We start from the raw sequence: 120,688 nt of genomic DNA on the forward strand, positions 1-120,688 counted from the left end.
CATGCAAGCCTACATGCTAATTGGAGGCACATGTTGGGGGGAAAAGAGCTTAGGCCACGTGGGTGGCAGATGGACAGTGACATCCCGTGACATGGCAGAGCGGTGAAAGAGAGGGGATTGATGGCTTGAGTCATTAATAATAATAATAATAATGGCATTTGTTAAATGCCTACTATGTGCCAAGCACTGGGGGGATTCATTCATTCATTCAATTGTATTTATTGAGTGCTTACTCTGTGCAGAGCACTGTACTAAGTGCTTGGGAAGTACAAATCATCAACATATAGAGACGGTCCCTACCCAACAACGGGCTCATAGTCTAGAAGATACAAGGTAATCAAGCTGGACACAGTCCCTGTTCTACAAGGGGTTCACGGTCTCTATCCCTTTTTACAGTTGAGGTAATTGAGGCCCAGACAAGTGAAGCGACTTGTCCAAGGTCACAGAGCAGACAAATGGCAGAGCTGGGATTAGAACCCACACCCTCTGCCTCTCAAGCCCCGTGCTGTTGCCACTAGGCCATGTTGCTTCTTTCATTAGCACGTGAAGGTGTAAATAAACGGCTGGCAGGACAAGGAGAAGGGCGCAGGTGTTCCTTGGGGCCGCTCTTTCTTCCTGCCTGCCCTCCCCGGCGTCTGAAGAGTGTGATGGACCCTCTGCCCCAAGACTTGCCTCCTGGAGCTGCGGGCCCAGGCTCGGAGCAAGGGGCAGGCAGAGAGGCAGGGGGGCTGAGCCAGGGAGACTGGTAGAGCTGTTCCTTCTGGAAACAGACCCTCTTTCCGGACAAGGCAGTCGGGTCAGGAGCGGGCCTGGATTCATTCATTCATTCAGTCGTATTTATTGAGCGCTTACTGTGTGCAGAGCACTGTACTAAGCGCTTGGGAAGTACAATTCGGCGACATATAGAGACAGTTCCTACCCAACAACGGGCTCACAGTCTGGATCAGGCTAGGGGCAGCGTCCAGGAGGGCCACACCAGGGCCCACCTGCTCCAATAAGGCTCAGACAAGACCTGACTTTTCCCAGAGCCCTCCTCAGCCCTTTGCCCCCAGGCCAGCCCCCTCCCTGTAAAACAGCTTCTTTGGCTCCGCCTGGCCCTGGCGAAGAACCCCTCCTGTCCTTATACAACACAAAGACCTCACGCTGCAGATCTCACTAGCATCATCTCCACACCCCCTGGGGCTGACTGGGGTGTTGCTGGGGATGGAGGGAGTGCAATCTCACCTCCAAGGCCAGCCTTGGGTCCCCTGCCTTCGAAGCATGTGGGCCCAGTGGCTGTGGGGCAAGAGGGACTGAGCCTACAGAACTGAAGGGGTCACGGGAGTGTGAGAATCTAATATGGGGGGGGGGGGGGGGGAGGTCACTGGAGTGGTCAGGATCTAGTAAGGAGACACCAGAGTGGTCAGAATGGGAGAGAGGGGGCAGGAGGGGAGGGCAAGGGATGGAGCAACAAGGGCCAGGCTTGATCGTGTCCAGGGCCGGGGGTGGAAACAGGAACAGAGACAAAAAGGAAATGGTTAAGGTAGAGCATCCTGACAGACATTAAGCACTGGAACATGTCATTAAGGGAAGTTGTGTAGTCTCCATTCAAAAAACAGGATACACACCAGTGAATGGTTTACTTGCCTAGAGGCTGGGGGCTGGAACACAGAACTCTCTTCCTCCTCCCTACTATTGATCCCTCGGAGTGCGGGGCAGTGTGGCAGAGGGCCGAGGCCAGCCCCAGGACGATTGACCAGCCCTCCTCCCTCCACCCCTGATCCCCATCCAACTTCCCCACTGGATTTTCACCAAAACTGCAGATGCCAGCAGACTGTCACTGACAGGGAGAGCGAAGCCAGCACTGCCTTCGCTCCTTTCAACTCCTGGTGATCCCTGGTGCTGGACCCAGGAGAGCCAGGGAGAGAAACGGCTCTCAGAAAGGATGTAGGAGATGGGAAGAGCTTTAGCTTGACCCCTAGAGAAAGCAGGAGGCTGCAGCTCCAGTTTTCTGGGCTCAAGGTCTTCTATTCTAGCACTGTGCCCAGACTGGGGGAGGTCTGCAGTGCAGCACACAGGAGCTCGACCAGGGACTGGGGTCACCCAAAAAGTAGCTGACTTCTTTCCAAACCTTTCCACATCTCAGTATCCCCAGCCTTGGCCTTCACATGATGGCCCAGAAGCATCAGCTATCGGATTCCCACCTTGCTTCTTAACAGAGATTGGGTAGTGCTGTGCTACCCACCAGAAGGAAGGATAACAGGGCAAGTTCATGTTACCTCAAGGGTTTTTTCTCCAACGAAACCCAAGCTATGGAGGACTATCAGGGGAAACTCTGCTTTCTGGGCCTGCCACCTCCACATTCCTCTGCAGGTAGAGATGAAGCACAGCAAGGTTGGTTAGTTCACACAGGTTTCACTGCGGGTCTTCCGTGCCTGCAGAAACAGTCTGAGCCCCTGACTGCCTCCCTTTTTGAGAAAGCCAAAAGGCCAGTGGGGGAGACCACCCACTGAAAAGTCCTTGCAGAAAACATGAAAGATGACCTCATCAACTCTGAATAGAGAGACCTTCTGCCCCTGGGCAATTGAGTGGACATGGTAATAGCCCCAGAAATACTGATTCATTTGGGCAGACAGACAGGTTCATAGGCCTAGGACCTGCTCTGAAATTAATCCAGGCGGCAGGGAAGAAATAATTTCAAAGTGGTTCATTTGTCCCTCTTCCTTTAGCTCTGGTTCTGAGTTTCTTTGGGATTCTTTAGGGTGCCAAGAGTAAGGTGGCAGAAGGCTGGTAAACTGACTTTAGGAAGTAATGAGAAGATGTTTTCTCTGGGGGATGACAACAAGAGGCTTAGGTGAGTCTGCATTTGGGGGTGCCTAGAAATGATTATTGGCAGCAGCAACAGTAGAAATAGCATTTATTAAGCACTTACTGTGAGCACAGCATTGTACTACGTTCTGGGAGAGAATAGCCAGGTGGGAATTAGCCACAACCCTTGCCTTCATGGGGCTAGCAGTCTGACTACTGGCAAACCTCCCTGCCCAAAACAACTAGGAAATGAAAACCTTTGTTTCCCACGAGATAAGTTGTTTGATCTTCCCATTCCCCTACAGACTTCTGAAGTTGCCCAGACCCAGCATGGTGGACGGCCAATCTCACGGCCCTCACCTGCTTCAATAACTGGTCTGAGGTGTAGGATATGGCCACTTAGACAATCTACCATGAACAAGCCATTTTCCAGGATCATCTTAGTTTTCTCTTTCTGGCAGTTTTCTAAAAGGTGATCTTTGAAACCCTTCACTGGAACCTTTGCATTCATCCCCAACAGCTCAATGAATATTGGATTCATTAAGAAGTATGTTTCAGGTTGCACTATAATTTCACTAGGTAACATAACCCCACGGAATCTGACATAAGCTGATTGCTCTTGCTGTTTATTTTATTTGCATTTCTGAATGGAAGGGATTTCAATACCCATAAAATATCTACCTGATACTATCCTCCATCATTCCTTACAGAGCAGCTGTTCTACAAAGACACACATACAGGAGTCTCAACTTGTACAACTGGTTCCGTAACTCCCGTCTCCCTCCCGCCCCCCCCCCCCCCCCCCCCCAAAAAAAAACCCATATCATTCCTCAACAAAACTATTTCTTCAAAAATTCTATATAGTGCCTGAGGCCAAACAGAAGGCTATGGTTACTCTACATGCCATTAAAAGGATAAAAGCTCATGAAAAGAGACCAAATATAAGTGGTGCAGCTCGACATCTTTCACCCCCTTGTCCTGCGTGGGGTCCCTAAGAACACAAGGATGCCGAAGAATGCCCAGCACGCTAGTCTGTTGGGTCTACTCATGCCAAGTGCCAATTGATATGGTATACCCTATATTTTCTGCTACAGAACTTCAGGGCTTAAAGAGTAAAAGAAAAGACTAACTAGAAAATATGTACATGTATACACACACACGTTACTTTTCAAAGACGGCACAATGCGAATGTGATTGAAAAGGCAAATGAGCCACCAATACTGGGCAAACATAAAAAACAGTCTTTTATGGCCTTGCTGCAAGGATTGCTGGCAGTGCTCATCACTACGTTTGATTCTGCTTCTTGCTATCCCCATCTTCCTGAAGTCTCTAAGCTCCTCCTCTGGTTGGTAAGCTCCTTGTGGGCAGGGATCTTCTATGCCTACTTCTTTGTATTGTATTCTCCTAAGTACTTACTGAACACAGTTAGCACTCAATAAATTCCACTGATTGACTGGAAAGGCTCCCATTCTTGGCAGCTATATGGCAGGCTGCCACCCCATCTCAGAGTCACCCACTGCCATGAGACATTGACTTTCAGACACTCCTTTGACCCTCCCTACCTGCAGTCGGCTCAATTCATTGACCTGCTTGATCTGGATCACGCTTGGTGTTCTGTTGCAGATGTGATAAAAGCACTGAAAAAAACAGCAGCAGTTTTTTTTTAAACAAAGATCTCGAAAGCATCCTTACCATCAGAGGAGGTAACATTAAGCCTGACAATCTCCCCTCGCCATCCTGGGCAGAAGTGATATTCTTCCAATTTTAGAATTGGGCCAAGAACATCATATATCGGAAGGCAGTGTAGCGATGAGAGCACGAGACTGCTGCTACTCAGGCATCCAGGGTTCTGGTTCCAATTCTGCTACTAGTCTGTATGACCTTGGGCCTTTCTGGGCCTCTGGTTCCTCATCTCTAAAATAGGGACAAGACTACCTGCCTCTCCCTACCTCACAGGTATGCTGGGAGGATGAAATGAGGTAACTGATGTGAAAAGTGCTTTGGAAAATAAAAGCACTTTACAAACACAAGATATTATTATTATTATTATTGTTATTATTATTACCAAGGTATAGACAAGCAGCATGGTGAAGTGGATACAGAACAGGCCTGGGTGTCAGAAGGACATGGGTTCTAACCTACTTGTCTGCTGTGTGACCTTGGGCAAGTCATTTAGCTTCTCTGTGCCTCAGTTACTTCACCTGTAAAATGAGGATTGAGACTGTGAGCCCCATGTGGGACAGGGACTGTGTCCAACCCAATCTGCTTGTATCCACCCCAGGTCTTAGTACTGTGCCTGGCATAGAGTAAACGCCTAACAAATATCACAGTTATAATTACCATACAGCAGCAAAGGGGTCGCTTAACCAATCAGAAGCAAGGGTATTCTTTAGACTACTTTTTATAATTTTTTTTCTTTGTAGAGAGCTATGAATCCTCTGAAAGAAGTATCATGCATCCAGTCAGAATTACGGCACTGAAATCTAGATCACTTTCTTCTTTTTTAATGGTATTTGTTAAGCGCTATGTGCCTGGCACTGTTCTACGTACTGGGGTAGACACAAGATAATCAGGTTGGACACAGTCCATGTCCCACATGGGGCTCACAGATCCTGCAACATGGCCCCAAATAGTTATGGACTTATTCCTGTAACCTAAGTTCCAACTCATTTAGGGAAGACAAAAAACAAGATCAAATTCACCTTCTTGTATGAAAGACTTTTTCCCTTAAAAGAGGCAGTTCTGGCCCCTCCTTGTGAAAAGGAGTCATTACCGCCGACTTCTCAGTGGTGTTCTCAGAAGGGCCTCTGGAACTGCCTTTATGTTCTCTTTGAAGAATTGGGGCAGTGGCTGGTCAGAATAAAATTTTAAAAAATCTTGGCATTCCTTCTGCAAGGGTGTGGTCCAATCAAAGAAGGCAGAAATTTATCTTAAATCTAGCTGGGGGATTGGAGAAGTGGGATGGGCCATAAAGGTAAGCAACTGTCTTCATATGAAAGGATTTTTATGAGGAGGCTAACCATTCTCCATGCTCTCAGAGAAAGGAAAAAGAGGGAGCGGGCTCAAACTGCAGAAATAGTTAACCAGGGAAGAAAGAATTCCAGGGCCTTTCATCCAGGACTTAAAAATGAATTCCCGGCAACTACTATTTCACCTCAGACTCTTCCCCTCCTTTCCTTCCCTCTCCCCCTGAGAATCAATCAATCAATCAGTCGTATTTATTGAGCGCTTACTGTGTGCAGAGCACTGTACTAAGCGCTTGGGAAGTACAAGTTGAAAAAGAGAGCTATGTTGGCTATTGAGAGGAATTACAGCTACGCTGCTTGCCACAATGGAAAGAGGGAAGAGGACAGACGTGCCCAACCTAAGTCACTTGAGCTTGGAGCCAGTCAGACCCTGAGGCTTCAGTTCTTCCCCCCAACTATGCCACGCTCCAACTACACAATACAAGGCACGGTGGAGGCTGGGGCCTGTTAGAGTCTGAATAGAAAGAAGGGAAGCTGCTGGAAGGGGGTCACCCCTCACCTTCCTACTAACAGGGTCTTAAAAAAAATAACTATTGTGTCTTCCTCCTGTGATTTTCATATTTTGTCATGCACTGAATTGACTATTAGGAAGAGCATCTTGACAGTGGGATTATTGATGGAACAGGTTTCCAAAGGAATAGCTCCCTGGAGATCTTTCAACAGAGAATAAATAATCAACTGTCCCAGATGATGGAGGCATCCGTTGCCTTGAGGCAGGAGGCTGGGCCAGGTGAACGAGAGGTTCTCTGCAGCTTTGGGATTCCATGACTCAATGGCAGCGTGCCACTTCCAGAAGCAATTTCGGCACTGTACCTGCCCCTGGGTCAGGGAGCTCAGGATGCAGCTGTAACATTAACTAGCTCTCCAGGAAGTTCCAAGTGGCTCTTTCTCTCATACGCCATGTGCCCCATCTCCATGTCAGCAAGCAAATTAAGAAAGAAAAAGTTTACCCTTAATTCTGGAATTTTGATATATGTCCCAACCTCATTATTTCCAATTCTAGGGTGCCTGCCTTTTCATTTTCCTAAAAGGAAAGAAACGAAACCATATCTTATTTACCCACGGTCACTATTAATCAAGCACTACGAAGCAGAAAGATGTCTATTTTGGGCTGTGAGAAGTTTTTGACCCAGGGAAGGAATGTGTAAATCTGAAGCAAGTTATTTCTGGGGCAGGGGTAAACTCAAACAAACTTACGAACTAATCAGAATTTTGCAGCCAATTAAAAATGAAACTCCCCATATTCACCGAACAGACAAGAAAGGAGTGGTCTGACTCCTCAGAAAAAAAAAACAGTGCAATTATTTGAGGACAACCCCCAACAACTGAATTTTGACTGAAATCCAAGAAGTGTCCTCCAACACGTTTTGTTTACTTGTTGGGCTACTTTGCTTTATTGCATGCTATTTCAAAGGAGACGGCCTATCAATTCATCTAAAAATTACTCACTGGTGAGGAAAATTACCCACTCAGATGAGGTTGAACAATCAATCCAATACTGTTGTGTCATCTGCAGCTTGTCTGGGACACATCTCTGGGAATTTCGCAGCCCAGTGCATCATGACAAAAGGATATGGAGCTGGCCAGCCTGAAGCAAATAACGTGTGTTAAAGTGTTCTGACCTAGGAGCCAAGGTCTTGCTCTTAAAATTGCTAGTTGGAAAACAATTTAAAGTCAGCCTGTATGGAAACAGCGTGGGCCGGGGAGAAAGAGGTTGTGCGTTCCAATCCCGGCTCCTCCACTTGTCTGCTGTGTGACCTTGGGCAAGTCACTTCATTTCTCTGTTCCCCAGTTACTCCATCTGTAAAATGGGGATCAAGATTTTGAGCACCATGAGGGAACTGGACTGTGTCCAATCCGGTTACCTTGTAGCTACCCCAGTGCTTAGAACAGTATTTGGCACATAGTAAGTGCTTAACAAATTCCACAATTATTATTACCCCAGTGCTTGGCACATGGTAAACACTAAATACCACTATTATTATTATTATAGTAATAATGATAATAATAAAGCTCTGACAGAGAATGTATATATTTCTCCTTGGTACTGTTCACTGGAGAACTTTCTCCATGATCACCACCTGCAGCATTTCAAATAGAGGAAACTGAAGAATCTTTTTCAGCTCCTTCAGTAGGGCTCTCTGAACTGCTTATGCCATGAGAGTTTTTTAAAAGAGGATGTAACAATAGCTAAAATACATCAGAGCCAAATTAATGAGACTAGCCTACACAGGCAAGGTTTAGCTGCATGAGAATCCCTGGGTTTCCCCACAAGGGATGAAAATCCAAAGGGATCAGAGTCAAGTGAATCAAAATCCAGCTAAACTACATCTAAGGGCAGTTCTGACTTTGAGGCCCCAGCACCGAGGCCAAATTCAATGTAAGATTAGTGAAACCCCTTCATCCACAACCCAGTGGGAGGACATTTTTCCATCTCATTGTGTGTGGGGGGAAAAAATAGCCATACATTTGCCTGCCAAGAACAACCACGGTTCTAGTCTAGATAGAGCCGAACAATACACGCTGATTAAAACTTAATTGTGTAGCCGCTACTGCCTGGGAACCAACCTTTAAGTCCTGGCTTTAGAAGGGGAAAAGGGACCCAGTGCATTAGAGGGAGGATGGGACTGGTGGGTTCATAATGAGGCCTATCTGATCTATTAGGAGCTCATGGCCACATTATCTTTCGCCAAAGGCTGTCTCTTTCACCGCGTGTCACACTGATGTTACACAGGGGTAGCTCAGTGGGAAGACACCTGTCCCTGCGCTTTGATCTTCATCAAAAGTTTTAAATCCCATTCTATCCTCCTTAATGCAATCCTCTGGCTACTGTTAGAGATCAGAGGGTGACCCATGCAAGCAATGTGGTCTGAACTCTTTGCCCAGAGTCAGCTTTCTCCATTTCTGGCACCACCTGAGGCCCCGGATCATCTTGGTTCCTGAATTTCTTGTGAGGACGCAAATGAGACTGGCTACCTGGGATGGGGCTGCCCTAAGGGGCTCTTAGTGTTAACGCAGACCAACAGGCAGTTTAGCTTTCTGCTTCAGAGGAGGCAGCTCTGACCGAGGTCAGAGGGAACACCATTAAAATCTAACCCTTCCCTGACTGTATTCTTGGCTTTAGGGTCACACCCTGGAGAGTCAAGGTTTTCCTGCTGTCCATCTGCCATCTTCCATCTGCCATCTCCATGGCTCTTAGGAAAAAAACACAACTGAGGACACAAATAAAGTCTGTGCATTTCCCCAAATTTCCTGGTGCTCCTCCATGAGAGAGCACACTTACACAGCATTTCGGTGATAAAGTTAATGTCATAATTACAAAAACAAAAAAAAATTAAAATATGCCACTTAAGGGCCTTTCCAAGCCCTGAAATTCATATGCTGGTCACTTAAAAGTAGCCACATCTAAGGATATTCTCATGCATATCATTTGTAGATCAGTTTCAATCAGAGCTCTTCACCTCAGACATCTTTAATGGAGTAACCACAGCTGCAGGTTTACTTTAGTTAAATGTTCCCCTTCTCTTTTTCACAAGCTTTCTCTCAACTTCCATAGAGGCAAGATTGAGGTTGAAATAGAAGATGTGCGTTTTATTCTTTTTTAAAGGAATTTCAACCACTTGAGAAGGTCAATTAGGGTCACTATGAAACCTTCGTTTAAACCATCAGGAAACCAGTAGGTACACGTTTCTCCATCCTAGCTATTAATTTTAAGCAATTGCGTTTCAAAGGATTAGGATCTCTAAGAGTGTGTGTGTATGTGTGTAGAGACAGAGAAAGAAAGAGAGAGAGGGACAGAGAGAGAGAGAGAGAGAGCAAACTGGAGAGGGGTGAGGAAGGGGTGGGTGTGTGAATGCCTGGACGACAGGAAAGAAAAACAACTCTCCTCTGCAGATGGGGGCAGTTCTCTAGAGCAGGTAAATGCTTAAATGGTGTGAAGAGCCTTCTTAAGCTAAGGCCCTTGGAAACCCAAGAGCCTCAGCAGTCAACCCCTACCTCAAAGCCTCTGTAATCATTTGTACAATCGACAGTCACCCGCCCCTCCTGATACCCACAGGACTTGAGCCTACTCTCCTGAATATTTCAAAATGGGGTGTCAAACTATTATGACTAGGGAATGTGTCTGTTTATTGTGATAGTGTACTCTCCCAAGTGCTTAGTACAATGCTTTGCACACAGTAAGCACTCAATATATGACTGAATGAATAAATGTGATTGAATGAATGAGTGTATCTGATCATCAGCAGTCAGATACCTTAGCCCATCCCCATGCCCCAGCACAAATCAGGCGTCACAAGTGAGCATTTTAATCCAAATGGCAAGTCTCCTCCCTTCTCCTCCCATACAAGCTCTAATTCTTGGTGGCTTTGGGCTACTGATATTCGAAGCAGCAAATGTATCATGACTAGAACCTGGTAAATGTTGCCAGTAAAAATATTCAAGGCTGCTTTAAAATGCACTGGGCTTCTGGAGAGGGGAATTCTTTATGATTAGCTCATGACTTGTAACAATTGATTTTGGGAACGAATGAAGGTAGTATAAGGATTGCGCATGTGGGATATTTTGGATTTAAATTTGAAGATGACACTGTGCACCTGCTACAGTTGGGACTACTAGCACATCAGCACCTTCACCCAAACTCTGCTCCAGTTAAGAACACACAAAATACATCCTTGGACTGAACATCATGTCGGAGCACTCAATCAATCAATGGTATTTACTGAGCAGTTATGTGTGCAGGGCATTATACTAAGCACTGGAAGAGTACAACTGAGCTGGTAGTTAACCAGGGTAATAAAAATATGTATTTTCTATTTTCCAGTTCAAGTGTGAAATGGTTTCAAAATACTAGTTTATATTGAATTAAAGTTGCCAAAATAGAAACGCATATGTATGCCACCATTCCTATTCATTCAATCGTATTTATTGAGCGCTTACTGTTTGCAGAGCACTGGACTAAGCGTTTGGGAAGTACCTAGATGGTAAGCTCGTTGTGGGCAGGGAATGTGTCTGTTTATTGTTATATTGTACTCTTCTAAGAGCTTAGTACACTGCTCTGTACACAGTAAGCACTTAATAAATACGACTGAATGATTAGGCTAATGCCCTACCTTAAACTAGGAATCAAGAGTTCTGGGGCTTAGTCTTGGTTCTGCTAATGCCTCATAGTTTGGCCTGAGGTAAAGTTCTCCCCTTATGGCACCTCAGTATCTCTAGCTATAAAATGGGAGGAATAACACTGACCCAACCTTAGTTTCCTGGAATTTTGTGAGGATAAATGAGATTAACCAAGTCTGCTCAGGCCAAACCTGTTGAAGAAATATTTCTGGAATCTCTGTGCATCCAACTAGCGCTAAAAATTGTTTGGGTGATTTGATGCTAGTTCTTTTAGTCATAATTCAGCACGGGAAAACTAAAATGTGTGTAAGTTACACTACATGGACAGAATCAACTCTTCTGGAGCAACCAAATCATCAGTACTGCTTGCCGGACTGCCAAGCATATCTGCCTGATTAACAAAGATAGTTTTCGGCTTTCCCCCAATTAGCCTTGTCTGTCCATCTTACTCCACTTTAAAGAGCCTGAGGGCAGCCCCCAGAGTACTGGAAAACCGGCAATGGAATTAGGCAAACAGTGCAAAACTGCCAGCAGCTTTCAATCAGGAAAGAGAAGCAGTGTGGTCTAGGGGATAGAGCACAGGCCCAGGAGTCAGAAGGACCTGGGTTCTAATCCTGGCTCCACCACTTGTCTGCTGTGAGCCCACTGTTGGGTAGGGACTGTCTCTATATGTTGCCAACTTGTACTTCCCAAGTGCTTAGTACAGTGCTCTGCACACAGTAAGCGCTCAATAAATACGATTGATTGATTGATGCATGATATTGGACACATCACTTAGACTCTCTGGACCTCAGTTACCTCATCTGCAAAATAGGGATTAAGACTGTGAGCTGCATTTGGGACATGGCCTGATCCAACTTGATTAGCTTGTATCTACCCTAGTGCTTAGTACAGTGCTTAGCACATAGTAAGTGCTTAACAAGTACCATAAAAAAGGGCAATGACTGGGCTTCTTTCCATAACAGGTGAGGCAAAGGCCCGAGGGTCAGAGGACCTGGGTTCTAATCCCAGCTCTGCCACCTGTCTGCTGTGTGACCTTGGGCAAGTGATTTGACTACTCTGGGGCTCAGTTTATTTATTAAGTGGGGATTAATAATGACTGTAATGATAATAATTGTGGTATTTGTTAAGTGCTTAGTATGTACTAAGCACTGGGGTAGACACAAGCAAATCAGGTTGAACACAGTCCCATTCCCGCATGGGGCTCACAATCTTAACCCCCATTTTACAGGTAAGGTAACAGGCACAGCAAAGTTAAGTGACTTGCCCAAGGTCACTTGGCAGACAAGTAGAACCCAGGTCCTTCTCTCAGACCCATGGTCTACCCAGGCATATGAGTGAGAGTGCAGCCTCCCAGAAGATACTCCCCATCTGTACAACCTCTGATTTGCAGTTGCTCCCTGGGAATGCTGGCAGTTCCATACAACATGACTTCCTCCATTGCCAACTTTCTCAATTGCTCTGAAGCCTCTCAGGGTAGCAGCAAGCTAGAAGGGAGGCTGGAGGTGGAAGTGTCCCATGTTGCCTCCGTCAATTAGGCAAATGCCCTAGGGCAGGTTTAATGGTTTTCCCAGTCACATTTTCCCAATTTTCAAGTTTTCCTAGTCTGGCCTTCCCAGACTGAGCCCCTTCCTTCTTCTCCCCCTCGTCCCCCTCTCCATCCCCCCATCTTGCCTCCTTCCCTTCCCCACGGCACCTGTATGTATGTATATATGTTTGTGCATATTTATTACTCTATTTATTTTACTTGTACATATCTACGCTATTTATTTTATTTTGTTAGTATGTTTGGTTTTGTTGTCTGTCTCCCCCTTTTAGACTGTGGGCCCAATGTTGGGTAGGGACTGTCTCTATATGTTGCCAATTAGTACTTCCCAAGCGCTTAGTACAGTGCTCTGCACATACTAAGTGCTCAATAAATACGATTGATGATGATGATGATAACAGTACGTGGCTCTAAACCATTGATCCTGCCTAGATGGTGTAGGTCCCTCTAACGTGAGATTTTCTCCACTCAGATTCAGCCCAATAATGGAATTTTTCTGGGAAAACTCCTTTCCAAAACTCCACTTAGCCTGAGAAGACCCAGCCGATATTTGTGGAAATGCTCTGCACTTGTAGATGCTTTCAAAATCCACTTTAGTATTACTTTTCAAGTCCAGAGGACTGTTTGAATTAACCATTAGAAATTCTGCTTTAAGGACAAAACTCGGTATTAACTAAGGCCTTGAAATTCCTACCGGATATTCTACTTCATCCGAGTAATTACATATATTTATCTTTTGTGCTTGAAAAAGTTGCGGCCAATGATGACATTTACCTATGGGCATGTGCTTGGCTGAAAAGGCCTAGGTGGGACCAACAACTACTCTGCGCACACACAAAGACTGGCCTCTGCTATGCTGCCATGTGTACTGTCTGCAGTGTCTGGTGCTGTTTAGGCTTTTGCTAATTAGTCTCTCTAATTGCCATGCTTTTTCTCTATTCCCACCTACTCCAATACTTTTTCCATTTATGATCTAGGGCTTTTCTGATTTTGTGAATAAAAAGATGCTTTTTTTTCCTAAAACAAAATGCTTCAGGTTACTTAATATGAATTCTACAGTTGGCAGTGTAAAGGGTTTGGAATGAACAATTTTTGATTTATGGCACTCGCTAAGCGCTATGTGCTAGGTCCTGAACTAAGCACTGGGATAGAATCAAGATAATCACATTGAACACAGCCCTTGTCTCACATGAGGCTTCCACTCTAAATCGATATAATTAACACTTTTGAAAGCACAATCTTTCCAGAAAAAACTTGGCAGTCTGTCTGCCACTAGGCCATACCACAGCAGTTAGTATAAGGAAGACTTGAAATTTGACACCAAGGTGCCTATTCTGAGGAGAAAAAGACAACTAAACCTATTAAGAACTAAATGAAGTGTATTGATTTAAGCTGCTACACACACACACACACACACACACACACACACACACACACTTGTTAATACTCAGCTGCAGTAGATGATGAAGATGAAGCTACATACACCGGAGGAAAAAGGATGCCCAAAGTGAACTTCTAAAGTGAGCTGATTTATGGGAGAGAAGTCTCAATCTTGCTCCATGCTAGTTTAAGGAATCCAGGGAGCTGACTTAACAATAGTTTCTTCGAGGTTCCAAGCCATATTCTTCCTGTGGGACTAAATCTCCAAGATATGGTAATATGGGGGAATCAGCAAAGGGTAAAGGGACAGAGGAAGAGGAAATCCAGAGTTGCCTCTTTTACAGTTACCATCCTGCTTTAATACTTCAAGTGTTCAGATACGAAAAAAGTGAAGACGGCATCAACAGAATCAACAGTCAGATTAAGAGAGGACACCTCAGATGTCACCAGGGACCTCAAAAGGCTGAAAACTCACACGGCTGAAACTGTTGGTCTGCCCCCTCAAAGGCTTATTTTATTCTTTGGATACTTCCACAAACACATCTCTGATGCAGCACAGAACAAACACCATAGTTACAGAACAAGGTTTCTTGGGTGCAGTGGTTGACTCAGCTTATTTTTGTAATGATGTACATTGTTCAAACTGCAAGAGTCCTTTAGAGATACAGAGGATGTGCCTAATTTCCTAAACATAAATACCAGACAAAGTTAAGTGCTGCCGCTCTGATTACTAGTTTAAAGACAGAATGTGGTGCTTGCTATTTGCCAAGGAGATGCACATTAGTCACAGCCAGTCAGTTTTGGAGTTAGAAAAAGGAAAACAAAGTGACTCTTCTCTGATCAGTAAGTTGTCAGAGAAGGACCAAATATTGCATTAAAAAACAGACTAGTAAGCACTCTCACATAATGGTGACATCTGCTGCTTCTTTTGCTGATGATCTTCAGGATTCTGTTGGAGAGGTAGAGTTGCTTCCACAAAACTTGCTTGCTTTGTCAGATAACCTGGGATAAAAGGCCCAGTTCTGTGATACCTTACTCTCCCAGGCACTTAGTAGAGTGTTCTGCAAACAGTAAGTGCTCAATAAAGGTGGCTGACTGACTGAAAAGGCCATATCTGCCAGGGAAAATAAGGAGGTGATAGACAGATTTTTAAATTGTTTCCTTCATATTCAGGCAGGCGGTCCCTACATTTGGATCTGCTCATTATTCAAAAGCCCATGTGATTTTGAGGGAAAAGCATTATTTTGGGGGTCGGAGGTGGGTGGGGGTTGAAGGAGCCCAGAAGAGAAATTTTACAGAGAGTTCCTTTGTTAAAGACCCTTTGGCCTATCTCTTTGGAAATCATACAACTTTGCTAATGCTGTCTTTAAAGAATTAATCAAGCAAATAGTTAGGCCCTGGTTACGCTGCAGCCAGCCAATTATGAGTTGCTTGGAAATTCATCACTGGCATGTTCAACTACATTTTCCCATATAAAGATTAACAGAACTATGTGGAAACCCGGCTCATTCCCAGATCAACACAGCTTTAATCCCGGTCAAACAAACATTAGGAGAGTTTATTTGGGGCTAAACAAGTTGCAGCATTTTGGTGGGGCCAGGGGGTTCATTCATTCATTCACTCAATCATATTTATTGAGCACTTACTGTGTGCAGAGCACTGTACTAAGAGTTTGGGAAGTACACGTTGGCAACATATAGAGACAGTCCCTACCCAACAGCGAGATCACAGTCTAGAAGTGGGTTCTTCTAGCTCTCAGGGTCCTACTTGACATGAAGATGTGCCCAAGCTTCCTGGGTTGCACTACAAAGAAGTTGGGTCGATTCAGAAATGGCTCTGGGATTATTATATACCAGATGAACAGGCAAGGAGCCTGGCTCTCTCACATCACCAGTTGTGTCACCATCATGTGACACAGCAGTGTCTTCTCCTCAGAGTGTCGGGGCTGTGGAGATACAGAGCTTGCTCCTTCTGACATACTTTGGGGAAGAAAACCTTTGGTCGAAAAATTAATTTTTAGCTCAAGTCTGCATGAAGCAACCCCAACACTATGTGCCAATCGACTGTAAAAGGGATTGTGCAGAGCAGATGAGATGACCACTTTGGGGCCATGTGCCTCCAAACACCTTCCATAAACAGGGATCTCAGCATGTTTGTCTGACTGGTAGAGAACATTTCTGTTTTTTCTGCTCACTTCCACTCTCCAGAGCCTCAGGTCAGTCTCCAGGGATAGACATGCTGGAGATGGGATGAGGCAGCAGCCTCCAACTGGGTGATACCCCTGGTCATTGAGGGTTCAGCTCCACACCCGAAGCACCCAGTCTGCCTGACCCCGCCTTGCTGCTTTTCAACCAGAGTGTGCTGGATTACCATAACAAAGTACCAGCACTAAATCCTCCCTTTGAAGTGGCTATGAAGACAAGAACTCTAAGTTCTATTTAGGCCTAGGAGAATTACATGAACTATTTTCAATCTACAAGATTTGCTTTGTGTAGAAACAGCTTGTTTTTTTTTTTAAAAAAAAAAAGAGTCCCCTCAAATCCTCCTAAAGGAAACATGCTTCAAATTATGACAACTTGCAAGAACTAAAGGGAAAGGGGGCTAGAAAAAGGAGAAAGGGGTATCATGTCAATGGGACATATTTGTTATATGTCACTGACAAACAAACTGGAAATCTTCCTGGGATGCCATTTATTGCCACAATAAGTCATTTGAACACTTTTTTTCCCCTCTACATACTTCGTCCTCTACCTACTCTCCATATCCATTATCCCTGCCATCCTTTAAACTTGGGTTCCTATTTCTGGAGCTTTTGACATCTCCCTTAATGCCTCTCCATTTCACTGGACCCCTGCCCTGGTACCCCAACCCTATGTGTTTTTATTTTAAACTTGTCCCCTGTTTCTGTTCGTGCCGATTCAATTCCAGCTCTTGTTTGCCCAAGCTCTTTAAACCTCACGGCTCCAAGAATGGGGTGGGGGCATTAGCTGCCCCTGTTCTTTTCATCTGTTTCCCAGCCCCTTCCACTCCCCCATTTCCCCAACTCGGTCCCTTTCCTGTTGCCCCACAGCTCAGTGGAAGCTGGAGGCAAGACCAGAATTAAACCAGCAAGAAAGGGATAGGGAAAGGTACTGGGATGAGGAAGGCAGGACAACTTCTTTATGATGATGATTATGATGATGGTGATAATAATAATAGTAATAATAAGGGCTGGGTGGCTTTAAGGTTCCAGGGTGGGATTCAGCCCAGCAAGAGGTGCTGAGAGGAAGATCAGGGGAGGAGAGAGGACAGGGATGGGAATACAGTCTTAAAAGAGGGTGGGCGGGGGAAGAATAAAACAATTTCAGTAGTTTACATGGGAAATAGGTGGTAGGGCCAGGGAGATTTCCAATGAGCTAGCCAGCAAAAGCAAACAAACCTGTGCCTCTGATAAGTGAGGAGGGCTATTTTTTTAAGGAGCATGTCTTCAGGAGAGGGTCTTCAAAAGAGAGACAATCCCTTTCAGATACCTGGAATCCCACTGAAGTCCAACTGGTCTGCCAGCTTCTGGTTTGAAAACTAAGTTTAGATACAAGAGGCTTGGCGGGGATGAGTAAATCACCTATGGGCTTAATTCAGTCCCCACGTTTCCAGAATTTCTGTCTGCTAGCTGTAACATCAGCATATCATCATTGTGGAGCTTATACTACTATTCCTGTTTTCTTCTAAGTCCTGGGTTTGCCACTTTGCAAAGGGGAACTTGCAACTTTGTGAAAAACTTATCACATTTTACAAAGCATTATAAGAATCCAGCGCTTAGTACAGTCCCTGGAACACGGTAAGCACTTAAATTCCATAATTATTATAATTATAATTAATAATAATGCTGAGAAGCAGCGTGGTTCAGTGGAAAGAGCCCGGGCTTTGGAGTCAGAGGTCATGGGTTCGAATCCCGGCTCCACCAATTGTCAGCTGTGTGACTTTGGGCAAGTGACTTCACTTCTCTGGGCCTCAGTTACCTCATCTGGAAAATGGGGATTAAGACTGTGAGCCCCTCTGTGGGACAACCTGATCACCTTGTAGCCTTCCCAGCGCTTAGAACAGTGCTCTGCACAGAGTAAGTGCTAAACAAATGCCATCATCATCATCATAATTATTAATTTGAAGGTTTTCATCCTCCTTTTAGTTCACAATCCCATTCCTAAATTTCACAAATTCCATTTTTCTCAGGATAATTGAAAGATCAGCAATCTCCAAAACTCTACTTCTTAGAAGGGGAAAAAAAATTATGTAGTAACAAATAACACCTTGAAAAAGGTTCAGTTTGAATGTGCATGCATGGTACCAGCATATAAAACATCAACAATTCACCAAGCGCAACTTCTTAAAATGCTTTTCACAAGAGGGCTGCCTTTCTGTGAGTTCATTTCCAAGATTTGTATCTAGTTTCTGTTGTGACAACTTCAGGCAAATATCTGAATGTACTGGAAATCCAACTACCTCAGCGTTTTGCCAACAGCTTGTAAATAGCACCCCCTGAACTAAGGCAAACAAGGGTCAGTGTGCAGGTATTTCCAGCTATTGCAGATGTTAAACTGTTGACAGCTCTTTGTAATAAAACATAGGACGTAAGAGCCCAGCTAGGCAGGATATAATTTCTAAAAAAAAAAACTACATGCAAAAAAAAATCTGTGAAGGGCTAATCGATTACTGTTCAAATATTAAAAAATCAGAAGTTAGTGGTTTAAAAAGGTCTACGTATTTTCCAGTAACCTGAATTAAAAGTGCCACCTGGCTTGGGTGCTTTCAGAACCTACAAAAGTTTCGTAAAAAGTTACTATTGGCACAGATAGGGACAAGAATTGGGGTTACAGCTGCCCCCTCCCCAGAATGGGGCTGAGGGGTTTTCTAGGTTTATCAATCAACTGTATTTATTGAGCGCTTACTGTGTGCAGAGCACTGTACTAAGCGCTTGGGAAGTACAAGTTGGCAACATAGAGAGACAGTCCCTACCCAACAGTGGGCTCACAGTTTAGGCCTTTTTACAGGTTCTTCTGTAGCCCCCCTGCTCCATCCTCAAAGCCCTATGAACCCTCACTATCTGTTATTCCCACTTCTTGTCCCAGCTGCAATTTTCCTTCCAGTTGCCAATTTAACTAGAATTCTCATCAGATCCCTTATTCACCCTGGGCAGCAGGGGTTATTTCAGAATGCTGCAGGGCACCCTTCCCCCGCACCTCCAGCTACTTGGCCTTGTCTCAGGGAGGAGGGTTATAGCGTGAGCCGTATATTCCCCGGTCACACTGAACTCAGAAAGCTCATTCCCAACCCAAATATCTACTATCCCCCAAGAAGAGCATAAAACTCTTCTCGCAGCCTGCCTCGGGATCAATTGCAAACTCGGGTTCTTCGGCTTGGAGCCAGTGGCAACTTAACACATTCTGCAGGTGGCCCCGAGGGAGAAGGGGAGACCAGTGAGTGCTGTTACCACTGGTGCCAACCTGCGGAGAGCTAACTCATCTTTAAAGCCCCGGATAAGGTGTCAAATAAATGGGTCCAAAGGCACGAGAAGCAAGGAAAATCAGTTACGGAAAGGAGCCAAAAAAAACTCCAAACCCAAACCAAAAAAAACCCCAGTTTTAATAACAGACTCTAGTTTCTATTATCTCTCTCGATGGAATCAATAAGGTCAGAGCTCACTTTGGCTATTTAAAGTTGTGTGTCAGCTTTTTCTACGTGTGTCCCCACCCCATTACATCACCGCTAGTTGCCTACCACCCTTATAGCCTCTCCTATGTGAAAATGGAAAAATGTAGCGTTAAAAGTGCATTAATCGGAAGGCCCAGAGATCGAAAGGACGCTGCTCTAGGTGGCATCTTTTCAAACCAACAAGTCAGCTTACATTCAGCAGATTTTATAACGAATAATTCAGTTTAAATGGAAAACCAGAAGCCTTGTTCATAAAATATGGAACTTTAAAAAAATGCCAAATAAAACATACAATAATGGTAAGCAAGCCAAGAAAAGTTGGAGTGCTCTTAGTAATGAGCCCTGTGTTACTACCAAGAGCGATCTTCAGGGAACAACTTTATAATGTTACACCATTGCATACTTTAACTTTTTTTTTTTAAGTGACAGAACTGGAGTTCAAACCACCAAAGACTTAAGTTTGACAGCTCTGTGGCAGCAGCTTTACAATACATTACACATCATTTACTCTAAATGCACATTTTCCACATCTCAATCTGTTTGCATAGACAGGTCAGAGACAGTTTCCTGAACGCCTCACAAATACTCCAAGCAAGTCCTTGACACCATACTTACAGCTTTAGCCAAAATGCCCATGAGTTCAGGAAACTGGTGTGTTAGAAGGGCAAGCATTGCTGTAAAGGAGCACAGTCCTGCTGTGAAGTGGATGAAAAAAGGAAGCTCCTTCTTTGGATACACAGAAACATGATGGAATGCTGTAGGAAAGAAGAGGGAGAAACAAATGACTTGGATACTTTATTGCAGGGAGTTGGTGTGGTCAGGGTCAAAACTAACAAATTTCTTTAAAATGTTCCAATGACTTTTTTTTTCAAGTGGGAAAGTGAAAGAGGAAAAAAAACACCACAAATGCCCAGGCCAAGGGCTAGCCTCACTTCATTGATAAATGGTTTTATAGTCAAAATCTGAAGCAAGTGCATGTGCTGGGATTTCATTATGCTCAGAGTTAGTCACTATCCCAGGGATTCCTGCTGCAATATCCTGCATAAGTGAAGGATGAGTAATTCAGTGCTGTCGCAGGGTCAGCTATAAAATACTGTCGCTGAAATCAGTTGTTCGATAAACAAAACATAGAGGAAAAGTTGTCATTTTCAGGAGCTGCAAACATTTTCTACATCTCCTCCATGATTTTCAGCATATCCACTCCATCACCTCAAAAGCCAGCTCTTGAGCCCAGTTTTCAGCAGAAGGAAATTAACATCAGATTAACCGGGATGAGAGGCCTGTTAACACTGCAGGATTTTCCAAAAGATCCATTCTAAAATGTGAGATTCTCGGAGCATCTGAGGCCCTAAGTCGTTTCTTGTCACGATTCCTAAGAATCACTTGACAGGGAGCTGATGCCTGAATAATGCTTCGGGATAATGTATGGCTAGCGAAACAATATTCCCTAGGAAGCAAATTTCAGATTTCATCACTGACTTGCTGGGAAAATTTTATCAGAAGGCATTATAGAAGACTCGACTAAGTATCTGGGTAAGCAAGGAAATGGCTCCAGTCTGACCCACACTGTGAGGTTCACAAGCAAATGCCAGAATCGAATAAGTCGAAGTGAAGGCTGAGCAAGGACTTAAGACAAAAAATAAAAACAAACATGCAGCATTCCTGGACATTAGGGCTTTGTATTATTTAAAGACTGTGTCCTCCATAGAATAATAATAATAATATTTGTTAAGCACTGACTATATGTCAGGCACTGTTCTAAGGGCTGGGGTAGGTATACGTTAATCAGGTTGGTCATAGTCCCTGTCCCTCATTGGGCTCACAATCTAAGCAGGAAGGAGAACAGGTAAGAAACCCCCATTTTAAAGAAAAGGACACTGAGGCACAGAGAAGTTAAAAGAGACTTTGCCCAACGTCATGCAGCAGGCAAGCAACGGAGGCAGGATTAGAACCCAGGTCCTCTGACTCTCAGGCCTGGCTCTTTCCCCACTAGGCCACATTGCTTCCACAGAGGCAGGGGTATTGGGATCTGTATGTCCAGGAAGAAGGGATGAATTCTTAGAACCCAAATATCCTCATCATTCCAAAATGAGATATGATAATATTCTTCTACTTCCCTTCCTTTACGGTTGTTCAGTGCTGCCATGAGGACATGACACCAGACTGCAGGAAGTCCGCAAGATGGGCCTGGACATGTGCAAGAGAGCTCTGGGATTCAATTAAGGATCCTTGGTCAAAGGAAGGTCATACTTGTGGAAAATAATATCACTGTTACTTGTAAGTTTGGAAAAAATGAAACATTCACTTACTTGGTAATAGCTCTCTGTCAGCTGTCTCTGTGCAGCTGGGATAGGGGTAGAATAGATGACCCTTTTCTAATGGGTATGGGATCATTCTAAAGGCTGAGAAAAAGGCAAAATAAATGCTCATTCTTAAACCTAAACATAACTCACTATCTTGCACTTCAGCAAAAGGAGCATGTCATTTCCCACACAAACAAAAAATAATCAGTAAACAAGATCTGCAAATTTCACAATAAACACTGCTGTTCCTTGTTTAGAGAGGATTTAATGCTACAGAGTTATACCAGACGGAGAGCTGAAAGCTTAAGTACCCTAGAGTTAATAGATGGCCACCTGAACTCTTCTAAACTGTAGGCTTGTTGTGGGCAAAGTGTCTACCACCCCTCTTATACTGTACTCTCCCAAGCATTTAGTACAGTCCTCTGTACACAATAAGCACTCAATAAATACAACTGATTGATACTGTAAGTAGGAGTAGGACATACTTCAGTAATAACCTCTCTAAACACACTGAACCTTGAAGGGAACAGCTCTACCTTTATTACAGTGTTTTGCATTTGGTGTTTTGTATGCTCAGTCTTGTACAACCATTCCCCATGACAAGATGAAATTTTTCTCATGTTCAGATGAGGAAACTGAGGCAGAGGATGTGGTCATAATGAGAGTAATGCCAGTAACCTAGTCAAATAATTGTTCAGTGCCATGCAATACGCAGTCTTTCAATAGCTCTAGACTGTATATTCACTGTGGGCAGGGAAAGTATCTACCAACTCTGTTGTACTCTCCCAAGCGCTTTGTACAATGCTCTTCACACAGACAGTGCTCAATAAAAACCACTGATGATGAGTATCTGGAATCTGTTATTTCTAAGCAATGCGGGGACATATTTTTAAGGCACATGAGTGAGAATGTTGAAGTATTAGTGATGGTAAAAGCATTTGCTGAGTGTCCACTGGATGCAATGCACTGTACTAAGCACTTGAGAAGTACAAAAAAGGAAATGACACCATTCTTTTTCTCCATCCAGTCCAATTCTGTTCATTAAAAAGGGGACTTTAGCTTCCAAAGTGAGAATGCCCAGATGCAGAATCCATCATTCAACTAATCAACTAAGCATTAGGAAGAGTACAGTAATATATTCCCTGCCCATAAGGAGTTTACAGTCTAGAGGAAGAGATGGACATGAATATAAGTAACTTATGGATAAGTACCTTATATGCTGGGGGGATGAGGGTGGGGTGAATATCAAGTGCTAAAAGGGTATAGATCTAAGTGCATAGATGACACAGAAGGGTCAGAGGGAGTGGGAGAAAAGAGGGCTTAATCGGGGAAGGCTTCCCAGAAGTGTGATATATGCCGTAAATGAAGGGGGAGGGAGTTCCAGGTCAATGGGAGGTCTTGGGAAAGCTGGTCAGCAATGAGATAGGTTAGATCAAGGCATGGTGAGCAAGCTAGTGCTAGAAGGAACTGTGCGGTTTGGGATATAGTAGGAAATCAGCAAGGTCAGGTAGGAGGGGATGAGCAGACAGTGTTTTGAAGTCAATGGTAAGGAGTCTGTTGCAGAGGTGGATGGACAACCACTGAAGGTTCTTGAGGAGTGGGGAGATATAGGCTGAAGGTTTTTTTTAGAAAAATGATCTGGGCAGCAGAGTGAAGTATGAGCTGCGGGGGGGGAGAGACAGGAGGCAAGAAGGAGCCTGATGCAGTAATCAATGTGGACTATAAGGGCTTGAATCAGCATAGTAGCAGTTTAGATGGAGAGGAAAGGACAGATTTTAGCGGTGTTGTGAAGGCAGAATGGAAGGATGTGGTGATAGACTGAATATTTGAGTTGAATGAGAGAGATGAGTCAAAGATGATGACCAGATTACAGGCTTGTGAGATAGGGAAGTGAGAGGTTGTCTACAGTGATACAGTGAGAGGAAAGACACAGCAGGGACAGGGTTTGGGTGGGAAGTTAAGGAGTTTTGTTTGGAACATATTTAGTTTGAAGTGCTGGCAGGACATCCAGATAGAGATGTACTGAAGGCAGGACATACGGAATAAGAAGTAGCATGGCCTCGTGGAAAGAGTTTTCCCAGCTATAGGTATTTAAGGGCTTACTATGTGCCAGATACTATATTAAGCACTGGAGTAGATACAAGCTAATCAGATTGGTCACAGTCCCTGTCCCACATGGGGTTCACAATCTTAATTCCCAGTTTATAGATGAGGTAACTGAGGCACAGAGAAGTTAAGTGACTTGCCCAACATCACACAGCAGACAAGTGGCAGAGCCAGATTTAGAATTCAGGTCCTCTGACTCCCAGGCCCCACGGAACGGGGCAGAGAGGCCTAGCGGATAGAGCGTGGGCCTGGGAGACACAAGGACCCAGGTTCTAATCCTGGATATGCCACTTGTCTGCTGTGTGACCTTGGACAAGTCGCTTCACTTCTCTGGGCCTCAGTTATCTCCTCTGTCAAAAACTGGGGATTAAGAGTGTGAGCCCAATGTGAAACAGGGTCAGTGCCCAAGCTGATTAATTTGGATCTGCTCCAGTGCTTAGAACAGTGCTTGGCACATAGTAAGGACTTAACAAGTACCTTACTTAACAACTTTTTCCAATCCGGCACTTAGAACAGCGCTTCACACATAATAAGTGCATAACAAGTACCAGAATTACTATGCTCTTTCCACCCGGGGATCAGACCTGGGTCTAATCCTGGCATCTCCACTTGCCTACTGTGTGAGCCTGGGCAAGTCATTTAACTTCTCTGTGCCTCAGTTTCCTCATCTGTACAAAGGGGATTCAATACCTCTCCTCCCTCCTACTTAGCTTGTGAATCCCGCACGGAACAGGGACTGTGTCCGACCTGCTTACCCTGTGTCACCCCAGAGCTTAGCACACAGTAAGCGCTTACCAAATACCACAATTATTATTATTATGAGGTAAGTCAATCAACTAATCATATTGATTGAGTGCTTACTGTATGCCAAACACTGTACTAAGTGCTTGGGAGAGTAGACTATAACAATATAACAGAGTTGGTAGATACATTCCCAGCCCTCAACGAGTTTACACTTTAGAGGTAGATGCCCTAGTTTGATGAAGTACTTTTTTTTGCTAAGAAACATCTCGGTTAGAACTGGGAAAATTGGTAGTAGGAGTTGAAACAGTCTAGTTTCACTCCTTAAAGCACAGAAACATTTAAGTAGTTAGTGAACTTCTTCAAAAGCTAAAGACTATGTTTTCTTATTCTTTCCCTACCACATGCTTTATATCAATGCTTTGATGTCTGTGTCCCCCTTCTAGACTGTGAGCCCGTTGTTGGGTTGGGACCATCTCTATATGTTGCCGATGGTACTTCTCAAGTGCTTAGAACAGTGCTCTGCACACAGTAAGCGCTCAATAAATGCAACAATGAATGAATAAATACAACTGAATAAATGAATCAACATATTTTAAATACGTTATTGCGGTTTGCTGATGCATTTGGCTGGATACCGTAAAGACTGCATCCCCCTGGCCTTCAGAATGCAGCATCAAAATAAGTGAATTAAGTATTTCCAGCAATAAACCAAATATAATAGGACTGAGTTCACTTTGAAACTAATCTGAACAACAAAGCCTTAAGGAGGCTCAGACAATCTCATTAAAGGAGAGTTCTTGTGAATGCTGTGAATAAAGTTAGAGAGATTAACTAACAGAGTTGGAAAAGAATACTTACTGCCTTCCCACGTACACTGCAACAGATTAAGGGCACCTTCTATTCGCTTCCAATGCTGGAGATGAAAGAAAGCATACGCCACTGCCTCACTGTCCCCTCTCTTGAGGATGTGCTCAGGAGGTAAAATTAAACTCTTCATTTCTAGTAAGTACTGACAGAGTAAAATACAAAGAGAGGAGAGAGAGAGAGAGAAAGAAAAGAAAGGGGAATATTTTACATACGCCATACCCAAATCACAATAAAAAGTTTGACCCTAAAATGTTTCAAAGCTAGACTCCACAAGAAGCACAAAAGCTTCTTGTATTGGTTGAAATGTGCAAAGCTTGGGGCAGAACAAAGTGTGTAACTGCAAACATTTAGGAACTTGAGATATTGCATATCATCATTATATTTTCAAGACTCTTTGCCCTAGAATAAATGCCTTACCCAACATTTCAGTGTTACTAACTAATCAATAGCCATACTAATCAATCATCCTACATAAATTGAGAGAGACTCTGATCAGCCCAAGGTTGATATGTACACCTATCCTTTATCAGCAAAAATCATTTTCACAGTAACACAATTTATGCTCACTTAGTAGTTAAGTAGAGCCACAGGTGCTTGCCCAGGTTTTGAAGATGCTCTCCAACAAACAATTTGGACATTCATACCTACTCAAGGGGCGCCACTTTAAGGAACACTGACTTCTACTATAAAACACGTGGGGAAAAACTCATTATTCCAGACGTAGCAGAAGAAACATAAGCTCTCATTCTGGAACGTGAGTTCTGCTCCCAAGCTTGAATACACAAACCAACGAGGCAAAGATAACAAATATAAGTGTTTAAAATTGTGATATATAAAGTCAAATTATGGTGAAGAATCACTGCCTTGCTGATTTGAATCCAGCAAGTTTTATAGCTTCCATTTATCAAAAACCTCAAGTCGCAATAGTTTCAGCATAACCTGGACAGATTTTTCATTTTCATTTCCTAGCGTGATCCCAATACCCCCGCCTAGATGTTCACTATCAGTGGTGTGAATACAGCTAAAATGAATTTTTCTCCAATCCTGCCTTCGCCTTTGTTTATGAAACACCTCCCTCCAATCATGACTGACTGCTTAATCCTTACCTTTAATCACTCTTGCTGTCTCTGACTCTCTGCCTAAAGTGTAAGAATGCAGCCCACTCACCAATTTATTTCAGCAGATGCCACAAACTATGAGATTATTTACTAATCCAGTTTGGGGATTTAATGTTTCCCATTCAGTTTCTTAAAGGAATGTAACAAAGGTTGTGCCCTGGTCAAGCAAAGCCCATTTGCTGCCTAGTAGGTTTCTCTGCCTTACTGCCTTGGGCCTACACTCTGGAGGGTAATATTCTTTCTAATCCCCTTTAATCCTCTTCCATTTTTTTTTTAACATAGTAAAAGATCACTCGCACCGAGCTGCTGTGGGAAAACAGGCTCAAATATCTGACCTCTGACATGACTCCCTATGTTCTCTGCACTGACAATACTGCAAGTGCACTAAGTGCCTCAGTAGTAAGCGAAGAAAAATGTTGCAATCACAATGAAGTCTGCCTGAAAGTTATAAATACTTCATTTTCAAAAGTAAGGATACTGGGCTAAGACTGCTGCCGAATACTGGTGCTACAATCTCTAAATGATCACCCAGCTAAATTCTGCAAACAGCAATTCTTTACTTTTAAAAAAATATTTATAATCCAGAAGAGCTCTGCTTCATTATCACTGATTTAGCCTCAGCCTGTGCGTGTGATTCGGTGACTAGCACGTTGCTAGAATTCAATGCAATGGAAAAACAGAATTGCTGCACCACTCCCGTTGCCTATGACAATTTGAAGATTTAGGACAAACCCTAAAACCTCAGATTTTTGGAGAGCAACTATTTAATTCTTTGCTGTTCAAGATAAGTACAAAGGGAGCTCCGTCACACAGCAAATGCTCCCACTAAATGGTTGTGAGAAAACAGGTCCATGGATATTTCTCAGAGTGCACCATTTTAGGGTCTTTGTTTATTACTGACTTTCCAATTACCCCTTATAATAACCAGTTTAGGTATTATGGCTTACTTAATATCACAAAGATACAGGCTAACAGTACCCTTATCATTCAGTAATCTCAACAGTGTATGCTCACTGTGAGCAAGGAATGTTTCTACCAACTCTGCTGCACTGAACTCTCCCAAGCGCTTAGTACAGTGCTTAGCATGCAGTAAGTGCTCAATTGATTGACTCAGTTTCTAATTAGGAGAGGAAGCAAACAGGATCCCTAAGTGCAAGTGAACAGCCTCATATTGTTATGAATAGACGGATAAAACTATTATTTGGTTCTACTTTCTCAACTACACTCCTCAACCTGATCTTTCATTCCTGATCTCCCACTTAACACAAAAGAGAAATATGAAACCAGACAAGTCTCCCTGACATGTTAACTGTTTTCTGTTAAAGTACAAATATTTTTCAAAATTATTTGGGCAAAATACACAAATTTCCGCATTGGACTTCATTTTCCTGTGAAGATGGAAGTGACACAGTGAAGAAATGGAGTTGACAGAAGCAGTCACTAGAATGTAAACTCCTTGTGGGTGGGAAATGTGAGCCCACTATTGGGTAGGGACTGTCTCTATATGTTGCCAATTTGTACTTCCCAAGCACTTAGTACAAGTGCTCTGCACACAGTAAGCGCTCAATAAATACGACTGAATGAATGAATGAAATGTGTCCTTCCCAAGTGCTTCCCAAGTGCTTAATATAGTGCAGTGCAACCTGCAGGCACTCGATAAATACCACTTACTACTATTATTAGTTCTACAATTTAAGCATCGAGTATATGTGTTCTGTGGTAACTCTGGTGCTTATCATCTTAAAAAGTTTTAAATGGACAGAACAAAAAGTTCATTAAAAACTGCAGAGCAAAAGACGGCTATCCAAAAGGCAACCTTTCATCTAATGTTAATTCTTTAAAATATTTCCCTCAGAGGCAGACGTTGAAGAAAAGTCTGACAAGCCCATCTTGAAATGAAGTTGCTTTGCTTTTGATCAGTCATGCAAACAAGCAGCAATTAACATTCCCAGTGCACATTCTATGAGACTAGACAGGCAGACTGAATTCAGAAGACAAATAAATTCAGACCTTCAAGGCTACCATCATTCGGACCTTCTGCTTCTTCGAGAACTCTTTCCACCCTCCAATGTCAGTTAACTTCAGGTTTGTCCGAGGGCTGCAGCAGGGGAATTTGGGTTGTTCTACTCGGGCAAGTGGGCTGAAAGGCCTGACCTCAGCAGAGGATCCAAAATAAATTCTTCCCCACTTTCCAGCCCATAAAAATTCTTCTGTCTACATTCCGAGGCAGATACCTGTACCTTGGGAGTTGCACTCTGCTGACCCAGGCACATGGTTCCACATGGGGAGGAGAGGAAGAATGATAAAGGAGGAGATTCGAGGAATCAAACACTCATTCAATCAATAGTATTCGGTGAGCACCTACTGTGTGTAGACTCTGAGATGTTGTATGCCAGGTAGTTGTCAAAACACTGTGCGCTGCCAAGAGAAGTCACCATGCCTGCTGCATGAAAATAATCTGGAGATGAAAGGCCTACTTATCGCAAAACACTGACTGCGCGAGAAGCAACTTATGGCATCCTAGAACTAAGGCAGACAAAAGTGAGGCTTTCAGAATCTTGCCTTTTGACCTGCAAATCAAATACAGGAACACATGCACCAGGAGGTGGGATTCCAATGCAGAAAGGACCTAAGACTCTGCAGACCTCCACAAAACCAAAAACTTTGACCCATTGCTAAATCAATCAATCAGTGGTATTTATTAAGCACTGACTATGTGCAGAGCACTGTACTAAGTGCTTGGGAGAGTACAACAGAATTAGCAGACAGGTTCCCTACCCATAATGAATTTACAATTTAGAGGATGAGCTTATGTCTAAGAACAATATATGGTCTTTTTCTTGCCATCGTGATACCTCTGAAGAACGCGAGTAGCTCTAGTCTCAACTTGGATAAGAAGGGAATCTTAAAGAGATGATGAGAACATTGCAGTGTTCTCAACGCGCCTTATACTACAGAAAACAAGGGCCTGCAAAATACAAAAAAAACCTTCAAATATGCGTAGATATGGCATTTGTCCCAACTGTTGGGGAAATCATTGCTGCAGTAAGAGCTCTGAAAAATGGCACAGCTGCCAAGATCTACAAGCATGGAAGGTACACCTGACAGACACTTACTGAAGTTCTTCCTCAAAATAAGGACCACTGCCGTCATTATCATCAACTTCTGGAAGAAGGGTGAAAGATCAGATTGCTGATCAATCAATATCAAGGCATCTCATTACTCCTCATGGCCAGCAGGATCCTATTCAGCGTACTCCAAGATAGGCTACTAAAGAAATATTGTCGACGGAACCCTCCCGGAAACGCAGTGTGACTTCAGCCCACCATATGGCACAGGAGATATGATAATTGTTAGGTGTCAGATACAGGAAAAGTGCAAGGAACACCACCAAGATCTCCACAAGTTTACCCTGACGTTACGAAAGCAATTGATACCATCACACCTGGGCTCTAGAAATGATCTAGCAAATTTGGCTGCCCTGAGAAGTTCATCAGGGTTTGAGACTACTTCATTGTGGCATGACTTCCTTCCTCTCCCCCTCATCCCCCTCTCCATCCCCCCCATCTTACCTCCTTCCCTTCCCCACAGCACCTGTATATATGTATATATGTTTGTACATATTTATTACTCTATTTTATTTGTACATATCTACTCTATTTATTTTATTCTGTTAGTATGTTTGGGTTTGTTCTCTGTCTCCCCCTTTTAGACTGTGAGCCCACTGTTGGGTAGGGACTGTCTCTATATGTTTCCAATTTGTACTTCCCAAGCGCTTAGTACAGTGCTCTGCACATAGTAAGCGCTCAATAAATACGATTGATGATGATGACTGGCCAAGTTGGGGCTGAATATATTCATTTTCCACTGTCGGTGTAGTAAGGCAAGGATGCATGGTTCTCCCGCTGCTGTTCAATATAACCCAGGCTGCCATGTTGTATTTTAACAACTGCACCCAAGTCTCTTTGGGGGTCAAAAAGAGACCTGGACACAGTTGTTAAAACACACTTCCATACCTCCTGGACACTCTTCCAACTCCACGTGTTAGAGACAGCCCAATCAAGAAATGCTGCGTGGAGATGTCTGGGCCCTAGCGATGCACACCGAAGAAGACACACGATAACTATAAACCACTTTATTAAATCAGCTAGATGTCACCCGGGCTCGACCACTAGTCTGAGGAAAACCGAAAGGATGGATCAGCCCTCACTATGGAACCCAAACATAAGGTCGAAATTCTATATTGGCAACCCAGAGCTGACTGCTGCCACATAATTTTGTTACCCAGACAGCTCGCTGACCAACAACAGACAGGAAAGTAGAAAAATTAGTCAAGAAGATCAGCATAGCCTTTGGGAGACTGTCAAACAGAGTGTGACTGCAGTGCGAGGCTCCAGACCAAACTAGAGGTCTCCAGGGCTGCAGTGCTGTCAAATCTCCTCAGCGGCTCGGTGACCCTACCCAGATGCCACATGTGGCTCCTGAAGTTTTTCCATCAGCGTTTACAGGCTAAACAACACCAAAGGATGAGAAAAGATCACAAACAAGGAAGTTCCAGAACCAAGTCAGTCTCCTAGCATTGAAATTCTGCTTACCTCAATCAATCAGTGGTGTTTACTGAGCACTTCCTAAGTGCAGATTACTGTACTTAGCACTTGGGAGAGTACAATACAACAGAATTAGCAGACACATTCTGGGTAGAGCATGTGAAGAGGATGAACAGCAGCAGGATGCACAAACACATGCTGTGTGGAGAGCTGAAATTGGGTTACTGAAAGCAAGAAGGACAGAGGGAGCATTTTAAAGACACAGAAAAACAAAAGCTCAAACAAGACCGTATCCCATCTGAAAACTGAGAATCAACTGTCAAAGACAGATAGGTATAATAATAATAATAATAATAATGGCATTTATTAAGCGCTTACTATGTGCAAAGCACTGTTCTAAGCGCTGGGGGGGATACAAGGTGATCATGTTGTCCCACCTGGGGCTCACAGTCTTAATCCCCATTTTCCAGATGAGGTAACTGAGGCCCAGGGAAGTTAAGTGGCTTGCCCAAGGTCACACAGCTGACAAGTGGCAGAGCCGGGATTCGAACCCATGACCTCTGGCTCCCAAGCCCGTGCTCTTTCCACTGAGCCACGCTGCTTCCCAGGTATGGCAACTATTAATAGTTCACATGGACAAAATGGTCCTTTTTGAGCAAAAGCCTTGTAAGAAACTACAAACAAGAAGGCAAGAGACAAATTGTGCCAAGTTTGGCAAATATCAATCAATCGTACTTACTGAATGCTTACAGTGTGCAGAGCACTGTACTAAGCACTTGGGAGAGTACAATATAATAAAATTAGATGACACATTCCCTGCCCCACAATGAGCTTACAATCTAGATGATGAAGTGCCTTAAAGCCAATGGTGAGGTGTTTCTACCAGATGTGCAAAGGAATGGGAAACCACTGCAGGTACTTGAGAGGAGTGGTGACACGTGCAGAAAGAACTTTTAGAGAAACCATCTCCGCAGCAGAGTGAAGTATGGATTGGAGAGGGGATAGACAGAAGACAGGGAGACCAACGAGGAAGCTGATGCAGTAGTCAAGCCAGGATATGACAAGAAGAAGCCATTTTCAGGGCTATCATCCATGGTGTAAATCAAAGGATTCGGTAGCATAAAATCATCTACCGTGCCAGGGACACAAGCCTCTATATCAAAGAGAAAATGTGAAGCTCAGGAAGGTGTCTGCTACAAAAATCCTCCTTTCTTTCTCCACCAAAGCAGGAACTAAAGGCTGAGCCGTGGTGTGTGTCCCAACATTTCCCACTCTGGTGAAAGAGAGGAAGCAGTAGGGGGATTCACCACCTGTACCATATATGGGCCAAAGTCTCTAATCACGGGCCTGGGAGGATTTGGTTTCTACTCCCAGCTCCGCCACTTATCTGCTGTGACCTTGGGTAAGCGACTTAACTTCTCTGAAACTCAGTTACCTCATCCGTAAAATGGGAATTAAGACTGTGAGCCCCATATGGGACATGGACTGTGTCCAACTTGATTTGCTTGTATCCACCCCAGTATTTACTACAGTGCCTGGCCCAGGGTAAGTGCTTAACAAATACCATTTAAAAAATACTTTTTTCTCCTTCTAAATTATTGTATTTTAGCCACGATCGTGCCCTAACCCCTGCCAACCACCTTTCTAGAATCCAAAGAACTGCCGAGACCGATCAACTCCATTCAGATCGCAACCGTCCTGTTGTCTATGCCCGATATTCTCCAACTACCCTGTAATAAGCAATAGCACAAATTCTCGAAAAGCTTTAAACTGCCCCAGACCAACCAGAATAGGTTTCATTAGCTATATACTATATTTCATTTTAAAAGTCCCCCTGCACTTATAAGTCTCCAGGCATGATTAGCTTTCTTGCTAAGACTAAACTAAAAACAGCCTTATAGTGAAACTAGAAATTTAAAAAACCACCTAAAACACCCTACACAAACACTCACATACAAAAGAGACTTCATTAATCATGAATATACACTCGGTTTGGGGAACTGTCAAAATGTGGTGCTTTACCTGCTTTACTTTTCCCAATGCCAGAGCTCTAAATAAGCTGTCCCGAGCTTCCTAGGAATAATTTCCTCTAGCTAGTTTCCATCTCTCTGACACACTTAACTTCTAGCCAAAGAAGTCCCCAAATTATATGCCTTCTTGAGAAGATACACTGTTTTTAAGGGAAAGAAGATTCAAACAAGATGATGAGGAAGTCTCTACTCAGGAAGCAGGCAATACCAGCAAAGGTGAGTGCAGAATATTGCAACAAGGCTTATGCCTGCATGAAGCAAACCAAAGACCAGATCAAAAAATTTTCATGGACTGCAGCTACCTCTCAAATCATTCATTAAATCATATTTACTGAACGCTTACTGTGCAGGGCTCTGTACTAAATGCTTGGGACATCCAAGCAATAAAAAGTGAAATCCCTGCCCACAAGGAGCTTAATGGCACTAATGACAATAATAATAATTGTGGTATTTGTTAAGCACTTACTACGTGCCAGGCACTGTACTAAGCACTAGGGTGGATACAAGCAAATCAGGTTGGGCATAGTACCTGACCTGCCTGGGGCTTACACTCTTAATCCCCATTTTACAGATGAGGGAACTGAGACACAGAGAAGTGAAATGAATTGCCCAAGGCCACACAACAGACAAGTGGCAAAGCCGGGATTAGAACCCATGACCTTTTGATTCCCAGGCTTACGCTTTATCCACTATGGCATGCTGCTTGATAGGTAACATGTTAAGGTAAGGATTGGTAAGGGATCTTTGCTTAAGCTCTATGGTCTGGCATGGGACCGGCAAGTGACAGGCTTCCCCAAAATGGAGTGCTCGGCACATAGTAAGCGCTCAATAAATACGATTGATGATGAAAATGGAGGGAGCCTGTCGAGAGCAGCACAAAGTTGCTATTTCTGGGCAAATGGTAGTGCCAGACAATCTGGGGCACTGATGGAAGAGAGTGAGTCCGGGCAGAACCAAGGGTTGCCTCAGCTTCACCGTGGGAGCTTGTCTCATGCACGCTTCATGGTATTGCATCCTCCCTTCAAGGCCCTGCTGAGAGCTCACCTCCTCCAGGAGGCCTTCCCAGACTGAGCCCCTTCCTTCCTCTCCCCCTCGTCCCCCTCTCCATCCCCCCATCTTACCTCCTTCCCTTCCCCACAGCACCTGTATATATGTATATATGGTTGTACATATTTATTACTCTATTTATTTATTTATTTATTTTACTTGTACATTTCTATCCTATTTATTTTATTTTGTTGGTATGTTTGGTTCTGTTCTCTGTCTCCCCCTTTTAGACTGTGAGCCCACTGCTGGGTAGGGACTGTCTCTATGTGTTGCCAATTTGTACTTCCCAAGCGCTTAGTACAGTGCTCTGCACATAGTAAGCGCTCAATAAATACGACTGATTGATTGATTGATTGATATTGCACCATCATAAATGGCATTTATTAAGTGCTTACTGGTTGCAGAGCACTGTACTAAGTGGTTTGGAGGGTATAATACAACAGAGTTTGGTAGACATGTTCCCTGCTCACAACGAGCAGGATATGTGGAATCATCCCTTGGACTATTAGGATTATGACTCCCAGTAGTCTTTAGGAGCAACCCCCGTGTCCGGCCGCAATAACTGCAGTAGGAATGATTTCTATTGAGTGCCCAGTGGCCACAATGCACTAAACAAAGCACTGTACCCTAATTAGTACTGTGTTCCCCCACCACAAAGAATTTACACTGTGGTGAGGTAGACAGACATAAGAATATTTACAATTAGATTACTCAACATAAATAATCAGAACGCACAACTGAATATACAAACCCAAGCAGCAGCATAACCTAATGGAAAGAACATTGGCCTGAGGTTCAGAAGGCTTGGGTTCTAATCTCGGCTCTGTTATTTGCCTGCTGTTGACCTTGGGCAAGTCACTTAACTTCTCTGTGCCTCAGTTTCCTCATCTGCAAAATGGGGATTAAATATACTTTCGCTCCTGCTTAGACAGTGAGCCCCACGTGGGACAAGGCCTGTGTCCACCTGATTATCCTGATTCTACCCCAGCGCTTAGTATACTGCTTGGCATTTAGTAAGTTCTTAACAAATGCCACTATTGATATTATTACTGCTAATAATAATAACAAAAAGTAATGCTGAAGATGCATTTAAGTTAATACAAGTGCTAGAAATACCTGGTAGGTTTTATACTTCAGGGTGATGGGGATTAAGTGGCAAGTGGAGTGGCTTAATGGAAAGCCAGCTTGTACTTCCCAAGCGCTTAGTACAGTGCTCTGCATACAGTAAGCGCTCAATAAATACGATTGATTGATAAAGACGATAGGCCTGGGAGTCAGAAGGACCTGTGTGACCTTGGGCAAGTCACTTACTTCTTTGGGACTTAGTTACCTTATCTGTAAAACAGGGATTAAGATTGTGAGCCCCACATGGGACATGGTGTCCAACCCAATTAGCTTGCATCTAACTCAGTGCTTAGTATAGTGCCCAGCACATAGTAAGGGATTAACAAATACCATTAAAAAAAAAGGAGAATGGGGAAGGCTTGTTGGAAGAGGTGAGATTTTAGGGGAGCTCTGACTCTGGAGAGTGATTTTGTCTGGCGGATTTGGCGAGGGAGAGAGTTCCCGGTTGAGGGGGCAGAGTGAGCCAAGGGACGGTAGTGGGAGAGTCGAGAGTGAAGTGGACTGTAAGCTCATTGTGGGCAGGGAACATGTCTACCAACTCTGTTATACTGTACTCTCCCAAGTGCTTAGTACAGTGGTTTGCACACAGTAAGTGCTCAATAAATGTGACAAACTGACTGAAGTACACTAAAAACATTAGCTTGGGAGGAATGGACTGTATAAAATGGGGTTGTCAGCTGGTGAAATGGTGAACGTGTTTACCAACTCTGTTGTACACTCACAAGAGCTTAGTATAGTGCTCTGCACACAGTAAGTGTTCAGTAAATGCCACTGATGATGATGATAGTGAAGACAGCTAATGCAGAAGAAGTGGACAGTTGGTAGAGGTCTTGAAATCAGTCATGGAGAGTTTCCGCTTGACATGTAAGGAAATGGGAAGCCAGTATGGATTCTGAGTTGTGGTGAGATATGTGCCAAGTAACACTTAAAAAAGATGATCTGTGCAGCAGTATGTAATCTATCAATTAGTGGCATTTATTTGGCGTTTACTGTGTGCACATAATTATGCTAAGTGCTTGGGAGAATACAGTAGAGTTGGTAGACCTGATCCCTGCCCTCGAAGAGCTTACAGTCTAGTGGGAAAGACACTGGATGGTAGAGAGACTAGAAACAAGGGAGGCCTGCAAGGAGGCCGATATGATAAGAACTTGGACCAGAATGGTAGCAGTTTGGGTGAAGAGCAAGGGCAGATCCGACAAATACTGTGTAAGAACTACCACTGGTCCATGGGGACATACTGAAGGAGAGAGCAGAAGGGCAGCAAGGAGTTATGGGTGACACTAATAATAATAATGATGGTATTTGTTAAGCTCTTACTAGGTGCAAAACACTGTTCTAAGCACTGAAAACTAAGCACTATACTAAGCACTAAGCATGCAGGCTTTTGGGAAGAGAGAACGGTAGGACTATCAATAGAGACGGGAAAGTGAGAGGAGTGGCTTAGAAAGGAATGAAACTAGTTCCATTTCAGACATGTTGAGTTGCCAGCGGGACAACCAGATGGAGATGTTCAAGAATCAAGAGGAGATGTGGGATTACAGGACAGCTCAGAGGTCAGGGCTGGAGGGGGGATTTAGGAGTCAGCCACATGGCGGTGGAGGGCACTTGCCTGGGCCACTCCCAACTGAATCTAGACTCAAGCACCTGGATCTGTGTCTGCTTGGGCTAGAGATTTACACAACTGGAAACATGCAAGGTTCAACTGAATTATTCCACTCACTCTGCTGCCAGCCTGTCAGGATTCCAGAGATACCCTGAGAGCCCTAGGGCAGCAGGATGAAGGGGCGAGAGAAAGCCTGAAATGCTTTCTATCAATCAGACAGTCAGACTCTCACTAGGGTTCAGAGGAGCCACTTGAAGACAGGATCATCCTGTTTGCCCAAAGCATTTTCCATTAATGAAAGTAAAGCTGGAGTTATTTAATGTTAGACTTGCCTGTACAAATCTGGACCAAAAAATTATTTTACCACCCTCCCACCTCCCCCTCCCCCGGAAAAAAAAACAGCCCAAAACCCACAAGAACCACCACCACAAAAAAAAAGAAAAGCAACCAACCAAACCCTTCAGTACCCAAGCACATACAAATACTGGGGAGTCTCAGAAATATGAAGCCTTTTTTTGAGGTGGTATAACATTTTTTATCTTACTAGATTCATTGGAAACAAAATGAAAAGAAGATTCACTCTTGTTTCTCTGAAGTTCTCAATTTGGTGAAGAGTTCTAATTAATCAGGTAAGCAATAAATCATATCAATAATCCTTTCAATGTGTTAGGAGATCCTTCCAACAAAATATCCCTTCACCCTTTTGGGCTTTTCCCACTTGAGGTCTAGAAATACATCAGAGGATTAGAAACAGAAAAGGGTTAGAGACACTGGAATGTGAGATCTAGGGGTGTTGTAGAATCCCCTTCCCTGAAGACATCGGAAAATGGAAGAACACCCATTTATTTGCCTGGAATAGTTTAGTAAAAGCCTACATGAAGGTAGAGGGATAAACCAGATGACCCCTGCAGAAACTAGAGTGAGCCAACACCCCCCTCACCTCTCTCCAAGTACAAGAGTCTACAGCAGCCTAAGCTTTGAACACTGGCTAGCCTAACCAGGATCTTTAGGATTTGGTAGGGGGCTAAAAGCATCTGAAACCAAAAAGGATGAGAATCTACTGTTTTACTGGATTACCACTGGGCAAAGAAATGGAGGTTTGAGCTGTTATTCATTCAACGGAATCAAAGCCCTGTACAAGCAATCAATATTAATGAAATACCTAAAAGCAAATTCATAGCCTGGAGAGATTTATGTGATCTTTCTCCACTGCACTTCTAATAGTTTCCAGCTTTAACAAATTGCGAGGCTCTAGACCTACAACTATTCCCATTGCAGCTAAATGGAAAGTTGCCAGCAAGAATTCCCTGTTAAAACAACTCTATCCTTTGTCATTTTACTGTTATGTTTCCTAGAATAATTAATGCCAAATTTGCCTAAGAAATTCCTCAGAAGAAAAAGATTTTTTTGTTTGTTTTAAAAGTCAATGTTCATTAGGTTAAAGAAGTTATCACACCTCCCCAGTAGAGGTTTGGGGGAAGCAAACCTCCAAAGCCCTGCTTGCCTGCTTGGCCCCAGCTGAGAGTTAGGAAGATGGACCATGACCGGGGGGCGGGCGGGGGGGAGTAAAGCCTGTTCGTACTTCAACAATGTAAGACTGCAGCAAAAACAGACAGCCTCAAATTCCAGGGCTGTGTCAGTTCATATAACAGTAATGTTATTTAAGTGGGACACAGTCCAGGTTGTTGGGCCTCAGGAGTTCTTCAGAAGAACTTTTAACAATTGTCCTACTCGATAGTGTTCAGATGAACGATCCCACCACTTCAACTTATATGTCTTTGCAGTACTGCTCAACTTTTAATAATATATCGAGCTGAAGTAGGTTTGTGGTCTCAGAGTTGTCCAAGAGTGTGCCCCTCCTCCAATCATGCCATCTGTTGGAAGTGCAGAAAATGATATTTCTTTTGCCTCTAATAGATGGTTGCTTTAATTTTTAAAAAAACCTTCAACATCAAGAGAACATCCTAGAAAGCAGTCCAGCTTGTTTGTATGGTGCAATTTCAAGTCTTTAACTTAATCTCACATTTTCATTTAACTGAAGTAGGAATTTAAGTCCTAGACATCAGATGAGTTATAGAACTGATATCTTTTTTTTGTTTTCTCCTACTCTGAAATACTTTTCCCTTTCCAGGAGAGCATGAGTTACAATGTTCCACTTTTCATTTTATTTCTTATTCCTATCTTCTTATTTTATGGAAGGAAGGGCAAAACAAAGCACAAGGAGGTGAAATGACTCTACATTACAGACATTTAACCTTTCCTTAGACAATGTTGTATTTGCTTGCTTTGCATGTTTATGATTTCCCCTTTGGAGATTATTTCCTAGAGACTAATCCCTTTAAAAATCATCACCTTACAAATTCCATCACTTTACCCTGTTCTGTATAAATAACTCATCACTTTTCTCAATAGATGGGACAGGGAACCAAATTTTGAACATTTAACCATTTCCCATCTGCATTCCTTAGAATCTATCTTGGAAGAGAATTCAACAAAGCCCTTTCAATAAACTGAGAATGTCTACAAGTTGGGAGAAATATTGAAAAATGAGACTGGTACACAGTTTCATCTGGGACTAAACAAACATCGACTCAGCAGTTCTTCTGGGAACTTCCACATCTGTTTCCTATCATTGATTATTTTAATCTATTTGTCTTCAGCCTTTGTCTGTCTAACATGTCCAACATTCAGGTTTCTGAAGAGAAATGCTGGAAAATACTGGGACTTCTACTGATTGATTATCAAACATGAATAATCAACAAACCCTTGTCGTTTGGCTATTTCTTCACTAAATTTAAAGCAAAAGTTATCTGAATAGACATATAATAAATTCTATTCTGATGGCTTCCTCAGCCCTGAAAATGAAATTCTGCTTTTATTAGTCTTTTAGATGCCTTCAGCAACCCCATTAGTAGAGAAACAGTATGGCAGAGTAAATATAAAAATAGATTGGGAGTAAAATGCCCTGTGATTAACTGCAAAATGTAGATGTCATTTTAAACCTCCAGGATTAAAAAGGAATGTATAAAAACATAGTAGTGGTAAGACTCAAGAAATTCATGCAGGGAAATGTATGATAGCAAATAAGTAAGCACCTCTGAGGAAATAAAATCAACCTAAAAAAGATTGAGTCTTCTTCAGCATGGCTGTCAGATTAAGGGCTCATTGGCTAGAATTGCTTTTAACAGTTTTTCTCTGATGTTGCAGTTTCAATTTGAAAGAATACTGGATCCTAATTGAAATGCTCATGCTGTTGCTGCAGGAAGATAAAACTTTTATATAATATCAATATTTTTTTGTTTATCTGTATCTGAATGACGTCCCAGGAAAATTTTTCTTTAAAAAAACTTTTTGTAAGGATAAATTAAATAGTAGATGTGAAAGTACACTGAACACTTCAGAGGAAAAGATACATATAAACCCAAAAAATTAAGATCATTTTTTAGTTTTAAAAACAACCTTTACAGCAAAGGTGTCCCCGCTGGAAAGATAATGGCCCCACAGGCAGAAGAGTAAAGGAGAACTTCCTGGAATACTATTGTGAACTCAAGTCTTCTGAGGCAAGATTATATACCCCTCTTTGCTGAAAATACTACCTGTCCATGAATGTGAACTACCATCTGAATCAGATTTCAGTCATATCAGCTAACTCATGTTTTCCCATTAGATGGCAAATGCTATTTAACCACTTGAAAAATCAAGCACAAAACTCAAGAGCCTGGAGGAACAAAGATGCCAATGACTAGGAAAGGATAAAGAAAAATCACAGAAAAATCATCACCCCACAAATTACCACAAGATCATAAAAATGGAAGGGTTTCCAGGTACATATTTAGGGCTTACTACCTGTGACATGACAGGAAATTTGATTAGTTGCTACAAATAACACTATTAGTGAATTGGATTAAAAAAGCCTCAAATATTTCCTTCTATTCAAATAATCGCTAGTTCAACTGGTGGACCATGTATAGAGGGAAAGATAATTAATTTGCAGAACTATCCAATTTCATGCCAAGTTTCTATCACCTGTATTGCCTTTGCATATGAATTTACTAATATTATCCCTGAATTATACTGCCTTCAAATATTTTTAGAAGCAGCATGGCCTAATTGAGAGAGCACAGTCCTGGGAGTCAGAAGGACCTGAGTCCTAATCCCAGCTCTGCCAATCGCTCTCTGAGTGACCTTGGGCAAGACTAGAGAAGCAGCATGGCTTAGCGGAGAGTGCACGGGCTTGAGAGTCAGAGGACATGGGTTCTAATCCCGGCTCCACCACTTGTCTACTGTTGACCTTGGGCAAGCCACTTCACTTCTCTGTGCCTCAATTCCCTCATTTGCAAAATGGGGATTAAGACTGTGAGCCCCACATGGGATAACCCTGATTAGCTTGTATCTATTCCAGCACTTAGAACAGCGCTGGTACATAGTAAGCGTTTAACAAATACCCTCATTATCATTTTTATTACTCTCTTTCCCTCAATTTCCTCAACTGTAAAATGTGGATTCAATATCTGTTCTCCCTCTTACTTAGACTGCGGGCCCCATGCGGGACGGGGACTGTGTCCAATAATAAACTTGCACCTTCCCCAGAACTTACAACAGTGTTTGACACATAGTAAGTGCTTAACAAATACCACTGGGAAAAAAAGTACCCCAGCAAGGAATGTTACTCTGTAAGAAACATTGCAACAGCCCTACAATACAACCATTATACCTAACTGAACTCCAGCAAAGCACCAGCAAAATTAACAATAACAAAAAATGACAATTATTGTATTTAGCATTTAGCAATGATCTTAAATAAAATGACATCACATCTTACACTGAGATAGGGACTGCCCGGTCTGATGAGCTTGAATCTACCCTAGGGCTTAGCACAGAGCTTGGTAAGCACTTAATATTAGAAGAAATACATCAGAAAACCCAGAGAGACAAAAGAATGGATTTAAGAAGTTTAATTTCCCTTTTAGGATGATGAGAATAATCTTAAAAAAAAAGACGATACTTGGAAACCATCTCCAAATTTTCAAGGCAATAAAAAAGACTTCTTGCAAAGTAAATATTTCTCTTGAATGTCAAGTCAAAAAAAGCCACTCATTTTAGTTGAGAGTTCAAAAGTTCCTACAAGGTTGTCTAATCCTCAACCTTCTATTCCAATTACAATCTCTCCTTTCAGACCTGCAAGACGACTGATATTTAGTCTTAAAATTGAGCTGATCCACAGAGGAAAGCAACTCACTCACTTTTGGAACATGAGGGTTGAATTCCACTGCTCTGTGAATTGCTTCCACGGCATTAATTTCTGCTGTACTCAACCCTCTTCTAGAGGCTGTTTCTGGAGAAAACCTGAAAGTAAAGATTACAAACAGAATAAACCTCTAAACCAAAAAGTAACATGAATTATGAACTTAGGCCACAGTCCAGAACCCGAAAATGGAGAGGTTTCTGGCGACAACTGAAAGCAGAGCCAGGTGACTGCTAAAAATGGGAGTAAAGTTGCCTGGTTCAACCTATAAAGCTCAAGAGCCTAGGGAATAGAGAGTCTCAAATACTGCGCACATGAAGCGTGCCTGACAGACAGAGGACTTTTGAAACTAAGCACCACATTCCTTGATGGGGATAATAAAACCAGAAATGTTTCAAGGACATGTGGAGGTAACTCCAAAGAGAAGAAATGCATTCCCGATCACGGTTCCAACCCACGTCCTGGAAGAAAATGGACTGAATGCCCTGTTCCAATTATCATCATGTCATGGTAATGTGGGTTAGGCTGTTGAGCTTCTCTTTGTTCATCAAGGAATGATGTTCAACCAACAAACAGAGCAATCACATTGACAGGGAAATCCAGAATTTTCCCATAATAATAACCTTGGGAACATAGTATGCAACATCTTCTTTCCACGTTGACACACGCCCTGTAAGCAGTCCCAAATCTCCAAAAGTAAGAGCGTAAAATGAAAATGCTTCGGGACATAGTTAAAGAGTTCCTTCATTTTGCAATGCTGGGACAAAAGTCAGCGTAAAATAGGCACTACTGAGCTCCACAGACCAAAGGAAAAAAAAAGAAGAAATGGAAACTTGAACTACCTATCGTTTACATCCTCATCCCAGATAGTGACTGATTCACACTTCTGTAGTTTCCACAACTACTTACCTATCTGAAACAGTCCTGGTCTTTAAAAGTGCGGCTGTATAACAAATCGCTGCTGACTTTGGGAGGCTGATATCTGCAAAATAAGGAAGTGAAAGCAATCAAGCAATGGTATTTATTGCACATTTACAGGTGTACTAAGCACTTGTGAAATCAAGTTAAGATTCCTTATTATCGACAACTCAGATCTTCTTTTGAAGCTAATGATCGTCTACTCCATACTGACCCATCTGGGTCAATTTATTTCGATTTTACAAATATGTCTCAAAGTTAGTCAACTCTATGGGTGAAGAATTATTGTTCCCAGATATTTCTTAGTAATTCTAGCAGATGCCAACTGAAATGATATATTTACTTGAGATCCTGCAGGGCATGAACTTATCAGAATGCAGAATATTGAATACAGAAGCACATCTCCATTTTCTCCTTTGCGGCTCTGGCCCTGGGCTTTCTCTGCAATCAGCCTCCTCTGATTTCTTAAATCCTGACCCCAGGTTTGTCTATCAAATGTATCCCAAGCAGGCTATGCATCTGGCAAGTAACATATGGAAAGGATTTCTCACAAATTTCTTCATAAGCTTGCAGCATTCTGCAGCACTTCCTAAGCGTTCCAGATGTTTAAAAGAAATAAACTCCCCACCCAAATATAACACACTTCAAATTTTCCAAGTTAGCATGCAAAAAAGAATGAGTTACCCCCATTTCCAAGCTAATGAAGAAGAATCCAGAGGTTCTCCAGTGGGATAAGTGGCCTGGGTACTTATATTGGGGAGCATTTATAGTCACAAGGGTAGGCAGTGATATAAGAACAATGCCAGAGGGTCAAAACCAGATACTTTCTAGGTGATGTTTGAGGTTCTTTAGTGCATCCCTGCATTGTTTCCCCCTATAGCCACAATGAGGCCACTCTGGAAGTAAACTAATGCCCCAGGGGCCTCACTTCTGATGCAGATAAAGTCCCTGCTGAAAAAGAGATAGCTCATAAAGCTGCCATGCATAGGGACGGAAGAAGAGGGTATAGGAGGTTTTGGAGTTACCTCTTTAGCCAGTTCATAAACAGACAATTCTCCTTTACAAATATATTTAGGTGCTGTATATACCAAATTCAGGCATGTACAACAAGGAAAATGAATTTAATAACCCTATAATTCATGTCAAATACGGTACAACTTACCATCGTACTTTGCTAAAACTGCCTGCACATCAGCATAGGCTTGTAATTCCAGGAGCGATTCTAGAAGATTTTCATGGATATTCAACATACTAAGAGGAGGAAATTCTTTCATCAACTGCAAAATTTTTAAAAATAGGCAACAGAATCTGATCACTAAAGTTGTATCACTAAAATAGAGGAGTTCTTTGAACGCTAACAGAAAATTAAATACACACCAAAAATGATGAACAAAAATATCAATCGATTTATTGAGCATTTATTGTGTGCAGAGCACGGTACTAAGCGCTTGGGACAGGACAAGATAGTAATATAACAGACATACTCCCCACCAACAACGAGCTTACTGTCTACAGGGGGAGAGACGTTAATAGACATAAATTATGGACACATACATAAGTGCTGTGGGGCTGGGAGGGGGGAATGAATAAAGGGAGCAGTCAGGGCGATGCAGAAAGGAGTGGAAGAAAAGGAAAAGAGGACTTAGGGAAGGTCTCTAGGAGGAGATGTGCCTTCAGTAAGGCTCTGAAGGGGCCGGGGTGGAGTAATTGTCTGTTGGATATGAAGACGAAAGGCATTCCAGGCCAGAGGTAGGACATGGGTGAGAGGCTGACAGCAAGATACACGAGATCGAAATACAGTGAGTAAGCTGTCATTAGAGGAGTGGAATGTGTGAGCTGGGCTGTAGTAGGAGAGTGGTGAGGTGCTTTACAGCCAATTATAAGAAATTTCTGTTTGATGCGAAGGTGGGTGGGCAACCCATGGAGGTTCTTGAGGACTGGGGAAACATGGCCTGAACGTTTTTGTAGAAAAATGATCCGGACAGCAGAGTGAAGTATGGACTGGAGTGGGGAGATACAAGAGGTAGGGAGGTCAGCAAGGAGGCTGAGAGAGTAATCAAGGCAGGATAGGATAAATGCTTGAAGTAACGTGGTACCAGTTTGGGTGGAGAGGAAAAGATGGATTTTAGCGATGTTGTGGAGGTTGACCCAACAGGATTTAGTAATAGGTTGAACATGTGCGTTGAATGAGAGAGAGGAGTCAAGGATAATGCCAAGGTTATGTGTTTACGAGACAGGAAGGATGGTGGTACTGTCTACAGTGATGGGAAAGTCGGGGGAAGGACAGGGTTTGGGTGGGAAGATAAGGAGTTCTGTTTTTTGACAAGTTAAGTTTGAGGTGATGGCAGGTTATCAAAAAATATCATATTTTGTTATGAAAATCATCAGTCGGTTAAGACTGATCCACTATCAAAGCAGTTCGCAATTATTTAAAAACACTTAGTTTCTGGAAGATAAAAAAGTAGTAATTGTCATCTTTAAAATAACTTACATCTCTCATTATTTTGACTGCTTCTTTTATTCGTCCTAATTTTCTTGCACACATTGCCAGCCTCCTTTTAATGTAAACTAAAACATTGGTGTCTCTCCCTGATTGCAGAAAAAAGGAAAAAAGCACAACTTAGCTTACACTGAAATCTGAAAATTAATTTCTAAGTTACTCATTACATTTACTTTTTTAAGCTGGAAGGCAAGACTAAAATTTATATCTCTAGTTTTAATTATTCCAGATTCACTAAACCTAACAGCTACAGTTACTCTGCACATGACAAGTTCATATTTTAAGATTTATAGAAAAAGTACATATCTTAAATTAAAGGGAAAAAACATTAGCTTTTAAATGTTTCTTCTTCAATGGTCCGTATTATTTTAATATTTGCTGTTGTTTTAACTGGCTAGCAAAACGATTCCAGAAAAAATTTCCATGGCTAATTAAACTTTACTTTTTAAGCTAACAAAACTCTGAAGCTGTTTCTCCAAACACGGAGTGATTATTTTTGTAACTATCTCCTAGCCACATTTGGGATTTGAAAGGATAAATAGCACAGGTTTTTTTAGTGGTTTCAGTTGTTCCAGGTCATAAAATTACTTTCTCCCATAGCTGTGTATTATAACAAGCAGTGGTAGCCTAAATCAGGGGTGGCCAAACTGTGGCTCTTGAACTACTTTCACCTCTCGGGAAGAACAATGGATCCTAGTTCTTTGTTGGTGATAAGGCAATCCATAGTGGAGTAAATGATCCAGTGTGGGTTTCATCAGAAGCTGAAAGAAAGGCAGAAGCTAGGGTTCACAAAGACCTACTGCTACCGCTGGGAAGCCTGCACACTCAGCAAACTGGGAAAGTACCAGCCTCTAATCCCTGGGCACCCCTACAGCACAGCAGCAGCTGTCCAAGAATGGCAGGGGCTACCTAAAATGTTACCAAGAGGGGTAGGAGGTGGTAAAGATCATCTCTCTATCCCACCCAGGAACACTCCCGGCCCCACCTGATGAAGGGAACTCTGGACAGCTGCTGCTGCTTAGCACAGGGGAGGGATGGAGGAGGGAAGGGGGTAGTAGAGCTCAGATGCTTTTTTTGCTTAACACCTTCTCTTAGACGGGTGGCAGCAGGAGGGGTGGATCTGGAACTAGTGACTTGGGACCTAACTTCCCATGAACGCGCCTTATCCCTTCTTCCCAGCTTCATCACCTTAGCTCTTAGGCAGGATGAGTTGGTGACAAGTGGATGAGAAGTGCGATTAAAATAAAGGGAATCTCTGCCCTGCCTCTCCCCGCCATTCACGATTCCTATAACTCACCCGTAACAGTGGGGGATAGGTCCCTTGCCCAAGAATAAGGCAAGTGGTATTTTCCATACTTGCATATATCTCTAGACTGTGGCTCCTGCTGAACAGGGACCAACCCTGTTGCTCTGTACTCTTCTGAGTGCTCAGTACCATGCTCTGTACTGCAGTGTAAATACTATCAATGACTGACTGGCTGATTGATCAATGTCCAATGATCATCTGTGTCCAAGATTATCTGGTATCTAAGTCAACGCTTACTATAGTGTTTTTGTTTTAATGGTATCTGTTAAGCGCTTACTATGTGCCAGGCACTGTACTGAGCCCTGGGGTAGATACACAGTCCATATCCCACATGGGGCTCACAGTCTTAATCTCCATTTTGCAGATGAGGTAATTGAGGCACAGAGAAGTGAAGTGACTTGCCCAAGATCACACAGCAGACAGGTGGAGGAGCCAGGATTAGAATTTAGGTCCTCTGACTCCGAAGCCCATGTATTTTCCACTAAGCCATGCTGCTTCCCACACTTTGCTTGGCACGAAGTGTCTAACAAATATAATTACTGTTGTTGTTGTTATTATTATTTATGTCTACACCCCCATCAATGGTCCTCATGTGCCAGCTACAAAGTCTTAGATCCCGAAGAATAAATTTTATACTGTACTAATACTGGGACCTAAAAATAAAGGTACCATCTCAGCATTAGTCAAATAGAAACCTTAAATTCAGGACGTCGCAAGCCTGCTGTTTGAGGTGCATTTCCTTAATGTTGTCATAAATCCAGGTGAGCTATGTTGGTCAGACAGCAACTACTATAAAGACAGACAGTATGTTTTCCCTTAGCAAAATCAAAATTTAATGAAGGAGTCTACTTGGTTAGTTGGTAGATAGTGGAGACAGAAGAATAAACTACTCATGAAAGCTAACCAACTGTTAAGGTTGAGGAATGACTGCTTTCTTGTAGAGGACACTACTGATTTCCTGTAAATACATTTATTGTCTTAGAAAAAAACATAAGAACTTAATATAGTCTCAAAGGTTGAATGCAAAGGTCCTTACTAAGCTGGGCTTCATGTTGAGGACTCTGATGCTGGTACTGCTGTGACCTTCTGTAAATTATTTCTCCTGCTTTGAGTGCCTGTTTAAATAACTTCTCAGCATCTACAATAGTTGTTGCCTCCTCCTCAGCCAGTAGAACATATGCAGTGGCGCAACTGGAAATAGGTACAGAAATAAAAAAAAAAAATCACAAACGCAAGGGAAAGTTATCTAGAAAATAGCTATTTCTTATACAACTGAAGCGGGGGGAAAAGCACTAAAAATTTGTAGCATTTTGGTATTTTGAATATAAAATCAATACTAAAAAGCAACTGAAACATAGAGCGACCCATATTAACCAGGAGAAAATACTCAGAAAGGGAACTAGCCTCTCAAGATATATAAAAACCATTAATTGCCACCTTTCTTTTTAATAGTAACTTTAAAATGTCTTTCATACCTTTCTTCCCAAGTTCTTAGTACAGTGTTCTGCACATACCAAGTGCTCAATAAATATCATTGATTGACTCATTCCTTTTAATGAAAAGTAGATGTTCCCTTAAAATGAAAAGTGAAGGCCTAAACATTTATCATCCCTTTCATATCCATTTTCACATTTCTCTTCCCCAAATGCTTATTGATTTTGAACATTTGGGCCCTCAAAAATAAGTATGTGATTAATATTTTACTTAAACAGATATGACACACAAAAACTGAATGATGGGAATGTACTTCAGAAAGATACAGTGGAGCTCATATTCAACCAGCTGTAAATCTAAGTCTAGAAAAGAGACGAAACACTGCTTATGCCTATGGCTTAAGCATTCACCCGAAAGGTGAGTAGCATGTATCAACTTGAGCCAAACGAATTAGTAAGTTCAATTACAATACAACCTTTCCTACTCTAATATCTATTTGTACAATACGGAAAATCTTACATGGAAGTAGAGAATGATAGAACTTTTTTTATTCATTCATTCAATCGTATTTATTGAGCACTTACTGTGTGCAGAGCACTGTACCAAGCACCTGGGAAGTACAAGTCGGCAACAAAAAGACCCTCTCAATCTTCAAATTCCTTATCAATCCTGAGTAATAGCACTGTGCTCAAAACAAAGTGGCTATGAAAGTCATTTCACTTTTCATCCATTTCAAACTTACTCATTGTTTAATTCTAGTGCTTGATAGGCTGCTTTGATTCGGGCTGGAGGATTTCTCTCTCGCCATGCCTTCTGCATAACTATAAGAAAACATTTTCAAAAAGTACGTGATAAAGATACACTTTACAAAACATATGGTGAGCTGTCAAAGAAAATTCTGAAGCTTTCGAAGTATACAATTCTTGGAAATCTATCCCTCATAGCAATCTAATTAGCAGGAACAATTTCCTATTGAATTCATAAACATTTAGCATACCAGAAATAAATATGCTCTTTCCCCAAAACCTATGAATAAGGGCTTTGTGAAATATTAATAATGGCATTTCTAAGCGCTTACTATGTGCCATGCACTGTACTGGTGCTGGGGTGGATACAAGCAAATCAAGTTGGACACAGTCCCTGTCCCTTGTAGGGCTCACAGTTCCAATCTCCATTTAACAGATGAGGTAACTGAGGTACAAAGAAGTGAAGTGACTTGCCCAGGGTCACACAGCACTTTATCATAGTAAAATCCACTTTCTAAGGGTATTATTTATAAACACATGTATATCAAGTTCCTTTTAGACTTCTATTCAAAATATTTAATTCAAGTGACATAAATTATCACTAATTAGAATCCACAACTGAAATAATCTTCTCTCCCAAATCCTCTTCTCCACCTAATTTTCCCAACACAGTTGACAACACCCCCATCCTCCATATCTCTCAAGTCCATAAGCTTGGCATTATCCTTGATTCCTCCCTCTCTTCCAATGCCCATATTTGGCTTGTTGCCAGATTCTGTCATCTTCAGGATCCATCCCACTTCCCAAGTGCTTAGTACAGTGCTCTGCACATAGTAAGCGCTCAATAAATACGATTGATGATGATGATGATCCCTTCCTCTCTATACAAGCAACAAGTGGTCCAGGTATTTCAATCAATCAACTGTATTTATTGAGTGCTTACTGTGTGCAGCGGCGCATTATACTAAGCCCTTAAGAGAGTACAATAGAACAGAGTTGGCAGAAACGTTCTCTGCCCACAATGAGCTTACAGTCTAGAGGGGGATACAGACATACAGGCACTTGACAATTTCCCAGCTCAACTCCTCTGGCAGCCTCCGTGTTGATCTTCTTACCTCTACTAACTCCTCTCTCCAATTCATACTTTCAATTGCCAAAATCACTGCTCTAAAATACCCTTTTACACAGTTCCCACACTACTTAAAAACCTCTAATGGTTGCCCATATCCCTTCACACCAAATAGAAACTCCTCAGATCATCGGCTTTAATCAATCAATCAATCGTATTTATTGAGCGCTTACTATGTGCAGAGCACTGTACTAAGCGCTTGGGAAGTACAAATTGGCAACACATAGAGGCAGTCCCTACCCAACAGTGGGCTCACAGTCTAAAACGGGGAGACAGAGAACAGAACCAAACATACCAACAAAATAAAATAAATAGGATAGAAATGTACAAGTAAAATAAATAAATAAATAAATAGAGTAATAAATATGTACAACCATATATACATATATGGTGCTGTGGGGAAGGGAAGGAGGTAAGATGGGGGGATGGAGAGGGGGACGAGGGGGAGAGGAGGGAAGGGGCTCAGTCTGGGAAGGCCTCCTGGAGGAGGTGAGCTCTCAGCAGGGCCTTGAAGGGAGGAAGAGAGCTAGCTTGGCGGAGGGGCAGAGGGAGGGCATTCCAGGCCCGGGGGATGACGTGGGCCGGGGGTCGACGGCGGGACAGGCGAGAACGAGGTACAGTGAGGAGATAAACTCTCTTCTCCCCTTATGCCCCAGTTTCCACTCTTGTTACTTTCCAAGTATCCTACTCAAAGACTTCATTCTTGTTTCTCCCATCTCCAACCTCTTGCTCACACCTTCCCAGATGAATGGAATTCCCTATTCTGTCCCTACCCTAGGCACAGTTCTCAAAGCCCTTCTGAAATCACATCTCTTCCAGGAGGCCTTCTCCTCTTCCACCTCCCACTTAAGTATTTTCATTACGCCTAAGCATTTAATTGGTCGCATCCTGCTGTAGTGCACGTGTGTGTATATCATATATTATATTTATTACTCCAGACTGTTATTAATTTCAGTGTCTGTCTCCCCACTAGACTGTAAACTTCCCAAGGGCACGTATACTAATTTTATTATGTTCTTCCAAGTGCTTAGTACAATGCTTTGCATAAAGAGGACATTCAATAAATATTACTGATTGAGCATTGACTGAACCTGAAACACAGAGCTACCATTTTAAAAATCGTGCTGAGTCTACATGACACTGTTAAAATATGACTTTTAACTAAACTCATTTTCACTCTAGGAGGTGTGCCTACATTTGCATTTTCAGGAAAAGGACAAAATAAAGGAGAATCAAGTGCATCTTTGGAAAATGTCAGTCTCTGTTAAGTTTTAACAAAGCTCTGACTTGGAAGTTCACTTCAACAAATAGAAGATTAATGTCAGTGCTGCTGCAACTTAAAAAAACAAATACAGATTTCACCTCAAGCAGATTTCCTTGAAAACAATCTAAAACTATGTGGTCTTATCTGGCCTATTTCAAATTTGATAAGAAAATGAAAGAGTTTATGGTTTTTTGGAACAAAACCTGCAATTACACAGAAATAGTAATGTGGAAAATGTTTGTGTTTTCCCTAGGAAAAAAAAGTATTAGTCTTGGCTTAGAAGAGGAGAAAGTTACTCCATTTGGGCAACAAAAATACATCATTCCTCTTATCAAATGTGTCACCAGTTAGCTGACAACTAATGCTTCCTGAACTCAAGCCAGTCTGCACCTCTCTAACAATAGCCAGGTAAAAGACAAGAATTTTGCTGAAACATCACAAAAAAGAAAGCCTCGTACTGCACTTAGATGCACAGTAACAATAAGTTAAGCCTCCTAAATCAGGCTTCTCTTAGAACTGTTAGGCTGTAATGGGCCACTCTTCCAGACACTCACACCAAATTTTAAAATAGATTTATGAAAATTAATGCACGTCTAAATTAATAATAATAATAATAGTATAATATACAGATAATATATATATAATATTATATATAACAATAATAACAAATAATGAAGGTATTTGTTAAGCACTTACTATGTGCCAAGCACTGTTCTAAGCACTGGGGTAGAAACAAGGTAATCAGGTTGTCCCACGTGGGACTCACAGTTTTCATCCCCATTTTACAGAGGTGGTAACTGAGGCACAGAGAAGTTAAGTGACTTGCCCAAAGTCACACAGCTGACTAGTGGTGGAGCTGGGATTCGAACCCACGACCTCTGAATCCCAAGCCCGGGCTCTTTCCACTGAGCCATGCTACTTCTCCTATCTTTTATACCTAGCTTATATATATAATGCCCTGATATGCTTAAATACACAGAACATCTTCTAATCATGCCTATATAAGGTCTAAACAAAAGATAAAACATCACTAAGAGAAAACAACACTATGAGACACAGTTTTGGACAGTTGTAAAGAATAAACATGGCCCCAAAAGGTGCTAGGTTTGTGTTTTTCAGAAATGTTAAGAATCGGCAAATTATCACTTTTTCTACCTGTTTGTGGCCTTAATTCATTCACTTCATTCAATCGTATTTGTTGAGCGCTTACTGTGTGCAGGGCACTTCACTAAGTGCTTGTACTTAATCAAATCAGCCCATAAACTACCCACATCCCACACTACTCCCGATTCTTCCCACCCATCTCCTGCCCTGCTTTTCACCATCATTATTATTACCAACAACAACAACAGCATTTACTGAGTTCCTACTACACAAATAACTCAATACTAGATACCTGGGAAGATGTAAAAGAAATATAAGACATGATCCCTATATTCTTGCAGCTGCTGTACAATTTACTTTTTGTTCAACCAGTGTGTTTCATCATAGAAATGGCTCTCCAGATTGTAGGAAAAAAGAATTTGTACACCAAGCTTATGAAGCAAATTAATATCTTTTGAGGAAAAGGAAGGTTATAAAGATCACAATTATAAAGACTGTCAATACAACATAGGCTTTTTGAATGAAGAATTACTTTCATTTTCACTGGGAATGTCAACTTAACACTGTGCATAATAAATGACAGGACCCAAAGAAAAGCCTAAAATACTCTGAAACCTTTCAAGAGCTTTCATAAGCATTATTATTTATTATTATTATCATTATTATTATTTCAAGAGAGGTGAAACAACAAGTACCTGTGTCTGAAGGGCGGAGAGAGTCAGTGTCACATGTGAAAAAAGTCTGATGGTCCTGTGCTGATAAGTTCATGTCATAGTATGTAAGTGGCTCCTTACCAGTCACCCACGTGTACCTTTAATGAAACACAAAAAAAGTTCCAACTGAGAATTCTGGAAATAAGCCAATGTAAAATACCTCAAAAAAGCTGCAAAATCTAGAAGCCGACCTTTCTACACTTGAAAAACATATATCCTTTGTGTACACCCACTCAAAACAATTTTAAATTGCTGAGCAGCACGTCATCTTGCCATTTATTTCTCTTAATTATTAGCTATTCCACGCAAATACTTTCCAAAAAAGAATCATGTCAGAAATGAGAAGTCGGTTCTCTAATTCTATTCAAGGCTTTGTGGGGCTAGCTTCTGAGTTTATGGGAGCTTCACTGAATTCTGGCTATTTCTGTGCTAAGAAAGAGCATATCCTAATCTCCTGGAGAGGTAAAATTACACGGCTCCTCAATCTCAATATGGAAACATGAAAGAATGTGACCACGTTAGTGAAAATAGAAGGGTCCAACTGCAAGACACAATGAGGCAATTATTTTATTTCTCATAGTGTATTCTTCCACCTGAGATGAAAAATGTACAAACTTCAGAGCAGCTTAAAGTGTGAAAATGACAAAGCGATGGTCCTATTTTTATTTCACTGAACAAGTAGAGCCTTACTCTACTTCAAATACACGGTCTGAATTTTACAGTAAACCTTTTCCTTTATTTCCTACCCCGACTACACAAAGGAAATTAAAGCCGAGTTAAAGTTAAAGCCTGGGGGATACACTGTTTTTCAGGCCTGAGTAGAACTCTGCTATTCATTTGGGGACCTATTTTTAAAACCAATGTTAGGAAAAAAAATATACACATATACATATATATATATATATCTATATATGTGTGTATAAATAAAACAAAGTTTCTTTTGCATTTTCCATATGGAAAAAACAACCCAACATTTTTCCTGCATCAGTTTCCCAGTGAAAGTAAAAAGGAATACCTCCTATATTCCGCTCCTCTGAAAAGATTTAGAGGGTTTCTCCATACTTTGCATTCTGGAAAAGTAAAATGAACAAGGGTTTAAGCACATGCAATTTTGATTTCTGGATCTTGGAGAAATAAATGATAACTCAATGGGGAATAAGAGAGGCCAAATCCACATGGCCAAGACTCATAACTTGTCAGCTATGCCTTGGCATACAAAGGAATTTCTAAGTAAGTTACCATTTTAGCGACAATAAATTCTTCTTATTAACCCAGCCAGACAAGACATAAAGAAACATCTCCCGCCCATGCACGTCAACATGCATAGAGGGCAGCCCCTAACTTTGTAATTCTGGTCATCCTCAGACTCCATCGCTGTTTTATTCCTGGTAGAGAGTACTAGTCAAGGCGGGAAAAGATAAATGCTTGGATCAGAGTGGTAGCAGTTTGGAGCAATCAATCAATGATGTCTGTTGAGCATTTAATGTGGGCAGAACAATGCACTAAGCACTTGGGAGAATAATAATAATAATTATTATTATGGCACTTGTTAAGCACTTACTATGTGCCAAGCACTATTCTAAGCACTGGGGTAGATTCAAGTTAATCAGGTTGGACACAGTCCCTGTCCCCCAAGGGGCTCACACTTTTAATCCCCATTTTACAGATAACAGATCTGAGGCCCAGAGAAGTTAAGTGACTTGCTCAAGGTCACAGAGTAGACACCTGGCGGAGCTGGGATTAGAACCCAGGTCCTTCTGACTCTCAGGCCTGTGCTTTTTCCATTAAGCCAGGCTGCAGAAAATAATATAACCGAGTTGGTAAACACATCCGCATCCCACAATAGAGGATGGAGAGGAAAGGATGGATTCTAGAGGTGCTGTAAAAAAAATAATTTTCCCGTGAGTACTCTCGGTTCAGTTAAACAGTTGGCACTGCAGGTCTGTGTAACAAGGCGGGCAGAATGGCCTCCTGTGTACCTCCAATCGGTCCCGTCACTTGACACAAAGGTGACCCCCTTCCATCCTCCCATCAGGGCAGAATGGGGCAGGCCAGATGGAGGCATGAGGGGGAAGGCAAAGAAGAGGAGGGGAAAAATGGGAAGGAGAAGACCTGGTGTCTTCCTAAAATGCAATCCTAAGCATTTTAGCAGCAGCAGCAGCAGCTACTGATTCACTGACGAAGTACTATGGAGTTTACCTCTACCTGACTCACGCCGTCAGGGAAAGTCTACTTTCCCAGCCCCACCTTCAATTTTGTTGCAAGTACTGATGGGACTGGTCAGACTCTAAAGCAGATAGGGAAGAACAATATATGCTTGAAAACAATCTACGCTTTTCTCACCTGACAAACTCTGCCTCGTGGTTTCGGCCTCTCCGCTGCTGGGGAGAGTACCCGGGGATGGGGTTCCGTTCTCTGTCCCTCCCATTAGTGGCCGCAAATGGCTCACGGACACTTGCTCGATAAATGATGTGCCGTACTTTCGGAAGTACCACCACTCAAATATCTGAAATCAAGTGAGAGAACACGGTCTTTTGACAGTTTACGTTTTGCCACAGAGTAGATGAGAGCTCAGACTGACAAAATGTCCTTCCCCAAGCTGTTCCTCATTCAAGTCAACACTTTACTTCTGCTTCCACAGACCAAGCCAAACACAATGTTCCCCACCAACACTTGCTAAGAAGTGTTAGAAGAAACATCTATTTTGCCATAGAATTATCATCAGGTTTTGACCAAACTTAAGGGAATCCAGATAGACTTTCATTTAGCAGACTTTGAATAACAAAGTTCATTGAGTTGGTTTGTTTTTTAAAAATTTAGCTTTGTTATTTTAAACTGCCTTGGCAGTATATTTTGTAATTCGTATTTCTAAATCCAAGCAAGAAAGTCTTAAACAACAGCTAAGGACATTTACTGTAAATTGTCAGAAGAGTTAAATTTCTATATTCCCACCCAAACACTCTCCTCCCCAAGATTTTCCCACCACTGTAGACAACGCTGCCATACTACCTGTCTCACAAGCCTGTAACCATGGCATTATCCTCGACTCGATCTCATTCAATCTGCATACTTAGTCTGTCACCAAATCCTGTCGCTTCTTCTTTCACAACAGCTCTAGAATCTGTCCCTTCCTCTCCATCTAAACTACTGAAAAGAGCCCGGGCTTGGGAATCACCGGTCGTGGGCTCTAATCCCAGCCCTGCCATTTGTCAGCTATGTGACTTTGGGCAAGTCACTTAACTTTTCTTTGCCTCAGTTGCCTCATCTGTAAAATAGGGATTAAGACTGTGAGCCTTGTGTGGGACAACCTGATAACCCTGTATCTACCCTACCGATTAGACCAGTGCTTTGGTGTACAGTAAGCGCTTAACAAATACCATCATTATTAATCTAAGCACTTGTCATTTCCTGCCTTGACTACTGACCACATCAACCTCCTTGCTGACCTCCCTGCCTCCAGCCTCTCCTCATTCTAGGCCATACTTCACTCCACTTCATACAAGCGCTTAGTCCAGTGCTCTGAACACAGTAAGCGCTCAATAAATACGATCGAATGAGTGAATACTTCACTTGATATCATTTTCCTAAAAAAAATCATTCTGTGCACATCTCCCCACTCCTCAAAAGCCTCCAACTATTGCCCATCCAACTCCACATCAAACAGAACTCCTCTCCGTTGGCTTTATGGTACTAAAGTCAGCTCTCCGAGCTCCTACCTACCATCACTCTTCTCCCACTACAACCCAGCCCACACTCTTCATTCCTCTTACACCAACCTACTCACGGTACCTTGATCTTGTCTCATGCTGTCGACCACTTGCTTGGCTTCCCGCTACTTGAAACTCCCTCTCCATTCAGATCCGTCAGACCACCACTCTCCTCATCTTCAAAAACCCTATTAAAATCATATCTCCTCCAAGAACTCTATCCTAACTAACCTCACATTTCCCCACCCTTTTCTCCCTCCCTTCTAGGTCACCTATACACTTGGGTCTGTCCCCCTTTAAGTACTTTGATCCCACCCCTATCAAAAGAGCACTTACATCCATATCCTTATACTCTGCTGCTTCCCCTTTCTGTAATTTATTTTAACATCTGTCAATCAATCAATCATATATATTAAACACTTACTGGGTGCAGAGCACTGTACTAAGCACTTGAAAGAGTACAATATAACAGACACATTCCCCGCCCAAAATGAGCTTACAGTTTAGAAGAGATAGACATTAATATAAATAAATAAATTACAGATATGTATATAAGTGCTGTGGGGCTGGGAGGGGGGATGAATAAAGGGAGCAATTGGGGAAACTCAGAAGGGAGTAGAAAAAAAGGAAAAAAGGGGTTAGTCAGGGAAGGCCTCTTGGAGGAGTTGAGCCTTCACTAAGGCTTTGAAGTGGGGAAGAATAATTGTCTGTCAGATATGAAGAGGGAAGGCATTCCAGAACAGAGGTAGGAGGTGGGAGAGAGGTCAGCGGCAAGGCACAGTGAGTAGGTCTGCATTAGAGAAGCGAAGTGTGCAGCCTGCGTTGTTGGAAAAGAGTTGGAGAGTAGTGAGGTGAGAGTACGGAATTGTGTCTAAAAAACCCCCAATAATAATAATAATAAAAGTATGGTATCTGTTACGCACTTACCAAGTGCCAAGCACTGTTCTAAGCACTAGGGTAGATTCAAGGTAATCAGGCTGTCCCACATAGGGCTCACAGTCTTAACCCTCATTTTGCAGATGAGGCAACTGAGGCACAGAGACGTTAAGTGACTTGCCCAAGATCACACAGCAGACAAGTCATGGAGTCGGGAATAGAACCCACGTCCTCTGACTCCCAAGCCCATTGCCACTAAACAACACTGTCTACTAACTCTATTGTCTACCAACCTTACTGTATTTTACTCTTCAAAGAGCTATGTACAGTGTTCTACAAACAATAGGTGCTCAGTAAATACCATGGATCGATAAACTGATTGGCAGATACTGGGCCATTAAAAATGAAGGCTATTCACAACTACATCTCCAATCAGTGTAATAACAGACAATGCCCTGGAGAGATTCAATGATGCTTCCCACCATGACATCCAAAACTTTTTTTTACTCTGAAATGGCAACCAACTTATTTATCAATGAATTTAAAGTTATCTTTTTTTCTATATCATAGCTGGAAAAGTCACATTAACAACAGCCTCTAAGCTCTCCATCTATTATTTGTTAAATCTTTCCCTCAAAAATTGCCTTGAAATAACATTACCCTAGCTAATGAGCTAAAAATGTTTTTTTTTTTTTAAATTACCAACTCTATCCACACCATCTAAGAGATCAAAGGACCTACTTCAAAACTGTTTTGACTGAACTACTAACATATCAAACAGCAGAGCATGTCTGGAAACAAAACAAAGCATAGCTTCCAGACATTCTGATAATGATTCTTGTAGAAAGGCAAATTGGCTATAGCAACAGACACCAAGTATGCTGTCATTTTTAACCAATTTATAGACCACCTTAGACCACATAACTTGCATATTTATTATATTACCATAAATGAAAAATAACACTTGGAAAAGTGCAAAGCAGATAAGTATTACAACTAAAACCTCATCCTTCCATCAAAGCAGGTGTAATCTAAGCAGCCAGCAATAAGTAGATTTCTTCCTCACTCCAATGCCAAGGTGTTTCATGCCTGACCTGAAATGGCCCGATTCTCTGCTTGCTGTACTGACACAACTAACATGTAGCTAATTATCACCAAATGTGGTCCCAGTTTGGTGCTGCGGGCCACATGTCTTGCTGGGAACTGGGCTGAAATTTCTTTAAAAGCAATTCAAGGAAACTTCTCAAACAAAATTGTTCATGGGACATGAAAACTGAGATTGCAATTGCCCTAGTCCGAAAATTCAGAAATATCAGATTGTCTTTTTCCATATGAAATGCAGACAGGCTTTTGAGACAAACATGGAACATTAGCGAACAATGCATTCTCCTACCGTCCAGAAAAATGTCGATACACTTTATGTTTCCTCAAACAGCGCCTAACTATGAATATGCTTTGTATATCACTTCAGTTTGAGGTTTTTACTCATGTTTAAACTATCATTTTGAATTCTTCATCAACTCAAAAAACAAGAGCTTTAAATTACTTCCCCTCTAGGACCTGCTTTTCCCTTTTATCCAGGGCTGACTGAATTCAAGTCAAAGTAAAACATCTGCTAAATTTAAACATTAAACCATCACAGTGACTTCTATCACAGCTGAAGTGCACCATCTAGGGACAAAGAGAACAGATGCAATAGGATGTACGACGGATTTTAGTTACGATTTCTATTTACAAAACAGTATGCCACTTTAAAAAAATGATGTTCTTTGCCATAATTCATTTTGCTAAGGACGCTATTTTAATTGAAAACTAAAATACTACTGAAGCGCTGGATCATACTTACAAATATGAGTCCGGATATAAGAGATGAAGTTCCTGTCAGGGCAACGTAGAATTTTGGAGTCAAAGAGTTTAAAAACACCGAAACTGTTAATAGAAAAGATCAGAGTAAAAAAAAAAAAAAAATGAACTCCAAATGAGAGATTTGATGAAAATGAAGATTTTATGTACATATCTGTGCATGCTAAAAGATATAGGTGATAAATATTTATTTGAGGAAAATTTCAAACTCCAAACAGGATGGTGTGACTTGATACTGGTGACTTCAAGTGGACTAATTTAAAAGGACTCCCCAAATTAAACACCTGTTGAGGGTTAAGAAGCGAGTGCTATTTCCCTCCTACTTACTCTGTGAGCTCTAAGTGGGATGCGGACTGTGTTAAGCCTTTTACCTTGTATCTACCCCAGGGCTTAGCACATAGTAAATACTAGTACCTACCATAATTATTGTATTCATGCCACTGCCCTGTCCAAAGATACTCATTTTGGTAATATCTGATCGGCTTTAGAGCACTCAGTATGGCCCCTTCTATTTTACCTCTCTGATTTCCCATTACAACCCAGCCCAAACCCTGTACTCCTCTAATGCCAGCCTCATCTATTCATTCATTCATTCAATCCTATTTATTGAGCGCTTACTGTGTGCAGAGCACTGTACTAAGCGCTTGGGAAGCCCAAGTCGGCAACATACAGAGACGGCCCCTGCCCAACAGTGGGCTCACAGTCTAGAAAAAACACTGTTCTAAGCGCTGGGGAAGGTTACAAAGTGATAGGGTTGTCCCACAGGGGGCTCACAGTCTTAATCCCCATTTTACAGATGACGGAACTGAGGCACTGAGAAGTGAAGTGACTTGCCCAAAGTCACCCAGCTGACAAGTGACGGAGTGGGGATTCGAACCCGTGACCTCTGACTCCAAAGCCCGGGCTCTTTCCACTGAGCCACGCTGCTTCTCAATGCCCACCCCTTGTCCACTTCCAGTCTCTGGCCTCGAACTCCCCTCCCGCCCAACCCCCTTCATATTTTATAGACAATCACTCTTCACACCTTCAAAGCCTTATTAAAAGCACATCTCCTCCAAGACACCATCCCTAAATCCTAATTCCCTCTTCTCCCACTCCCTCCTGTCACCCTTGTACTTGGATTTGTACCCTTTATTCACTCCACCCTCAGCCCCACAGCTCTTGCATAATTTACTGATTTAATGTCTGCCTTCCCCTCTAGACTTTTGGGCAGGGAATGTGTGTCTTCTAACTGTTATATTGTACTCTCCCAAGCGCTTCGTACAATGCTCTGCACACAGTAAGCACTCAATTCATATGACTGATTGACTAACTGATTTTCTAAAGAGCTCCAAGAATGTATCAGCGCGATAATATTTACTGACCAACAGGGTGAGCTTTTTCAAAATAATTTATATTAAAATTGTACATCATTTTATAATCTGATATGATTGACAAAGGAATAGCTAAACTGTTGCTTTGCTAAAGGGAGGGATTAAAAGGGAGAGGACAGCAGGGAGAGACTGTGTAAATAGGAGAATTAACAGAAGACAAACGGGGCTCTGATCTTGGGCCTTCAAAAGAAGATGATCCAACACCTGCCTGTCTGGTTTCAAGCGCTTAATACACTGCTCTGCACACAGTAAGCGCTCAATAAATACGACTGAATGAATGAATGAATGGTGATCCGTCTCCGCAGCACACAAAAATTCCTGATCGCTTTAGGGTACTCAATCAGTTCTTTTCCTCCTACTCTTCTCCCACAACACCTCAGCTCGCACACTTCATTCTTAATCCAACCGACTCATGGTGACTCATTTTTGTCTGCTACCGTAGTCTTGTTCACACTCAATATTCTGCCTGACACTTCTTCCCCCTTCACATCTGGCAGAGCACTGCTCTCCCCAGCTTCCGGGCCCTTTTATTTTTTTTTTTAATGGCATTTGTTAAGCGGTACTTTGTGCTAGGCACTGTACCATGAGCTAGGGTAGATACAAGCTAATCAAACTGGAAACAGTCCATGTCCCACATGGGGCTCACAGTTTTAATTCCCATTTTATGGATAAGGTAACAGACACAGAGAAGTGAAGTGACTTGTCCAAGGTCACACAACAGACAAGTGGCAGAATCAGGATTAGAACCCAGGTCCTCTGGTTCCCAGGCCCATGCTTCATCAATTAGACCACACGGCTTCTCACCTCTCCTTCAGGATGATTTCCTCAATAAATCTCTCACCTTCCCACCCTATATTCCCTTCAACTGCTATTTTAGCACTTCACCTATGCACTTGGGTACTCACTTGCCCTCATAATCCCAAAGTGTTTACATACAAACATTTGCGATCCATTGCTTCTTCTTCTCTGTAATTAATAATGGTACAATGGACCAACGGTACTTGTTAAACGCTTACTATGTGCCAAGCACTGGGGTAGATACAAGGTAATCAGGTTGTCCCATGTGGGACTCACACTCTTAATTCTCCTTTTACAGATGAGGTAACTGAGGCCCAGAGAAGTTAAGTGACTTGCCCAAGGTCACACAGCAGACAAGTGTACTTGAGGGCAGAGATCAGGACTTCTAAATCTACTGTACTCTCCTAAGTACTTCATATTGTATTCTGCACAAACACTTGACGAATACTGATTAATCAATCTGATAAATACGGTAACTTTTTAAACCACAGTTATCTTCAGATTGAGATGCCACTTGGGAAAATGTTAAATAATTTCCTAATTGCTTTGAGAGTGTTTATTTGTTTCCAGTGGCCTATCTATTGACTGTCAAGCTTTTTCTCTAGCATCGCTATACCATCTCTACCCTCAGAAGTTTTAAAATTAAAGCCACATTTTCTTACTTTTCAAATTTACATAAAACCATGAAAATCAAGACGAAGCCAGCCAATATGGTTAATTCCCTGATGTGTTTGGACTGGAAAAAAAAAATGCACTCATTTTTAACAGTATGATGGACTTCTACCAGAGCAGGGGTTGTCACTCTGGGAGTTCAGGAAAAGTTACACTGTAAAAGGGAAGGCAGTCATTAAGGCAGGAAGTGGGAACAGATTATGGGAATTCCTGCTTTAAGGCATCCGATGTGTTTTTGGTTTTGTCACCTGCTTTTAGGTTGTGTGGGTGTGCACAGGGGAGATGGGAGGAGGGCTGATCTATGACAAAGGAGGACCACTTGAAGGAGGTTGAAAACCCTTGTACTAGATACTAGAAACCCAGATAACTTTATGAATTCTTCCTTCCTGAGCAGACTAATTTCTCTGGTGGTTCATGAACAACGGAGCTGTATTTTTTAATGAGACCATTTCAGCTGGGATCCATATCACACGTTCAGGGACTATTACGGTGAAAGATGGAAAATGTAAGTAATTCCAGTAACTTGGACAACAGGTATCTGTTAAAACTGAAAAACAGATATTAGCTGAGAATAAGAGAACAGGAATATAATTAAAGGTGAAAATGAGAGAGCAACATTAACTCTCCACAGGGCAATAAAGGCTCTTTCCAGGGGACTCTGAAGCTCAGCACCCAAGTCAGGTGTGTTTCCTGCAAATCACTGAGATGTGGGTGGACCTAAATTTTAAAAGCTGCTCATAATCCAAAATGTCAAAGATCCCTGGGTTAGCTACTTTAAGAAAAAAAGAATGGCCTGTCCCTGGAGAAACAAATATGGCAAACGATCAGTTGAATTTTCAGAAGCAAACAGGATGATAATACAATGGTTTACAACCATTTCTACTTCATTGATTGAATCAAGTGTCTTCAAGGTACAAATCACCCTGGAGAATGTCTGCAGTAAGGAATAGAGGGTGGAAAGAGGACGCCAATCAATCAATCGTATTTATTGAGTGCTTACTGTGTGCAGAGCACTGTACTAAGCGCTTGGGAAGTACAAGTTGGCAACATATAAGTACATATAAGTACAAGTTGACTCCAGCAATCCTGAGGATATCTACTTTGGAATACTGATTCCAAAGATAGAATGGCTCGGGAAAACGAAACCCTGAGAACTTTATGAGATTTTGATTCCGGTTCGATTGCTGTCTTGGGCAAATATTGGAAGAGAACTTCACCTTAAACATTTTGGCCGATATGGGGGAACATCACACCATCAGAGCTAAAAGGAACTTAATCTATGAAATTGAGTAGCCAATGTGAATATATAATAAAACAAATGATGAGCCTTGTCTTTCAATACCTTGATTAATGATTGTTTCAAGGCATTATAATTACTGTAAATTAGTGTTTATATCAAAGTCACTTATCTCAGTTTCACTTTCATGATTTATGATTAAATATTAATTTATTATAAATCCATTCCACCCTAACACTGTTTCACTGCACAATGGAAACTCAATAGGCTCCAGTACAGCCGACACTCAGGATACGCGGCATGAACCAATGGACATCTACAACACCTGCATTCTGTTGTGATCTCAGGGTAGAAAATAGTCATTTGAGTCAGCAGCCACTGTCTTTTTGAGGCGTTTAAGGAGACTGAGGTTATGTTATCCAGAAGCAGTGTGGCCTAGAGGAAAGAGCACAGATCTGGCAGTCCGAGGACCTGGGTTCTAATCCCAGATCTGCCATGTGACTGCTGGTGATCTTGGGCAAATCACTTAACTTCCCAGTGCCTCAGCTTCCTCATCTGTAGAATGGGATTTTAATACCTGTTTGCCCTCCTCCTTAAACCGGAGGGGCATGGACTTTGTCCAATCTAACCCAGTTTTTAGAATAGTACTTGGTGCTTAAATACCATTATTATTAATTTGCACTTGGTGCTTAAATACCATTATTATTAATTTGCATTTTTCTTAAGCAACAGCCTTAAACCCATCTGTGACAGGAACGGTACTTATTTTATATTTCTTCTTCAATGTGCTACTACATAATATTGATGACACAACTATTCATTTGGGTTTGTTTTCCAAAAACACCCCAAACGTGTTCTATGATTTCCAAATGGGAACTCATTCCCCCAAATACATTGTTTTTATATGGGATGAAGTGTCTCACAGGCTACATAAGTTCTAACAAACAGAAATGCAATACTGGCAATGAGGGAGGACGACCTGTACAGTATTCAGAACCTTACACCTTACACTGGGCAATGCCAAATTAGCCCCTTCAAATATAAAATGTCTTGGTTCAGAAATAATGATACCTTTAGCAACTGTGTGCCCTACAGAACAACATTTCAGAAGAATTTCCTCACACATCAGAAATTGAGCAAATAGGCTAAAGGAGGAATTAACTGATTGAGTAAATATGCCCCTCATGCAAAGGAGGAATTAACTGAACAGTGTGAGGGAAAGTGGCTTGTTTATGGTCCCATATTCATTAGAGTGTAAGCTCCTTGTGAGCAAGGAATATGTTACCTCTTTGTTTTGAGCTTCCCTTTGACTTGCAGTCACTGGCAACCCATAATTGCTATTACTACTACAGTGCTTCATTTGTTGGAGTCAGAAATATGTTCCTCAGAGTGCTGTTTGTATGAGCATGGCTTATACTGAAAGGCAGCTCGCAATCTTTCCACTCTAAGCAGCAGTTGAGCTTGTTCTCTAGTCATTTACAGAAGCCGCTACTTTCGGAACTTGAGTTCTGTCTCTCGGGTTTCCTGGCCTGTGCTACATCATCAGCGGTATTTACTGAGCATTTATTGGGTACAAAGCAGATTCAAAACCCTCTCAACGGCTACCCATTTCCCTCTGCACCCAATGGATACTACTTACCATGGGTTTCAAAGTTCCCATCAGTTTTCTTCAGCTTAAGTTTTGGTTCCGTTTACCTACTGTTCTCGGGCTCTGTTTACCTGACTGCTTCACTTCTTCCAACCTCACTTAACAGTACCCCGTCCTCAAATCTCCTGATTCCAACCCCTGGTTTACACTGTGCAAGAAATTTTCTCCCCCTTCAAATGATCCAAACCTCAGTTATATCTTTATTCTCCCACCAGCTTGCACTATTTGTAAACAGTTTTTACTACTAAAGCTATTAAAGCTCTCCAGTTCTTCCATAATGCATGTTGGGAAAAGGGGGAACATTCTTCCTATAATGTAGGTCTGCCTGTCTAGAACAAGTCTGCAATGCCAGAATAAATATCTGTTCCAAATATGTGGTGCCAGTAAAAAAAGCACAAGTTTGCCTTAACAGAGGGTTCATAAGGAACTTAACCCCTGCACTGGAAGAGAATTGAATATGATCTGTGTCTGTCTCCTTCCCCTATTAGATGGTAAGTTCCTTGAGCACTTACCATGTGCAGAGCACTGTACTAAGCGCTTGAATAAATACGATTGATTGACTGAGAACAAGGACTAAGTATTTTGCTTCTGTGGCACTGATCCAAACGCTTAAAGTGCAGACGTGCACACAGCAAGCACTCTACAAAAATTATTAACTGTTCACTGTACTAGGTGCTTGGGAGCCTCACAGTATTTATCATTAATCAGTGGTATTTAGATTTAGAGATTTGGAGCACTGTACTAAGTGCTTGGTAGAGTACAATACATCAGAGTCGGCAGACACATTCCCTTCCTTCCTCTCCCCCTCATCCCCCTCCCCACCCCCCTCATCTTACCTCCTTCCCTTCCCCACAGCACCTGTATATACGTATATATCTTTGTACATATTTATTACTCTATTTATTTATTTTACTTGTACATATCTATTCTATTTATTTTATTTTGTTAGTATGTTTGGTTTTGTTCTCTGTCTCCCCCTTTTATACTGTGAACCCACTGTTGGGTAGGGACTGTCTCTATATGTTGCCAACTTGTACTTCCCAAGGGCTTAGTACAGTGCTCTGCACACAGTAAGCGCTCAATAAATACGATTGATTGATTGATTGATTGATTGCCCACAATGGATGAGACAGGATCCCTGCCCTGGAGAAACGGAGCAGTCTAATGGGGAAAACGGGCTGGCACAAATGGGAAAACGGGCTGGCACAAATAATAAAACCAAAGTTAGAAGAAGGCAATGGTGCCCAGAAATGACACATACACATGGGAAAATGAAACAGCGAATACAGAAAGAGTTGAATCCTAAAGCGGCCGAGGAGCTGGCATGAGGGGTAGGGGGCTTCAGCGGGTAATGTCTACGGGTCAAGGCTGAGGTGGCCCTCCTGAAGAGCTTCCAGATAACAGGAAATCGGTGCTAAAAGGAGCTCATCCACCTCCTTCCCTGGGCCCGGGCTTGGGAGTCAGAGATCGTGGGTTCGAATCCCGCCTCTGCCATTTGTCGGCTGTGTGACTTTGGGCAAATCACTTCACTTCTCTATGCCTCAGTTCTCTCATCTGTAAAATGGGGATGAAGACTGTGAGTCCCACGTGGGACAACCTGATTACCCTGTATCTGCCCCAGCGCTTAGAACAGGGCTTGGCACGTAGCAAGCGCTTAACAAATAACACTATCATTATTATCACTGAGAGACGGGGAAGCCGTCGCTGCGTGGCTGGGCTGGGTCGGGGGCAGAGGATCGGGGGCGATGTCCCCTGGGGCTCGTAGCATGATAAGCAGCGTGGCTAAGTGGAAAGAGCCCGGGCTTGGGAGTCGGAGGTTGTGGGTTCTAATCCCGGCTCCGCCACTTATTGGCTGTGTGACTCTGGGAAAGTCGCTTCACTTCTCTGGGCCTCAGTGACCTCATCTGTCAAACGGGGATGAAGACTGTGAGCCCCCCGTGGGACAACCTGATCACTTTGTAACTTCCCCCGTGCTTTGCCCATAGTAAGCGCTTAATAAATGCCATCATCATTATTATTATTATTATTACTCTCCGGGCTTCAGTTCCCTCATCAGTAAAATGATCCCTCAGTTCCCTCATCAGTTCCACCTCCCCATCCCCCCGGTCCTACCTTCTTCCCTTCCTCACAGCCCCTGTATATATATCTGTACAGATTTATTACTCTATTTATTTTACTTGTACATATTTACTATTCTATTTATTTTATTTTGTTAATATGTGTTATTTTCTTGTCTGTCTCCCCCTTCTAGACTATGAGCCCACTATTGGGTAGGGACCATCTCTACATGTTACCAACTTGTACTTCCAAAGCGCTTAGTACAGTGCTCTGCACACAGTAAGTGCTCAATAAACATGATTGAATGAATGAATATGCTGCTGACGTGCTTCCCAAGTGCTTAGTACAGTGCTCTGCACACAGTAAGCGCTCAATAAATATGATTGAATGAATGAATGTTACCAACTTGTACTTCCCAAGCGCTTAGTACAGTGCTCTGCACACAGTAAGCGCTCAATAAATACGATTGAATGAATGAATGTTACCACCTTGTACTTCCCAAGCGCTTAGTACAGTGCTCTGCACACAGTAAGCGCTCAAAAGATCCGATTGAATGAATGAATAAAATGGGGATGAAGATTGCAAGCCCCACGTGGGGCGACCAGATGATTTTGTATGCTTCCGGCATTTAGAACAGTGCTTCACGCATATTCATTCATTCATTCAATCGTATTTACTGAGCGCTTACTCTGTGCAGAGCACTGTACTAAGCGCTTGGGAACTACAAGTTGGCAACATATGGAGACTGTCCACTCACAGTCTAGACGGGGGAGACAGGCAATAAAAGCGCCTATTCATTCATTCATTCAATCGTATTTATTGAGCGCTTACTGTGTGCAGAGCACTGGACTAAGCGCTTGGGAAATCCAAGCTGGCAACATATAGTGACGGTCCCTACCCAACAGCGGGCTCACAGTCTAGAAGGGGGAGACAGAGAACAAAACAAAGCATATTAACAAAATAAAATAAATAGAATATGTACAAATTAGAGTAAGAAATATGTACAAACATATATACATACATACAGATGTATGTGGGGAGAGGAGGGAGGTAAGGCGGGGAGGAAGGGGAGAGGAAGCCCAGTGTTGGGTAGGGACCCTCTCTATATGTTGCCAACTTGTACTTCCCAAGCGCTCAGTACAGTGCTCTGCACACAGTAAGCGCTCAATAAATACGACTGAATGAATGAATGAATGAGAGGAAGGAGGGGAAGGCCTCCTGGAGAAGGTGAGCTCTCAGTAGGGCTTTGAAGGGAGGAAGAGAGCTAGCTTGGCAGGTGTAGAGAAGCAGGAGAAGCAGTGTGCCTCAGTGGAAAGAGCCCGGGCTTTGGAGTCAGAGGTTATGGGTTCAAATCCCGGCTCCACCACTTATAATAATAGTAATAATAATGATGGCATTTATTAAGCGCTTACTATGTGCAAAGCACTGTTCTAAGCGCTGGGGAGGTTACCAGGAGATCAGGTTGTCCCACAGGGGGCTCACAGTCTTAATCCCCATTTTACAGATGTGGGAACTGAGGCACAGAGAAGTGAAGTGGCTTGCCCAAAGTCACACAGCTGACAAGTGGCGGAGCCAAGATTTGAACCCATGACACTTATCAGCTGTGTGACTTTGGGGAAGTCACTTATCTGTGCCTCAGTTACCTCATCTGTAAAACTGGGATGAAGACTGTGAGCCCCCCCGTGGGACAACCTGATCACCTTGTTAGCCTCCCCAGCGCTCAGAACAGTGCTTTGCACGTAGTAAGCGCTTAATAAATGCTATCATTATGTGCAGAGGGGGGGCATTCCAGGGTAGGGGGGATGACGTGGGCCGGTCACGCTTAACAAAGTTTAAGCTTAGTATAGCTTAACAAATACAAGTAGCTCAGTGGAAAGAGCACGGGCTTTGGAGTCAGAGGTCATGGGTTCAAATCCCAGCTCCGCCAACTGTCAGCTGTGTGAGTTTGGGCAAGTCACTTCACTTCTCTGGGCCTCAGTTACCTCATCTGTAAAATGGGGATTAAGACTGTGAGCCCCACGTGGGACAACTTGATCACCTTGTAACCTCCCCAGTGCTTAGAACAGTGCTTTGCACCTAGTAAGCACTTAATAAATGCTATTATTATTATTATTATTATTATTATTATTATTATTATTATTATTATTATTATTATTGTGTGATGTTTAGAACTCCCCCAGCTGTGTTTTCCTTCAGCACCTCTTGCCTTCCCATCACTGGGGTCTTTTTTTTGTTTTGCTGTGGGTTTTAATTTCCCGGAAGAGTTTGGTTCAAGATGCTTTTGTAGAGTTCTGTTGTTAGAGATTCTGATTTGGTGTGTTCCTGTTTGAGTCGATTAAAATAAGAGTGATGAGTCGATTAGAATAAGAGTGATGCCGTACAAAAGTGCCAAACGCTAACTAACTTTCACTGATTCCTGAACCATCCAGTAGTGGCTCAGTGGCAAGAGCCCGGGCTTTGGAGTCAGAGGTCATGGGTTCAAATCCCGGCTCCGCCAATTGTCAGCTGGGTGACTTTGGGCAAGTCACCTAACTTCTCTGGGCCTCAGTTACCTCATCTGTAAAATGGGGATGAAGACTGTGAGCCCCCCGAAGGACAACCTGATCACCTTGTAACCTCCCCAGCACTTAGAACTGTGCTTTGCACATAGCAAGCGCTTAATCAATGCTATCATTATTATTATTATCATCATCATTATTAAAAGGGGGAGCCTCCGTGGGACAACCTGATTACCCTGCAACCTCCCCAGCACTTAGAACAGTGCTTTGCACATAGTAAGCGCTTAATCAATGCTATCATTATTATTATTATCATCATTATTAAAGGGGGATTTAAAAATATGAGCCCCCCATGGGACAAAATGATCACCTTGTAACCTCCCCAGAGCTTAGAACAGTGCTTTGCACATAGTAAGTGCTCAATCAATGCTATCATTATTATCATTATCATCATCATTATTAAAAGGTGGATTAAAACTGTGAGCCCCCGGTGGGACAACCTGATCACCTTGTAACCTCCCCACTGCTTAGAACAGTGCTTTGCGCATAGTAAGCACTTAATCAATGCTATCATTATTATTATCATCATTATTAAAGGGGGATTTAAAACTGTGAGCCCCCCGTGGGACAAAATGATCACCTTGTAACCTCCCCAGAGCTTAGAACAGTGCTTTGCACATAGTAAGTGCTCAATCAATGCTATCATTATCATTATCATCATCATTATTAAAAGGTGGATTAAAACTGTGAGCCCCCGGTGGGACAACCTGATCACCTTGTAACCTCCCCACCGCTTAGAACAGTGCTTTGCACATAGTAAGCGCTTAATCAACGCTATCATTATTATTATAATCATCATCATTATTAAAAGGAGGAGCCCCCGCACATAAGCGCTTAATCAATGGTATCATCATCATCATTATTAAGACTGTGAGCCCCCCGTGGGACAACCTGATCACCTTGTAACCTCCCCAGCGCTTAGAACAGTGCTTTGCACATAGTAAATGCTTAATGATTATCATCATCATTATTATTAAAAGGGGGAGCCCCCATGGGACAACCTGATCACCTTGCAACCTCCCCAGCGCCTAGAACAGTGCTTTGCACATAGTAAGCGCTTAATCAATGCTATCATTATTACTATTATCATCCTCATTATTTACAGGGGGAGCCCCCGCACATAGTAAGCGCTTAATAACTGCTATCATTATTACTATTATCATCATTATTAAAAAGGGGAGCCCCCCGTGGGCCAACCTGATTACCTTGTAACCACCCCAGGGCTTAGAACAGTGCTTTGCACATAGCAAGCGCTTAATCAACACTATCATTATTATTATCGTCATCATAATTAAAAGGGGGAGCCCCCGTGGGACAACCTGATCACCTTGTAACCTCCCCAGCGCTTAGAACAGTGCTTTGCACGTGGTAAGTGCTCAATCAAAGCTATCACTGTTATTATAATCATCATCATTATTAAAAGGGGGAGCCCCCGTGGGACAACCTGATCACCTTGTAACCTCCCCAGCGCTTAGAACAGTGCTTTGCACATAGTAAGCGCTTAATCAACGCTATCATTATTATCACTATCACTATTAAAAGGGGGAGCCCCCGTGGGACAACCTGATCACTTTGTAGCCTCCCCAGCGCTTAGAACAGTGTTTGCACATAGTAAACGCTTAATCAACGCTATCATTATTATCATCATCCTTATTAAAAGCGGGAGCCCCCGCACATAATGAATACTTAATCAATGGTATTATCATTATTATTATCATCACCATTAAGACTGTGAGCCACCCGTGGGACAACCTGATCACCTTGCAATCTCCCCAGCGCCTAGAACAGTGCTTTGCACATAGTAAGCGCTTAATCAACGCTATCATTATCATCATCATTATTAAAAGGGGGAACCCCACACATAATAAGTACTTAATCAATGGTATTATCATTATTATTATTATCATCATCATTAAGACTGTGAGCCTCCCGTGGGACAACCTGATCACCTTGCAACCTCCCCAGCGCCTAGAACAGTGCTTTGCACATAGTAAGCGCTTAATCAATGCTATCATTATTACTATTATCATCCTCATTATTTACAGGGGGAGCCCCCGCACATAGTAAGCGCTTAATAACTGCTATCATTATTACTATTATCATCATTATTAAAAAGGGGAGCCCCCGTAGGACAACCTGATCCCCTTGTAACCTCCCCAGCGCTTAGAACAGTGCTTTGCAGATAGTAAGCATTTAATTATTGCTATCATTATTATCATTATCATTATTAAAAGGGGGATTAAAACTGTGAGCACCCCGTGGGACAACCTGATCACCGTGTAACCTCCCCAGCGCCTAGAACAGTGCTTTGCACATAGTAAGTGCTTAATCAATGCTATCATTATTATTACCATCATCATTATTAAAAGGGGGAAACCCCCGTGGGACAACCTGATCCCCTTGTAACCTCCCCAGCGCTTAGAACAGGGCTTTGCACATAGCAAGAAATTAGTCAACGTTATCATTATTATTATCATCGTCATTATTAAAAGGGGGAGCCCCCCGTGGGACAACCTGATCCCCTTGTAACCCTCCCAGCGCTTAGAACAGTGCTTTGCACATAGTAAGCGCTTAATCAATGCTATCACTGTTATTATCATCATTATTAAAAGGGGGAGCCCCCGTGGCACAACCTGATCCCCTTGTAACCTCCCCAGCGCTTAGAGCAGTCCTTTGCACATAGTAAACGCTTAATGATTATCATCCTCATTATTAAAAGGGAGAGCCCCCCGTGGGCCAACCTGATCCCCTTGTAACCTCCCCAGCGCTTAGGACAGTGCTTTGCACATAGTAAGCACTCAATAAATGCTATCATTATTATTATCATCACTATTAAAAGGGGGAGTCCCCGTGGGACAACCTGATCCCCTTGTAACCTCCCCAGCGCTTAGAACAGTGCTTTGCACATAGTAAGCCCTTAATGAACGCTACCATTATTATTATAATCAGCATCATTATTAAAAGGGGGCACCCCCGCACATAATAAGTGCTTAATCAGTGCTATCATTACTACTATTATCATCCTCATTATTAAAAGGGGGAGCCCCCGTGGGACAACCTGATCCCCTTGTAACCTCCCCAGCGCTTAGAACAGTGCTTTGCACATAGTAAGCCCTCAATCAACGCTATCATTATCATAACCATCCTTATTATTTAAAGGGGGAGCCCCCGCACATAATAAGCGCTTAATCAGTGCTATCATCACTACTATTATCGTCCTCATTATTAAAAGGGGGAGCCCCCGTGGGACAACCTGATCTCCTTGTAACCTCCCCAGCGCTTAGAACAGTGCTTTGCACATAGTAAGCGCTTAATAAATGCCATTACTTATTTTTATTTTTTAATTTTAATCAACGCTGTCATTATTATTATAATCATCATCATTATTTAACGGGGGAGCCCTCGTACATAATAAGCGCTTAATCAGTGCTATCATCACTACTATTATCATCCTCATTATTAAAAGGGGGAGCCCCCGTGGGACCTCATCCCCTTGTAACCTCCCCAGCGCTTAGAACAGTGCTTTGCACATGGTAAGCGCTTAATCAACGCTATCATTATTATTATCGTCATTACTATTAAAAGGGGGAGACCCCGTGGGACAACCTGATCCCCTTGTAACCTCCCAAGCGCTTAGAACAGTGCTTTGCACATAGTAAGCCCTTAATCAACGCTATCATTATTATTATAATCGTCATCATTAAAGGGGGAGCCCCCGCACATAATAAGCGCTTAATCAGTGCTATCATTACTATTATTATCATCCTCATTATTAAAAGGGGGACAACCTGATCCCCGTGTAACCTCCCCAGCGCTTAGAACAGTGCTTTGCACATAGTAAACGCTTAATGATTATCCTCATTATTAAAAAGGGGAGCCCCCCGTGGGACAACCTGATTCCCTTGTAACCTCCCCAGCGCTTAGAACAGTGCTTTGCACATGACAAGCACTGAATCAATGCTATAATAATAATAATAATAATAATAATAATAATATAACATATATTAATATGATAATAATATAACATATATTAATGTGATAATAATCTAATAATAACGCCCGCGGCGTCCGGTCTGTGTTGAGTGTTGGGGCCCAGGCCCACCCAGGCCTCCAAAGGGGGACAACCTGATCCCCTCGTAACCTCCCCAGCACTTAGAACAGTGCTTTGCACATGGCAAGCGCTGAATCAATGCTACCATAATAATAATAATATAACACATATTAATACGATAATAAAATAACGCATATTATTGTGATAATAATCTAATAATAACGCCCGCGGCGTCCGGTCTGTGTTGAGTGTTGGGGCCCGGGCCCACCCAGGCCTCCAAAGGGGGACAACCTGATCCCCTCGTAACCTCCCCAGCGCTTAGAGCAGTGCTTTGCACATGGCAAGCGCTAAATCAATGCTATCATAATAATAATAATAAAACATATATTAATATGATAATAATATAACACATATTAATGCGATAATAATCTAATAATAACGCCCGCGGCGTCCGGTCTGTGTTGAGTGTTGGGGCCCGGGCCCACCCAGGCCTCCAAAGGGGGACAACCTGATCCCCTCGTAACCTCCCCAGCGCTTAGAACAGTGCTTTGCACATGGCAAGCGCTGAATCAATGCTATCATAATAATATGATAATATAACATATATTGATATGATAATAATATAACAAATATTAATGATAATAATATAACATATATTAATATGATAATAATATAACATATCTTAATGTGATAATAATGGAATAATAACGCCCGCGGCGTCCGGTGTGTGTTGAGTGTTGGGGCCCGGGCCCACCCAGGCCTCCAAAGGGGGACAACCTGATCCCCTTGTAACCTCCCCAGCGCTTAGAGCAGTGCTTTGCACATGGCAAGTGCTGAATCAATGTTATCATAATAATAATAATAACAATATAGCATATATTAATAGGATAATAATATAGCATATGTTAATGTGATAATAATCTAATAATAACGCCCGCGGCGTCCGGTCTGTGTTGAGGCCCGGGCCCACCCAGGCCTCCAAAGGGGGACAACCTGATCCCCTCGTAACCTCCCCAGCGCTTAGGACAGTGCTTTGTGCATGGCAAGCGCTGAATCAATTCTATCATAATAATAAAACATATATTAATATGATAATAATATAACATATATTAATGTGATAATATAATAATAACGCCCGCGGCGTCTGGTCTGTGTTGAGTGCTGGGGCCCGGGCCCACCCAGGCCTCCAAAGGGGGACAACCTGATCCCCTTGTAACCTCCCCAGTGCTTAGAGCAGTGCTTTGCACATGGCAAGCGCTGAATCAATGCTATCATAATAATAATAATAATAATAATATAACACATATTAATATGATAATAATATAACATATATTAATGTGATAATAATCTAATAATAACGCCCGCGGCGTCCGGTCTGTGTTGAGTGCTGGGGCCCGGGCCCACCCAGGCCTCCAAAGGGGGACAACCTGATCCCCTTGTAACCTCCCCAGTGCTTAGAGCAGTGCTTTGCACATGGCAAGCGCTGAATCAATGCTATCATAATAATAATAATAATATAACACATATTAATATGATAATAATATAACATATATTAATGTGATAATAATCTAATAATAACGCCCGCGGCGTCCTGTCTGTGTTGAGTGTTGGGGCCCGGGCCCACCCAGGCCTCCAAAGGGGGACAACCTGATCCCCTCGTAACCTCCCCAGCGCTTAGAACAGTGCACATGGCAAGCGCTGAATCAATGTTATCATCATCATAATAATAATAAAACATATGTTAATATGATAATAATATAACGTGTATTAATGTGATAATAATCTAATAATAACGCCCGCGGCGTCCGGTCTGTGTTGAGGCCCGGGCCCACCCAGGCCTCCAAAGGGGGACAACCTGATCCCCTCGTAACCTCCCCGGCGCTTAGGACAGTGCTTTGCACATGGCAAGCGCTGAATCAATGCTATCATAATAATAATAATAATATAACACATATTAATATGATAATAATATAACATATATTAATGTGATAATAATCTAATAATAACGCCCGCGGCGTCCTGTCTGTGTTGAGTGTTGGGGCCCGGGCCCACCCAGGCCTCCAAAGGGGGACAACCTGATCCCCTCGTAACCTCCCCAGCGCTTAGAACAGTGCACATGGCAAGCGCTGAATCAATGTTATCATCATCATAATAATAATAAAACATATGTTAATATGATAATAATATAACGTGTATTAATGTGATAATAATCTAATAATAACGCCCGCGGCGTCCGGTCTGTGTTGAGGCCCGGGCCCACCCAGGCCTCCAAAGGGGGACAACCTGATCCCCTCGTAACCTCCCCGGCGCTTAGGACAGTGCTTTGCACATGGCAAGCGCTGAATCAATGCTATCATCATCATAATAATAATAATAATAATATAACATATATTAATATGGTAATAATATAACATATATTAATGTGATAATAATCTAATAATAACGCCCGCGGCGTCCGGTCTGTGTTGAGGCCCGGGCCCACCCAGGCCTCCAAAGGGGGGCAACCTGATCCCCTCGTAACCTCCCCGGCGCTTAGGACAGTGCTTTGCACATGGCAAGCGCTGAATCAATGCCATCATAATAATAATAATACACCATATATTAATGTGATCATAATATAATAATAACGCCCGCGGCGTCCGGTCTGTGTTGAGTGTTGGGGCCCGGGCCCACCCAGGCCTCCAAAGGGGGACAACCTGATCCCCTTGTAACCTCCCCGGCGCTTAGAACAGTGCTTTGCACATGGCAAGCGCTGAATCAATGCTATCATAATAATAATAATAATTAATAATAAAACATATTAATATGATAATAATATAACACATATTAATGTGATAGTAATGTAATAATAACGCCCGCGGGGTCCGGTCTGTGTTGAGTGTTGGGGCCCGGGCCCACCCAGGCCTCCAAAGGGGGACAACCTGATCCCCTCGTAACCTCCCCAGCGCTTAGAGCAGTGCTTTGCACATGGCAAGCGCTGAATCAATGCTATAATAATAATAATAATATGACATATATTAATATGATAATATAACATATATTAATGTGATAATAATGTAATAATAACGCCCGCGGCGTCCGGTGTGTGTTGAGTGTTGGGGCCCGGGCCCAGGCAGGCCTGAGGGTCGGAGGGCGGGTCCCGTGGGGGGGGGGGGGGGGGAGGAGCCGCCGCCGGGTCCCGGGCTCCGCCTCACCGGCCGTCAGGTTGTCCGCCAGTTTCAGCGGGGCCCGCAGCGCGTACAGCAGCCCCAGGCCGGACACGAGGCACAGAAAGGCCCCGGACCCCGACAGCCCGGCCCGAAGCCGCTCGGACCAGCCGGGGCACGGACCGCCCGCCGCCGCCGCCGCCACCGCCGCCATTGCTTCTCCCTCACAACCGCCGCCGCCGGCCGCCATCTTGCGCCGCCCGCGGCCCCCCGGCCAGGGAGGAGGGGAGGAGGGAGGGAGCGGCCGGCGGGGAATGCTGGGATAGCGGCGGACCGCCACAACAACCCCTGGGGGGGGGGGGGCGCTTTTCCTCAGACGCTCCCGCCGTCATGGCGGGCCCCGTCATCAGACTCTTTGTTAAGCGCTGAGGTAATAATAATAATAAAGTTGGTATTTATCATCATCAATCGTATTTATTGAGCGCTAACTGTGTTGGAGCACTGTACTAAGCGCTTGGGAAGTCCAAGTTGGCAACATACAGAGACGGTCCCTACCCAACAGTGGGCTCACAGTCTACAAGACTGTGAGGTGAGACGGGGCGGGGAGCAAACTATCGTTCTCGCGAACACGGCTTGAAGCCACATCTGGGCCAGATTCGCCCGTAACAAATATGGCGCCCCCCCCACTCCCGAGGGGGAGGCCATTTGTGGTGATTTTTTCCGCCTCGCCCTTACCCAACATGGCGGCCCCGCCCGCACTTCCGGGCGAGCCCTTCCGGCCGCTCCAGCCTCGGCTTCGCTCCTTTCCCAGACGCCCTTGCGCGGGCGCGGGGTTGGGCCAGAGCAGCCCAAGATGGCCGACTTCGAGGATCGGGTGTCGGATGAGGAGAAGGTAGGGGAAGCCTGACTGACCCCCTTATAATGGGGTTGGGGACCCTGCCATGGCGGAGACCTTAACCTATTTATTACTCTATTTATTTATTTATTTTACTTGTACATTTCTATCCATTTTATTTTGTTGGTATGTTTGGTTCTGTTCTCTGTCTCCCCCTTTTAGACTGTGAGCCCACTGTTGGGTAGGGACTGTCTCTATGTGTTGCCAATTTGTACTTCCCAAGCGCTTAGTACAGTGCTCTGCACATAGTAAGCGCTCAATAAATACGATTGATTGATTAACCATAACGTGGAGCCTAAGGAGCCCTCCAGGCCTGGAGCGACTGGGCCTGCCGTTTTTCGGGGTGGGGGCCCCCCCTCTATTCAGTCCCCAACATGGGAGGGGGCCCCTCCCTCAGCTTCCCGCCTGGAAGCTCGGCCCCTCACATCAATCAATCAATCAATCGTATTGATTGAGCGCTTCCTGTGTGCAGAGCACTGGACTAAGCGCTTGGGAAGTCCAAGTTGGCAACATCATAATAATAGCATTTATTAAGCGCTTACTATGTGCACTGTTCTAAGCACTGGGGAGGTTAAAAGGTGATCAGGTTGTCCCACACGGGGCTCGCAGTCTTCATCCCCATTTTACAGATGAGGGAACTGAGGCACAGAGAAGTGAAGTGACTTGCCCCAAGTCACACAGCTGACAATTGGCAGAGCTGGGATTTGAACCCATGACCTCCGACTCCAAAGCCCGGGCTCTTTTCCACTGAGCCACGCTGCTTCTAGAGAGAGACAATCAATCAATCGTATTGATTGAGCGCTGACTGTGCAGAGCACTGGACTAAGCGCTTGGGAAGTCCAAGTTGGCAACATAATAATAGCATTTATTAAGCGCTTACTATGTGCACTGTTCTAAGCACTGGGGAGGTTAAAAGGTGATCAGGTTGTCCCACATGGGGCTCGCAGTCTTCATCCCCATTTTACAGATGAGGGAACTGAGGCATAGAGAAGTTAAGTGACTTGCCCAAAGTCACACAGCTGACAATTGGCAGAGCTGGGATTTGAACCCATGACCTCTGACTCCAAAGCCCGGGCTCTTTTCCACTGAGCCACGCTGCTCCTAGAGCGAGACAGTCAATCAATCAATCAGTCGTATTTATTGAGCGCTTACTGTGTGCAGAGCACTGGACTAAGCGCTTGGGAAGTCCAAGTTGGCAACATCATAATAATAGCATTTATTAAGCGCTTACTATGTGCACTGTTCTAAGCACTGGGGAGGTTAAAAGGTGATCAGGTTGTCCCACATGGGGCTCGCAGTCTTCACCCCCATTTTACAGATGAGGTAACTGAGGCACAGAGAAGTGAAGTGACTTGCCCCAAGTCACACAGCTGACAATTGGCAGAGCTGGGATGTGAACCCATGACTCCAAAGCCCGGGCTCTTTTCCACTGAGCCACGCTGCTTCTAGAGAGAGACAATCAATCAATCGTATTTATTGAGCTCTCACTGTGTGCAGAGCACTGGACTAAGCGCTTGGGAAGTCCAAGTTGGCAACATCATAATAATAGCAGTTATTAAGCGCTTACTATGTGCACTGTTCTAAGCACTGGGGAGGTTAAAAGGTGATCAGGTTGTCCCACATGGGGCTCGCAGTCTTCATCCCCATTTTACAGATGAGGGAACTGAGGCATAGAGAAGTGAAGTGACTTGCCCCAAGTCACACAGCTGACAATTGGCAGAGCTGGGATTTGAACCCATGACCTCTGACTCCAAAGCCCGGGCTCTTTTCCACTGAGCCACGCTGCTTCTAGAGACAGTCAATCAATCAATCAATCGTATTTATTGAGCGTCTACTGTGTGCAGAGCACTGGACTAAGCGCTTGGGAAGTCCAAGTTGGCAACATAATACTAATAGCATTTATTAAGCGCTTACTATGTGCAAAGCACTGTTCTAAGCACTGGGAAGGTTAAAAGGTGATCAGGTTGTCCCACATGGGGCTCGCAGTCTTCATCCCCATTTTACAGATGAGGTAACTGAGGCACAGAGAAGTGAAGTGACTTGCCCAAATTCACACAGCTGACAATTGGCAGAGCTGGGATTTGAACCCATGACCTCCGACTCCAAAGCCCGGGCTCTTTTCCACTGCGCCACGCTGCTTCTAGAGAGAGACAGTCAATCAATCAATCAATCGTATTTATTGAGCGCTTACTGTGTGCAGAGTACTGGACTAAGCGCTTGGGAAGTCCAAGTTGGCAACATAATAATAGCATTTATTAAGCGCTCACTATGTGCACTGTTCTAAGCACTGGGGTGGTTAAAAGGTGATCAGGTTGTCCCACATGGGGCTCGCAGTCTTCATCCCCATTTTACAGATGAGGTAAGTGAGGCATAGAGAAGTGAAGTGACCTGCCCAAAGTCACACAGCTGACAATTGGCAGAGCTGGGATTTGAACCCATGACCTCCGACTCCAAAGCCCGGGCTCTTTTCCACTGAGCCACGCTGCTTCTAGAGAGAGACAGTCAATCAATCAATCAATCGTATTTATTGAGCGCTTACTGTGTGCAGAGCACTGGACTAAGCGCTTGGGAAGTCCAAGTTGGCAACATAATAATAATAGCATTTATTAAGCGCTTACTATGTGCACTGTTCTAAGCACTGGGGTGGTTACAAGGTGATCAGGTTGCCCCACATGGGGCTCGCAGTCTTCATCCCCATTTTACAGATGAGGTAACTGAGGCATAGAGAAGTTAAGTGACTTGCCCAAAGTCACACAGCTGACAATTGGCAGAGCTGGGATTTGAACCCATGACCTCCGACTCCAAAGCCCGGGCTCTTTTCCACTGAGCCACGCTGCTTCTAGAGAGAGACAGTCAATCAATCAATCAATCGTATTTATTGAGCGCTTACTGTGTGCAGAGCACTGTACTCGGCGCTTGGGAAGTACAAGTTGGCAACATATAGAGACAGTCCCTACCCAACAGTGGGCTCACAGTCTAGAAGGGGGAGACAGAGAACAAAACCAAACATACTAACAAAATAAAATAAATAGAATAGATATGTACAAGTAAAATAAATAAATAGAGTAATAAATATGTACAAACATATATACAGGTCCCTACCCAACAGTGGGCTTCACCCCTTCCCCCTTTTCCCTGGTCTCAGGAGGAAATGAAGCAGCGTGGCTCAGTGGAAAGAGCCCGGGCTTTGGAGTCAATCAATCAATCAATCGTATTTATTGAGCACTTACTGTGTGCAGAGCACTGGACTAAGCGCTTGGGAAGTCCAAGTTGGCAACATAGACGGTCCCTACCCAACAGTGGGCTCACAGTCTAGAAGGGGGAGACAGAGAACAAAGCCAAACATACTAACAAAATAAAATAAATAGAATAGATATGTCCAAGTAAAATAAATAAGTCAGAGGGCAGGGGTTCAAATCCCGGCTCTGCCACTTCAGCTGTGTGACTTTGGACAACTCACTTCTCTGGGCCTCGGTGGCCTCATCTGGAAAATGGGGGTGAAGACTGAGAGCCGCCCCCGTGGGACAACCCAATCACCTTGTAACCTCCCCAGCACTTAGAACAGTGCTTTGCACATAGTAAGTGCTTAGTAAATATCACCATCATTATTATTATTAAGTGGCCACACTGTCGCATCCCAACCGTGGGTTCCTCCCTTTCCAGTGGCCGGGGTATCGCGACCCCCTCCATCCCCCTCGCCTTACCTCCTTCCCCTCCCCACAGCACCTGTATATATGTTTTGTATGGATTTATTACTCTATTTTATTTGTACATATTTTATTTTGTTAATATGTTTGGTTTTGTTCTCCGACCTCCCACCCCCTTCTAGACTGTGAGCCCGCTGTTGGGTAGGGACCGTCTCTATGTGTTGCCAACTTGGGCTTCCCAAGCGCTTAGTACAGTACTACGATTGAATGAGAGCTCACCTCCTCCAGGAGGCCTTCCCAGACTCTACCCCCTCCTTCCTCTCCCCCTCGTCCCCCTCTCCATTCCCCCGTCTTACCTCCTTCCCTTCCCCACAGCACCTGTATATATGTATATATGTTTGCACATATTTATTACTGTATTTATTTTACTTGTACATATCTATTCTATTTTATTTTGTTAATATGTTTGGTTTTGTTCTCTGTCTCCCCCTTCTAGACTGTGAGCCCACTGTTGGGTAGGGACTGTCTCTATGTTGCCAACTTGGACTTCCCAAGCGCTTAGTACAGTGCTCTGCACACAGTAAGCGCTCAATAAATACGATTGATTGATTGAGTGAATGTCGGACGAGCATCCGTCCTTCAGTTCCTCCCCCCGTTTCCCCCATCCCTCTTCCTGCCGTTGTCCTCCCTCTCTTCTTTCCTCCCCGAGATGGGCACGATGAGAGATTCGCCCAACGAAACTCACTTCCTGATCGGGGTGGCCTCTTCTTGCCCCTCCTTCTCCACACCCTTTCCTTAGGAAGCAACCCTGCTGTTCATTCATTCGGTCGTATTTATTGAGCGCTCACTGTGTGCAGAGCACTGTACTAAGCGCTTGGGAAGTACAAGTTGGCAACATAGAGACGGTCCCTCCCCAACCGTGGGCTCACAGTCTAGAAGGGGGAGACAGACAACAAAACTAACCATATCAACAAAATAAAATTCATTCATTCAATCGTATTGAGCGCTTCCTGCGTGCAGAGCACTGTACTAAGCGCTTGGGAAGTACAAGTTGGCAGCATGTAGGTCCCTATCCAACAATGGGCTCACAGTCTAGAAGGGGGAGACAGACAACAGAACATATTAACAAAATAAAATTCATTCATTGTCATATTTATTGAGTACTTACTGTGTGCAGAGCACTGTACTAAGCGCTTGGGAAGTACAAGTTGGCAACATATAGGTCCCTACCCAACAATGGGCTCACAGTCTAGAAGGGGGAGACAGACAACAAAACTAAACATATTAACAAAATAAAATTGATTCATTCAATCTTATTGAGCGCTTACTGTGTGTGGAGCACTGTACTAAGCACTTGGGAAGTACAAGATGGCAACATATAGGTCCCTACCCAACAGTGGGCGCTCAGTCTAGAAGGGGGAGACAGACAACAAAACTAAACATATTAACAAAATAAAATTCATTCATTTAATCGTATTTATTGAGTGCTTACTGTGTGCAGAGCACTGTACTAAGCGCTTGGGAAGTACAAGTTGGCAACCTAGAGACAGTCCCTACCCAACCATGGGCTCACAGTCTTGAAGGGGGAGACAGACAACAAAACAAAACATATTAACACAATAAAATTCATTCATTCAATCCTATTTATTGAGCACTTACTGTGTGCAGAGCACTGTACTAAGCGCTTGGGAACTACAAGTCGGCAACATAGAGACAGTCCCTACCCAACAATGGGCGCACAGTCTTAAAGGGGGAGACAACAAAACAAAACATATTAACAAAATAAAATTCATTCATTCAGTCGTATTTATTGAGCGCTTACTGTGTGCAGAGCACTGTATTAAGCGCTTGGGAAGTACAAGTTGGCAACATATAGAGACGGTCCCTACCCAGCAGTGGGCTCACAGTCTAGAAGGGGGAGACAGACAAAACAAAACATATGAACAAAATAAAATAAATAGAATAGTAAATAAGTACAAGTAAAATAAATAGAGTAATAAATCTGTACAAACATATAAACAGGTGCCGTGGGGAGGGGAAGGAGGGGGCTCAGTCTGTTGTTGTTGCCGGTCCTATGTCAAGGGCCATCAGTGTGTTCAGCACGTTTCATGTCCCACACCAGTCTCACATCCATCAAAAAGACTGTGAGCCCCCCGTGGGACAACCTGATCGCCTTGTAACCTCCCCAGCACTTAGAACAGTGCTTTGCACGTAGTAAGCGCTTAATAAATGCCATCATTATTATTATTATCCAGCGCTCCTGTACCACAAATTGGCCTTTTTTCCATTCCTTTGGAACGTGCAGGTTTCCACCCAAATGCCTCAGTATCTCCTTTGGGGCGGGGAGGCGGAGTGGGAACCTGCAAGACTAATCAAACCCATATTTCCCATGCACATTCCTCGTCTGCTTGAACGCTGAGTCTTTCAGAATTGATTTTAGGTCCCTGTTGTTTTGGATAACAGATTTAGAACAAAACCAGAAAAGGTGGACCGGGGGCACGCTCAGTTACTTTTATCTCTATTCCCAGTTTGCCTCATTATCTCTTTGGTGTTTATCCCAAACATGGTCTTTGTCTCATTTTACTAGCAATCGGAATTGACTTGAAACCCTCAGAAACTGCAGTGAAAAAACATGACCAGAAGTGGGGTGGCAATTTTTTTTTTTCCCCAAGACTAATCTTGAGCAACTTCCTGGTTGCTTTCGCTTCCTGGCTGTTAAGTTGTTCCATGGAGTCTTCAGTGATTATGAATTTGGAGTAAGGGCATTTCTTTAGGAGAATGGGAATTCCAGGTTCTTTCTAAGAATATCAAGTGGAAAAAAATGGGGTATAAGTTGACCCATATAAGTGGAAGCCATTTGGAAGTTGTGTTTGTGGTAGATATAATACATCAGCCACTAGCGGCACTAGGTTTTTACTCCCTTGAAAGTTCATTTTCTTGGGTGTCAGAAATCGTTCTGTGGTTTAAAAGTAAGCACTGAGTAATGTAGTCGTGAATTTGGGGTTCCCTTAAGAACAACCATGCTGAAATATGTATTCGTTTTTAAATCGTGATATGAATTCTGTAGTTCAAGAATTTGCGTCACTCTGCTACCCGGATTATCTTTGTACAGAAACGCTCTGGGCATGTCACTCCCCTCCTCAAAAATCTCCAGTGGTTGCCTGTCAAACCTCGAGTCAAGCAAAAACTCCTCACTCTCGGCTTCAAGGCTGTCCATCACCTCACCCCCTCCTAGCTCACCTCCCAGCCCGCACCCTCCGCTCCTGTCGCTGCTCACCTCCTTACTGTGCCTCGTTCTCACCTGTCCCGCCGTCGACCCCCGACCCATTTATTTTATTTATAAAATAAATATTCCATTTATTTTATTTTGTTAGTATGTTTGGTTTTGTTCTCTGTCTCCCCCTTTTAGACTGTGAGCCCACTGTTGGGTAGGGACTGTCTCTATATGTTGCCAATTTGTACTTCCCAAGCGCTTAGTACAGTGCTCTGCACATAGTAAGCGCTCAATAAATACGATTGATGATGATGATGATGACTCATGTCCTCCCTCTGGCCTGGAATGCCCTCCCTTCACACATCCGCCAAACTAGCTCTCTTCCTCCCTTCAAAGCCCTACTGAGAGCTCACCTCCTCCAGGAAGCCTTCCCAGACTGAGCCCCCCATTTTTTTCCTCTCCTCCTCCTCCTCCTCCCCATCACCCCTACTCCCTCCCTCTGCTCTACCCCCTTCCCTTCCCCACAGTACTTGTGTACATATTTATTACTCTATTTTATTAATGATGTATATATAGCTATAATTCTATTTATTCCGATGGTATTGACACCTGTCTACTTGTTTTGTGTTGTTGTGTCTCCCCCTTCTAGACTGTGAGCCCGTTGTTGGGTAGAGACCATCTCTATATGTTGCCAATTTGTACTTCCCAAGCACTTAGTACAGTGCTCTGCACATAGTAAGCGCTCAATAAATATGATTGACTGATTAAGCGTTCAATAAATACGATTGAATGAATGAATGCTTATTTAGCCTTGTTTTTGTATATTAGTGAAAGCAATCCATGTGTAAAATGGTTTCAGAAAATTTGAGTATCTTAGGAAATTGGGATGGCCTTAATAAAATTATGTGTTAAGTAGGAGTGCTAGTGCCATTTAAATGCATATCTTCAGAAGCGTAATTCATTATTAAAACATTACGATATGCTTTGGAAATTTTTTAAAACTCATGATGAGGATTTGGGGGATAAAAGTTACAAAATAAGACTTTGTAATCCTATTTGAACTATTACTGACTTTTAACAACATTATAGGTCTTAGTGATTAGAGAGTTTAGAAAATATTGTTCAAACATAGCTCTGTATTGCACTAGAAATGTGTGTAAGCTCACTGTGGGCAGGGAACGTTTCTAGCAATTCTGTTACACTCTACCGAGCAGTTGGCTCAGTACTTTGCACACAGAAAGTGTGCAGTAAATATAATTGATTGATTATAGGTATCCTTGGAGAAATGTCTCAAATCAGACACTTTGTCAGATTCAAATCGTGCTTCAATCAGGTACAAATTTTGATTTCAAGTTGTCAATTTATATTCCCCAAACTAGCTCATTTTTATCTCTTAAAGGGAAAAAAACTACCTTGTCTGTCTTTGGCTGTATTTTGGGGTTTTTACCTTTATGAAAGTGGACATTCTCCATTGCTATAAAATATTCCTTTTGAAGCAATGTTTGTCTTAGTACACATTTACTTGAAACTCCTTAGTAGTTTTTGTTTCTGGTTTTCTTGCAAACATTTTTAACCTAGTAGTACAGAACCAGTGATCCCTGTAGTTGCATATTCAGACATTATATGGTTCTAGAAAGAGGAAGTAGCCTTCTCTTTTCTTTTTCTTTTTTTTTTTTTTTTGCGGTTGTGGGGAGGGGTAGAGTTCTGCATTGTTACCTGAAATGGTCATGATGATCTCTTCAAATGAAACAGGAAGTAGCAAGTGCCGAAATTTGCAGAAACAAATAATTCTAGCCTTGGCCCAACTTGATGATTCTGAGAATAAGAATTGCGCTCAAAGTGCCAAGCCCCAAATATGTAAAAGAGCCAGATGCTGAGGCACAGATGAATTTTTAAAATATGTTTGCCATAAAGTCTGCTCCCAACATTTCATGATTCAGCATTTATTGATCTACTCGAACAGTGTTGAGATGGAGATAGTCTTTGGGGTTGATTAAGGAAGCAATTACTCATACTCCAGTGTAAATTAAAGCTAACCTTACTGCAGTCTTGGTTAGCTGTAACTTTCAAAATAAGAAGTTGAATAAGCGTGCTGTGTTGGTAACTTTTATTTCAGATGTTTTTCAAGACATGAACTACTAAATATTTCCTAAGGGAAATGGAAAATCATTAACACAGTGCAGAAACTCACAACTTTGAGTTTTAAAACCAATACCTTAGTGTTTAGTCTTGCAAAAATAAATGCTATGACTTTTCTGAACATTTCAACTTCATCTTTAGTTTTTGAGCCGTTTATAAGTCTCACACCTTCTTGATTCACATGGATCGGGTGGGCCAAATTGTACCTCTTTGAAACCTCTTTTGTTGTTCACAACCATTATCTCAGTTGTTATTATTGATCCTGTTAAATAAGAAAATTAAGGCATAAAAGAGTTGGATAATTGAACCAAGATTATTCTAAGTACAGTATTCAAACCACTTTTTTTCTCCAAACTGAAATAAAGTGTATTTATCAGTGTGGCCTAGTGGATCGGGCAGGGTCCTGGAAGTCAGAAGGACCTGGGTTGTAATCACAACTCCACCACTTATCTGCTGTGTGGCTGTGGGCAAGTCATTTACCTTCTCTCTGCCTCAGCTGTTGATATCATTGATCCTGTTAAATAGATAAGAAAATTAAGGCATAAAAAAGTTGGATAATTGAACCAAGATTATTCTAAGTACAGTATTCAAACCACTTTTTTTCTCCAAACAGAAATAAAGTGTATTTATCAGTGTGGCCTAGTGGATCGGGCAGGGTCCTGGAAGTCAGAAGGACCTGGGTTCTAATCACAACTCCACCACTTATCTGCTGTGTGGCCGTGGGCAAGTCATTTACCCTCTCTCTGCCTCAGTTACCTCATCTGTAACATGGGGGATTAAGACTGAGCCCCATGTGGGACCTGGACTGTGTCCAACCTGATGAGCTTGCATTTACCCCAGCACTTAGTACAGTGCCTGGCACATAGTAAGTGCTTAACAAATAACATTTTTTTTTAAAAAAAAGATTCCTGTGTAGATTCAAACAATGGCCACCATGTTAATAATTATCATAGTGATAGATACAACCTAACATCAACTCTATTTTTTGTAACCACATTCATATATTTCATGTTTCAAGACAGTTTTTGTTAGGGTATTGTGCTCTTAACAGTTCCCTGGTCTCAGCAGAGTTAATTTCAGTTTGTTCTTTAAAAAATACTGTTTCAAAATGTCCCTTTATATAAACAACAAAAATGGAAGCTCTTAAGATCATTTAGTCCAGAGAGAATTTCCCGTTCCCGTGCATTTCAACTGGAAAGCAATTTTTGAAACATAGAGTTACTGATATTTTGAAATCCTTTAACGAACATTTTAATTTGTTTTGTAAAGTTATACATTAAATTATTAACCCTTTGCAAGAACCACAGGCCCAACCTTCCCACAGGTGGATTGGATCTTGCATTGTGTTGCTAGGCATGTGTAATAAATTGGGATGGAGGTTGGGGTTTGGGGTTGAACAAGAAGCAGCCAGGACAGGGGATGGAGACAGCACAACCCTCCTGGCTTCAAGTCCTGTGGAAGCCCCACTCCCACCCAAACCCAACCCACACTGCAACCCACTGCCGTGGCGAGATAATAAATAATAGAGTGTATTTGAGTGAGCTACGCAGCTAGGGAAGAAGAGCCATGTGTGGTTTGTGAGCCACAGTTTGGCCACCCTTGTTGGGGGGTGGAGTTCTTAAGTTAACTAACCGTGCCTTCTTTCTGATCCTGTCCACAGAACCAGGCAATTGCTTGATTGATCCTCTTCTCCCAATCTCAGCTCCTGCAAAGAGGCATCTAGAGTGTTTCAAGTTAAGGACGCTACCACAAAATTGCATACTCCAATTCTTCCTGCCCATAAGAGGAATGTTATTTTACAGTGTGACAGTAGTAACAAAAGGGTTTTAGATGAATTCACGGGTGAGAGACCTATAATGGGTTAATAGAAGAGATTTTAGGGATGCTAGAAAATACATTCGTAGCCATTAGGATTGGGAGCCAAGATAGGGGGCCATTGCAGGCATCACTCAAGTCATCCTGTTGCCTCTCTTGGAAGCAACATGCTGAGCTGGTTGGATCCATTGGTCTCCCACAGCAGTGGTTTCTCTAATGTTCTTTTAAAGTTGATTTCTTCATTTAAATACCCCTTTGTAATTCATCCGGAATGTTTCCCAGGTGCTCTACTTTCATAATTTAGGAATTTGAGAGTATATACAAGGTTCTAGACTGTGAGCCCGCTGTTGGGTAGGGACCGTCTCTATATGTTGCCAACTTGTACTTCCCAAGCGCTTAGTACGGTGCTCTACACACAGTAAGCACTCAATAAAATACGATTGAATGAATGAAGTTCACCATCTACTTTTGGCTCAAAACTGAAAAGGGATGAGGGGTAACCATGTGCTCTGTCTCTGGGAAACTGGGGAGGGGGAACAAGGTGTGATTTCAGAAGCCACCTCCAGTTGGGAACTTGGGAAGCTAAGAGCTGCAAGAAGGGAAATGGAATAAAATGGTGAGGATATCGGGGACCTGGCTTCTAGGGAGATCAGGGAACTCTCATTTCCCGTCTATAGCTTCAATCAGTTTTATACACCGTGCTCATGTTTAGTACACTATGCTGCTCCAGAACCTAATTTAGAACTATTTACCTGTGGGTGGGTAAATGATTGTATTTGATGACTCACTAGAGGGATTAGATGAAAAATGGAGGAAAGCAGTCACTTTTTTTTACTTGTATTTCACTTGTTATGGGTGTGTGTAGATGTGCCGTGACCTGGCCAATGGGTGTCAACTGTTTGATGTGATACAACGAAAAGACCAGGCATAGCGAATGGTCCTCAGAGAAGCAGCTCATTCCCTAATGTTAGCAATTCATATTCAACTCCAATCAGTTGCAATTTTGAAAATGGTCAGTCTCTTATTTACTCTATTTTACTTGGGCATATTTATTCCATTTATATTATTTTGTTAATATGTTATGTTTTGTCGTCTGTCTCCCCCTTCTAGACTGTGAGCCCGCTGTTGGGTAGGGACTGTCTCTCTCTCTCTCTCTCTCTCTCTCTCTCTCTCTCTCTCTCTCTCTCTCTCTCTCTCTCTCTCTCTCTCTCTCTCTCTCTCTCTCTCTCCCCTTATTTATTATTGTTTATTTATTTATTTTATTTGTACATATTTATTCTATTTATTTTATTTTGTTAATATGTTTCATTTTGTCGTCTGTCTCCCCCTTCTAGACTGTGAGCCTGCTGTTGGGTAGGGACCATCTATATATATGTATATATGTACATATATATGTTTATATGTATGTGTGTGTATATATATGTATATATGTTTGTATGTATTTATTACTCTATTTTATGTGTACATATTCTATTTATTTTATTTTGTTAATATGTTTTGTCATTTGTCTTCCCCTTCTAGACTGTGAGCCCGCTGTTGGGTCGGGACCATCTCTAAATGTTGCCGACTTGTACTTTCCAAGCGCTTAGTACAGTGCTCTGCACACAGTAAGCGCTCAGTGAATACGATTGAATGAATGAATGAATGCATCCAAGAGAAATACAAATCAGTAGAGCTGTAGGACAGTATCCCTTACCCTTAATTATATGGGTGAGGATATCTGTGCCCTTCCCATTGCAGGGGAGGGAGCTGGAGTGCCCAAGCTGAGAGTTTCCAGCTTGGTGGTGGTGAGAGTCAGGCCTTGTGCAGGGCTTATGTAGGAGAGCTTGGGTTGTCCAGCCTGCTCGGCACTGCAGTCCTAACCGCAAAGGCTGATTAGTTGAGGTTTTTTTTTTATCTCAGGTGTGCTCTCATGGCAGCTGCCCAGCTCCCGGGGAGGAGCGCATTTAGCAGATGGCTCCCACCACAAAGATTGGAGGTTTTTCGGCTGAGGTGCATCACCCTGTCTGACACTTGGTCAGCACACCTGAGCAGAGAGGTTTCCAGCTTCTGCAGTGTGGCTTTTTCGCCAAGAGCCACCTGGCAACAAAACCTGGGACCCTCCCTGCTCAGGTTCACTACCCAAACAGCTGATGCTGTGATGCTGATGCACCCAAAGCAGAAAACAGCCAAAGTGGTGGGAAGATTTTTTTTTTTCCTCAACCCCCTTCCAGATTTTCTGTTCACCAGAGCTGTGAAAATCATGGAGTTGACTGCACACAGCATTTATCTGTCTGAATACAGCGTGATGTTGGAAGAAACAATTGTGCCCATGTGCACAGCATTTGTCAAGGAATAAGAAATCCACATAAGTGTTTTTCTTTAGGAACACAGCTCTCGGGTTATAGAACTATTAATGGTTTCTTCACACGTTTGATTTAAATATTTTTGTGTGCTCTGTAGTCCTGTCTTTAAATTTATCTTCCTCCCCAAGTGCAATTATAAGGTATTATGATCACTTTCTGCGTAATAAAGTGCAGACTGTTGTGATTTTCAGCATGAAATGTCATGTGGATAAGATGCAGAGGGTGGTTTGTTATACAGGAAAAGGGGAAGGTGGATTCCTTCCCTTAGAATAAAGGATGGTGTATTCTAAACTGCAGGGTTTTAGTATCAATAAGCCACACTTTTGTCACTACTAGCAAATGATATAATTACTAAATATATCAAAAGTAGAGGCAGTTGGCTTTACTTCAGAACTAAAGTAGAAGGCAGAAATTAAATTCTGGAATCCATGATTCAGATCTGACAGCATGGAATAAATCTAAGGGTGTAGACCAAATGGATAATGCCAAAAAAAGGCATGTAGAAACACTGTCCCTCAGATAAACTTCCTGTTGGCCTGTCTGGCACCTTGACATGAAGTTCCTGAAGATCTGTTACTGATTGGCTGTGATAATGAAATCTTTTGAGAGTGTGACACTTGATGAAGTTAAGAAAACTATCCCCCGTGTCCCTGAGGGACAGTGTTATTGGTAGAAGAGTGTAAGACCTGCTATTGTAGTATTTCTGTTGTGATGTGAAAACAGTTTGTCTTTCTGACCATTATTTAAAACTCATTTGTTAAAATCACAGTGAGTCCTAAAATAGCTAGGGTGTAGTTACTGTGTTGTGCTAGAGTAATGTTTTACAAACAGAAAAGGAACTGTGGGGAGGGAGGGAGCTAATGCCATGGATGCACTTTATGTGTGATGTGCATAGCCTTAATTACATGTTTCACTTGCTCTCAGAAAGGTTAAGTAGGTGTTAACCACAAACATGATCAGTTTTAATCTTTCAGTAAAAAATCATGCTCACCCTTGTTTTTCCCATTATAAAAACAATTGAAGTTATCAAAACACTACGTGGAATCATAATCTAATTCTGTATTGGGTTCTTTGATACCTTAAGCTGATAGTGGGTAGCAGTAGCTTTGTTAGTTTCTGTGGTTGTCCGAGACCATCCCCCCCTAAGCTTTGTCAGCAGTCACGTTAGGTGAGTGAAGAAAGTGGCTACCATCCATTCCATTTTCCTCAGTCACCTAACGTGACTACCAAGCAAAGTTTAGGGGGGGGTCTCAGATAACCAAAGAGACTAATAAAGCTACTGAAAATCTACCTTGAGAAAAGACTAGAGTCCATTAATCAATAACCAAGCAAGAGAAGCAGCATGGCCTACTGAAAGGAACACAGGTCTGGGAATCTGCTCTCTCTCCTACTCAGACTGTGAACCCCATGTGGGACAGGGACTGTGTCCAACCTAATTTGCTTGTAGCTATCCCAGCGCTTAGCATTTAACAAATACTATAATAATTAAAATAAGCTCTTACACCCCTGTATTTTTGAAGAGGAGAGCATCCACTAGCATTGCGCTCACCACTCATCATGAATGAGCTTTGTGAGAAATGGAAAAGTTTGGAGGCTTTCTTTTTACGTCAGTCAAGGAGCTAGTCTGTGAAGCTCAGTCTGTGAAGTCCACTTTTTTGTTTAGTATACAAGAGCCCACCAGTTAGTAAAAAAATGATACAACTAATTCTGATCTACTGCAGATTCAGACATGAATTATGTAGTAAACAGCAGCAGCAAGGTGTAACATGAAATGTTACAGGACTATGCTGAGTGCCCTTGCTAAGAAAAGTACACCAGAACAGTGAATTAAGTGTTCATCCGTGTTCAGTGTGGCTTTCACAAGTTGCTTAACTGTTGGTCCTTGTAGATTTCCCAAATAGGAGTTCTCCTTATTAGGTCAGTTTGTACTGCCCTCACAATCTAACGGAAAAACTTCATTCTAGAACGCAGTAGAATCTATAGAGCACTTCTGACTAGTTTTCATTGTTCTCTCAGGGAACAGAGAGATCCTTAGGGACAAAAGATTCAAGTAGCAAGTAGAGTATTTCTGTATTAAACTGTGGGATTGTAAATTGTAAATATTTTCATTAGAGTGGACATTATGTCCTTAGAGTGGATGCTCCTTGTGGGCAGGATTAAGTCCAGAGTTCATAATTTCTCTAATCAGTACTTCCCAAGTGCCTAGTATAGCATGCTGCTACTACAAACTCTAATGGTACTTGTTAAACACTGCCAACCACTGGTCTGAGCGCTGGGGTAGATACAAGTAAATCAGGTTGGACACAGGCTCACAGTCAAAGTAGGAGAGAGTAATAATAATAATAATGGCATTTATGAAGCGCTTAATATGTGCAAAGCACTGTTCTAAGCGCTGGGGAGATTACAAGGTGATCAGGTTGTCCCGTGGAGGGCTCACAGTCTTCATCCCCATTTTATAGATGAGGGAACTGAGGCACAGAGAAGCTAAGTGACTTGCCCCAAATCACACAGCCGACAATTGGCAGAGCTGGGATTTGAACCCATGACTTCTGACTAAAAAGCCCGTGCTCTTTGCACTTAACGGAGGCACAGAGAAGTTAAGTGACTTGCCCAGGGTCACACACCAAACAAGTGGCAGAACCAGGATTAGAGCCTAAGTCTTCTGACTCCTGGGCCTGTGCTCTTTCCATTTGACCACACCCTTATCAAGTTTGAAAGCCTTCGCTTTCAGTTTAGAGAAAAGCTAAGTGCCTATAAACAACAACTCCAGGTCTTCAGGATGGTTGTAGAAACTGAAAGAAGTCCAGAGATTGATTCCACATTCATTTTTTTACGCTTTGGAGAAGGTCTCTGTCGTGGATAATTGATATATTCTTCCGTACTCTTTATTTCCTTGTTGGAGCTCCTGAACTGCAAATACGTATTTCTTACAGGAAGCTTATTGCAATGTGCAGTTTTATTAAATTATTCCCATTTATTTAGGAGGAGGCTTGCTGAACCTGAGACTAACCAGGTCAAGAGTTTAGAAATAATTCTGTAGAACTAGTAGTGTGTTAATTTTGCTGTTTAAAGTGACCTATGAAGTCATTTTGAGGTAGAGACCTGCCCTGTTAAAATGTGATAAAATAATGATAAAATAAATATGTTAACATTGGTCTTTAAAAACAGATATCATGTACTTATTTGCAAAAATCACTAAAGGATGTGGTGCTGCCCACACAAGAGTAGTAGTATTTTTTTAAGGGGGCGGGAATGTTCTAGTGTCAAATTTTTTGCCAAATATATCAGCTCTGATGGGTGGAAAACATCAAATTATCCAGGGTTAGAATCCATTTAGACAACGGTGATTCTGGATATTTCCTGGCAACAAAATAAATATATGGTTAAATGAAATCAGGGACTGGAAGCTCCTGACACGGAAAGAAGCCAGTCTTCAGGAAATGCCCCTCTAGAAGTGGCTGTCACTAATATCCTTAAGAAATTTGTTGAAGAAAGAGACGACAAAAGATAGATTGCTGAGTCTTAGAGTGGGTTCTGCTTCTGAGGGGGAATCTTCATTTCTTGATAAGGCAAGTACTCCCCATTCTCCTATGACGTGAGAGTAGCTTTCTTGTTAAATCTTACATTAAGGAAAAGTCATGCTGTAATACCCATCCGGACACCCCGCACAGAAGCAATTCTTTTGATAATGCGACAACACTGAGCCCAAATGAACTCACTGTCAGAAAAATGTTCCCTAAATCCTTAATTAGGCTCTGTCCAAAACGAGTATACAGAACTAAATGTTCATAGAGATCAAGGACAACATGGTGTGCTCAACACCGAGGAGTTCCTGCTTTGCAGTGTTCAAAATTGAAATCTATTTTCCTCTCCACTCTGTTCTAGGTGCGCATAGCTGCCAAGTTCATCACTCACGCACCCCCGGGGGAATTTAATGAAGTGTTTAATGGTGAGTAATTAAAGTTCAGTAAGTGGTTCAAATGTTACAAAAGTTGATGGTTCCAATAAGGGAGAAATTAAGTGATTTTATTTTGTATTTGCATTTGTCATTATAAGCATCACTTACGTCAGCCAAAATCCTGTATGATGGGGTATCTACATCTTCATATTGTGTGTTTGCTCGTATGGGGTGCTGTCGTTTAAGAAACACACCTTCAACTGTAGTCCTGCAAGAAGTTTTTACCAGTGATGCATTGAGCTGTGAGAGAAAGATCTGATTGACAGTGAAAACCAGGGACTGAGCTTATTAAAAAGAACACAAAAATCAAGCAAAACAACACTAGCCAGGAGCAAGGAGGTCAGAGCAGGCTAGGGGTTGGGGGCTGTGAGTGTTTTGTTTATTGTGAGCATGTGAATTTAGAGGTGACAGAGATGAAAATCTGTACATTGCCAAGATCCGCCCTTTCCTCTCCATCCAAACTGCTACCCTGCTCATTCAAGCTCTCATCCTATCCCGTCTGGACTACTGCACTAGCCTTCTCTCTGATCTCCCATCCTCGTGTCTCTCTCCACTTCAATCCATACTTCATGCTGCTGCCCGGATTGTCTTTGTCCAGAAACGCTCTGGACATATTACTCCCCTCCTCAAAAACCTCCAATGGCTACCGATCAATCTGCGCATCAGGCAGAAACTCCTCACCCTGGGCTTCCAGGCTGTCCATCACCTCGCCCCCTCCTACCTCACCTCCCTTCTCTCCTTCTACTGCCCAGCCCGCAACCTCCGCTCCTCCACCACTAATCTCCTCACTGTACCTCGCTCTCGCCTGTCCCGCCATCGACCCCCGGCCCACGTCATCCCCCGGGCCTGGAATGCCCTCCCTCTGCCCATCCCCCAAGCTAGCTCTCTTCCTCCCTTCAAGGCCCTGCTGAGAGCTCACCTCCTCCAGGAGGCCTTCCCAGACTGAGCCCCTTCTTTCCTCTCCCCCTCGTCCCCCTCTCCATCCCCCCATCTTACCTCCTTCCCTTCCCCACAGCACCTGTATATATGTATATATGGTTGTAGATAGTTATTACTCTATTTATTTATTTATTTATTTATTTATTTATTTTACTTGTACATTTCTATCCTACTTATTTTATTTTGTTGGTATGTTTGGGTCTGTTCTCTGTCTCCCCCTTTTAGACTGTGAGCCCACTGTTGGGTAGGGACTGTCTCTATGTGATGCCAATTTGTACTTCCCAAGCGCTTAGTACAGTGCTCTGCACATAGTAAGCGCTCAATAAATACGATTGATTGATTGATTGATTGATTGTACACCGAATTAGGGTGGATTTAACTTTAATTCACTGTCTGGTCAAGGTTGTACTTACCTCAAAGAAATGTCATGTTGAAGAGTGAAATCAGTTAAAGAGTATGTCCCCTGTGGATGGTGCTTGCTGCTGGTCCCTGCTCACCTGTTTTTTGTCTAATGTTTTGAAAGATCCGTGCTTGGGCTAGAAAATCTGGGATTCACTCAGCCCGGTCCCTGCCCATCCCTGGTACTGACTGCAGCAGGAGCACAGCTAAAGCAGAGAGCTGGACCAAACCCAAAATAGCCCATACCTGATTTCTGGAAATGCTGCTGTCTGGGAGAGGTATGGGCCACTGTTGATTGGCCTGATGCATTGCCAGTTTGATGGCACCATGAATCACCACCCTGAAGTGGAGGGCTGCAGTAGGTTATACAAAGCAGGCCTGAGCCTGGCTTAAACTGTATATTCATTCAGTCATATTTATTGAGCGCTTGTAAAGCGCTTACTATGTGCAAAGCATCATTCTTCACCCTACCCTGTGAGTCTGTGTCCTGTGAAATCCAAGAAGTAGGGATAAGCTGGGCCTCGATTCTATCTTCTGTCTGCATCTAAGCTCATCCATCAGGATCTGCCAAGACATGAGAGTGACATGTTTTCATTGATTTTGAAATTCTTTTAGAATTACCAGTTAAGCCTTTTATCTAAGCGCTCTGCACATTAACATTCTTGTGAGTTCATTTTTGTTCACCCTCAAAGTGTCATCCAGATGCTTTTCTTTGAAATAATAGGTGAAACCGAAAGTAAAAAATCATAAAATCAGTTATTAACACTTAATTTTTTTTTCCAGATGTCCGGTTACTGCTTAACAATGACAATCTCCTCAGGGAAGGGGCAGCACAGTAAGTACCTTATTGAACCCATCTAAGTCTTTGCTTCTCACGGTACTCAGAGATGTCTGAACTTGTTATCTGAGAGCCCCTATGTCAGGGGACCAGAAAACACAGTCAAATTGCATAAAATAAAGCAAATTTTCAGTGCTGTTTTCAAGCCTGGTGGTGAACAAGCTATAAAACCCAGTGGTTTAAGCCTAAAAATTTAACAAAGGCTCATCTACTACTCTTTCAATAAGTGATTTGGATTGTTTTTCCAACTCAGTAAGTGTCCACTTGACCTATTACTGTAGTGTATACTACAGTGTCCACTTTGGGACAGTCATTGGGGATTCACTCCCTGTTCTCTTTCCACTTTAGACTGAGCCCCATGTTGGGTAGGGGCCAATTAACTTATATCTACCCCAGTGCTTACAACAGTTCGTGATGCACAGTAAGCATTTAAGTGCAATAATAATGCCATGTCCTATTACTGTAACGAGGAGAGTATGCTGTGCATATTAATCTTTCAGAGGTATGAATGAAAAGCTATGACCACGGAACTTTAAAGCAAATAGAACTTCACTCCGATTAGACTGTTTGGAATAACTGCCTTGCTGTACCGATTTAATAACATAAGCCAACTCTCTGAAGCCTAAAGCTAAACAATTTAGTTTTCTGAACCTTCTTTACATTTGCTCATAGCTGCAAAATTGAAAATGATACGTAACAAAAGTAGCTTTAAAAGCCAGGCCTTTAGGAATTCCCAGCTGTTTGTAAATTCCATTTATTAGAGGTTCTGTTTTTACCATTTTTTGGAGGCTCTATTCCACTCTACTCTCTGGTGTTCTTCAGACAGTAGCAGTCTTGTTCATTCCCCTCCATCCCTGGCAGGCACGTAAGTTAAACAGGTTTGAGAACTAGAGTTTTCTATTTGCTCAGTGATCGTAGTTCGTAAGGCTCAGTGGATCAGCAACACAAGCAGCACAAGACTCTCAGAACCCTGACTCTGAGAATTTGGGGAGCAAGAAATTTTCCTCATTCTTTTTTTTTTGTTTATGTTTTTAACAGTGCATTTGCCCAGTATAACATGGATCAGTTCACTCCTGTGAAAATAGAAGGATATGATGATCAGGTAACCCTTTTTTCTGCTAAATAGGAAAGACCTTGATACCAATGTAAAAAATATTTAAATATGCAATGAAGAACCCAAATGGCTACATATACAAGTTGGGAAATTTGCTGATTAACATTTATGTATATACAGATTGAGTCACTTTTCAATGACTCTTACCGTACTGCACCCTCCAGTTATCACCCATTGTCCTTCCACCATTACTTGCCAGATTCCTGAAGAGAGTTGTTTACACCCGCTGCCTCCACTTACTCTCCTCCAGTTCTCTTCATCCCTTGCAATCCGGCTTCTGCCCATGTGCCAAGCGCTGTCTTACACGCTCCATTCTACAGCTACCATTCATTCATTCAGTCGTATTTATTGAGCGCTTACTGTGTGCAGAGCACTGTACTAAGCGCTTGGGAAGTACCAGCCCACACGTCCTAAGAGAAGCAGCGTGGCTCAGTGGAAAGAGCCCGGGCTTTGGAGTCAGAGGTCATGGGTTCAAATCCTGGCTCTGCCAACTGTCGGCTGGGTGACTTTGGGCAAGTCACTTCACTTCTCTGGGCCTCAGTTCCCTCATCTGTAAAATGGGGATTAAAACTGTGAGCCCCCCTGTGGGACAACCTGATCACTTTGTAACCTCCCCAGCGCTTCGAGCAGTGCTTTGCACGTAGTAAGCGCTTAATAAATGCCATCATTATTACTATTATTATTATTATTTGGAGTCAGAGGTCATGGGTTAAAATCCCAGCTCCGCCAACTGTCACCAGTGTGACTTTGGACAAGTCACTTAACTTCTCTGTGCCTCAGTGACCTCGTCTGTAAAATGGGGATTAAAACCGCGAGCCCCCGTGGGACAACCTGATCACTTTGTAGCCTCCCCAGCGCTTAGAACAGTGCTTTGCACATAGTAAGCGCTTAACAAATACCATTATTATTATTAAGAAACAGCCTTCTGTAAGGTCACCAAGGACTCCTTGCCAAATCCAGTGGCCCCTACCCCAGCCGAATCCTCCTTAACCTCTCAACTACCTTCAACACTGTGAACAAGCCCCCTCGGACAACAGTGTCTAATCATAACTTCACTGTCACTGTCCTCTCCGGATTCTCCTCCTGTTTCTCTGACCAGTCTCTTTCACCAACTCCTCTTCTGCCTCCCACCCTCTAGCTCAGTTCTGGCTCCCCTTCTATTCTCCATCGACGCCCACTCCCGTGGCGAAGTCATTCGCTCCTGTGGCTTCAACTACCATGTCTACATGGATGATTCCCAAATCTACCTCTCCAGCCCCATCCCCTCTCCTCCTCCACAGTTTCGCGTTTCCTTCCTGCCGTCAGTATATCTCTGTTTGGATGTCCTGCTAACACCTCAAACTTAACGTGTCCAAAACGGAACTCCTCATCCTCCCACCCAGCCCTGCCCTTCCCCTGACTTTCCCCATCACTCCCATCCTCCATCTCACAAGCCAGTATCCTTGATATTATCCTCGACTCATCTCTTATGGTCTAGTAGATAGAGCATGGCCCTGGGAGTCAAAATAACCTGGGTTCTAAGCCCAGCTCTGCCACCTGTCTGCAGTGTGACCTTGGGCACCTCACTTAACTTCTCTGTGCCTCAGTTAACTCATCTGTAAAATGGGGATTAAAACTGTGAGCACCATGTTAGACCTAGTCCATGTCCCACCTATCCAGCTTGTATCTACCCCAGGGCTTAGTACAGTGCCTGGCACATAAGTGCTTAACAAGTGCCATAAAAAAAAACCCCACATACTCAGTGTGTCACCAAATTCTGTCAGTTCTACTATCACATCTCTAGAATCGGCCCTTTCCTCTCCATCCAAACAGCGCCCTTGCTGATTCAAGCATTTACAACCCATCTTGACTATTGCATCAGTGTCCTTGCTGACTTCCCTGCCTCTAGTCTCTCTCCACTCTAGTCCTTACTTCACTTTGCTGCCCGGATCATTTTTCTAAAAAAAAAAAAAAAAAAAAAAAAAGGTTCGGTCCATGTCTCCCCACTCGTCAGGAACCTCCAGTGGTTGCCCATTGACCTCCACAATAAACAGAAACTCCTTACCATCACCTTTAAACCTCAGCAGTTCTCCCCCTCCTACCTTACCTCGCTGTTTTTCTACATACTTTGCTCCTCTAACAACAACATATTACCATATTATCAAGGTATAGCTATTCTTTGATCTCATCTACCTCGCCACTGACACTTTGCCCATGTTCACCCTCTGGCCTGAAACTTTCTTCCCCTTCATATTCACGGATTATCACTCTCCCCACCTTCAGAGCGTGACCTAAATCACATCTGCTCCAAGAGGCCTTCCTTGATTAAGCCATCATTTTCCCTATTCACTCACCCTTCTAAGTCACCTATACCCTGTAAACACTTTATCTCTCCCCTTTAAATGCTCGATATTCACCCAGGCTTCAGTCCCACAGCACTTACCTAGTCATCTGTAATTTATTTTAGTTCCTGCTCCCCCTTTAGACTGTAAGCTCTTTGTGGGAAGGGAACTGTTATCTTCCACCTGTATTGCATTGTACTATTCCAAGCACTTAGTACGGTGCTTTGCACATAAGGGTTCAATAAATACCATTGATTGGTGGATTGATAGTCTGATGACTGCCAATTTCCTTTCTACATAACATGGAACTCATGAATGTAGCATGAGACAGTCTGCCTTAAGTTGTGAATGAGCCTTCATGGAATTTCCCCTTTTGTAACGTGTAAAGAAGAGCAAAATCACACCTTCTTACTTAAAGAGTTGCTCATATGTACTCTTTCTTATTTTTAAGGTATTAATTACTGAACATGGAGACCTGGGTAGTGGCAGATTTCTAGACCCAAGGAACAAAGTTTCTTTTAAGTTCGATCACTTACGGAAAGAAGCAAGCGACCCTCAGCCAGATGACGTAGATGGAAGTCTGAAATCCTGGCGAGAATCCTGTGATAGTGCACTAAGGGCCTACGTGAAAGATCATTATTCCAACGGCTTCTGTACTGTTAAGTGTCTGCTCACTTCATTGCTCTGAATAAAATCCCTCCCTACTCCCACAGTCACCCTTCTTTAACGGGCTTTAGCCTTTAGAGGTCTGTTTGGAGTCTTCTCTCAGTTCATTGCAGTTCTTGGTCGTGGCCTGTAAATTGGGGTGTTTTTGAGAGAAATACCTTGACTAGAGGACAGCATCACCCCTTTACTGGAACTTTGGATACAAATTAATGGCAATTAAAAATCCTTCTTCTGCTCCATTATTGGTATCTCACTTGGCTATAAATGACACATCTGCCCCCACCCACCATCCCTCACTCGCATACACAAAAAGTGGTTTAACTTTAACATGGAACCGGTAGTAAAGACAACATTTGTTGGAGAACAGAGATCCTTGATTTTTGTTTGTGCTTCTCCATGAAAATTGATTGATTGGCTGCTTCCTAGAATTGAGAGGCTGTCAGCTATTCAGCTGATAATGTAGAATGGCAGTTAGCGTCTGAATATTTTTAGCATTCATAATATGTACTGTTTTTTCCTGTAAATTGCTCATTTATTCTGGCCAGATTTCTCCAGAAGGGATATAGGGTAGGAAGAAGAAAAAGTAAAGTTAAACTTCTCTTCAAAAATCTCGTGGAATCCGTCCCCACAGCATTTTCCCTCCTAAAGATGAAAGTATTCTATAAAGAGGAGAAATCTTGGGTTAATGTACAAGTATATAATGGGAGTAAGCTATGCCTACTAGCATTCTGATTTAAGACAGGGTGTGATTTGTGCTAGGGTTCAGAAACACTCCCTTTGTCAAGAGAAACTGCTCCGCTGGTACATTTGAGGATGGTGTCAGGGCAGAAATCTATAGTATACCTCCCTGTAACAGCTCTCCACAAAAAGTCACGGGCTCTCCCAGCAAGGCCTGGGGCTGAAACTTACCCTCCAGCCCAAATTAGATACCAGTTAAAGGTGATGGAGAAAACCAGTAAGGCAGCAGGTCAGAGCAATATAAGTCACATTTCTGTATTGCCAGGTGAATCTTGGTCCAATCTCCTTTCAGAACATGAACCTTTTTTGGTGTACCTAAGGAATAAAGCCTTCCTCAGAGCATAAATCTAGGGGTTTGACTGGTCCCAGGCCTGTGGCCCTAACTCAGTTTGGCTTGGCGAGGTCTGACTTAAGAGGGCGAGGATGTATTAACATAATTCTTGCCATGGACTTCTAGAATGGGTGTCTTGCACACCTGCCAAAGCAGCACCACAGCTAGTACCCTAATGCAAAGGTACCCAAGAAAAGGGAGGTCTGGTTCCAAGATATTCGTCACCTCCACTTTGTGTTTTCAAATTTTGGAGCACGTGTGTTATGGCCGGCAGTCAAGTGGTATTCCCCATTTTGCTTTGCCTCTCATTCTAACTTTGTTTTTCTTCATAAGTAGGTTTATGCTAAAACTATAGACGGGCAGCAGACTATTATCGCCTGTATTGAGAGCCATCAATTTCAGCCTAAAAATTTCTGGTAAGGAAGTTGTGTGCTTCTTTCTTCAATTGCCTCCTCCTCTGTCATCGGAGCCTGACTTGTATTGCTCTGGGCTTTTTTGGGACTAGAACAGTGATTCAGAGAAGGTGTGCTTCCTTCAGTACTCTGTTAGCTGGACATGAGTAAAAATGAGTATTGGCCAATGGCTGGCCTCCTTGGAGGGAATCTGTCGCTATCATCATCATCATCATCAATCGTATTTATTGATTGTATTTATGAATGAATCGCTATGAGGATTCATTCAGGAGAAGAATAAAACATAATCATTTAAAGCTTCCAGATTCGAGACCCCATTTTCATTTCCCTAACTGGTACGGGGAGTACAGAGTGAGGGAAATATGTAGTGGAAAGGGGCATTAAATCTGGGATCGAAGCAGTAGTTAAATGATGGAAGGGGCATGTCCCTATCCTTTTAGTTAACAAAGCATGTAACCACCAAGACAATATTTCTTGGGCAAACTTAGAGAAATGTTAAGTCATGAAGAGACTGGGGCATTTTGGAGGAGAAACCCAGAGGGGCCCTATGGCTGGAGAGCTCAAGCATACCCAGATGACTCCCCAAAAGTCCAGAACAAATCTCTTATTCCTAGATCTTAAGACAAGTCTTAAAACCGCTTTTAACTCTTCCTTTCACTTGAGTGTTCCTTACTTCCCCTTATGCATTCCCCAGGAATTCCCAACCTGAGGTCTGCCTGCCTGAACTGCTCCCTTCAGCCTACCACTATTTTTTTTCTGTTGTTGTTGTTGTCATTGTTTTTGCTTCGGATTTTACTTGTTTTTGCTTTTAATGGTACTTGTTAAGCACACACTCTGTGCCAGGAACTGTACTGAGTAAGCTGTGGGGTACATACCAGGTAATCTGATTGGACCCAATCCCTGTGGCGTGTGGAGCTCACAGTCTAAATTGGAGGGAGGAAGGAAGATTTAATCCCCATTTTACAGAAGAGATAACTGAGGCACAGAGAATCAAATGACTTACCCTAAGTCCCACAGCAGACAAGTGGCGGATCCAGGTTTAGAACTCAGGTACTGTGACTCCCAGTACTCTTTCCACTAGGCCATGCTGCTTGATGAACTCCACTTCTGGCTATGTGGTGGGTCCTTAGGCCCAGAATCTCCCCTGAAAATCTGAGGTGCCTTCTCCCTTTAAAAGATAACAGTGGTCCCCTTCCTGCCCAGCTCCACCATTTACTTGCTTGTGTGACTTCAGGGCAAGTCACTTAACTTATCTGTGCCTCAGTTACCTCATCTGTAAAATGAGCATTAAGACCGTGAGCCCCATGTGGGACAGGAACTGTGTCCAACCTAATTAGCTTGTAGCTACCCCAACACTTAGAAAAGCTTGACACAGTAAGTGCTTAACAAATACCTTAATTATTATTATTTTCAATGCCTCTTCTTCCTGAATCTCCTCTCTGGTTTCTCTTTTACTTATTCAGGTGCGTTTTGGGTTAATAATTAACATCCTGCTTATCCAGCTCTCTGGTTGGGGGGGTGGAACCATTTGGGTCACAAGAATAGACAACATCTCTCCTTCTGGGAAGCCCATATATAAAGAGCATCCATTGTATTGAAATCAAACTCAGATTAAAGTATTTATTTACTACCTAACTGGGTTCCTTCATTGTATTCTATTAGTCTCCCTAATCAGTAACTGATTTCCTGTTTCAGGAAATCCCTATCTCTTTCTCTGGACGTTGGGGCTTCCTTGTTCTTCACAGAAAATTTTTCCTTTTGTGGGGAATACTGCCTGTTTCCCATCAAACAGTGCCCAGCCTCTTCTTCAAGAGACAGAAAGGAAGGGTGAAGTCAGGCTACTGGGAGAGGACATGTGCCAGGGTTGACACATCAAATCTTGAGAGCGGGCAGGCAAATTTTATGCAAGCGACACCTCTGTTTTCCTCCACAGCAGCAGCACATTTATTTTTGCTATTTGTTTACCATTTTGTAATTGTATAGGAATGGCCGTTGGAGGTCAGAGTGGAAGTTTACCATCACACAGCCTACAGCTCAGGTGGTTGGAGTGCTCAAGATTCAGGTATGGCCTTGCCTGGCAACTCAGCCTGTGCCAGCTCTTAGAATTGAGGCCCAGAGCCTAGCCCCTCCATTCTGATTCTGAACACAGATTATGTCTGATTCCTTAAAGAGGATTTGGTTCCATTTCCCTAACCTTTAAGGGTGAAAGTCCTTTGGAAATACCGTCTTTAAAACTTGACACTAAGCTTGCTCGCAGCCAAGGGAAGATTGCTTCTCCCTCAGACAGTGGCTGAGTATTTCTGCTAGTCCCTTTGATGTGAAATTGGAATTGTGGAGCTAACCTGCGGATGTGTGATCTACTACCACCTTTATTAGCATTCAACTGTATTTATCTTTGAAGTTTATCACAGTTATCCTACTCAGAGTTGGTAATGTTCAGGAGACTGTAGGTCATGGGCTTGTCTTAGGCAATAGATTCCTATTTGGACTGCTTCACATTTACCCACTTTGTCACACAGGTTCATTACTATGAAGATGGCAACGTTCAGTTGGTCAGTCACAAAGACATACAAGATACAATAACGGTTTCGGTAAGTGTTCAGCAGGCTAAGAGCCATTCACCTGTAAAGAATTTGTAAATTTGAATACTGATCCCTCTGGCAGAATTTCACGCACCCCCTTCCTCTTTGAGGGCTTTACCTTTGGCCTTTTAGCTCCAACAAGCCAGTGAGAACAGTGGAAGTCTGCGTTCCTAAGGTAGAGGGTCATTTGACTGGACTCATCTGCAGCTGTGGGAGTGACTTTGGGAAGGAGCTGGCTTCCTACCTCTCCTTCTCTAGGCTGATGGGGATACTCTTGGGAAGCTCAGTGATCTCTTGTCCTTACTGACCTCATCTCTGAACCTTACACTGAGGGTTTGAGGCCATACATATTGCACAAAAGGAGGGAGGGCAGAGGCCACCTTCACTACCATTAGTACCTTGACAAGACTAAGGATTTCGCCTGGAGCAGTGAGGTAACAATAATAGTAATGATGGTATTTAAGTGCTTACTATGTGCCAGGCACTTTTCTAAGCACTGCGTTAGGTACAAGATCATTAGGTTGGACACAGTCCCTGTCCCATATGGAGCTCACAGTCTTAATCCCTATTTTATAGATGAGATAATGGAGGCATAGTGAAGTGACTTGCCCAAGGTCACACAGCAGACAAGTGGTGGAGCCGGTATTAAAACCTATGACCTTCTGATACCCAGGCCTATGCTCTATCCACTACGACTGTCCCCTTCAAGAAGTTTGAACATGGGTTTTTTTTAATTAAAACTAATTTTCGTTGTTGAGGGGCTTGAATTGTTATAGTTGTAGGTTTGTCCTCCCTTACTTAAAGTGTGATCCTCTTGTGGGCCAAGACCTGTCTCATGAAATTACCACAGTGCTTATTGACAGCACTATCCACATTGTAAGCACTTAATGAATGGTAACAATAATAATAGTGGTATTAGTTAAGCATTTACTGTATGCCAAGCACTGTACTAAGTCCTGGGATAGGTACAAGATAATCAGGTCCCATGTGGGGCTCAGGTACTCACTCCCCATTTTGAAAATGAGGGAACTGAAGCACAGAGAAGTAAAATGACTTCCTCAAGGTCATACAGCAGGTAAATGGCAGAGCTGGGATTAGAACCTAGGTCCTCTGATTCCCAGGCCTGTGCTCTTCCCACTAGGCCATGCTGCCTCCCGTAGTAGCCACCATAATCGTGAGTTAGCATATTTCATCCAATTCCATTCAGTGATCCTCTGGTGTTATTTCATTTTCACAGCATCTGGCACCAGGGGTACTTACCAAATGAGTTCTTAAAATGAAAAGGTTATTTTTGTATTCTTTACTTGCATAGGAACTAAATCTACTCCTGTCATTTTTTCCCCCTCCAGAGTGATGTCCAAACTGCCAAGGAATTCATTAAAATCATAGAGCAGGCAGAAAATGAGTACCAGGTAAGAGATTTTCTCAGTAACTAATCCGAACCCACCTGATCTGTGTGGCATATTTTTTGACAGCTTTTAAAGGGAAAAAAATATATTTAGCAGTAATGTAAACTAAAAGTCATTCTGCTAAAATTTGATGTTAGAAAATCAGAAGTCATGGCTTCACCATACTTTAGGATGCCTTACAGCAGAGAAGGGCAAAACCTAGCCGAGGGGGCTGAATCAATCAATCAATCAATCAATCGTATTTATTGAGCGCTTACTATGTGCAGAGCACTGTACTGTCTTGCCAGTTGATTTACCGCAACCTGTTGGCGGGACCTAAGACGTCTATTTGCTAGTTCATGTGTCGGAAGCTTCTCACTGACTTGGAGCCTCTCCAGAGCTGTGTGTCGGGACTGTGAGTTTGTCTGTGTAGCTATGTAGTTGCTGTTACAAGCCTAATATCTACTTTTAAACTCCTTTCCCCTCCACACTCTGTGATGGCCAGGATGAGTTTCTATCTGGCCCCCCACGGGCTTGCTAAATGAGTAAGGAGCCTTCCAGCGAAGTGGCTACTCCTGCCTTAAAAGTGTTATCGGCAAAAAGGGTTAACACATGGGTTCATTTAGTCGATGAAGAGACGAGTGACTCCGAGAGAACGAATCATAGATCAGAGCAGTAGGGAAGTGGCAAGCAGCCCATTCACCCCGATGGGGTACGAGTGACTGCAACGCCCCGAACCACCGGTGCAAATCGGCGGCAGGGTTCGAGAACCCAAGGTGGTGACGCAGATAGGAAAAATGACTCGGAGACATGAGTACAGATAGAGGAGGAAGGTGGCTACCAGCCCGTTCGCCTCCCGAGAGAGGTACGAGTGACAAAGCAGCTCCAATCCCATTCCCCCTGTTTCTTTTATTGAGTTGCAGCAACCCGGGAGCGAGCAATGGGAACTTCAGGGAACCAATTAGGACCAACAGGATGGCTGTAAATTCTCATTAGTCTCTGTTCTCACGGCCTTGGACAGACTGGAGTTACTTGTTATCTACTCCGCGACCTTGCATAGACAGGTGTTACTTGTTACTGGTCTGAAGACACTCTGTTGTTGAGCCTTGCATAAAATACAAAAAGGAGTTGTTATCTGGGCCTGCACAAAATGGAGGGTTACTGTCGGTATGCACAAAATGGAGTCAGTCGTGTCAAGTCCGCTAGTGGACAACAAAAGTAAGATTCCAGGTCATTTGCCATTGTAAGTATGTTTTTAAAAAAGGTTAAAGAAAAAGAATGAAGCTCCTAGAAGTGAGAAGACAAACCAAATTTAGCTTGAATAATGATGATGGCATTTGTTAAGCGCTTACTATGTGCAAAGACTTGAAGCTCTGCCTATTCAAACCTCAGTCTTACCCTGGTTTTCCTCACTCTAACACTTGGTTACTGGCCTTGATCTTTTGGGGAATGCAGCTCTAGTCTCCACATCCTTCCTGGTTGTCTGCTAGTTTGCTGACTTCCAAAGACGGTTTCTCCAGACTCTAGCTCTTCCCACCCCCTCCAGCAGGAAAAATTCCTAGACGTATAGCTCTTTTCTACTTTACCAGATCCTTGTCGATTGATACCCTTAGTTCATATTTTGTGGGCCTTCTTACACAAATATAGGCAACTGAAACCAGGTGTATATCTCACTCCTGTTCCTGTTTGAATGTCTGCTGAGTGATATGCATTATCTATTGTTCGTGAACCTTTTTAACGTTAAGATGCTGCAGACACCATTTTTAATGTGTACTTGAATTTTGAGGCCCCTCTGCAGTAGGAGTTCGCTGGCCCCGCTTCAGCGATGAGGGTTCAAGACGGATGGCACGCACTAGAAATCAAAAGGTTTGTCATTTGAAAGGGGCTAGGCGTCTGCTCTGTAATGACCGAATCGCTTCCCGACATCAATTTGATCCTCCTTTACTTTCAGTTCAAGCAACTCATCCACCAATCAATTCTCTCTTACAGACCGCAATTAGTGAAAACTATCAGACAATGTCAGACACCACATTCAAGGCCTTGCGCCGGCAGCTTCCGGTCACCCGCACCAAGATCGACTGGAACAAGATACTCAGCTACAAGATTGGCAAAGAAATGCAAAATGCTTGAGGGCGAATGTGAGATTGATCAGTTGTTAGTGTGCAAAAAAAAAAAAAAAACCCCAACAAAAAAAAATTTTAAGTGTGGTCCTATAATGAGTACGTGGTTTATAATAAGCACGATATTTTGCTAGGGCTTTCAAAGTTAAAAGGTTTTGTAGCCTCATGGAATACTGTTGAACCATAGCATTCATAGTCTTGGTGTTTTGTGTTCACTGTCTAAAACTCCCTGCTGTGACTGTATTTACTGTAGATTTTTTTTTTTTAATTCAGCCACAATTAACAATGAAAGGAGAGACCTGTCCTGGAGTCATTGTAACTATACTGGCCATTAAGGACCCGCTAGCCATTGAAAGCCCTCATAAATATAGGCAGGTAACGTTTGATTACTCTCCTGGCCCTACCGTGATAGCACTTCTGGTACTCCAGTGATTTTTACCTATCATCCAAGAGCTAAAGGCGCTATGCTGCAAAATATATCTAAGTGCAAGAGATGATGCATTCTTCCCCTTCTGCTAATCTCCACCTAATGGCATTCTATAGATGTAGATTTTAAAATATTTGGAATGGGGTTTACAAAGGGACTTTGGCAGAGAAAAGTTTTTTCCCAGAAATTCCACAATGTCCATCTTTATCTGGGGAATTTCATTTTTTAAATCCAAAGACTTAAACCACATTCCCTCTAAGTGAATTTCTTTGCTTCCCCACCCCATCTTTCCCAATCCCCAGTAATATGGTTGTTGTAGGCATCTGCATTTTTACAAGATAGTTATCCATTTATGTATTTTTTTATATTCAAGCGCTGCTGAGATTGGTTGGATGGAGAGTAAATATAAAAACTTTAAAAATGCAAATGTCTAAGGAATAATAGATATGTTGTGCTTTAACGCTTTATGGCAGGTTACTAGAGTTTGTACCGCAAGTGTATGAACAAACAAATGTATAAATCTTAAATAAAAAAAAAAATTTTGCACCAAAGTGAGAAAAGTTAACTTCCAAGGTGTGTCTTTCTATTATGACCTGTTTCTTAATGTATTTACTTAAAAGGAATGCTGGTGACCCATCTGATTCTAAGTGATTAATAAAACTTTCTCCAAATAAAATCGATCCACCGGCTGAGCACACAAGTTGAACTGTGATGCAACGCCCCTTTCTCAGTGTGTGTGTGTAAGTGTGTGTGTTCTGTCTCTTCGAACACACAGGCACTATGGATATGCTCCAGCTTCATGAACTGTGTACGACCGATGCATTCTACATTGTTTACACTTCTGGGACCAGGCCTTAACCCAAGGTCATTTTTAGAAACTAAGTGCTGTCTTCCTATTGCAAAGTAAACTTTGAGGAGAGGTTTTTTTGCTTCAAAACAACATTGTCTTTGCTAAGTAAAATGATCAAGCAAGTGTTTCCACGTGTCCTGATACCTATGTAAAAATTTTTCAGAATAAAATATATTTGTATTATTTGCCATTCAGAATATCCATCCATACCCCCAGTCCTCTGTAACAACTAGTGCAGTAGAAATACACCAGTTTTATTCTAAAGTTGCCTGCGTCTCTCCTTTCAGATCTTGCCGGTCTTTCCCTGGTAGTAGATGAAATTGCCTACCCTTGGGGTTAATTCCAGAAGGGTGCTCTATTTCAGTAGTTGGTTCCCTCTATTTCTGCTTTACTTAGTGCTCACCAATCCTAAACTTAAATTACTGTTGCCAACTTGTACTTCCCAAGCACTTAGTACAGTGCTCTGCACACAGTAAGCGCTCAATAAATATGATTGATTGATTACTGATTCTACTAATACTTCAGAGTATAGCACTCTTAAGCAAGACCACCTCTCGAAACCTTTCCACAGATGAAAGTGACAGGACAGTGAAAGTGAGGTCCCTCTAATCCCCTAGCTAAGTAGCTGGGTGTAAAGACAGACTACCCATTTTCACCAGGAGAACTGGTGATTTCCCCACCAAATTCCTTTAAGTGACTGTCCCTAGTCCTGATGCTTTGTTTGACCAGTTAATTTGGTCTAAAATATCCTTTATGGACTTTCCCATATCTGATCCATTACTCATGCTCTTTCCTCTACCTGAAGCTCCCCCTCCAAATCTGCCAAACAATTCCTTAATAACCACTTCCTCCAGGAGTCATTCCTCGACCAGTTTCCACCGTCCTTGGGCTTGTCATTTCAATAGCCACCCAGAGCGTTTATGGGTTCATATAATCTATACATTTATTTTTCCCTACACTTGCTATTACCAGTTGTATCTATTTTTCCTACTGCTTCCACTGCATGTATACATTTTGCGCCATGGTCTAGTGGAATACACTTAGGCTTGAGATTCAGAGCCCAGGATTTAATCCAGACTGCCTCTTATCAAGTGACCTAGCCTTTCTGTGCCTGTTTCTTCTGCAGAATGACAATGAAATACCTGTTTGTCGTCATCATCATCAATCGTATTTATTGAGCGCTTACTATGTGCAGAGCACTGTACTAAGCGCTTGGGAAGTACAAATTGGCAACATATAGAGACAGTCCCTACCCAACAGTGGGCTCACAGTCTAAAAGACAAAGTCTAAAGGACTGTTTGTCCTCCTACTTAGATTGTGAGCCGCACAGTGACTGTCCAACCTAATGATCTTGTAGCAATTCCAGCTCTTAGTGGTACTGAGCACATAGTAAGTACACAACAAATACCACAGTTATTATCATTAATATAAACCTGAGGACATGGAAGCAGTGTGGCCTAGTAGAAAGTGGAAGTCAGAGGACCTGAGTTCTAATAATGGCTCTGCTGCTTGTCTGCCTGACTTCTCTGTGCCTCATCTTTAAAATGGGGATAAGACTGTGAATGGAATATGGAGTGTGTCTGACCCAATTACCTAGTATCTACCTCAGTGCTCATTACGTTGCCTGGCACATAGCACTTAATAAATACCATTAAGAAAAGGGTAGAGGGAAAATCATGTCATTTACATTTAATGTACTTTCCCAAACATCTAGTCCAATGCTCTGCCCTGAAAATCAACGGAATTCTCTCTATGGAGTGCAAGGCACCGTTCCAAGTACTTGGGATAAAACAATAGAAGCAAGAACCACATTCTTGTCCACAGGGTGCTTACAATTCTTGCAGTTAGAGAGATGGAAGTGTTATAAAAGGGAAGCAAGAACAAGGTTATAACAGCAGACTATCAAAATGAAATAAAAATAAATGTGCATATAGATGTATGTGTAATTGTTCAGCTTTTAAAAGTGGCCGTTGGGTTGATGCAACTAGAGTGTGAATTGGGAAAGGCTACCTGAAAGAGGTGGGATTTTAGTAGAGCTTTGGAGATGAGATAACTGTTCTGGAGGATTTTGTGAAGGGAGGAAATTTAAGGTTGGGGACCAGTATGAATTATGGGCTGGAAGCAGGAAATTCAAAAGCAAGGTATGGTAAGGTGTGGATGGGAAGAGTAAAGAGTGTGAGGTAAGGCATAGTGGGAGAAGTGAATGTATGTGTAGATGGGGAGAGTTGGAGAGACTTGAAACCAATTGTGAGGTTTTGCTTGATGTGAGGAAGATGGGTAGCCTTTGGAAGTTTTTGAGGAGTCATATTTGCTAAGTGGTATTTCAAGAAGATGATCTGTGTAGAAGCTGTAGTATATGGACAGAAGAGAATTGAGGTTGAAGGCAGGAAGACCATTGAGGAGGCTGATTAGTCTAACTGATATGACTGAGGGCTAAGGTGGTAGCTGTTTGGGTGAGAAAGGTGCACAACTAGGAAATGTGGAGGAAGAACAGGCAGAATTTTGCAGTATGAGAATGTCAGAGTTGAAAGACCATGCAGATTAGGGGAGGACAGAGGTGCTATTGAAAGAGATAGTCAACTTGGGAGATGTGGATATAGGAGGGAAGATGGGAATTTCACTTATTGGTATGTAGAGTTACAGTTGCCAATACGTTATCCAACAGGTTGTTTACAATAACTGCCTCCAATTCTCTCCTTGACCCCCTGCGATCTGATTTCTACCCCCTCCAGTCCATGGAGACTGACTTCTCCAATGACTTCCCTGCCAAATCCAATGGGCTCCATCCTAATCCTATTAGACCACTCAGTTGCCTTTGACACTGGATCACCTCCTTCTGGAAAAACTAACTTTGACATCACTGATGTGCTCCCCTAGTTCTACCTCTCTGGCCACTCCTCATTAGTCTCTTTTGCTAGCTCCTTCTCAATCACTCCTATTTACTGAGTGCTTACTGTATGCAGAACACTGCACAAGTGCTTGGGAGAGTACAATATAACAGAGTTGGTAGACATGTTCCCTGCCCATGAGGAGCTTGCACTCCTCTGCTTCCCACTCCCAAACTTGGGGGGAGACCCTCAAGGCTCAGTTCTCAGTTTCTTTCTACTCACCATTTACACCCACTCCCTTGGAGAACTCATTCTCTCCTTTGGCTTTAACCACCACCACCACCACCACTATGGATGATTCCCAAATTCAACTCCCAGATCTGACCTCTCCCCTCCTCTGCAGTCTCATATTTCCTCCTCCCTTCAGTACATCTCTAGATGTCTCACCAACACCTCAAACTTAACATGTCCAAAACAGAACTCACCTTCACACTTAAACCCTCTCCTTCCCCCAAATTTCCCTTTGCTGTTGTCAATCATTCATATTTATTATAGGCAACATCTCCATTCTCTCTGCCTCACAAGTTCATAACCTTGGCATTATCCTTGACTCATCTTTCTCATTCAACCCACATATTCAATCTGCCACCAAATTCGGTTGGTTTCTACTTTCACAAAATCTCTAGAATCTGCTCCTTTCCATCCAAATGGCTATCACGCAGATAGTAGTGGTTGTAAAAAGTATTTATTAAGTGCTTATCGTGTACAGAGCACAGCATATGGTTCAGTGGAAAGAGCATGGGTTTGGGAGTCAGAGGTCATGGGTTCTAATCCCACCTCCGCCACTTGTCAGCTGTGTGACTTTGGGCAAATCACTTAACTTCTCTGTGCCTCAGTTACCTCATCGGTAAAATGGGGATTGAGACCGTGAGCCCCACGTGGGACAACCTGATCATCTTGTATCCCCCCCAATGCTTAGAACCGTGCTTTGCACATAGTAAGCGCTTAACAAATACCATCATTATTATTATTATTACCCCAGTGCTTAGAACAGTGCTCGACACATAGCACTCAACAAATACCATTATTAGTTTTCCAGCTCTTAGAACACTGCTTGGTACACAGTACATGCTCAACAAATACCATTATTATTATTATTATTATTATTACTACGTGCTTAGAATCAGTCAGTGGGATTTACTGAATACTTATTATATGCTAAGCACTGTGCTAAACTTGGTAAAATGTGATAAAATAGGTAGACCGCAATACCTGCCCACAAGGAGCTAACAGCCTACAGCGGGAGACAGACATTAAAGTACAGATGGAGGAAATGGAGTGTAAGGACATATACATCAGTGTTGTAAGTTTGGGGTGAGTATTATAGTACTTGAAGTGCACACAAGTGCTTAGTTGATGGTGAAGAGAAGGTGGCTAGGGGAAATGAGGGCTTTGTCAGGTAATGGCCTCTTGGAGGAGATGTGATTTTAGAAGGGTTTTAAAGGTGGGGGAATTGTGGTGGTCTAACGGATACGAAGCAGGAGGGAATCCCAGGCCAAAGGGAGAAAACCCAACAAGGGGTCGGTGACAAGATAGACAAGATCAAGAGACTGTAAGTTGACATCAGAGGAGAGAAGTTTGCAGGTTGGGATGCAGTAGATCAGGGAGGCGAGGTCAGAGAGGGCAAGTTGACTGAGTGCCTTAAAGCCAATGGTAAGGAGTTTCTGTTTGATGCAGATGTGGATGGCAACCATTTGAGCTTTTAAAGCAGTTGGGAGATATGGACTGACTGGTTTTTCAAAAAAATGATCTGGACAGCAGAGTGATAAAGACTAGAGGGGGAGAGACTGGAGACAGGGAAGTCAGTGAGGAGGCTGATGCAGTAATCGAGATGGGATGTGTCAAGGTTTTGGATCTTAGATTGTGAGCTCTCTGAGGGACAGGGTGCATGTCTTTGTACTTCCCAAGCGCTTAGTACAGTGCTCTGCACATAGTAAGCACTCAATAAATACGATTGATTGATTGATTGATTGATGTCTAATTAGCACATGTGAATTCCCCCCCCCCCAACTTCGCACCCAAACTCTGTCCTCCCCCAACTTTCCTATCACCATAGATAATACCATCATCCTCCTTGTTTCAGAAGCCCATAGCCTTGGTATTATCCTTGATTTATCTCTCTCATTCAACCCACATATTCAATCTCTCATGAAATCCTGTCAGTTCTACCTACACAATGTCTCTAGAACCCGTCCTTTCCTCTCCAACCAGTTCTAAATCTAAGACTCACAGGATGGCGACAGCCAACTACTGGGGCAATATCAGAGGGCAGTAGGGTGTAGCCCCCAAAGTCACTTTCCCTGTTTGTAAACTGTTGAGGGCACTAAAATCATAACTCTAGAGATTGGGCACCTCAATAGTGACTGGAAATGTCCCAGCAGGAAAGAGGGTATGAGGTATGGGGGAAAAAACAACTTTCAAAGGCCTTGATGATAAAAGTGAGAAAAGCAGAAACACCAGACTACCTGCAAAGCCAGCTGCCTGCGTTTGCACCCCAAAACTTTGACTCCTTGGATTCCTGTGTCATCATTCCTGCACCACATTATAGTGGTGGGATCAGACGTTAACTACAGGGACATTCTGAGATCAAGGCTACATGCCCTTTTTTCATTACACAGAGCCTTGTACGAGGGCATGGGTAGCCAAAACCTATGGACATAATGTGACCAAGAGCCAGAGATCAAAAACAATTCTTTCAACTGGAATTGTGAGTGACATTCCAAGGTGGGGGTGGAGGATGATGACGAGTGGCAGAGAGTAATAATAATAATAATTACAGACTTTACTAAGTGCTTACTATGTGCCAAGCACTGTTCTAAGATCTGGGGTAGATACAACAGTGGAAAGAGCACGGGCTTGGGAGTCCGAGTTCATGGGTTCGAATCCCAGCTCTGCCACTTAGGTGTGTGACCTTGGGCAAGTCACTTAACTTCTCTGGGCCTCAGTTCCCTCATCTGTAAAATGGGGACTAAGACCGTGAACCCCATGTGGGGCAACCTTGATCACCTTGTATCCCCCCCAGCACTTAGAACAGTGCTTGGCACATAGTAAGCGCTTAACAAATACCACCATTATTATTATTAATCCCCATTTTACAGAGGAGGTAATGAGGCACAGAGAAGTTGAGTGACTTGGGGAGTGAAGTTGGGGAAAGTGAAGTTGGGGAAGGAGACCTTCCCAGACTGAGCCCCTTCCTTCCTCTCCACCTCGTCCCCCTCTTCTTCCCCCCATCTTACCTCCTTCCCTTCCCCACAGCACCTGTATATATGTATATATGTTTGTACATATTTATTACTCTATTTATTTATTTATTTTACTTGTACATATCTATTCTATTTATTTTATTTTGTTAGTATGTTTGGTTTTGTTCTCTGTCTCCCCCTTTTAGACTGTGAGCCCACTGTTGGGTAGGGACTGTCTCTATATGTTGCCAATTTGTACTTCCCAAGCGCTTAGTACAGTGCTCTGCACATAGTAAGCGCTCAATAAATACGATTGATGATGATGATGACTTGCCCAAGGTCACCCAGCAGACATGTGGCAGAGTCAGGATTAGAACCCACATCCTCTGACTCACAGGCCCACGCTCTTGCCACTAGGCCATGCTGCTTCCTGTATGTGTAGAGTGGAGTAGGCATTCCCATGGGGTGTGGGGTGGGGGTTTGTGGCAAGTGACAGTGGAAAACATGAAGCAGCTGGGGCAGAGGTTGCGGTGGGGCCAGGTGCTGCAAACTGCAGCCTGCCACCAACCTACTCTAAATAATCGACTATATGGGCGTAAGTGGCAAAGCAAAAAAGGAATCACATGTAGCTCATGAGCCACAGTTTGGCCACCCCTGGTCCAAAGCATGCATCTCCATCTCCAGTAAAGTGAGCACATATGTACATGTGTGTGCATGCACACACACACACACACACACACACACACACACATCACCCTTTGCCATACCATGTGGAGATGGGGAGCAGGGAGGAAGGAGGAAGAGAAGAAATTGTTGTAAAGAGATCAGTAGCATAGTGTGAAGTCTCAAATGCTACGAGCAGGAAAGCCAGCGACACCATTCATCTTTCCCAGACAACTGATACATTCATTCATTCAACTGTATTTATTGAGCACTGTACTAAGCGCTTGGGAAGTACAAGTTGGCAACATACAGAGACGGTCCCTACCCAACAGCAGGATCACAGTTTAGAAGGGGGAGACAGACAACAAAACAAACCATATTAACAAAATAAAATAAATAGAATAGTAAATATGTACAAGTAAAATAGAGTAATAAATATGTACAAACATATGTATAGGTGCTGTGGGGAGGGGAAGGAGGTAAGGTGGGGGGAATGGGGAGGGGGAGGTGGGGGAGAGGAATGAGGGGGCTCAGTCTGGGAAGGCCTCCTGGAGGAGGTGAGCTCTCAGTAGGGCTTTGAAGGGAGCCCTACTGATGACACTGATGTCATCATGATGACAACTGATGACACCAAGGATGCAGAATCCTAGATTCTTAGAGCTGGAAGAAACATTAAGATCTTGTTTAATTCAGCTTCCAGGGAGGTGAATGTCTAAATAATAATAGTTATGGTATTTGTTAAGCACTTACTATGTGCTGAGCACTGTTCCAAGCGCTGGAGCACTTCAAAGTGCTGGAAATCATCCAGAACAGATGATATCTAATCTTTCTTGAAAAAGCTCCGGGGATGGAGCCTTTTTTTTAATGGTATTTGTTAAGACCTTTGGCAGAGCTGGGATTAGAACCCAGGTTTGTGCTCGTTCCACCAGGCCATGCTGTTTCATCATCATCAGTGGTATTTATTGAGCACTTACAACGTGCAGAACACCATACTAAGCACTTGGGAGAATAAAATACAGAGTTGGCAGACACATTCCTTACCCACCATGAGCTTTACAGTCTAGAGGGGGGGACCCAATGCAGCAACCTAGAAGGATCTAGGGAGAAGGGGTCTCCCTGATGGCCTTATCCCCTCATTCCCTGAACTCAATCCCATTCAGTGGGGCTGGAGATCCCCTCTCCACCACATCACCCATGCTTCCCAACTCGATTTCTTTCCCAAAGCCCCTGTCTCCCATAGTGTGCCTGCTGGCCTTAATGGAGAGAGGTAAGTTCTTTGTGGGCAGGGAATGTGTCTATTTATTGTTGTATTGTACTCTGCCAAGTGCTTAGTCCAGTGCTCTGAACACAGTAAGCACTCAAGAAATACAATTGAATGAATAAATAAGTTGGGGGTGGGGGTTGGTCGGTTCCAGCTACTCCAGCTGTTACCCATCCTTGTTTGTGTTGATCAGTTCCAACTACTCCAGCTGTTGTCCATCCAACCCTGCTCCCTGCCCTCTGTCCTGGGCACAAGGACTCAGGCCTCTCTGGGAGGACCTCAGAGAGAAGTCCAGCCCTCCGTGTGTGGTCAAGCCGTAACCCTGCTCATCTATGTAGGTGCTTAGCAAATGTCACCATCATTATTAATATTACTATTAGTATTACAGTCACTGAATATGTATACTGATTAACTCCTGTATATGCATTACTGTCACTGAATATGTATAGTGATTAGTTTGGGTTGAGTTCCACCCAGGAAAACTGCGACTGGCAAGGCCAGGATCCACCTTATCAGCACTCTTAGCAACAAGCAATCACTGAAGGCCACCCGTAGCCTTGAGCCCCAAATTATCAGCAACCCTAACAGTAAAAAGTAGCTTTGAAACCCAACACCTACGATTGCTGAAGGTTTCTTGTTGAAGATTTCAGCCACAGAGTGTCCTCTGGATGACCAGGAGCCGATAATGAAGGAGCTTGGCGTCTAATGAGGGGATAATGAAGAGCACAGCAAACAGGGGAGGAGCGGCATGTGATGTGCTAATCCAGCACACGAGCAAACAGCACTTGAGGGGGGGGGGGGGGGGGAGGGGTCGGAATAGAGGGAGGGACTCGGTGTGAGTCACCCAGGGTAGCGGGACCAGCGGGAAATATAAGCATGGGCTGATCCTCAGTTCTTTGTCTTTGGCTACTAAATAGCCACTGACCTTTTGTTGTAACAAAATGAATAAAAGACTGGCCTAACCTAACTCATTACTTGGGATATTTTTCCACCAGGTGGAGAGTGGGCGATGAAAGGCAAGAGGCAGTTTGGTAGTACAGTGCTCTGCACACAGTAAGCGCTCAATAAATACGATTGATGATAGATGCAGTCTCTCTGGATAGCAGCCAGTCTCCTGGGGGTCACTTGTCATCATCACCATCAATCGTATGCTTACTCATTGAGTGTGCGGAGCACTGTACTAAGCGCTTGGGAAGTACAAGTTGGCAACATATAGAGACAGTCCCTACCCAACAGTGGGCTCGGAGGCAGTTATGCCCCGGACTTGGGGAACCGGGTGTCTGGGGAAAAGGGCCCCCAGGGAGGAATTAGACTATTTAGACTGTAAGCTCATGTGGGTAGAGAATGTGTCTGCTTATTGTTGTTATTATTAATAATAATAATAATGACATTTATTAAGCGCTTACTATGCACAAAGTACTGTTCTAAGCGCTGGGGGGGATACAAGGTGGTCAGGTTGTCCCACATGGGGCTCACAGTCTTCATCCCCATTTTACAGATGAGGTATAACTGAGGCACAGAGAAGTCAAGTGACTTGCCCAAAGTCACACAGCTGACAAGTGGTGGAGCCGGGATTCGAACCCATGACCTCTGACTCCAAAGCCAGGGCTCTTTCCACTGAGCCACGCTGCTTCTTAACATTATTAATAATCATTATTAATGTTATTATATACTAACACCATTATTAATAATAATAATGGTATTTGTTAAGCGCTTACTATGTGCTTACTATGTTCTAAGCGCTGGGGTGGATACAAGCAAATCGGGATGGACAGGGTCCTTGTCCCACGTTGGACTCACCATCTCAATCCCCATTTTACAGATGGGGTAACTGAGGCCCAGGGAAGGGAAGTGACTTGCACAAGGTCACACAGCAGACAAGTGGCAGAGCAAGGAATAGAACCCACGACCTTCTGATTCTCAGACCCATTATCAATCCACTACTCCATGCTGCTTCTCGTATTGTAATCTCCTTAGCGCTTAGTCCAGTGCTCTGCACACAATAAATGAGTATTGGGGGAAGCAGCATGGCGTAGTGGATAGGGCATGGGCCTGGGGTCAGAAGGTCATGAGTTCTAATCCCGGTTCCACCATTTGTCTGCTGTGTGGCCTTGGCCAATCACTTCACTTCTCTGGGCCTCAGTTCGCCATCTATAAAATGGGGATTCATTCAT

General features: G+C 43.0%; 2 protein-coding genes across 2 annotated transcripts; one reads left to right on the top strand and one right to left on the bottom strand.

Annotated features, from left to right (window-relative positions):
* Positions 1-19,793: 19,793 nt before the first annotated feature.
* Positions 19,794-77,648, bottom strand: ST7L (suppression of tumorigenicity 7 like). The gene is made up of 14 exons (XM_038749262.1): positions 77,430-77,648; positions 59,824-59,906; positions 55,738-55,900; positions 54,410-54,464; positions 53,377-53,492; positions 49,181-49,259; positions 48,041-48,195; positions 45,690-45,787; positions 44,361-44,475; positions 43,190-43,262; positions 42,279-42,381; positions 25,557-25,707; positions 21,855-21,947; positions 19,794-20,300 (listed from the first exon to the last, which is right to left on the bottom strand). The coding sequence occupies exons 1-14, from the start codon at positions 77,629-77,631 to the stop codon at positions 20,122-20,124; spliced, it is 1,665 nt and encodes a 554-aa protein (XP_038605190.1). The 5' UTR covers positions 77,632-77,648; the 3' UTR covers positions 19,794-20,121.
* A 561-nt stretch (positions 77,649-78,209) lies between these two features.
* CAPZA1 (capping actin protein of muscle Z-line subunit alpha 1) lies at positions 78,210-110,784 on the top strand. Its single transcript, XM_038748929.1, has 10 exons — positions 78,210-78,273; positions 95,322-95,385; positions 97,516-97,567; positions 98,609-98,672; positions 101,457-101,663; positions 103,077-103,156; positions 105,137-105,215; positions 105,673-105,744; positions 107,085-107,147; positions 109,113-110,784. The coding sequence occupies exons 1-10, from the start codon at positions 78,235-78,237 to the stop codon at positions 109,251-109,253; spliced, it is 861 nt and encodes a 286-aa protein (XP_038604857.1). The 5' UTR covers positions 78,210-78,234; the 3' UTR covers positions 109,254-110,784.
* Positions 110,785-120,688: the final 9,904 nt, after the last annotated feature.

This window comes from Tachyglossus aculeatus, chromosome 7 (genome assembly GCF_015852505.1).
Source record: "Tachyglossus aculeatus isolate mTacAcu1 chromosome 7, mTacAcu1.pri, whole genome shotgun sequence".
Taxonomy (NCBI): Eukaryota; Metazoa; Chordata; class Mammalia; order Monotremata; family Tachyglossidae; genus Tachyglossus; species Tachyglossus aculeatus.

Excerpts from the sequence above, each read along its gene's own strand:
- ST7L (XM_038749262.1), bottom strand. The coding sequence starts at position 77,631 with ATGGCGGCCGGCGGCGGCGGTTGTGAGGGAGAAGCAATGGCGGCGGTG. Across the intron at positions 25,708-42,278 it reads TCAACCCTCATGTTCCAAAA|TACTTACTAGAAATGAAGAG; the intron begins GTGAGTGAGTTG and ends TTACTCTGTCAG. Across the intron at positions 21,948-25,556 it reads GCAGTGTACGTGGGAAGGCA|CCTTTAGAATGATCCCATAC; the intron begins GTAAGTATTCTT and ends CCTTTTTCTCAG.
- CAPZA1 (XM_038748929.1), top strand. The coding sequence starts at position 78,235 with ATGGCCGACTTCGAGGATCGGGTGTCGGATGAGGAGAAG. Across the intron at positions 98,673-101,456 it reads TAGAAGGATATGATGATCAG|GTATTAATTACTGAACATGG; the intron begins GTAACCCTTTTT and ends CTTATTTTTAAG. Across the intron at positions 101,664-103,076 it reads ATTCCAACGGCTTCTGTACT|GTTTATGCTAAAACTATAGA; the intron begins GTTAAGTGTCTG and ends CTTCATAAGTAG.